General features: G+C 37.7%; 2 protein-coding genes across 4 annotated transcripts; one reads left to right on the forward strand and one right to left on the reverse strand.

Moving 5' to 3' along the window:
* Positions 1-443: 443 nt before the first annotated feature.
* Positions 444-55667, forward strand: LOC6051539. 2 transcript variants are annotated; one of them, XM_038249227.1, is made up of 7 exons: positions 444-753; positions 19129-19847; positions 40121-40466; positions 40538-40683; positions 46063-46885; positions 52733-52806; positions 54292-55667. In XM_038249227.1, the coding sequence occupies exons 2-7, from the start codon at positions 19766-19768 to the stop codon at positions 54567-54569; spliced, it is 1749 nt and encodes a 582-aa protein (XP_038105155.1). In that variant the 5' UTR covers positions 444-753; positions 19129-19765; the 3' UTR covers positions 54570-55667. The 2 variants fall into 2 exon arrangements, with proteins under 2 accessions (XP_038105155.1, XP_038105156.1); XM_038249228.1 differs by having other exon boundaries at positions 52733-52820; positions 54292-54572.
* A 4901-nt stretch (positions 55668-60568) lies between these two features.
* Positions 60569-89032, reverse strand: LOC6051538 (scavenger receptor class B member 1). Of its 2 annotated transcripts, none has more exons than XM_038248856.1 (9): positions 88489-89032; positions 86543-86716; positions 66880-66971; positions 66317-66823; positions 65864-66141; positions 65524-65804; positions 65342-65460; positions 65164-65286; positions 60569-61477 (listed from the first exon to the last, which is right to left on the reverse strand). In XM_038248856.1, exons 2-9 carry the CDS (start codon positions 86583-86585, stop codon positions 61184-61186), a joined length of 1737 nt encoding a protein of 578 aa, XP_038104784.1. In that variant the 5' UTR covers positions 86586-86716; positions 88489-89032; the 3' UTR covers positions 60569-61183. The 2 variants fall into 2 exon arrangements, with proteins under 2 accessions (XP_038104784.1, XP_038104783.1); XM_038248855.1 differs by having other exon boundaries at positions 88543-89031.
* Positions 89033-104374: the final 15342 nt, after the last annotated feature.

Raw genomic sequence — 104374 nt, forward strand, 5'->3', positions numbered from 1 at the left:
GCCGCCTCCGAATTCAGCTAGCGGAACAAGCCAGACTGTCGAAGAACTTTCAGTTTCAACGGGCACGATCGTTGGAGCGTTAGAGCCGTGGGAACTTCACAACCTGTGCGTCGCGTCGTCGATTCTGAAGCGTGTCGGATCGTGTCTTGTGGCCCTGGTTGAATGGTTGAAGACTCGTCAATGAAGAGTTATTGCCTCCAAGAGTTGGACTGGACCAGGTTCCGGTGATCAATCTCGACGAACAAGACACGCGGAATCGCGATCGCTAAATTTGCATCTGCTTGAGGTTATGTCCAGCGATCGGTAGTCGCAAACCGGTCGCTTTTGTTTGTTGTTAATTCGGCCTGATGACCGGAGTGGTATTTAAAACCGTTTTGATTGGCAGTGTGTGACCTGGAAGATCAAGTCCAGATCAGGTCCAAGAGTTGCGAATAAATGGGATTGGAGTGAAATTGATGTCCGTTTATCGTAAAAGCGTACGAAGCGAGTCGAAGAAGAAGTTTAATTGTCGGACCGGAAAAAGTGCTGAATTCTGGGCCGGTGCTTCCGCGTGACACGATCTCCGTGGATCAACTGGAGTGAAAGTCGCTTTATGCTGCGGGATTCGTTGACTTCTGACTTTGGACGATCCATCTAGAAGAAGTGCGTGTAATGAGCAGCAATAACTACACGAAAGAAGAAGGAAGTGATCGTTACTCGTAAGTCCAAGCCGACGAGATAATCAACTCTGATCTGTTGCTGGATACTGGAACGGTAAGTGGACGAACTGCAGTGGCGTTCAGATCAGAAGAACGGGTCAGCAGGTTGAATGGGTCAAGAGAAGTGGCGGGGAGACGTGCCGGGAGACGAACAAATTGGGATCGGATTACTGGCTGGCCTGGTGGTGAAGTTTTTAATTTGGACAGGAAGAAACAACTGAATTATTCAAGATAAATTTGTGTGCCACTTTTGGACATTGGAATGTGACCCAGATCGAAGGTTGGGTTGACAAGAAGTTCAACCAGCTTGTGCAGGAAATACATTTAATTATGATTTAAAGTGCAGGTTAAATTTAATTTAAAAAAAAAAACAGAAAACATATTATACTTTGGATCATTTACCACTTTGCCTTATAAAATAGTAATCATTAGGGTGACAACAAAATGAGAAATTTCTGAAAATACTAGGTGATACTACCTGGCTAAATTCCATAGGCAATATAAAGCATCTGTGCCAATTTTGAACAAAATCGGATAATAAGGTAACGAAATACTTGAAAAAAAAAATATGGAGAAAGAAAAATGTTCGATTTTTCCCTGAAGTTTTTCTTAAATGTGTGTACATTTTGTCTAGAGTGAGATTTTAATGTGAAATTTAACACTTTACAATTTTGTCCAAGAGTGCAATGCGATCCGAGTTGACCCTGAAAAATAATTAGCGATTAAAACGAGACGTTTTTGTATTAATTTTATTTATTCACCAACGATACCTGGGGTATTTCTACAATCTCGTGGCCCCCTAATTATTTGGGAAAGTTTTGAAGGGAAGGAGACAATTTTTTTCAGAAATTTTGATTAGTTTTAGTCAGTGGTTCTCAACCTTTTTTGATCCATTCTCCCCTTGGCTAATTTTCGTTTACTTCACTCCTCATTCATTTTAACAAAATTATATCGTTGCTCAAATGTTATAATTTTAGCTTTAATGTTTGTAGAATGATTACAATTTCGACAACATTTTTTTTTTTTTTTTGCTCTCAAAAATACAAATATTCATAGCATTTTTAAAATCACCGTTTTTGGAAATCTGAAAAAAAAAAAACTCGCTAAGAGTATAACCAGGGATGGAATAATCGCAAAAAATCAATTTCGCTTGTGAACATTCTTCACCCGCGAAAGAGAGAGGAGGCGAATCACGCAAAAGATAATCGCTCCCGAAATTCTCCATGAAAATCAATCTGCTGATGTTTTTTTGTGAATTTCCTTGTCAGCACCAGGAAGGTGCTGTGTCCTATCCCTCGCCTAGACCAGACCAAAATCCATGATAAAGCTGACAGACCAAATCTGTCAGACCAAGACTGTCAGACCAAAGAGCAAAAAGTAAACAATCTTGGTGCACACAAATTAACAAAAGAAAATTTGAAAAAGATTTTATTTTTCCAATTCAATGACTGGGTTTGGACTACAAAATTGAATGGACGTCAGAAAATGATTAAACAGTGCGGCGTCCTATACACCGACAATTAAATAAGCAGTTAAAAGCCTAATTCTTCCACTTTGATTTTTGATCGCGTTTTCGGTTTACACCTGAAAAATCTTGAAATTATTTATACGGATTTGTGATTCCTCTGTTTCCACCATTCCCTTGGTCAGCACCACATAATAATATTTATTTCAATTTGTTTACACACATAGGGGGATGGCGTCGCTATTTTTAGACCACATTTTCCACTTTTGCTCATCGAAACCGACTACTTTATCGACTTCATTTTGCTGGGCGAGATAGGACGCCGTCTATTTTTAGACGATGACTCAGCACTTTTACACTCTTGCGCTTAAAAAAAACCAGGTGGCAGCACGATGTAACGCCACGTCCCTATTGCCCATCTACAAAATGTGACAGGTGATTTTTTGACGTGTGACGTTACACTTGCAGGTGTAGCAGTGAAAAAGATGTTCCGCCGAATAATCAAGATGATGATTTATTTTGATTCTTTTTACCGATCTTTCGTGCGCGAGAGAGGAGAGCCATGCTCCCTTTGGATTTTTTCTCTTGATGAACGTCCAGAGATTTTCTTTTGATGATGATTATGCCATCGCTGATGATGATTTGATTTTACATTTTTTTAATGACAGTTTTTTTGTCTATATGTTGAGGTAAAATCAACCAAAAACTGTACATGCTTTTGATGTAACAAATAAAAAATACATCTGAGCCTTTTCGCACAAAACCTCTAAACAAGATGTTAATTCACCACGTGTTACCAACCTTCTTTCATCAACGTGAGATAATCTTTCAATAGCACACGTCACCACCTGCATGTGTGAGACAACTTTACCGATGGTGGGCGGCACTTTCTGGTAACATGTGTGTACCGGCTTTCCTCCTGCATTCACTTGCCCAAAATGCCTTTACACCTCGTCAAAACACCCCCCTTGCCCTCCTACTATTGCGCGTCTGTTTGCGTTTTGTTTACAAATTCAAAACTCCCACGCTTGGGAGGTTTTGTTGTGCGCCCATTGTGTCGGGGGCCGGGCACTTTCTTCTTCGGGTTGACTTTGGCCGTTTTTCTTCGGAGACCATTTCTTGGGCGCTCTACCCAGATGGCTTATCTAGATGAGTTATCACAGAGGATTAGCTTACCGGGGAGGGGTGGGCATTAAAAAGTGTTGGTTTTATCTAATTGATCAAAAAATGGCACAACAGTTTACGTAATTTACGACGATTTTAAGGTGGCGTTATTTTTATGAGCTTTTTTGCTAACTTTACATTAGATATGATTTGCAAGAAAGTGAATGAGGCATCGCAGTTGTTGGCGTAATGGTGCTTGTAGATTTAAATCTTAAACGAATGTACTTTAGAAGGTGAGTTCAGAGCGTTTATCGCTGAACATTCAATGCCAAATTATTTGTTGTGGGAAGCTAATCTACAAAATGGTACAGATTATCCGTTTTGTAAATTTCTTGGCTGCTGTGCACCCTTAAAAAATTAAAAAAAATTAAACACTACTGAAATTTTAATTTACTTTTTTATTTAAAAAAATATAGTAAAATCACATTAACTTTAAAAACTTGAAAAATTGATTAATTATTTTTTTATGCTTTTAAAAGATCTGTAACAGGCATAAAAATGACAGTAGCACAACTATTTTCTTGTCTCCGCCAACTGACACAGCAGTTGCCCGACCCCTCTTCGTGGGTAACTTTTGTCCCTGATCACGAATCCGAGGGGGGGTACGACCCCTTTCATTTTTTAGCATGCAAAAAAAGAGGTTCGAAACGGTGATGAGATAGAAATTTGGTGTCAAAGAGACTTTTATGTAAAATTTTGAAAAAGTTACGAAAAAGATACTTTTTGCGTTTCTCTTTGTTTCCTCGTCCGTGTCTGTCGCGGGTGACCTTAACTTTCTCGATGGGATCAGTTGAGAATTGAACCCAGATCCATTGGCTTACAAAGTGACCACCGTAATTATTAGCAGTCATGTGCTCCCTGAACGGGAGGTATTAAATTATAGAACGAAAAATCAAAGCATGCTACTTGAAGGGACTAAAAAATGTATTGATAGCTGGAATATATCGATATCGAGAAGATCAACAACCCACAGAGTCAACTGCTTAGATACAGATGATTTTGTTAAGGTGAAATTTCAATATCTGGCTTAGTCTTATACACGGAAAATTTTAACAGGCTTAGCTCAATTTTTTTTTTAATTTGGTCCCGAGATATTGTGACACCCGAAAATAAATAGTTGATAAAACATTCAGGAGTTTAAGAAAAAACAATTCTGGTTTTTTTTTAAAGGCCCTATAAGCTACGGGATTTGCTATGTTTATAAGACACTTTCAAATAAAACTCTACAACTTACAATCAAGTGAGTTGATTTTCATAAACATAAATTTTGGTAATTTTTAATGTACGTAATCCCTGAATTTAATTTTTATAGCTTGTGTTCTGTCATGTGACACGTGTTCCGTAAAAAGATAGAACCTGTCCCAAACTACGATCACGAATATAAACCCTGTAAGCAAATCTGGTATCTATATTGTCGAGTTTGTAAACATTGTAATGTTACCAAATCACCCAATTTTATTCGATTTCACTGTAAGTGTTTTCAAAACCGACAACATTGTTGCTCAAAATCGGATTTTTTAATGATTCTAAAAACTTCCCCTAAAAATAAACAACAACATCAAATTTGAGAACAAAGAGTTACCGGATTCACTTACAGGATAACTATCCATGTAATGAACTCAGAAAAGAAGTTTTATAGAAGTTAGCTATCCAATAAAATTGAAATGTTACAAACAAACTTTTTGCAATTCCGTCGTGAAACTACTCACTTTTCCTGTCATTCTTGAACGACGAAATAGCCTACTTTTGAGCATGAGCATGAGCATGAGAGACCACCCATGGTTGTCCTTCTCCATTGCTGAACAGGACCGTAATATGCTATCAATACAACCGACCATACGCTTGAACGATCTAGTGGTGTTTCCCTTATCAACAGCATGTATGAATGCGTTGAAAAGATAAAACATCAAGATCATTAAAACTAGATCTGAAGCAAATAGGTAACAGTCATTGGCCACCAACGGCGCCCGCCATGTCAGTTTGTAGATCTCGGGGGATTGGGACGGGAATGTTAGTTAGCACAGGTTGCTACCAAGGGTGGGTTCTATACGATATCCACACCCCCACGTGTGCCGGAAAACTACTTCTACTTGGGATTTTGTTAGTGGGTAAGGGTAATGGCCAGGATTCAACATAGAGGATGATGATGCGACCCAATAATCAATAAATTTTGTTTAATGGTGTGATGTATTATGCATTCTCAAGGCAAACAATCGGAGGATGCGGATGAGATTATTCCCGGTTATTTGGTGTTGAGTTTAGCATAAATGATTCAATCTTAGACAGCCGGCTGTGGAAAGATAAACCCGAGCAGGGGTAAATAACACGGGAATACCAAATTTTGGTATTACTTGGGCAAATAACAGCGACCAAAATGTGCCCTTGGTTGCCCAGTAATAGATGGTAAAATACCATGAAATCATACCAAAATCTTGTATGTGTAAGGGCACAACAATACCAAACCATGTTATTCCAAGGGTAAAATAATACCTCAAAATAAAACCATTTCAATACCAAGTTGAGGTCTTCTGGATTTTTGAACATTGCTTGAATACCAAAACTTGGTATTGTCACGGTTTGATTTTTAGGTATTCCCACGCCCTTGGAAAATCAGATTTTGGTATTTCTGTGGTCTTTCACATACATGATTTTGGTATGATTTCATGGTATTTTACCATCTATTACTGGGCAACCAAGAGCACATTATGGTCGCTGGTATTTGAACAAGTAATACCAAAATTTGGTATTTTCATACCATTTTTAGTGCAGCAGTTGCAATTAGTGAAAAAAACGGAAATTATTCATATGCAACAGCCAAATCTACTCACCTGATGATTCCATGTTGTTATTAGTGATATTTTTCACCACACCGAATGCATTTGTCATTGATGAACGGCCTGTGCTTGAAGTTCTTGAAGCTTCTGAAAAATAACAAGATTTAAAAATAAGTATTATTAAAATGAAACTGAATTGAAATTCACCAAAATTCATTAATCTGTCGATTGACTCGTTTTTCAAAGTATTTGGTTATTCCGACTTAGAGATATTTCAACGTTTTTGAAAAAAATATTAGTGGGTATATCACACTAATTTTTAAAATCATCTTTAACATTTTTGGTTTTCAAGTCATTTTAGCGCAAAATTAATTAACTCGTAAAATTTGTTAACAAATTTCCCATAGTTTCAGAGAAAATTGATGAAACCTTTCAATATTCAAATAATACCAAAATGTGCCATCCTGACTTAGAAAATTTTCCACAATTTCAAGTCATTTCTGTAGGGGGTATATCAAAAATGTTTAAAATCAAGTTTGAAATTTTCGGTTTTGAATGAAAGCATTCGCTTTGAGACATCATTTTAGCGCAAAATTAATTATTTTGTCAAAATTGGTCAAAATTTTCCCATAGTTTCAGAGGAATTTGATAAAACACTTACATACCAAAATAATACCAAAATGTGCCATCCTGACTTAGAAAATTTTCCACAATTTCAAGTCATTTCTGTAGGGGGTATATCAAAAATGTTTAAAATAAAGTTTGAAATTTCCGGTTTTGAATGAAAGCATTCGCTTTGAGACATGATTTTAGCGCAAAATTAATTATTTTGTCAAAATTGGTCAAAATTTTCCCATAGTTTCAGAGGAATTTGATAAAACACTTAAATACCAAAATAATACCAAAATGTGCCATCCTGACTTAGAAAATTTTCCACAATTTCAAGTCATTTCTGTAGGGGGTATATCAAAAATGTTTAAAATAAAGTTTGAAATTTCCGGTTTTGAATGAAAGCATTCGCTTTGAGACATGATTTTAGCGCAAAATTAATTATTTTGTCAAAATTGGTCAAAATTTTTCCATAGTTTCAGAGGAATTTGATAAAACACTTAAATACCAAAATAATACCAATATGTGCCATCCTGACTTAGAAAATTTTCCACAATTTCAGGTCATTTCTGTAGGGGGTATATCAAAAATGTTTAAAATCAAGTTTGAAATTTCCGGTTTTGAATGAAAGCATTCGCTTTGAGACATGATTTTAGCGCAAAATTAATTATTTTGTCAAAATTGGTCAAAATTTTCCCATAGTTTCAGAGGAATCTGATAAAATACTGTAATACCAAAAGAATACCAAAATGTGGTGTTCGATCATTGACAAATTCTGCAATTTTGCAATATCAAAACAATACCTTAAATTGGTATGATACCACATTTTGCTCTTGTATAATCCTTAAGACAAATTTTAAAGGGTCCAGGAATACCAAAATTTGGTATTGATACCAGAGAAAGGTATTATTACGCATTTCCCTTGTTATTTACCCATGCTCGGGAAACCAAATAAAATGCGAAAACGCGAAACCGCCCGGACCGAAAAATACACACAATCGGAAACGGCAACGAAAATCCTGCGTAATGACCGCGACGCGCACCGTTCAAATTCTCCAAAGCAACTGTCAAACATTCGCGAAATCACCCGGGTCGAAATACACACACAATCGGGGGGAAAACAAAGACGGAAGCGGCAACAGAAATCCTGCGTGATAATCGCGACGCGCACGGTTCAAATTCTCCAAAGCAACTCCGACGAAATAGCCTACTTTTCTGTATCAAAAAATAACAGAATCGAATAGCAACACTTTTCAGCACTTGTTTCGAAAAGTAACACTTTTCAACATTTATTTGATTTAAACGATTTATTCACAAAATACATTAAAATTTGACTTAAAATTTCACTCAGTGTGTGTTTTTTGGAATTGCAAAAAATGTTGTATGGAACTCGTTGCAAAACTTGATTTTTTTAGCACTCTTCGTATTTATCCAACTCGGTGAACCTCGTTGGATAAATGTACGGCTCATGCTGAAAAAATCCTCTTTTTGCAACTTGTTGCATAAACTACTGTTTCCATACTAATTCCCATACAAAATTGAAATGCAATGCGCAAAGTTTGCAAATCACCACCTCGAGCCATCCTAATGGGCATTTAATTTGTATTTTTACACATTTTCTTTAATTCAAAAGTAGAGAAAACAAATTTGATGTTATAAACTATAAAATTTACACCGATAGGTATTTTTCCTTTATCTACTACTTGTATTACGAAACAAGCTTTTTATCGTATGACACCATGGATGGCAGATTCCTCAAAACGCTACCTTTTGCAAAACCCAACTACGTGAAAGGCCGTCCACACAAAATTGATTAAACCCGTCGCAATTGTTCCCCTTTATCTGTGCATCATATCATTACCGTTACCGCACACATGTGTTGTACGTACATGTTATGTTTGCTCAAACACTGCAGCAGCACTTTCGCTGAACCCCCCGGACAATACATTCTTCAAGAAGACATCCACCGCGGATACGACAAGTGGCAACTACCTTGTAACAATGACCTATTGAATAACACATCTCCCATCACCGCAGCAGCGATGGCGGTCAAGACGTTGATGATGGTCATTTCGACCAACTCCAGGGGGTTCCAACCCATGGGGATGGGGATGTCGTAGGTGGCTTCATCACGGCTAGTCCGACGGGCGGTTCATTTCACTTTCAATTTGCACAACTGTCCCGGGCCAACGTGGAACAATGTCGACCTGCTGCTGGTCGCAATCAAAAGGTCGTTATCTTAAGTCAATTCAGTTAGAGGTGGAAAGGGTGGTAGGGGCCAGGTCGGATGTTGATTTGATGGACTGCCGGCACACGCCGCGAGTCACCAACGACACTTTAGACGGCCTCCCCGTGTTGTCGGACAACAGTCGTAATTTGTTGCGAGAGGTAATTGAAAAACTCAGCCGTTGAATTAGAGTCTCCGCAAGTTCCTGTTGGGATTGGATAAGAGCGGTGGCAAAAAAAAGCGAGACGAGAAGCCCTTTGCAGAATGCATGCCGATACCAACCCTCTTGACCATGTCTACGCGGGCCGCCAAGAGTCAGCAGCAGAAACAACTGGACCTGACACGATAGCGCTGCACTGCACTGCACTGCTGAGGTGGAACTAATAGCCAAGCTTGAAGTGTTTGCAAGATTGATTGAGTTGGAAAGATACGCGCGCGGTCGTGCTGTGACAGCTGGACACGGACACAACTTTGTTGATGGACGAATCAGCAGGATCACTCTTCATCCGGATGTTTTACCGTGCGATTAACGCGAACAATTAAAGCGGATGCGGATTTTACAGCAAGGGTTGACATTAAGCTTGTGAGACTTGAGAGTAGGATGATCGGGTTGACCCAAGAGCGTTGTGACCGAGCCAGGTAGCCCGGTGTTAACGCTTCCGCCTCGTAAGCAGTAGGTCATGAGTTCATTCTCCGACTCGGATCAAAACAACTGGTGATTGTTTCTCTTCAGCAATCAACTGCTTAGTAACGGGAAAGTATAGTGTCATCACAGGTCGGACCTTTTCTGGACACCTAATCCGAAGCCTCGATTATCCGAAGTTCGATTATCCGAAGGTTTGTATGGAGCTCGAATCATTTTCGAATCGATTTTTTTTTCGTGGTTTTCAATTTTCTTACTATTGACATAAAATTTAAGTTTAGTATTTTTTTATAATTGACTGCATTTTAAATTAACACAACGACTAATTTTTATTTTCATGGTTCGACTTTAACCTAGATTTTTTTTCATGTTTTAATTGGCTTTAGTGGACAAAAAGTAGGTTACATATAGGGTATGACGGACGTTTTGTTTTTAGTTAGGCCGTTGCAAATATTTTTCAAAGTTTGATCAGAGCCGAGGGTCATAAACTTCCAAAAATATGTGCAACGGTCTTATGATTTTTTGAAAAAATAGTAATTTATCTCTGAAAAAATATATTTGTAAAGCTGAGGAAATGTTCTACAATTCCAGAGTTTTTTTTAAAGATCCTATATGCTATTGTGTTTCATATGATTATAAGACCTTTTGAAAAATCTAGATTTTATAAAGAATGAAAATATTTCAATCGATTATATCTTGAAAACTATTGACTTCAATTTTAAGGGTGAAAGAAAATGTTAAAAAGCGCAACTCGTGAGAAGTTTTATCAAATTAATAGGCTCTTTTGATATGTAGATCAGGTTTTGAAAAATATTTTTCAATAGGTTGACCAATTTCCAAAAGGTTGACCATTTCCAAGGAACTTTTTGATTCCAAGTTCATTATACATCCATAAATTATTCTTGGAAGCATTTTTGGGTAAACTTCCGAAAATTTCCGAAAATCACTATTTTTTCTAAAATTAAATCATTACCTGGCCAAAAACTAAACGTCCGTCGTACCCTATAGGACAAGAGTTAGAACTTTAAAACAAAATATCAAAAAATTAAAAAAATCGAAGAGGGTTTGTCAAAATTGGTTTTTGTAATAAAAAGTTAAATGTAAAAATGGTATTTTTGCAATTCCGTCGTGAAACTACTTACTTTTCCTGTCATTCTTGAACGACGAAATAGCCTACTTTTCTGTACCAAAAATAACAGAATCGAATAGCAACACTTTTCAAAATAAATGCTGAAAAGTTCTACTTTTCAGCACTCAAATGGGTGCTGAAAAGTTGAACTTTTCAGCACTTGTTTCGAAAAGTAACACTTTTCAACATTTTTTTGATTCAAACGATTTATTGACAAAAAAAAAAATGAAAATTTGACATAAAATTTCACTCAGTGTGTGTTTTTTGGAATTGCAAAAAACGTTGTATGAAACTCGTTCCAAAACTTGATTTTTTCAGCACTCTTCGTATTTATCCAACTCGGTGAACCTCGTTGGATAAATGTACGACTAGTGCTGAAAAAATCCTCTTTTTGCAACTTGTTGTTTAAACTACTATTACCCCACTTACCTATTTTTTCCGATTATTTCTAATCATACCCGAAAACTTTTCCGAAGACACCAAATCGATCAGACATGGCAAAGCACTTTTCTATAGACAGCCCTCAATATGCATGGAGCAATCAATGTTGCAAAATGGTTTATTTGGACCTAAGAAATCGATGGACAAAGTTTCATCCCAATAAAAAATACAAAAATTATTAACTTTTTTTTGCAAAATTTTAGAAAACTGCTCAAACGTTTTTAGATAAGGTTGTCATGTTATCAAATATCCACTAAAAATGCGGTGCAATCAATTGTACACTATTTAGAAAACCTCGTATCATCAGTGGGGATAATTATGTGTTAAAAAACGATAAATCTCTCGTAATTTCTAAATAACAAAAACAATTTTAATGATATCAAAAAACTTTTTGCGTAGGATTGTTCTAAGAAAGTTTACCATCATTTTCTCAAAATATGTTGGAATTTGATGAATTCTACCATAAATGCCAATCATTTGAAAATTGTCTCAATATCACTCCCTTAGCGTAGGTTAGATTGGGTCAAATGAAACTAAAATTATGATCAAATACAAAGAAAGGATCAAAACAAGTCACCCAACAGCGTTACTTGTTCCATTGTTTCATTGAGAAGAACCGGAGAAATTGCAAAATCCTTAAAAAATCACTTTGGCCGAATTTCACCCCCGATGTCACCCCCACTGACGGTATATTTTCGTTTAAATTTAAATTAATAAGGACAAAATCGGTTGTGCCTATTTATTTTAAAGCAAAATTATTTAAATAAAAAGCCAACAAAAGGTATTAAAAATTGAGCGAGTTGTGCAGTTAGAACCACGGCAAATAGTGTCTTCCTCCCCTGTCGATTCAGAATTGTGTTGTTGTTCGAACACTCTGTGCTCAAACTCAACCCACTTTGAACGAATCATGTCTCTGCAATACGACTTTACGCAGTAGGCCTGGCCGCTTTAACGCTTGTGATGTTTCAATGCATTCCAATGTAATGGGGCACTACAAATGTTACAAGAAGAGTGCTAGGCGTAATCTAACCTAAGGCACTCATCAGCATCCCTTCAAAAGATTGGTTGCGCTAGGGTTTGATTAGATTAGATTAGATTGGGAAACACAAGGTGTTTGAAAATATATATATAACTGACAGTATTTTTAATGTAAAAAAAAAATTTCATGTTATTGCAACAAATCCTTTGATAAAAGCCTCTTTTTATTGACATACGTCTGTTGTCCTATGCACCTGACAGCACCTTGAATTAACGTCGAGCGCGCGCGCACACTCGTTCCTCCGTCTTGTAGTACATCACTTGAGCGCAACGCTTCGGCACACCACCCGGTAATTGGTGAATTAAATTTTCAATAGCACAATGAGTACCTGCCACCTGTCCCCGTCCCTGTCCAAACCTGCCTTCCAGGCGTGGAGCAAAAAGCGCACCAAAGAGATTGAGTGGACTCCGGGGGCCACCGATTTAAGAGAAAAAGGGGGGGAACTTTGCGCGACCATCAAGTGGAGACCCCGCGGGGCCAACGCTAATCTGCCGGAATCATAAAGCCATGAATCAAATCGAACAGGTAGCTGGTTCCGATGACGGAGATGGTGTCCGAGGGGGGATCAGTGATGGGAACTTAACTTAATGGGATCGATTGCAGCGCGTTGGTTTAAAATGATTTTTGTTCACAGATTTTACGAATTTGATTCATAGCTTGGTATGCCACAGCCACTGCTGGTACAGCTTAAATTGAGATATTTGATGATCGCGTGCCGAGCAAATTCTTCGCCTGATTGCATCGGGCAAAACTGGATTTGCAGGTGCATTGCTGGGCGTCCCTCGGAATTGGATGAAAGTGAAATTTTCTAAACAGATCAACAGCGAATTAGTTCCGGCGCGCAGCAGGAGTTACTGCGGGAAGGAAATTGCATTCTGCGTTCAATATCTTATTATAAAACAGTTCAGTGCAGTTTTGCAGTCATCAATCTTGCCGAGCTGCAACTTTACTTTCCATCTCTGGATGGAGAAGTGCAGTACCAATGTTGCGACAGCGATGCCGGAGATGGTAGAAGCATATCTGCAAGTCACTACCACGGACTTTGGCAGTCGGTTAAGTAGTCGATAACGTGCAAAGTTTACCGGGAAATCCATTTTTCATGATATGAAGAGTATTTGACCGATTCTTAGCACTTGTTTACCAAGCAGTCATTTTTTCAAGTTGAACTTTGGATGGTTCTGATAATTTTCCATGTTTTCCAACTATTTGAACCACACAAAACACATATTTCCACACCAAAGTTCTTATTCTAAACAAATCTGTGAGCAGAAGTTGTAAAATGTATATGTGTGGGGCACACGCATGAGAGCGTGCCAGTCTATGTAGAGAGTGCCTATTGCACTCTCGCAGTGACTCGATGACAGCCCTGTTTGAAAAATGTCGCACGTCGTACGAGTTGTCGCACGGTTTTGATTTTACCGTTTCGATATCGATTGGTCGAAAGGACGACAAACGTACGACAAACACTCGACATGCCCGACGTTGTTTTTTTCCATCGATTTACCTTCAATTCGACGTCGATTATCGTCGACGCAAACAGTTTGACAGTTCTCTTCAGTTGAACTTGTTCGGACTTGATTGCAACCGAGTCGAACAAATTGTTGTTGGTTTTAGGCTTTGGGAGGATTTTGGCCAGTTTAAAGGTAAGTTGTGTTCTAGATTGAATTACTTTTTCTGCCGGAAAGTTCCGGCCGGAGTGGCGACAACCGAATCAAATTGTCTTGTATTCCAGATTGCGGTCTTCGTGGCGGTATAGGAGGAAGAGGAGGACGGGAAATATGGATTACTCGGCGAGCCATTCCGGAAGACGGGACGGGAAGGAACCAGTTTGCGATCGAGGAAGCCGTTAGTGTTTGGTGTTTTACTTTCCGCGGGAGGTTGCCTCCATATCTAATGGAACTGGTGAGTCATGTTTTAGAAACGATGGAGGAGGTGTGCTGGGAGTGCGATTGGACGATCGAAATTAAAAATTAGATGAACATCACAAATTCTTAACTTTTTAATCCAATAATGCTTAAAAAAAACTTCAACGCTGATTTGATTTGATAATTGTAAAATTGAATTATAAAGTTTTTCATTCTTAATTTAAAATTCTAGCATTCCAGAACTTAAGAATGCAAGAAATTGAAAATTCTAAATTCATTTAATTTCTTGATATTGTGCAAATTGTTAATATTCTTAAATTATACAATTCATTAATTTAAAATTCTCAAAGTCTTCAAATATTAAAAAAAAACAAACTCTAAAATATGAAAATTTTAAAATTGACAATAATTTAAATATTAAAATTCCCTAATTCTTAAATACAAAATTTTTCAATTCATAAATACTAAAAATCTAACATTATAAAGTTCATAAATTCTCAAAACGTTAGTCGCACGAGTTGAAATTTTGAATTCTAAAATTCTAAAAATTATATGTTCTAAAATTCCAAAATTGTAAATTCTAAAAAATGCTAAAATTCAAATAATTTATATTTTTAAATAAAAATTATCAAAAATTCTATTTGTTATAAATTCAACGCATTTTAAAAATTAGTAAGTTTCTTAAAATTCTAAATATAAAAAAAATCTCTTTTTTTTGCACATCTTAAATTTTTGATAATTTTAAATAAAACAAATTAAAAAAATTCTAAAAATAAAAAAAAAAATAAAAAAAAAATACAAAAATTTTACAAAATATATTTTTTAAATTTTAAAAATGTTAAAGTTTTTATTTCTTTTAAATATTTTAAACTTTTAAAAATTCTTTTAAAAAAATCTAAAAATTCTTAAATTTTAAAATTGGAATAATTTAAAATCTATTAACTTTTGAATTTTTTTTTGGTCTAATGAAAAATAGGAGTTAGAATTTTAGAATTTTAGAATTTTAGAATTTTAGAATTTTAGAATTTTAGAATTTTAGAATTTTAGAATTTTAGAATTTTAGAATTTTAGAATTTTAGAATTTTAGAATTTTAGAATTTTAGAATTTTAGAATTTTAGAATTTTAGAATTTTAGAATTTTAGAATTTTAGAATTTTAGAATTTTAGAATTTTAGAATTTGATGATGAGATGATGATGCTGAAATTTGTAAACGTTTGATCATTAAATATTTTTAGAATTCTCAAATTTGGTACAATTTACAGTAATTTGAGTTTTATACGTTTTTAAATTTAAATTTTTAAGATGTCTTCAATTAGAATTCTTTTTAAAAAAACAATGCGCCATGGGTTTTCTATGTACATAGGACATTTTGTAAAAGTAAGCGAGAATAAAAAAAAATAGTTTTTCTTTTATAGTTACAAAATATTTGAATATTACATATTTGAAATTGTATTGTTTTGAAATTTTATTATTATTATTATTGAATTCTGAATTTAATTTAGAAAATTCTTGCCAATTGTTGATTGATGTTATATTTTTTCAGGCAACAAACATATTCTGATCTGATCCTGCCGGAAACCATGCGTCCCCGTGTGGTCCCGCGTGGCTTCCGTAGAACCCAAGGAAGCAGCCTCTCGTACTCCGGTAAACATCAATCCGTCGGAGGTTCAAGATCGTCGCCAAGGTGTCGCATCCGGGTTTTGATCAGCGCGTCGAGGAGCAAAAGTCCAACACGGCCAAGATGCTGCCACGGCCGCCTCCAACATCCAAGCCGGAAGCTGCGGTCAAGGCAAATCCCGAAGGAAGCAAAGTTGGAGAAGAATCGGCGATCCGCAAATGAAATTAAGTGAACAAGTAAATATTTTTTTGAAATTTTGACAGTTGAAATAAAAAAAAAAACAATAAAAACAAAACAACAGTTTTTTTCAACTGCAACATAACCTAAAAATCCGAAATGACAGCACACGACAATAGCACGACATTCTAAATAACAAAACCGTGCGACGTCGGTCGAATGTCGTACGACAATGTCGTACAATTTCGATCATCGATCGCACGACAAATACGACATTTTGGTGCAAAAACGTATGACATTCGCGCGAAAGTCGCACGACATTGTCGAGCGACGTCGTACAATTGCACGGACGACAAACGACATACGTCTGACGGACTTTTCAGTCAGGGAGCTTGCGGCTGTCAGTCGGGCAGTCGCATCTCAGCAAGCGGACAAGCAAGAAGCACGTCGCGGTCCGTGATTACTCCCACGTGGTGGGTGATTTCCTGGAGGCAGTTTGCGGCTACACATTTTGGCGACCGTGGCAGATATTTTGCTTACTTTATTATAGCAAATCCTGCAGTTTTCACTTTGAAATCATCCAGGAAATCACCCACACTGCGGGTTTATTAAGGTATTTTTGTTTGTTTGGGTAAGTGCCACGGACTTTGGCAGTCGGTTAAGTAGTCGATAACGTGCAAAGTTTACCGGGAAATCCATTTTTCATGATATGAAGAGTATTTGACCGATTCTTAGCACTTGTTTACCAAGCAGTCATTTTTTCAAGTTGAACTTTGGATGGTTCTGATAATTTTCCATGTTTTCCAACTATTTGAACCACACAAAACACATATTTCCACACCAAAGTTCTTATTCTAAACAAATCTGTGAGCAGAAGTTGTAAAATGTATAAACGCTGAAAATTTTTAATTTTCCCAACTTTTTTAAATAATTGCTCAAATCAAACGATGGAATGCAGATATTTAATCATTCTAAACGGAATTTTATAGTAAAATGACTCTTTTAAAAGCCCTCTTTTCGACAAAAGCAGATTCTGTAGGTATAAAATTATACAGGACATTTTAAAAGGGGGTATATGGAAGCGTTGTTCCGTCACGAAAAATGACAATTGTTTAATTTGCAATCGTTCTTGAAATCGGATTTGCATCATATTTTGGATTCTCTTCGTACTCGAAAACCCCTTTAAAATGCTTATTAGAAATCGAAAATTGGTTAAAAGGAACCAGAGTTACGACTGACGCAATTTTGCGTTGTCCCGTCACGCCCCGTTTTTTGGTCAAGGCACGAATTTAAAAAAAAAAAAGATGCTCATTTTTCGTGTCTAGAAGCAAAACGTGTAACAGGCCAGTTTTTGATCGATCTAGACTAAATCAACCCTCCTGAATCCAAATTTGCCTGTTGATTTTCCTGAGTCTCAAAGGGAGGCGAGATATTCAATATGGCGTCTAATATGTCGACTGAATGGAAAAACCACCATAAAAGGATTTTAAAGTTCAATCAACTAGTCAAATTTAACTAATTTGGGATCGCTGAACTCGAATATGAGCCATATAATACTCCAAAGTACTCAGGGAATGTACAATCCAAGATGGCGGCCAAGATGGCGAACCTAGAATATTGGAAATTTTTATACAGAAAAGTAACAGGCAGTCAACAGGTCACATTTAATTAATTTGAGGATGCTGAACTCGAATATAATCCTTTGAATATTCTAAAATCCTTAGAACAGTCTGTGCGGCATAATGCCAAATACGGTGACAAATAAATAAATAAGTACTCAGGGAATGCAATTCAATTTTCTAGCTTCGCCATATTGGCTGCCATCTTGGATAGCACATTCCCTGAGTACTTTGGAGTATTCTATGGCACATATTCAAGTTCAGCGACCCCAAATTAGTTGAATTTGAACCGTTGATTGCATGTTACACATCTGAAAAAAAAGCAAATTTTCGAGCTTCGCCATATTGGCCGCCATCTTGGATTTCACATTCCCTTAATACTTTGTAGTTTTATATGGCTCATATTAAAGTTCAGCGATTCCAAATTAGTTAAATTTGATCCGTGATTGCTCGTTACATATCTGAAAAAATATCTTTTTTTAGCTTCGCCATATTGGACGCCATCTTGGATTGCACATTCCCTGAGTACTTTGGAGTATTCTATGGCACATATTCAAGTTCAGCGACCCCAAATTAGTTGAATTTGAACCGTTGATTGCATGTTACACATCTGAAAAAAAAATCAAATTTTCGAGCTTCGCCATTTTGGCCGCCATCTTGGATTTCACATTCCCTGAGTATTTTGGAATATTCTAGGACTCATATTCGAGTTCAGCAACCCTTTGTTGAATTTGACCTGCTCATTGCCGGTAACATTTCTTTATAAAATATCGAATATTCTAGCAACGCCATATTGGCCGCTATCTTGGATTGCACATTACCTGAATACTTTGGAGTATTCTAGGAGTCATATTCGAGCTCAGCGACCCTAAATCAGTTAAAGTTTACTAGTCAGTAGAGATTTTCACAATTGCTTCATTTCGTGACGGGACAACGCGAGCAAAACCCTCTTTTGCAAAATATCTGCGTTGTCCCGTCACGAAAAGAAGTACCTGTCAAATCAACAAAATTTTACGAAATTGGGCGGTCCACGAAGCAAAATCTTCGTTTTTCAATTTAGAAACAACTATAGAAAAAGGTTTTTTCAAACACTTACTAGGAGAGCAGAGTTCTTCACTTTTGTGTATAAAAATCAAAATGATCCAATTGTACGATGTTGTCCCGTCACGCTACATTTGTATCTCACTTGACTCAAACTTTGTGTTTTTAAATATTTGCTGGAGTGAATCTTATTCAAAATTTAATGTACTTTCCAAATTTGTATAAATATTGGTAACTTTTCTCACGGATGTTAAAGTTAACAGCAAAAAACTGAAAACATATGCGTACAAACGTTGTCCCGTCACGAACGAATCGGTCATTTGCTGTTTTTTTTATTTTAATTTATGAAAGTGAAAAACTTCTTATGCAAAAGAATTTATTGGCAGCTTGAATTGCTCGATCATTACCTTTAATTTATTTCGCTCTGCAAAAATGTTCCGATCGTATCACTTTACGATCCCAGTGGGACATATCCCCGATCTGTTTTTCTTTACAATGAGCGGGATTCATAACCTTTTTATGATTTTCAGTATTTCCCTATCGTTATCATCAACTTCGAATCAACCAGCAGGAAATAACATTTAATATTTGTCTCTTGTTTTGTTCAATTCTTTTCAGACAACTGTAGACCGCGCCGCGCCAAACACGGACGTCACGAAGAACCTAACCTCCAAAAGTCGTGCGTCGCCGTATGAAAGTGAACTTCCCCTGCTCAGCTGTACAACGGTTTTCCGGCCAAAGTTTGGCAGAGTAGCGCGCGCGGAAAATGCAAATGATGCCTGCGGTAAAGCCGAATTCCAGCGCAACAATTGACAAACAAGAGTAGGAAAAGTGAGGTTAGGGAAGCTGCTCGACATAACCTCGACGAGCTTGGAGAAAGATGGGAATCGCCGCCCCAGGATGAATAAAGTCAACTAACGCGATGTAAATGAGATGTAAAAGGAGGAGCAAAAAAAAATGTTGTTTAGTGAGGTGTGTTTGCTAGAGGAAATTAAGAAAGGAATAAAATGAAGTGAAATGGAATTGCGGGTCACCAAAGAGCCGAAAACACAACGGACAGCACCATCTGAATGTGATTTAGAGAAACAATCACGAGAAGAAAACAACGTGAAAAATCGAGCAGAGTAGCACAGTGTCTGTAGCCCAGGAGGAAGAAGAAGACGCCACTGCGGTCAAAGGTCGCCCAAGGTAGAAGAAGGAGTTGTGGAAGGTCCAGCTTGGTGGGACCGCCAGGATACACGTCCGGGGACAAAACATGCAAAATGAATACAACATGTGCATGACCATTCTGCTGCTGATCGTAGGGTTCGTCCGAGCGGAACACTTGTTATTCTCAGGTGAGATGAAGTTTCTTTTTTTTTACTATTTAAAAGTATTTATTTCGCAAAACATTTTTGACTTCCTTGATTTGATTTTTGCCAAAATTATTTTAAATTCATTCCGACCTTGTTCTTGCATCTTGTTGCTCGATTGAAACCCCGGCAACTCCCATCTCTACAACAGGGACAAGAAAATCATGTTTTGAAGACGAGAAATACTGATACTCTACTTTTTTAAGGGGACAAGGGGAAACCTCCATGGTATCCTCAAATAAGTTTCGCTGGAGTGGGATGGATTTTGAAAAAGTGACTTTGAAAGTTTTCTTTGGGACTCAGCAGTTTTTTTTTCATAAAATTATTTTTATTAGATCCTTTTCGGTACTGGGACCTGGTTAGGACCGAGTCGGCTTGTGTAATTACATTTGACTTAATAATTACAGAGGATCTTGTGTTTAAATGTTAGTGGGAGGGGAGACTCAGCAGTTTACCGTGTCATGTATTTCAAAATTGTTATAAAATGAAAGGCACCAGCTTGCGGTGGCAACTGAAAAACAGATGGCTGTGACAGTTTCTAATTGAAATATCAACCTTCCTACTACTAATTATAACCATTACCGTCATCAGCAGGTAGATAAGGCGTTAACTTAAGCCAAGCATGCCAACGATGCCACGCAGTCTATCACTTTGGTTCATTGCTTTTATCGCTGTTGAATATGTAGGGGAGAGTGGGGAGACTTGATCCCCTTTTTTTGTATCGCACATAACTCTGTCAATTTCTCACAAAACTATGATCTTTTTGCATGAATTGAAAGCTTAAACATTCAACTATGTTTGGCTGATAAGGGTATTTCATCAGATAAACTCTTAGAATAATGACAAGCGTTTTAAAAAAATATTTTAAACCGGCCTTTTCAAAATGTTGGGGGTAATTTGATCCCCCTTTCAACATTTTGAAGAAATCTTAAGCAAAATGTTTCTTATTAATCCAAACTTTTAATTTTCTATAAGATACAGCAATTTCACATCAAACCTGTACGTTTGTGTTCAAAATATAACAAGTTTAGCATGTAAAATATTTAATAACTTAAAATTTTCTTTTTTAGACCAAAATTGAGCACGTTTACAACAGCTGGTCATTTTTGTTTACAAAACTTTTGAAAAATGGTTCAAACTGCAGTTAGTTATGTACAACTATACTGAAGGAAACTATGTACGAAAACCCAGCCAAATTATTTAATCTTGAGGCTGATTCCAGTGACTGTAAAAATGCAGGGATCAAGTCTCCCTAAACGCACTTTTTTAAACAATTGATTGTAAAAATAGTATGACGATAAATTTAACGTCAAATGTGTAAGGGTTTTGGAGTTCATATGTTTATCAAACAATTCATGTATAAAAAATATTTTTTTGAATAATTTTTGAGTGGTTTCTATACTTATCAAAACAAAGAAAAAAGATCTCTTGGAAGTTTTTTGCAGCACTTCTTCGAAAAATGTGTGTAACTCAATCTAAACATTTTTTATTTTTTTTTCTTTGTTTTCTACAATGAGTTTTAGTCAATTTCGCACAACTTTCTAGAACAAATCTAATTGTTTTACCCACATGCTGACGAGATATAGGCTTGGGGTCAAGTCTCCCCGGGGATCAAGTCTCCCCACTCTCCCCTACATAAAACTCGTTTACTATTAATTATGCTCGCGACGGTCAAGCATAACAAGTCGTACTTCCTTACATAAATAGATTGCTTTCCCCCGCAGGAAAATTACTATTTTTTATACTATTTTTGATATGTTTCAAGGCTATTCTTAACTTTAACAGATATGTATCATTCTCCTCCATACTAAAATGAGTGCTTACCAATTCTCTACTAGATCTATCTTATGAATGGGTTTCTTAGCACACAATTTCTCCTGTTGCTCGTGTTTCCCTCTTAAGAACATCAATTCTTCTCTTCCCCATCCATTGACCACATCCATTATTACCATCATTTTTCGTGCCATTTTTTTGTGCTACCCTTCCCACTCTGATTTTCACACTTTTCTTTGCCGTTTCCCACAAGATGCCCCCGGTCAAGAGATGCTGGTCAGTAGTCAATCTTACGTCACTGACACCCCCCAGAGAAGGGACCTTCCTCTCGACCAAATTCGTGCCAGTGGCAATCGATATATTTTTTTTTGCTCGTACAGCTTCTCACCTCGGTTGCAGTTTCGTTTTCATTTGGCCACGGCCACCGGTTGCTAATTTAGTGGACCGGACCGGAGGTTACGTGTCCGTGTTTTGGTCGAGTTTTTCGCGCGTGATTTTCTTGCTCTGGTTTCGTGCGCTGAATTTAGGGTTTTTTTGCACACGTGTGCAAATTATGAGTTTCCGAATCGAGTGGTGTTGCAAATCGGTGGAAACGATCGATTAGGTTTGGCTCATTTTGCTAGTCATATTTTATGGTCCGTAATGGCGAGTTTGTTATTTAGTTGTTTGTTTCGCTGCGATAATTTTGTTAATTACCTTTCTACTATTCTGTAATTTTGTAAGCTACCCATGAACCGATTAGATCCTATTTTCAACTTTTAGAAAGATTTAACCATTCTAATTTAATCAACTTTGACGAAGACATAAAAATATTACATCTTATACTTAATCTTCTTTAACCCTTTCCGGCCTGATGAGTCTCCAAAACTAGCCTATAATCAAACAGCAATTCAATTTGAATAGAGCCTAAACCGAAAAAAAGTTCTCAATTTTTTTCTGCCAAAATAATTAGACCAGTATTTTTTTGTTTGGCCATCATCTGGCTAGGGTGGTTCGAAAAATGGCAATTTTCGTCATTTTTCGCAAAAATCATATCTCCGCGCCATTCCATTCGATTTTAGTTGTCTTAGACGCAAAAGAAAGGTGATGAGTTTGGCTATTTGAGAAAAATAGTAAGAAGTTGCGTCTTTCAATTCCGAAAATGTTGATACCCAGACATGTATAGGTCATTGCTGAATTTTTTAAGTTATCGCAGTTTTAGTGAAAAAAGTTGATTTTTTGCCGATTTCATCATTTTCCTGTTTTTGCGCGCGGCGCTTCAAAAAAACGTAGTTTTTATTTTCAAAAAATCATATCTCGGAAACGTACGGTTCGAAATCGCCAATTTTTTAATATGTCATGTGAAATTTTCCGAGGAATCCAATAAAAATATTTTCAGACATAGGCTCTTTGGTCCAGACACGGTCAAAACGCCATTTTAAGTTTTCAAACGACTTTTTCAATAGTTAAGCTAGATTTTTGGAACTTTTTACTGTTTTTCTCAAAAAGCCCAACTCATCACCTTTCTTTTGCGTTTAAGACAGCTTAAATCGGATGAAATGGAGCGGAGATATGATTTTTTGAAAAAAAGTGGTTTTTGCGAAAAATGACGAAAATTGCCATTTTTCGAACCACCCTAGCACGATGTAGGTCACCCTAATGGCCAAACAAAAAAATACGAGTCTAATTATTTTGGCCAAGGAACCCCCAGAAAATGTTTTAGCCCGATTGGAGAACTTTTTTTTCGGTTTAGGCTCTTTTCAAATGGAATTGCTGCAAAGGAAGATTTTTAGACAAATTTTGGCTTTTTATCAATTTCACCTAAAATTTATATGTATTAAAAAGCTTATAAACTAAGTAAATTAAATTGCTAAATACAATTTTCAACGCCACTATTTTTCAAATACTATTGAAAAACATTTTTTTCCTTCCAACAATAGTGCAGTGTAGCCTACCCCAGTACATGTTTTACCAAATAATAATCTTGATACAAACCTTACCAGTAGGAAAAAATATATAAAACAGAATGAAATCTTATCATTTTTTTCCCATTTTAACAATAAATTCTTATTAGTTCAAAATACGCAGTAGAATAAAATAACTAAAATTAAATTAGGTTCTCTCATTATTTTTTTTATAAATTTTCAAAAATTGGGACCAAAAACTAAGGAAAATGTATACTTCCGCTTAAATTTCGGGAATTCCCGGGAAATTCACAAATTTTCCGGGAAACGGGAAATATTATTTTTCGGGAAATCCCGGGATTTTTTTCCCGGGACGGGAAATTGGACGCTCTAATGGCAACCCTATTCCAACCAAAGTAAACTGACAAACATTCAATGTCACGCCCTTTTGAAATGTTAGTCAAGATTTGAAAATTTTGAATTTATTGTTTTCGAAAAGATCGAAAAATTTCCCGAAGTTTCATATTTTAACATTGAAAATCGGACCATTAGTTGCAGAGATACCGACAATAAAAAATGGTGGGTTGTTTGGGTGAGACTTAGAAAACATCAACTTTCCTGTTTTTAAACATGGCAATATCTCAGCAACTAAGGGTCGTATCAACAAAGTTCAAATAAAAGCAAAATGTAGAGAATTTTCTCAGCTTTTCAAAATTATTTTTTTCAAAAGTGGGCAAACATGTGCTTTAAAAAATAATGAAAAACTGTGACTATTTTCAAAAAAGTTACCTAAAACTGGCTATAACTTGAAAACGGTGCACTTTATTGAAATTTCACCACTGTACTTTTTGATTGAAAATTCTACTTTACATCGAAAAATGAAGTTGAAAATTTTTGGTGATCTAAGTACTTCGATTTTTTGACAAAATCAATATTGATTCAAAAATTCAGAACTCGGTAGAAGACTTTTTGCCCATTCTGGAAATTTCTGAAAAGTTGGCATTTTCGGTCCCCTAAAACATATCAGAAAACGAAAAAAATAGAAATAGTGTTTTTTTTTTCAAATCATGTTTTAGTGACAAAAAGTGATATTCAAAATCACCAATTTATTTTACAGTGTCCCATATGTAGAAAAAGCAAGCCGAGAGAAACGCATGTCAAATTTTTCCCGCCCATAAAGCTACGTGTTAGTATTTCACGAAAAAGTGGATTTTCTCCGGTTTTCTAGAACAAAGTACCAAATTTTATTGGTTACCTAAAAATTGACGAAATTACATTTGGAACGGACTAGCTTCGAGCGGCAGAGTTTTACTGTCAAAATGCATATCGTCACTTGTGTGCTATCTTGTGACACGCCTGCTTTAAAAAGATAGGACGAGTCACAAGATAGCATACAAGCGACGATATGGGTCATTCCTTCAAAAAATGTTTCTAAAGCATGCAAGGCATTACAGTACTTGTTCGTTAACTGGGCTGACAACGTAGTCCAGTCACCGAATGATGCTCGCTAACTAGGCTGACCGGAAAATTCCGAGGGGACCACCAATGCATAATATTTTTTTAATTGTTTTACATTGCTTACTTTTCGTATTTCTTCAATTGTGACTTGACATTTAATAAAAGTTTGAAAAAAAGTATTTTTCATTTATTGAACATGATTTTTGCATCCATAAACCCCTCGATAATTTCGGTTTGTTTTGGTTTTTTTACGTTTGTTTGCTTTTTAACTGGGCTACGACTCAGTTATCGAGCGCTCAGTTAAAAAGCAGCAAAGTTAAACATTGCCCACTTACCGAACAAGTACTGTATTTGATGTAATCTTTATTTCTAAAATTTGTTTTAATTATGATATTACATCATCCCATGAAATCACTGCATTGAAAATTATGTAAATCCAAAACCAGTAGGAACCATCGCATCGCTTTCACTTGTTCTACCACGGGGTGCCTGGGTCTCCAGATGTCACACCGAAAAACCAACAACGCGCATCACCGAACAGATTGAGACCCCTCCGCGGACGGCCCGTCCGGAAACAAGGGCCAGCAATTAAACACCCCGGTAAGGCGCCGACATACACATGCTCTGGGGTCCCCAACGGAGTCTACAGTGACAACAGCTCAGCGGCCGCGGTAGTGGTGCGTCCGAGATCGATATCTCCCAATAGGGAAGCTATAAAGGCGACTAATGGGTCTTTTACTACAACCGGGGCCACTTTTGTCCCATCGATGGCCGATCGATCGGAGGGAGGCAGAAAAAAAATAGTGCGATGTCATAATGACAGCTGGGTTCGACTGTGCCACAGGAAATCCATTTGCTAGCCAGGTGTCATTATGTAAACGATTGCTGTTCGCACGTAGATGTCGCCACCGTCGCCGACGGACGACCATTGGAGAGTGTCTCTCACTTCGCATTTTCATCGCGCCGTAGTGGCCAATCCAGCGGATCAACGGTTTCCCCCGAGACCACTTTGGATTCCTCACGAGTGAGCACACAAAGTCCGGAAGTTGTTCGGGAACAAACAGCTGTTGATTTTGATTATGCAAGGCCGAGCGGCTCCCGTCGTGCCACCTCCATCTTGAGATCTCTCCACGGGTGGCAGCCGCGGACGTGGACCATTTAGGCACTAATCACTTTCATTTAGTTTGTTTATACTTTTTTAATTGCGTCCAACCGCGGGTTGTCCAGGCAGTAGCGCGAGCGGAGTCAGGAAAATGGAAATGCACAACGGCCAGACGAGTGGACGCTGACTTAAGTTAAGGCTCGGCTTGGCTTGTTCACATTCAAGGGGGGTACACTTGCGGGTAGCTCGCCATGTGAGGGTGGTTATGCTTTCAAATTAAAAAACTTTAATCGCCTCCGTTTTCGTTCATTAATCGCGTCATTGTTTGGTCAACGACGCCACTACATAGGGGATTGTTTTTTTGTTTGTACTAGTCAAATAATAGTTCCAAATATCTAATTGTAATTTGTGTACACTTAAAAGAAAAAAGTTTAATCAGAAGCATTTTTTCAAGTTTATTATTTTTATTTAATCAATCTTTCTTGTGTGCATTTCAGTTGAAACAGTATGAGGTACTTCGCTCTCTACAAAAGTTGGGTCTCACAGTTTAGTTCGGAAACGATGCCACCCACTGCAACGAGCTGTCTGAAACCATCCCCAGTGATAGTCTGCAAACTGCTGCGGTGACTTTGATGTCAACTTTAAATTAGTATTAAAGTTTAAGCGTCAACATTATTTTATGTAGCCTCTTTGGTTTACTTATTTTAATACAGTTCAGATTCGATTATCCGAAGGCTTTGCCAAATTTCACTCCGGATAATTGAATCACAAAAAAAAATTCGCCGTATTTTTTTATTGTCGAGCTTAAGAATGACCCATAAAATTATTTAACACTGGAACGTCCAACGCATGTCCAACTTACACGGACGCCCAAGCCTCCCAAAAAAGTTGGAACGGCAACTTCAACTCGTTGGTTCTCGGGCGTAACTCAACCAATCGGGACGATTCTTATTTGCAGAGATTTGTAAGAATGTCTAGACGATCTTAACATTTTGCAGAACTTGATTTGAACAAATCTGTAATTTGTGCGACAGAAAACATCGTTCCACCTTTTTTAAAAATACTGCCTCCACGGAATTTTTGGCGATTTTTTTACACGCGAAAAAAAAGTTGGAACAATGTTTTTGATCGCAAAAATTACAAATTTGATCTTATTGTGTTCTGCAAAGTTCTAGGATCATCTAAACATCCTAAAAAATCACTGGAAAAAAGCATCCTCTTGATTGGGTGAGTTATGATCGAGAACCAGCTAGTTGAAATAATGAAAAAAAAATCATTTTTTAATTTAAAGGGCAAAAAACCATTGAAATGTTACAAAATTTGGGTCGCAGAAATCAAATTTGATGTTAAAACCAAAAAAAAAAACAAAAAAATATGGGAAAAAATTGTCATGATTCGATTATTGAAAGTCCCGTACAAACCTCCGGATAATCGAGTCTGGACTGTATAAAAATTACAAAAGCATTCAGCTGACTAAACCAAAAAACAAATTAGAAGCTCAACTTTCAAATTCTGGATACAAAAAGTGTAACAAAATGCTTGAGGCATGATTACAGTATGATCGAGGCCGGTGGTGCATTGGTAAGCGTGGTCGCATCTCACCCCAGTTGACCAGGGTTCGCTTCCGGTGGCATTTTCCGAGACAAGATTTGTCTGACCACGCTTTCCGTCGGAGACCTGGATCCTGTCTCGGTTGAGTCGCTGATAGACAGTTGGAGGACTCACAATCCAAAAAGGTCGTCAGTTCGAACCCCGGGATGGCGAGAGAGCATATTCGTTAAAAGAGGTTTGGCATGCCTCACCGTTTCAAGCCTTCGAACATCTAGTTTTGAGTAGGACTCGAAACCAACAAGTTTGATATGTCGCACGGCCAGTTTATTATGTTTCCCGAAACTGTTCCGAATGCGGCCACCGATGATCCTTGAAACGGATCACAATTTTTTGCCTCTTTTTCCCCTCTGTGATGTTTCATAACTTATGCTCCAATTCCTATCAATTTTCCGTTTTATTTCTCACCAAACCACGATTATCTCACCGTTTTTCTCACTCCGTCAATCGATCAGTGGGTTACCAGGTGAAAACCTCCAATTATCACGACTATTTCCAGCGCATGTCTGGCTCCTCTTCTTCGTTGGCTTCTTTTCTCTCGGCGCTAAGCAATTACACATTTCGCCGATGCCCCAAACAATCCTCCATTACTTAACCATGTGGCCGGCCAGCCAGGCGGACACCGGAGAATGCAATAAAGAAGACGAACGAATAATAAAAAAAAAGCAGCGAATTGCATGCGAAGCACACACAAAAAAACAGCCGCGAAAACGACTGTTAAACAATAAAAACGACGCTCACCGCACAAACACACACACTGACAGACGAACAAATTAAATCGCACCGCTGATTGTTTAAATGCGTTCGCATAATTGCAATCCAATTGAACGATTAAACTATTATACAATTTGTATAGTTTTGTGTGATTGTGTGAAAGGTATGAAAGAGGAAGAGGAACAAAGGAATGCGCATTCCGCTTAGAGTTCGAATGAAACAAAAAGTGAGAAGACGAGCAAGAGAGAGAGAGAGAGTGATCGTTTTCAAGCTCAACTTTGATGCAAACGAAAAGAAAAGCGGGAGAGGAAGAAAGTGGAGAAATGGGCGGGAAGTGGACCGATCAATTGAGCGATTTGGCGGATCATCTTACACACTCACATTTGATTAGCCGAAACGCGATGCGATAGGGGTGGTAAGTGGATAGTGAGAGAGTGAAATGAGAAGACGCGCTGCAGTCCGAAATGATTGGCGTTCAATCGAGCTGATTGATTGATTAGTTTGTTTTGTTTTGGATCTGGTTTTTCGGGTGTTTTCACGGATGGAAGAGATTATACGCTAATAGGAAACATTAGATCGCTGGAAACATGTTTCGCCGAATGTGGGTCAGATTGGAGTTTTGCATTTTGTTTTTTGTTGTCTTTTTTCTTGTCACTGTTTCTGTTTCAATTGAGGTGTACATTTATTTGCAAAAGTGTTCATTTCATTGAATATTTTTTTAAAAGTAAATCTTTCAAGACTTGCAAATACAAATTAAAAAACGATACTTAATCCACCTTTAGGTGGTTGGTGCCTTCCTCACATTCATAAAGTCAATACATTCAGTAAAAATAGCAACATTCCCTTAACATGTTTAACAAATCAATTTTATTACTGATTTCTTTTAATAGGGTTCGCAGACCTTCAATTTTTCTGGCTCATCGGCAAGGTCTGATAAAAAACCTATCCAACGAAAGTTCACATGGAAGATTCAGACAATATTTTTATCACAATATCTCAGATCCGGCCTCAAAAGTATATAAATAACACTTAAGTGCCAATAACTTTTGATAGGGTTGTCAGATCCTTGATGTTTTAGGCTCATTTGAAAGGTCTTTCAATTATCTAACTAACGATGGGTCGCATGATGGACCCAGACATAATTTTTACTGAAATACCTGAGATCCGGCATCCAAAAAGTGTATAAATAACACTTAAGTGCTAATAACTTTTTATAGGGTTGTCAGATCCTTGATGTTTTAGGCTCATTTGAAAGGTCTTTCAGTTATCTAAAGATGGGTCGCATGATGGACCCGGACATCATTTTTACTAAAATATCTGAGATCCGGCCTCCAAAAAGTGTATAAATAACACTTAAGTGCTAATAACTTTTGATAGGGTTGTCAGATCTTCAATGTTTTAAGCTCATTGGAAAGGTCTTTTTAATAAATGAAAATGTATAACATGATAGGGTTTCTTGCAAAAACCACCCTTTTTACAATCTTCCGGACATACGCAAAAATCGTTTTTTTAGCATAACTTTTGAAGTACTTAACTAAACTTGCTGATTTTAAATAGAGACCTATGGGACCCCAAGACGGATCGAATGAGACTAATAGGGTCAAAATCCGTTCATCCAGTCCGGAGATAATCGAGTGACAATTTTTTTGTCCACCCACCTACACACATCCACACAGACATTTGCTCAGAACATGATTCTGAGTCGATAGGTATACGTGAAGGTGGGTCTACGAGGTCGAATTAAGAAGTTAATTTTTCGAGTGATTTTATAGCCTTTCCTCAGTAAGGTGAGGAAGGCAAAATTCCTTGCTAATTTGTTTTTTTAGCTATCAAAATTGCAAAATTACAAAAAGACATTCTCTGCCTCTTACAGCTGGTTGTATAGTAAGTTTTATTTACTGATCACGAATCCGAGGATGATTTTGGATATCTCGTGACCAATGCTTGAAAAGGGATCTATCACTGAACGGGACTGCTCGATATTCGATAGAACTTTCTGTCAGCGATCATTTCCCAAAACGATATTTGATCGCTGACACACAACGCCTATCATGACCGTCATTGCTTGGCGACGGTCGATGAACGTAAACACGAAGACGAAACGAACGAAAAATGAGCACCATTCAAGCAGCCGCCCGAACGAGACAACGTGCTCTTTCTCTTTCTCTCGTTTTTGTCTCTCTCTTCCTAGTGTATGTTTCGTGGTGACAGAAATCATATGATTGCTATCATTGGAGAGATGATTGGAATCTCGGTAGAATGTCAAACTACCGCTATCCAAGCGATTTTTTTCCTAGAGGGAAGTCACTTTGCGTAGCACTCATTCCTTTGTGTGTGAAACGAACGAAAGCAGAATGTAAAAATCAGGTTGTCGTGGTGAAGACGATTGGAGTGATCTGTCAGCTATCACAAACAAAGTCGAAATTTCGCAAGCCCTGCTCGTGACAGTGGAGTCGTACGACCCTTTTATTTTTTGTGGTTTGTAATTTTATTAATTTTTATCAAACAGAGCACTTTCGAAGTTTTAGCATGTTTCGTATTTTTAGGCCATCTATAGATCGAAAAATGTCATTTTTTAATTCTTTGAAAATTTCGCTGTTTTAAATTTTTTAATCATGAAAATTTGACAGTTATTATTAAAAAATCCCAGACGGTCCCGGTGGAATTTTTTCGAGACGAGATTTGTCTAACCACGCCTTCCGTCGGACGGGGAAGTAAATGTTGGCCCCGGTCTAACCTAGAGGGTTAGGTCGTTAGCTCAATCAAGGTGTAGGAGTCATCTCCCTGGGTCCTGTCTCGGTGGAGTCGTTTGTAGGCAGTTGGACTAACAAACCAAAGGTCGTCAGTTTGAATCCCGGGGTGGATGGAAGCTGAGGTGTAAAAAGAGGTTTGCAATTGCCTCAACAATCAAGCCTTCGTAAACATAGATTCGAGTAGGAATCTCGCAATCGAGAACGCCAAGGCAATGCTGTAGAGCGAATAATTTGATTTTGATTTTTTATTAGCAAATTCGTTTTTGTATTATTTAAAGTTTCAATTGTCTGAAGTTCCATTATCCGAAGCTGTCCATAAGAAAATCAAGCAATGAACAGTCCATTTTTTATTGTCTTTCAAAGTTTATGTTGCTTTACCAACGAAAAAACATTTTTCCTTCAGTACTTAAAAATATTAAAAATGCATTTAAAAAACTTTTTTAATGCAACTGTTGAAACTACGGCTTGTAATTTCAATTTTAATATTTTTTCCACAATCCATCAAACTGATTAACTTCCGCGGTGCGATCATCACCGTCAACGACTAACTAGACCACTTCCTCTTCCACCCCCTCATGGTTAATGATCACTTTCACTAACCCCCCCACCCGAGTGTGTGGACAGCAGTCACGTGGGGGTGCATCCATCCGTTGGGCACACTAAACTTCCGTCTTGCCTCCACTGTGTTTACCTTTAAGCCACCGCATATCAACATTAATCAACCTCGCCAGCGAGAGCCACTTTATCATAATTAATTCCCCACCTGGCCTCGCACTACTGTACACACTGTCTTGGCCTAGACCCCCAAGGCCAGGTTCAACGATGAGCTAACCACTAATCACACACACACCCTTCGAACCTCTCCCGGTCGGTGGCGATCGCAGTTGGTTCCTTCTCGAACCACGGCCAGTCACGGCTTGTAAATTACATCACTTGGCAAAACATGTCGGAGCTCCGTCACGGATCGGGAAGTGTTCAGCGAACCGGCTAAAGTGTGTACTACATACCTCATCATCATCATTATGATCTTCATGCGCACCCCAAACATCATTATCGCCAACAGCCATCTGATTACGGAGATTTTGCTGAAGAAATCCATTTAAGAAATGGCTTGTAAACTGAAGGGGCCATAGCCAATGTAAGTGAACTGTTACGAAATTCACTTTTGCTTTCTGTACGATCCCGTGCCCAGGAAGCACCAATTTATGCAGCTCGTGGCTGCCCCCTCTCCTCCTGACATGGAGATCTAATCGGGCCCATAGTCAATGCAATGTCTCACGAGATTGCATCTCGCTTCAATAACCGCTTTTCAGCGCGTTGAGCGCGGATCTAGTGCCTGAAAGTGGTGCACTGAGGGAAAAAAATGCTATTATTTTTAGATACACGACTCGACATTCTTTGAGTTTATGTTAGTAAACGTTTCAGTTGCGTCAAGGTATGATAGATTTAGGCTTCCTGAAAACGCCGCTCTCACCAGAATGCAATATTATTGAATTCCCTGCCAATAAATATTATTGGAAATTTTGGATATAAATGGTATGGAATCATCTTAAGCAATCATGCGCACCCACATTTATTTATGAGTAATAAGAGTGTGCGCATGGTTGATTATTCCATAGCATTTATAGCAATATCAATAAAATTGAATTCTGTCTACTGACGACGTATTCAGGAAGCCCAAATCTATCATACCTTGGCGAAACTGAAGCGTTTACTGACCGTTCCAATAATATCGAGTTTTGTTACGGAGAAAAGTTTTCTATGAATTGCTTGTAATTAATTCCTCCTTCTTAGGACGTTTATTGACATTTTAATTGGTGTTCAATTGAAAAGATGAGAACTGATTCAAGATCACAGTAGGCGAATAGTAACCCTTTTCAAAACAAATGCTGAAAAGTTCTACTTTTCAGCACTGAAATGGATGCTTAAAAATTGAACTTTTCAGCACTTGCTAGGAAAAGTCATACTAATCAACATTTTTTTTTATTCAAGCGATTCACTCAATGCATGGACATTTTTCCTATAATTCTTTTCAAATTGTGTTTTTCGGGATTGCAAAAAATGTTGTATGGAAATCGTTGCAAAATTTGTTTTTTTCCTCACTCGTCGTATCTATCAATCTCGGTGAACCTCGTTGGATGTAAGACTCGTGCTGAAAAAATCATTGCTCCTTGTTGCAGCCGTGATCAACAACTCGTCGCTCTCGTGCTAACTTGTCGTATGTCGACTTTGAGCCAAATTGATAATCCGGGTTGGTGGCAGGGTGACCTTATGGCACCAGATGGTACTGAGGATGTCAAATTTGAGTTCCTGATCAAAAATCATTGTTGTTTGACATGTCGGAACGTGTACTTGTGAAATTACCGAAATTGGTCCATCGGAACCATGTGACGGATATTCCGGGTTGGTGGCAGGGTGGCCAAATGGCACCAGATCGTAATGAGGATTTCAAATTTGAGTTCCTGAGCAAAAATCAGTTTTGTTTGACATGTCGGAAAGTGTACTTGTGAAATTACCGTAATTGGTCCACCGGAACCATGTTACGGATATTCCGGGTTGGTGGCAGGGTGGCCAAATGGCACCAGATCGTAATGAAGATGTCAAATTTGAGTTTCTGAGCAATAATCAGTGTTGTTTGACATGTCGGAAAGTGTACTTGTGAAATTACCGAAATTGGTCCATTGGAACCATGTCACGGATATTCCGGGTTGGTGGCAGGGTGGCCAAATGGCACCAGAACGTACTGAGAATGTCAAATTTGATTTCCTGAGCCAAAATTAGTGTCGTTTGACATGTCGGAAGCCATATTACAATTGATGAAGAATTCGACATGCGTTCCTGTGTAGTCGGTTCCGGAAGGGTGGCCAATTCATATCCGTAGGTCCGGGATCAAAGTAATATGCCTTATATGTCCAGAACAGACCTTGGAGCAAATTGGGATGGTTTTTCTGAAGAATTTATGATAATAATCATGATTTGTAGATTGGGTTGCATACCCGGACAAAAACCTACCCCACTAGGTTCCGGATTATCTCCGTGGCGAAGTGTCCGATTCCGGATTTCTTTGTAGATTCTGAAAAAAGACATTTGTCCGGTTCTTTTGAGGGGTGAATGAACTTATTTGGTCAAAAGAGGCCAAAGATACAGCATTTTTAAGGTTTTTTCGGTATCTCGCATCAGACGTTCGGACTGTAAGGGTTAAGAACGCCATTTTGTGCAGCTCACACTGTCTCACCTTATGACCTTCACAGATCCCCAAAATTCGAATTCAATCCTGAGATATTCAATAAAAACCGAAAATTTTTTGTCACTTTTAATATGAAAGAAATTTTAATCATATCGTGCTATCTTGACACAGCCTTGATGTAAGTGAGACAAATGGCCAAAGGGAGTTCAGGTCAAAACGCGTTTGACACAGATACGAGTTCGACTACCGTAATAATTTTTAACACTTGTAGCCCCAACGGGGTCAAAAAAGTTGGTAATAGAACTCCACCGGCTCATACAACCCTTGGTTGAAAATGCCTTTTTTATTATAACTTAAGGTAGACGCATCAGTTTTGAATCTACCTTATTGGAGGTGATTCTTGACATTCTTTCGGATCGAATGCAACAAGAATCATCCAAATCGGTTGAGTTTTCGCCGAGGTACAGCCGATTTAAGTTGCATTTCCAGCTTGTTTGACCCCTTGGCGCTTCGCGTAAGTTTTGACCCCGTTGGTGCTACAAGGGACTTGGACAACCAAATTCAATCAAACTTCTGGAAACTGCACAGAATGGTCAGCCAAACAAAGCATGTTTGTTATTGTTTAAATTGCGTGCTCTCGTTTTTGATTGTTCAAGGTCAAACATTAAAACGCATATTTCTCGGAACGTCAACAAGCGACGTACGACAAGTTAGCACGGTGGCGTCGAACTATAACTGTCAAAGCTGTCAAAATTGTATGAAACCAAATGCAAATTTTAGTCAAATAAAAAAACAAGACTTATCCCTTTCCAGTTTACATAAAGATTTTTTCACTTACCCCAGAAAATCTTGTCCAACAGAAATGTCTGATTCCCTCCGTGTCACATCTCCAAAAACTTCGAAGAGACGAGTTCTCCACGATTCACCCGCCCCCCAATATCTATAGGGAGGACGCAACTTTAGGTCACAGTTTCATAACAAACTCACGTGGCCATGATCAGGCAGAGCAAGTCGTGTAATGCCAATTTATGTTGCCGCCGGCCACACCAACCAACCATCCCGCGGAAAAAGTACGACCTTTAAAACCGGTGAGCTTGCGTGGAACCGACGACAACGACCGCCGTCCGTGTGCTTGCAACAGCCGTCCCCTAACATGACAGTTTTCGTGAGTTGCGCGTATCCACCGACAGATGGCAAGTGGGCCTCGTCGGAGTCCGCCCATTAAATACGCAACTCAAACTTTGCATGGGAAACTTTTTTTTCGTGACGGTTTTCGCGGCACGCTCCCTCCAACTTTTCGAGACTAATATTTTAAATTGGCGTATCTCTGAACAAGTTTTTCAACAAAATGATTCCAGAATGCTTATTTTGCCGTTTAAAACCGAAATAAGACAAAAACTATATTTATTTAAACTATTTGCCATTTTCAAATGTTTGGCTAGATAACATCGAAGGCCGCCATCTTAGGCCCACTGGGCCCACAAAAAGAGGTACGCTCAGTTTGTATGGAAGCTGTCAACATGCTCCCGGGCTGGCTTGCAATCATCCCGCACATCCCGAACACACGGTTTGGTTTTGTGCAGTCAATTATCGATTGCCTGAACCCCCTACCTTTACTAGGGAGCATTAATGAAAGGTTGGCGCGATTACGTGGACGACAGGCCGTGAGGAGGCACGTGTGCGACGAATTAAACCTGTCCACTTGACTCCCCCTTAACACCCTCTTAGTGGGAACAGTGCAATCTGTGCAGTTTGCGGAAGTATGGTTCAAAGTGGGTACCCTACCTCTAGCAAGGCAGCTGTTGAGTTGAGGGTGGCGGACTTTCAATTTGCGTTTTCAATTTCCGCCAATTTGCAGGTTCCCGAGGTGTTTGTCCGGGACGGCAAGTATGATGGCGTGAGATTGGCAAGTACATTCAACAAAACATTCGTAATGATGCTGAATGGGAAATGATTACGCAATTGTAAGCATTTTATGAGTAAGGAGAATTGCAGAGGAAATGGCATCCGTTCAGATTTATTCTAGGCCAATCAAGATAAGAATATTTTTAGAATAATATTTTTAATATGATTATTTCTCGATTACCTGTCTAGCTTGATGTTGTTTGAGAAGATTGGAGCAATCCAGTTCGCAGAAGACGGATGCCTCGAGAATTTCATTTAGGTGAAACCCTCAAAACACTGCATTTTTGGGTGAATCCATGCCAAAAAATATTCCTGACATTCCTCCCTAAAAAAAACAAATGAAAAAACGAGAATTTTTCAGTTAAAATTATACTTGGCTATAACGCCGCTGTCGTGCTATCTTGTCGCATGTAGCTTTTTGACGTTCCGAGACAAACGTGATTTATTGTTTGACCTTGAATAAACAAAAACCAGAGCACGGAACGTAAACATAAGAAACACGTTTTAGTTGGTTTACTATTCTGTAGGTACATGCCGATTTTTTTTTTTTTTTAATTTGATTGCCGAAAGCCCGAGTTATAATTACAAATGCTTATGGCATCTTTCGAGACGAGATTTGTCTGACCACGACTTCCGGCAGACGGGGAAGTAAATGTTGGGCCCGGTCTAACCTAGAGGGTTAGGTCGTTAGCTCAATTCAGGTGTAGGAGTCGTCTCCCTGGGACCTGCCTCGGTGGAGTCGCTGGTAGGCAGTTGGACTCACAATCCAAAAGGTCGTCAGTTCGAATCCCGGGGTGGATGGAAGCTAATGAGTAAAAAGAGGTTTGCAATTGCCTCAACAATCAAGCCTTCGGACACTTAATTTCGAGTAGGAATCTCGCAATCGAGAACGCCAAGGCAATGCTGAAATTTGATTTGACTTTTTTTTTAGAAAATCTCAGAATTGAAATTGAATTTTAGGCATCTGTGAAGGTCAAAAAGGTGAGGCATTATGAGCTACACAAAATGGCGTTCTTAACTCAATTTGGTCCAAAATGAACGTACGACAAGATAGCACGACAGTGACGATATCTTGGAAACGGTGCCCTTTATCAAAAAATTTGTAAAGTACATTCGATGTACGATGATTTTTATGTTTTTTTTTTAAATTTTAAACTAAAATACTTTAATTAGACATTACTTTATAACAACATTCATGTATTAAAATTGTAATTACCTTACAATCATATAAAAAGCAATTAAAAATCAAAAAGTACATTTTTACCTAGATTTTTATTATTCTTTTTCTGGAGTTTCAAAATATATTTATTCTTTTATAGAAACGAAATAAAATATAGTTTCAAACACATTTTTTTAAAAAATGTTGGTCGTTCTTAGAGCGTCCAATTTCCCGTCCCGGGAATTCCCGGGATTTCCCGGAAAAAAATATTTCCCGTTTCCCGGGAAATTTGTAAATTTCCCGGGAATTCCCGAAATACAAGCAGAAGTATACATTTTCCTACCTTTTTGGCACCAATGTTTTGAAATTATACAAAAAATAATAATTGGAGATTTGAGTTTGGCTGATTTTAGCGTGACGTACTTTATGGATGAAGCCTTATATGTTGGACAACAAAACTTACGCTGTGGAATGAATAAAAACTATTTTATTTTTGACAACCTTTTTTAATGTTTTTTTTTGTAATATCATTTGAAAATAAGATATTTACATCTTCCGGCCAAGATCAACATTGAGATTTGTTTGACGTTTTTTTACCTTGAACATGTTGGATGGAAATTGAACTGATATAATTAAATTTTTAAAAAAGGTTTGTGTAAGAAGAATTTGTTTCTATGTATTCGAGAAATTACAGATTGAAGTTATAAATTTATGAAGCACGTGAGCTAACAAGGGCGTAAGAGGGTTATATATGAAAAAATATTGTTGAATTTCAACCACTTTTAAATGCTCAAAATTATTTTAATCTAATTGATTTATTAGGCTGAATACCATATAACTAAAGTCATATCATAAAACCATGAAAAACCATTTAAAACAACTTCGTATCAAATTTCAAGTTAAAAAATAGTGTTTCAAGTAAAAAAGGGCTAGAAATTACATTTTTAAGGTAAATTCAATAATTATTTATTTATTCACAAGTTGAATTTTTTGTTTTTATTTTAACTTTATGGTCACTGAAACAAATTTAAAAGCAATTTTATGGTTATGGAGCATAGATTTTCACTGTTCAAACACTTTGATTTAAAAAAATCCTTCTCAACAAAAATACTAATAATATTTTTTTTCATTTGGGACGATTTGAAAGATTTCAAAATTAGAAAGTTTATATATTTTCTCAAAGTTGCATGATTTTTTACAAGCAGTCAAGCCATTAATTGATCCTCACACTCATTTTGACCATTAAAGCTGCTGTTCTATACAATTTCGTTGCAAAAGATTAATCAGAAACAGGATTAGAATAATTTTCGTAAAATTTCAAATTTCCCGGGAATTCCCGGGATTTCCCGGGAAATTTGTTGAAAATTTTCCGTTTCCCGGGAATTTTGTAATCCCGGGAAATTGGACGCTCTAGTCGTTCTATAAAATAAAATGTGAAATTTCTGTTTATTTGTTATGAATTAGAAATATCAATAAATTTAATTATAATAAGGAACTCAAAATAGTTCTGAAATTGTAGATTAAAGCTATCCTATCCTCATTCTCCCTAGTAACCCCTAGTTATAGAAGCAATGGTTTTAAAAAGTTTTGTCTACCCTCACTAAATTTATTGAAATTTATTCCATTCAATGATTGTATGTATTTGAATTAATTTGTACTTGTAAGGATCTCTTTTTTCGGACAACTTTTTCGTAAAGAATTGCTAAGTATACACTGAAATAAAAAAAATAGTACCCAAATTCTTTTATTCTAGGAATTGTGCGTCTTTTCCTTATTTAGTAATCGGGTTTTTGGATTACTTAATAAGGAAAGGAGCCAAAATTCCTAGAATTTCGGAATTTGGTACTTTTATTTTTTTCAGTGTTGTAATTCCTATTCACCAACAAATCAGCAAAGACCAAAGAGCACTTGCACACACACTTATTTTATCACTCGAACATAACAAAAAATACATTTGATCTTTTTGCTGGCACCACTGCTTTCAATGGTCAAATAAAAGTGAAATTTCGCCTAATGTCCACGAGATCTTCAAACGACCCTCAACCGGGCATGATTAATCGTTTGCGGTCTCTGTTGTTTTATTGTCCAGAAATGAGATGTTTACACGGCCACTGGTTTTGCGAGGTGGAAGAGAGCGAGCGAGAAAATAAAAGCAAAAGTTTAAAGTGGCAAACCAGACGATAAAGAGAGATGTGCGAAGGAAGTAGCGGTATAAGAAAGAAGGAAGTTGGAGAGCTTCTTTTCATGTTGTGTGCGAATCGGCGATGATGATGACGGGACGGTTGATGAGCTTTGGGAGCTTTGAGGAGAGCATAATTTAGTGCGATGAAGGGTGGAAGAGCGTGTGACTTTGGCAACTCGTGGTTCGTGATAACTGCATGGTTAATGTGAACTGAAATGCAGGGTACGAGGTAATTACTGTTTGTTATCCGGTAGTAAAATTAACATATCTCGAGCAGGTACAATTACGGCGGCGTGCTGAATGGGATGCACACGCCTAGGTTTGAGGAGTAAGAGCTGGTTTCGTGGAATGGAACGATGAGATTTTTGATTTGCATGTCGAAGATGACTTGCGTGTGGCTTGGGGAAATCCCCCTTTTGTCTTCTCAGACCAGAATTGTTATTGATGAAATTTGGTGTGACGGTGCCTTATAAAACATGAGAGATATGATTTTCACTTAACACTTTCTATTCTTTATTTTCAACCCTTGCCTAGATTGCGGAATCCGTACCTCTCGCAGACAACCCCGAAGCAGCAGCAGCGCCAACAACGCCAACAGTAACGAGGACAGCTGGTCAGGGTTCTACAATACCAACCATCACCACAGCGGTTCAACAACTTCCACCGAATCGGACGGTCCTGCCGCAATGGCAGACACCGACCCGGATGGACCCAACCGAAACCCAAAGATCATGCACGGCGTCCCCACCCTCGAAGGCCAATACCCGTGGCAGGTTTCGCTGGAGCTGATGCATCCCTCGTACGGCTTCATCGGCCACTGGTGCGGTGGAGTCCTGATAGACCGGAACTGGGTCCTGTCGGCGGCGCACTGCGTTCACAAGTGGGTACCAAAGGGGGTTTTGACAAAGAGAGTGAGAGACGGAGAAGCCATGATTATCGATTTGATTTCAGTGAACTTTTCAACCTGCCACTGCCGGCACTGTGGACCGTGGTGCTGGGCGAGTACGACCGGGGCCGGGAGTCTGGCTACGAGCAGCGCATCCCGGTGGACAAGATTATCCTCCACGAAAAGTACCACAACTTTAAGCACGACCTTGGTATGTAGGGTTGTTGGTGGGGATGGCTTATAAATATATGTTGTAAAAGTTGAACAGAATTTGCCAAGGATGCATTTTTGAGTTGTTATAGCATCTTGGTTGAACTAAATGAAACCTATTCAATCTTTGATTCAATGATTGTCATTTATTTATTTCTGTAATAAGTAAATAAAGTAAATTTCCCCATGAAGAGTATCGATGCCGCATTTACAAAGCGGATTCAGTGGCTATTTCTTAGCTTAATATTAACATGTTAAGGTTACTACTAACATTCCACAGGTCACCTCCTCTACACAGAAAAAAATCAATTCTCGTAATCGTGAATTAAGTTCACGAATGTGAGAACCACGAAGGAATTTATTCATGAGTATGGTGCATTTGCACTATAAACGTGAATATATTCCTTTGTGGTTCTCGTATTCGTGAATTTAATTCACGATTTTGAGAATTGATTTTTTCCGTGTAAGGTGTCATGATAAGGTCCAGCTTGTGATGAACACTACCTTCTCCTTTACAAAGCAATCGAACCCAGGAGGGAAAAGATCACCAGTTGTCTTGGTACGAGCCGGGAAAAAAATATTTTAAAACATCTTTTATAAGTTTAAAGCCATTCTGATGCAAAAAGCAAGTAAAATATCTTATAAAGAGTAGGTCTATAGAATTCCGCAATTTTTTTCTCGATTTTTTAATTTTATTTTTTTAAGTTGCTTGAAACCTTTTGCATGCATTCTCTATATCCAATGAAATCATTTTGTATCATTCGTTTGTTCATACAAGTCTCCATACAGTTTTAGGGACCAGTTATACCAAATGGGTATGACATTCTTTACATTGGTGTCTTGGGCAAAGTTCTAGGTTAGATTAGGACTTTTCGAAAAAAGGTAAATGAAAAAATCCGACTTTTTTCAAAAACTTTTTATTACGACAAGTATAATTTCTTATTTTTTTGTATGTTTAAGGGGACTTAAAAGACAACTTAAGAGCCATAGAGCCGAAATGATGCAAAATTTGGTTCTGGAGATATAAAAATACAACGTCGACTTTATAGCTGTAGGCCCGTATTGCTAGTACAAACCACTAGTGTCTTCCTTTTATATACACAGCAAACAAAGTAGTAATCCAGCTGCGTGTAAAAGGCCTGAGTGTAAAATAAATTATGCATTATTTAATGAAATTTAATGTAATAATTCATCCTGAAATATGTAGCCCATCAGTGTGAAAAACCTACTTGACTAATATGTCAAGCTCATATAGGTATGGGTAATTCTCCGCCAACTCACACAGCAGTTGCCCCGACCCCTCTTCGATTAGCGTGAAACTTTGTCCTAAGGGGTAACTTTTGTCCCTGATCACGAATCCGAGGTCCGTTTTCGATATCTCGTGACGGAGGGGCGGTACGACCCCTTCCATTTTTGAACATGCGAAAAAAGAGGTGTTTTTCAATAATTTGCAGCCTGAAACGGTGATGACATAGAAATTTGGTGTCAAAGGGACTTTTATGTAAAATTAGACGCCCGATTTGATGGCGTACTCAGAATTTCGAAAAAACGTATTTTTCATCGAAAAAAACACCAAAAATTTTTAAAAATTCTCCCATTTTCCGTTACTCGACTGTAAAAAATTTTGGAACATGTCATTTTATGGGAAATTTAATGTACTTTTCGAATCTGTATTGACCCAGAAGGGTCATTTTTTTATTTAGAACAAAATTTTTCATTTTAAAATTTCGTGTTTTTTTCTACCTTTGCAGGGTTATTTTTTAGAGTGTAACAATGTTCTACAAAATTGTAGAGCAAACAATTATAAAAATTTTGATACATGGACATAAGGGGTTTGCTTGTAAACATCACGAGTTATCGCAATTTTACGAAAAAAAGTTTTGAAAAAGTTGGTCGTCATCGATCATGGCCGTTCATGGTCACCCGCGACAGACACGGACGACGAAACAAAGAGAAACGCAAAAAGTAACTTTTTCAAAACTTTTTTTCGTAAAATCGCGATAACTCGTGATGTTTATAAGCAAACCCCTTATGTCTTTATACCAAATTTTTTGTAATTGTCTGCTCTACAACTTTGTAGAACATTGTTACACTCTAAAAAATAACCCTGCAAAGATAGAAAAAACACGAAATTTTAAAATGAAAAATTTTGTTCTAAATGAAAAAAAGACCGTTCTGAGTCAATGTAGATTCGAAAAGTACATTAAATTTCCCATAAAATGAAATGTTCCAAAATTTTTTACAGTCGAGTAACGGAAAATGGGAGAATTTCTAAAACTTTTTTAGTGTTTTTTTAATGAAAAATACTTTTTTTTCGGAATTCTGTATACGCCATCAAATCGGGCGTCTAATTTTACATAAAAGTCCCTTTGACACCAAATTTCTATCTCATCACCGTTTCAGGCTGCAAATTATTGAAAAACACCTCTTTTTTCGCATGTTCAAAAATGGAAGGGGTCGTACTGCCCCTACGTCACGAGATATCGAAAAACGGACCTCGGATTCGTGATCAGGGATAAAAGTTACCCCATAGAACAAAGTTTCACGCAAATCGAAGAGGGGTCGGGGCAACTTTTCCCGATTTCGTGTGATTTGGTAGAGAATTACCCGTATGCGTTTATCGTTACCATTCTTCGTCGGTCTGATGGCCGAGCGGGGTAAGGCGACAGTCCAATCCTTTTTGTGTTTGAAAAACTGTACATGCAGTGTGTTATATTATATGTCTTTAACCACTGAGGGGATGTGCATGCTTTTGCATGCGATTTTACCATCGGAAAATATCAAAAATCTGGAAAAATTACTAAAAATCATTTTTAAAGCTAAATCGAATTTGCAATCAAAAAGTATTCTTCATTTTTTTTTATTTGAAAAATGTACTGTTGCCAAGTAATTGCTACTATTAGGAATAAAATTTGGCTTTTTTAGGTTTTTTTGAGCTTGAAAAAAATATTTATAAGGCGTCATCCATAAAGTAATTCACGCTCTAGGGGGGGAGGGGGGGGTCTGAGCAAGTGTGAAATTGCATGTTATAAGTATAGGAAAAGCTTGACAAAGGGGGGGAGGGGGGGTTACTTTTGGCCGATTTTAGCGTGACGTACTTTATGGATGAAGCCTAAAGAAGCACATCTGAAAAAATATGAGAAAATGGCCTACAATTTTCTCTCTGGAACATTGAAAATCAAGCTGCTAGTTTTTGAGAAATAGCCTCGAGAAGAATTCGACTCGATAAGAATGAATTTCTCTTAGTGTGACCTTGTAATTTTCAACTGATGATATCTCAGAAACTACTGATACGATTTTCAAGTTTTAAAATTGAAACTTTTGCAAAATTTTCTGATCTCTTCATTAAAAATAATTTCAAAATTTTGAAATCAAGCTTCACTTTTCAAATGGTCTTCAAGTCGATAATTTCCTTATTTCATATTTTAGGCTGAATTATAATTTTTTGGATTATATTCATCCATATCAAAAAAATCAAAGAAAAGTCGATTTGCGGAATTGTAGAGAACTACTCATAAGCAAAAATTAGAGTTTTGCCTGTAAAATTTTTTGAATTTCCGAAAACACTCTTTGAATATATTTTCTAGTAAAACAATCGTATTTCATGCATTTTGTTAGCGTCCATATTTCAAGCCAATCAGTCAGAAAATGATGGGTTGTTTGGGTGAGACTTTGAAAAAATCTATTTTTATCTATTTTTTTTCTATTATATTTTAAACCTTTGCATGACAATATCTCAGCAACCAAGGGTCGTATCAACAAGGTCAAAAAAGAGCAATTAAAGCTCAAACCAGGATTTTTTCTGGTACTTTTGTACCCGACACTCTCCGATTTCAATTAAACTTTGTAGACATGTTATCCTAGGCCTATATAAGTCATTTTTGTGTATATGGAACCAATAGTACTCGAAAATAACATTTGAGGAGGGCGTAAGGTATTTAAATATTTTTGTATTTTGTTATTTAAAAATTACTGTATCTCGAAGCCGTTCCGTCGTATCAAAAAGTGGTCAAAGACAAACTTGAAGGAAATTGGACGGGCTTTCTGAAAAAAAATACACTGAAACAAAAATACACGCCACATCTATGAGATTTTTTGATTTTTAAGTCTAAAACTTAAATTTAAAGGTGATGTCACGATTTTTTTCGTTCAAAATTTTTGAGGAAATAGCCAAAAATGTTACCAAAAGACTGACGAAAAATTCAGGATGGTATGTCTCTCCTAAAAAATACAAAAATCATTTACTAAAACTGTTTTTAATAAAAAAAATGTTGAAAAAACAGTTTTTTGTGGTTTTCGGCAATTTCTATATGACAGACTTGGTTTTTCAGTCTCGTAAATATTTTTACCGGAAAGCTCGTCCAATTTCCCATAAGTTTGTCTTTGACCACTTTTTGATACGACGCAACGGCTTCGAGATACAGTAATTTTTAAATTACAAAATACAAAAATATTTAAAAACCTTACGCCCTTCTCAAATGATATTTTCGAGTACTATTGGCTCCATATACACAAAAATGGCTTATATAGGCCTAGGATAACATGTCTACAAAGTTTCATTGAAATCGGAGAGTGTCGGGTACAAAAGTACCAGAAAAAATCCTGGTTTGAGCAGGAATTGCTCAAAAGCAAGATCTAGAGAATTTCTCAGCCCTTCGATTTTTTTTTCAAAAATGGGCAAACATGGGCACTAACGTGAAAAAAATGAATAACTTTTTCAGTGTTTTATTGCAAATCAAGTTTTAGTGACAAACGATGAAATTAAAAATCAGCAAAAAAATAACCGTGTATCATTTTTTCAGTGTAGTTCTTATCCATACCTACTACTTTGCCGAAGACACCAAATCGATAAAAAAAAATCATCAAAAGATACAGATTTTTTAATTTTCATGTATAATTTTTGTATAAACAGTAAATTTGTCCACTTTGCCTCTTTAATTTCAATTATTCGATTTCTCAAAACAATTGAGATAGAAAGTAAACAAGTGTATATTCAAAACACAATAGTATTATACTGTATCAATCTTTCGAAGAAAAATATGCTTCAAAAATTCAATCATCTCTGAATTTTCTAGTTATACTTCTTGCTTAAGTTTTCTAAACCGCAAGAGTAAAATTGAAATGAAACCTGACATTGTTAGGTATTTTTTTGTATTTTAATAAGCCTTTGAAAAACTAATAAAATTTGACTGTAGAACTTAACTTGAACATTAAACAAGAACACATTATTAACTGAAATCAGCTCGTTACTAACCGCATCCTTCACGATTCGTAAATTCTTTCAAAAGATACCTCTCTGTTTTCTTCTACTCTTTTCTTCCCCCCTCTTTTTCTTCTCTCCCTTTCTTGTTCTCTCTACCCCTCTCGCCTGCCTTCACAGTGCTCCTGAAGCTGAATCGCCCGGCCAACATCGCGCCCAACTCCCGGGTTAAGAAGATCTGCCTTCCGTTTGCCGACATCAAGGTCAACAGCGTCCCGTTTGATCCCCGGCCCGAGTTGGACCGCCTGCACCAACAGACCAAAACCAGCCAGTTGTTCTACTTTGACTATCTGGGCCGACCCCCGGACAAGGGCGGCGGGCGCCCAGTAGAAGAGGACGGTCCCACCAAGGAGGACGTGGTTGACGAAGAGTCTGAACTGAACGCCGAGGACGCCTCCACAGACTTCCCGGATGCGCTTCCGGACCGCGAGGACAACTACCTGCGGCGGCTGAGGCTGCTTGGTGAATCCGGCGCCCCGGAGTACCGACGCCCACGAACGGCCCGCGTCGTGGTAAATCAGCTGGTCCGGAAACGGTTGCAACAGTCGCCGTCGTCAGAACTGGTTGGGAATGCCACCCGGGCCAGATCCGAAAGTGCTTCGAGAAGGTCCTTCCGACGGGGGCGACGACTGTACCAAACGGCAGATTTCGACGACGACGACGACGATGACGACGAGGACAATGGCTGGGGAACGCGACACGGTGGCAAGCGGCGCCGAAACGATAAATTTGCCCACGGGGGCTTCTATCGGAACGAGCACTACCGGAACGAGTTCGGGGAGGACGTTGGCGGGGGTGCGAGCGATGCCGAACCCATCAGTGCCATCCCCGATACGTCCCAGTACGTGGACTGCCTGGCAACAGGTTGGGGCAAGTCGACAATCGATGATGAATTAACAGACATCCTGCTGCAGACGAAAGCCCCCATTCAGAACAGTAAAAAGTATTGCCATTTTTTTTTCATTTCTGTATCAAGCGCGCGAGTTCTGGCTTTTCAATTGCTTTCTGCTTCGATATTTTTGCTGCTCTCGAAATCGAATGTCATCGATTTTGAATGAGCAAGGTGCTGTGTACGCTATTGCGCTCGGAAATGCCGTAAACTGGGGGACAGTTAAATTCTTACTCTTGGTTTCAATATTTTTGCGGGGAATAAATTGCTTTTTATTTATTTATTGAGGTCTAACAAATACATTATTACTATTGTATACTTTTTTATAACTTTTCAACCAAAAAACATGTTATTCTTAAAAGTATGACACAGGGTAAAGGCACTGTCAAAATTAGCCTTTGCACATTTTATTATTGAAATTTAAGTTTCGATTGAAAAAACTTTAAAATTGATTGAAAACTATTCATAATACATTGAATTGATGTATTTTAAAGTAAGTAAAGACTGTTGAATCTGTTAACAAATTTTGAGAGAGGCCAAGTCAATTTAAAGTAGCATGAAAAATATAAGTAACTCTCTCAATTTTCGAATTTTTTAAGGGATTTTTTATTTTATATTTTTTGAATGGGACGAAACTGTGTTCATGCAGCAATTTTGCATCACCAAAGGAGAATGGGCAAATTTGGTCCAAGGATGTACACGAACGGGACCAACTTTTTTCGAAAGATCTCGCCGAAACATGAAAAAAAGTCTTCTGGACCAACTCTCTAAACCCCGGGGATCAAAAGTTACATGCTGTTGAAGTTTGAGCATTTTGGGTTAAAATGAACAAAAATCGTATTTTTGCTATTTCTAAAATCATTCATAAAATCTCTGTTTCATTATGGATTTCGATTTTCTTGACTTCATTCGACGCGTATCAGCAAAAACTATGAGTTCTGATATGTCTTAGCATGATTGAAACATGATTTCTCTTGTTTTTATCCGTTTGAACCGTTTGTGCAAGAGGCATCCCATAGAAACAAGTCGAAACTTCAAGGATTTGAAACCGGGTCCAACCCAGACTGCTTCAGTGAGTACGGAAGTCTTCAGTGCAATGTTGTAACAACTTATTGGGATGGTCTGAGTCATCCGAGAACTCCTTGGAGTTAAGACCGGTGAGTCTACCGCCGTAACAAGCAAGATGTCGGCGGTTTTGACCACGGATCATACCCGCATGGCTTCAGTGAGTATGGTAGACTACTATGCGGATGTGTTGGAGTGTCCTGGGTTCTCCTAGGACTCCCTGGAGTTAAGATCTGTGGGTCTACTACCGTAACAAGCAAAATGTCGACCGGTTTTGACCCCGGAACATACACGCATAGCTTCAAACAGTATGGTAGACTGCTTTGTTAATGTGTTGGGATGTCTTTGGTCATCCTAGGACTCCTGGAGTTTAGATATTTGGGTCACTGTAACAAGAAAAAGATCGATGATTTTTAACCACGCATCATAACCGCAAAGATTCAGTGATTATGGCAGACTGTATTGCTGTTATGTTGGGATGTTCTGGACCATTCCAGGGAGTCCTTGTAACAGCCATAGACCTACAGATCATAACTCCAGGGAGTCTTTGGATGACCCAGGACATCCTAACACATTAGCAAAGCAGTCTACCATACTCACTGAAGCTATGCGGGTATGTTCCGGGGTCATAAACCGTCGACCACTGGCTTTTACGGTAGTAGACCCTCAGATCTTAACTCCAGGGAGTCCTAGGAGAACCCAGGACACTCCAACACATCAGCATAGTAGTCTACCATACTCACTGAAGCCATGCGGGTATGGTCCGTGGTAAAAACCGCCGACATCTTGCTTGTTACGGCGGTAGACTCACCGGTCTTAACTCCAAGGAGTTCTCGGATGACTCAGACCATCCCAATAAGTTGTTACAACATTGCACTGAAGCCTTCCATACTCACTGAAGCAGTCTGGGTTGGACCCGGTTTCAAAATCTTCAAGTTTCGACTTGTTTCTATGGGATGCCTTTTGAACAAACGGTTCAAACGGATAAAAACAAGAGAAATCATGTTTCAATCATGCTAAGACATATCAGAACTCATAGTTTTTGCTGATACGCGTCGAATGAAGTCAAGAAAATCGAAATCCATAATGAAACAGAGATTTTATGAATGATTTTAGAATTAGCAAAAATACGATTTTTGTACATTTTAACCCAAAATGCTCAAGCTTCAACAACTTGTAACTTTTGAACCCCGGGTTTAGAGAGTTGGTCCAGAAGACTTTTTTCATGTCTCGGCGAGATCATTCGAGAAAAGTTGGTCCCGTTCGTGTACATCCTTGGACCAGCTCCCATACAAATTTGCCCATTCTCCTTTCATTCATTCGAAATAGGCATGTGATAGGGGGAGAGGGGGTAATATGCACTGCCTAAGGGAAAACTGTGATTTCTCAACCATTACAGCATTACTGTGGAAGAATTTTGTTCGATGTTCTAACCCAACTATTATTCTTCGTCATCTATGTGAAAAAAGTCTTTAAAACCTCAAAATTATTCAAAACCATCAAATTTCTAAAAACATTTCGGATTCATTTCAAACAACCATGCGGGGCAATATGCACAACATTGGGACAAAATGCACTACAACAACGGGGCAAAATGCACCAAAACATGGGGCAAAATGCACCGGGTAAAAACAGTTTTCACTAGTCACCACTAGATGACACCACTGTTTTTACAAATGAAATTCACAGCGGTGCATTTTGCCCCGACTACGCTTTTTGTAGAAAATTTACTTAAAAAGGCATTTTTTGATGTTTTTGGACTCATCTGTCTATAGAATAATGAAGATTATGGCTAAAACTATCTACCTCAAAACATACAATATCAATAAATGCTTTTTATTCTGTCCAAAATCAAAATGAAAGTTCAATGAAAATTAGATGAAAACACAACATTTTAATGTTATGCAAATAACTTAAGCTAATTTTATACTACGAAGCTCAAATTTTTCCAGCATGGTTTAGCAATAATAAGCTTCCAATTTCTATGATTTTTTCCCCGAACAATTCTTCCAAATACCGAGAAAAGCAGGGAGTGCATTTTGCCCCGGGGGTGCATATTACCCACTCTCCCCCTAATTCGAAAATCCGTTTCTTCAGAAGGGATTTTGTGCAAAATCTGGTACCGGGGACAAGATTTTTTGAAATAGTCGATTTTGTTTGAAATGGAGTGCAGGATTCGAGTGGTAGAAATAAAAGTTTTCCTATTTAGAAAATAACTTCAAAACTGCTTGAATGGAAATGGTCCATTGAAAATGACTTCCCATGTTATTTTATTTTTTATTTATAAATAGTACACCCAAAGTTAAAGACCAATCGAACAGTCCTTGCGTAGAGAAACGTGAGGAAAGCACTAGCACCCTAGTTGAAGAGAGTATCTGGAGTTATTTTTTAAAAGGTCCTATAAACCAAATTTTCAATTTTTGCTTTTTATGTGTTTTTAGAACCGCCTTGAGTCAGGGGTAATCAAAAACACCCAAAAAGCAAAAAATAAAAATTTGGTTTATAGGACCTTTTCAAAAAAAACTCCAGGTATAGACCTCTCGCGCTTACAACAACAAATCGTGTTTATTCGTTCATTTAAACAGTTCATCCTAGAGAGCCTATATGGAGAGGCGAAATGTCACTCTCAGGGTTCCAATCGAACTATCAAATCGGGGTTCCAATCGAGCAACAAGATCATGCAAGAACAAGGTTGGATTCAATTTAAAATAATTTTGGCAAAAATCGAGACTTATAACAATCAAAAGTATTGTAAAACTGTTGTTGATAATAATCTGGTAGTTTTTGTTATGTTTGTGCTTGTTCGGTACAAGTATAGTGCCAGCACCAAATAAAAACTATAAGTTTTTCAACCTTAAATTTGAATGACTTTGGGCGTTTGAAATTTCTCCCAGAACATTTCATTTCCCTATGTAGGTCCCTAGTTCATCCCATTGAGTGGCTTGAATGGACAAATGATCGCTACTTTATCACCAAACCATGGTGGCCGATACACAGAAAAAAATGATGGTAATATTCATCAGGAAATGGTGACAGATTTTGTGGCAAAATAAATGATAAATTTTACCCCAGAAAATGATGAATTTTCATCAGTTTTTGATGAATATTCATCAGGTTCACATTTTTACACATTTTTTATGTAATATTACACAAATAAAGAGGTAATATTCAACCTATCAAATTTTCAACATTCCAAAATTCAATTATTTTTTTCTGTGTACGGCTAAGGCGTCGTTCAATATGTCGAAGGGTTTGGGTTCGAGTCTCAGTATCGACACTCTTTTTTAAGGGTGAACTTTTTGGGAAACGAACCCACGAGTAAAGTACTCTCGGTAATTTCGGGATTTATTCTCTCCGTCCGTTCACAATACCATTTTAAAACCAAACCATGTATTTTATCCTCTCGTACACAGAAAAAAAATGATGGTAATATTCATCTGGAAATGGTGACAGATTTTGTGGCAAAATAAATGATAAATTTTACCCCAGAAAATGATGAATTTTCATCAGTTTTTGATGAATATTCATCAGGTTCACATTTTTACACATTTTTGATGTAATATTACACAAATAAAGAGGTAATATTCAACCTACCAAATTTTCAACTTTCCAAAATTCAACTTTTTTTTCTGTGTATGTCGATGCCCAGCTCTGGGTGTACACTCATCCCTCATATTCAGAACAGTTTACAGATCGGCCAATGTTCAATAAATCATATAAAATCGATAATTGAACATAATGATTTGCTTTTACCTTCATGTGAAAGCTTTTCTTGCGATCTTTCGATTGATGTATAGACCGGCTGTACATTTTTACGATTTATATCAAGTTTTCGAAGAAAAACATTGGCCATTGACGTCCACAAATTCGGATCACTTTTTTCTTACGATGTAAACAAACTTTTTTTTCACCAGGTGTACATATTTTTTGCAAAATAATGACTTTGCACTCTGAAACCAATAGAACTCATGGTTAGTGATGTTTTATGAACGGTCTGATAACTTTTTTGTGAAAATATCAGTTAAATTCAGGTGTTCCACAATTGTGGGAGACACAATAACATCCCACAATCATGGAACAGGCAATTTGGAGGCAGTATTTTGCTGCTCTGGATAAAATAGTCTTGAAATGCAGTTTTTGTTTGAAATAGCAAGAGAATGTCCAAATAAAGGCCTTAAAATAGCAGGGTCGGCAGAAAAGTTGCATTTTGCATTCTATTGACAAATTACCACAAAAGTGTTCCGAATTTGTGGGTGTTCCGAATATGTGGGATGACTGTATCTTTTTAAATAATAAAAAAAATACCTTGGAATAAATAAAAAAAAACGAGTTAACATCGGCGTTTTTACTAAATTGGCAGTATCTTCAAAACGATAGCGTTTAATTAGAATATTCAAAAAGATTTCAAATGTAGACATCTTAGCCTACAGAAGGTGAAATTTTCATGATATTTGGTAGGTTTGGTATAAAAAAAATAACATTCGAATGAATTTTGAATGTCATATTCATTTGACAAGTACAGTACAATGATAATTTGGTAGTTCTTAACAATAAAGTCTATTATACTTTTAAGGGTGAAAAATGAAAAAAAATAATATAAAAATGCTACCCCCAGTTTACGGTATTCATAGAAAAACGCTTCCATTCCGAATCGGAAAACCTTTTTTATTCACATCTACTTTTTTCTTCTTTTGTTTACTTTTTTTTCTCTCTCTCTCCCATAAATTTCCTCGCTTTTTGCCCAACTACGGTGTTTTTTTATTTGGTTGGCTTTTCCCACTCTTTTCTATGAAAACGAAACAACGACAACAAAAATTGTCACCGCCCTCCACCCAGATGTGAGGAAGCGTACGGGGATTTCATCAAGCTGCACCGTGGCCACCTCTGCGCGGGAAACCTGGACGGAACCGGTGGGACCTGTGTGGTAACTACTATTCCTCTATGACTGACCTTTTGAACTCGGTGACTTCCGTTTTCGCCGTCCCCAAACACACACCTGGATCTGGCTGGAGGGCAGCCGGTTTGCTAGCAACAGGTTTATTTTGTTAACGGGATGTTGAGCGTTTTAGAGCATTTAATCAGCGGAAATGCTTCGTGGAATGTGTTCGATTGATGAAATGGAATAAAATGAAGTAATTGTTTTGGAGTTTCAATAGAACGATGTTTCTAAATTATTAGTACGAAGTAGAAGATTGATAAGTAAGCAGTAAGTAGTAAAGAGTAAAGAGTAAAGAGTAAAGAGTAAAGAGTAAAGAGTAAAGAGTAAAGAGTAAAGAGTAAAGAGTAAAGAGTAAAGAGTAAAGAGTAAAGAGTAAAGAGTAAAGAGTAAAGAGTAAAGAGTAAAGAGTAAAGAGTAAAGAGTAAAGAGTAAAGAGTAAAGAGTAAAGAGTAAAGAGTAAAGAGTAAAGAGTAAAGAGTAAAGAGTAAAGAGTAAAGAGTAAAGAGTAAAGAGTAAAGAGTAAAGAGTAAAGAGTAAAGAGTAAAGAGTAAAGAGTAAAGAGTAAAGAGTAAAGAGTAAAGAGTAAAGAGTAAAGAGTAAAGAGTAAGTAAAGAGTAAAGAGTAAAGAGTAAAGAGTAAAGAGTAAAGAGTAAAGAGTAAAGAGTAAAGAGTAAGAGTAAAGAGTAAAGAGTAAAGAGTAAAGAGTAAAGAGTAAAGAGTAAAGAGTAAAGAGTAAAGAGTAAAGAGTAAAGAGTAAAGAGTAAAGAGTAAAGAGTAAAGAGTAAAGAGTAAAGAGTAAAGAGTAAAGAGTAAAGAGTAAAGAGTAAAGAGTAAAGAGTAAAGAGTAAAGAGTAAAGAGTAAAGAGTAAAGAGTAAAGAGTAAATAGTAAAGAGTAAAGAGTAAAGAGTAAAGAGTAAAGAGTAAAGAGTAAAGAGTAAAGAGTAAAGAGTAAAGAGTAAAGAGTAAAGAGTAAAGAGTAAAGAGTAAAGAGTAAAGAGTAAAGAGTAAAGAGTAAAGAGTAAAGAGTAAAGAGTAAAGAGTAAAGAGTAAAGAGTAAAGAGTAAAGAGTAAAGAGTAAAGAGTAAAGAGTAAATAGTAAAGAGTAAAGAGTAAAGAGTAAAGAGTAAAGAGTAAAGAGTAAAGAGTAAAGAGTAAAGAGTAAAGAGTAAAGAGTAACGCGTAATTAGTAATTATTAAAAAAGAAGTTTATATCATAATGAACAACACTGCAGTTGTAGCTTAAATCACATAGATTTTTTATGTGCATTTGCGCAATTTACTGAGATAAACAACATCATGTTGTAAAACACTTCCACTCCCTACAAACAAACATATCCGATTCGTAACTAGGACATTAGTATCCTTTGCTGCCCTCCGGCGTGAAACCGCATGACCAACTAGCATTTTCATGTGTTTTTCTCGACTTTTTTTTTTCATTTGACTCTCGTCCCGCAGGGCGACTCCGGTGGACCGCTGCAGTGCCGCATCACCAAACACGGGCCGTGGATTCTGGTCGGCATCACCTCGTTCGGTTCCGGCTGTGCCTTCAAGAACTACCCGGACGTGTACACCAAGATCTCGTTCTACCGCCAGTGGATCGTGGACACCATCCAGGGCAACTGAGGGGGGAACACACGGCCAAGCCACAAATACTACCGAGAGTTACCAGCTATAGCAGCAGCACACATACATATGCACCTTCGAAAGACAAACATTGTGATATTACTTTTTAGCTCGAGGGGAGAGACATTACTTTTGAGGATTGCCATGGTTGCGTGAAAGTAATAGACTTAAAAATTTCAAACAGAAAGCGAGCGATCTACCATATAAAGCTCAATGAAAATAGTAATAAGCAGTCCTTAACTCTCAAAAGACTCCTATAAAGATGAAAAAAGGACTGAATGAGCTATCATAATACTATAAGTAAACTTCAAACGTTTGGCTGGCTATCAACCGAACAGTGGATACAAGTGCCGTGGCGTATTAATATCTTATAAACCTTGAAAAGTCCACTTTCACACTAAAATGAAGTACAAATTTATTTTCACCGCAAAAAGTAAGGCAAAATGACATCAATCGTTATCAATCAAATAATCTGCAAAAAAAACATTTTGAAAAAAAAATATAAAAAAAAGCATCCAAGGGTTAACAATTCGACCAAAAAGCAGCTTGACCAGCCAATCTGCTCCCCAATAATCCCAGAGGGAAAAGTGACCCACCCTCTTACAACAACCACACAATCCCACCAACGCTGCACACCACCCACTTGTTATGTTTCAATTGTTTCACCCAGCACTTTTATCCTTTCCCTTTTTTTTGCTCCAGTTATTACTGTTTGTTAAACTGTTCCTATACGTGTACATAGTTTTTACTCTGTTTATCTTTATTGCGTTTTCACGGCCGCCAGGCTGTAAAACTCCGTTTTCGGGTGCATTTGTTGGACTTTTTTTTCACCCATCCAAAGCCCCCTCCCTCGGGAGGCAATGAGTCCTTAAAAGCTGCTCCTCCCCACGGAGCTGCGCGCAAAAAGTGTTTAATAACCACCGATCCGGCTTTTTCGGTGAATAACTTTTAAGGATTTTAATGTTTAACGTTGTTACGCTTTTTTGTTGCTTGCTACGTTGCAATTGTTACCGTTGATATTGTTTATGTTGTACCTATTTTGTTCTTGTTGTTGATATTCGCCGAAATCGCTTCGCAGAACTCAATCCATAGATTAAAACAATAAAAAATAAATAACAACAATTCAGCCAAAATCCAGCTGCGTGAGGCAGCGAGTTGAAAGCGATTTCGATACTATTGGAGGATTTGCACAGATTATTTATTTCCGTTTTTTTTTTTTCGTTTTGTAAAAAGCCATCTGAAATTAAGTAGTGGTAAAGATTATGTTTTCAATAAAATTTAATTGATCGTTTTTGCGTGTTTTAATCGCTGAGCAGTATCCGAACAACCAGTTGAAATCTGATGGGATTTTTGGATTTTTCAGTAAGTTTTTACCTTTGATTTACTATGTTTCAATTCAATTATGGTGTTTCTCCGGAACGATTCTTCTGTGACAAATTAGAAATGCAAAGAAAATCGAAAAAATACATAACAACAACTTTTTTATGGCTTAAACAATATTTAAAGGTGTTTTTGCTTAATCTTTTTCTTTTCTGATGAATTGTGGCAAGATTGGTGCGCTTGAAGTGGGGACGCGAAGACGTGATTATTCAGGTAAACTTTTTTGTGTGCTTTTGTGTCGCTGTTCGTATGAGGTGAGTGCGTAATTTGTAAAGGTGGTGTAAAAAATATTCGGAGTGAAAAGTGATTTTTTGTGTGTTTTGTTCATAAATTGTGTGTGTCTTAATTTATTGTTTTGTGATTTTCAAAGCCCTTCCTATATCATCGTTGATCGGAAGGCACGGCGTCGGGTGGATTGTGTTTAAATATTTCGAGGTTTTATTTATTTGCGGTGAAAAAGCCATTTCTATATAATGATCGAAAGACGCACTGACAATTAGGATCGTCGAATTAATAGTGGAGCAAAAAACTGTGTGTGAGTGATTGTGTGTGCTAACCAGAAAGACCTTCCCATAGCACCGTTGCTCGGAAGGCTCGCCGACGGGCCTGTTATGAAAGTCCTCCCCATAGCGTCGTAGCTCGGGAGGCATCGAAAAGCCAATATCTTATCCTACTAACCCAAAAAAAATATTAATCACGTGATGCTTGAAGGAGATGCTGTGGATTCAACGGTCTCAAGCGGTATCAACAAGTATATAGCGAAAAACTATGTGCTTGATAAGTCTGCAACTTCAACTATCGGACTAACATTCCTCCCTTTCGTTGAACTGCAGGTTTCTTGGGAGGGCGCCGGTATTGACTAATAAAGTAGGGATCTTCAGGTTAAACAGTGAACGGATGGTTGGCTCCCACTGATCATTTTTGATTCATTGTTTAACTTCAGCTGATCTGTCAATAACAGAGTAGCAGCTCATTGGCAGTCAACCATGCTCATGCTCATGATCATGCTCTTTTGTGATGAATTGTGGCAAATCTTTGCATCATTGGTTTGAGCATAAAAAAATGATTATTATCGTTTGCTCACAAACTTCTTTAGCGACAAAACTTGACGACTCAAACACAATACGGGGCACATGGGGGTAAAATATTACATTCGACATTTGGTAAATTCCTACATCGGCTCAATTTTGACAGTATGCTTAATGGCTTTTCAAAAACTTTCCAACTCATTTCCATGCTAACATTAATCGAATATTGGCTAAAATGAGCAGTTTTTAACTGCGCAGACTCAACTCAAGGGGAAGCACGAACTTTTGGGTCCCCAGAATTTGGTACACTTTGAATTTTTCAAAAATATTAAGACCGGGCTGAATGGGTTTCCATCAAAGTTTGTATGGAGAATTAGGACGGTTTGTCACTGTTGCATACAAGCAAAAATTGCATGCAATAAATATGTGGGAGTAGCGAACAGCACTAATTCTCAAAAAAAAACTTTGGAGAAAAAACATTTTTGAAAAATTCAAAGTGCACGTGTTTCTGGGAATCCCAAAATTCATGCTTCCCCTGGAGTTGATCCTGCGCAGAAATTTTGGTGGTCGGTGTATTAAAACAAATAACTTTCGTGCAGTGTTGCAAATGAGTGATAAAAAAGCTATCAATAGATTATCTCTGCACCAAAAATATCCGAGAGTATAGCGGCCGTCACGATAGCTTGTGAGATCTCTTCTTGTGTCTCATGATTCCCAGCGATGCCATTCTCTCTCTATCACTCCTCCCCTTTTCCTCGACTATGCACTCTCACCGCTGAGTCTCTCAATCTCTCCGAAAACTGCAATGAGAGAACGCGAGATGGAGATTAGGAGCCGACCACGCATGACGTCCCGTTAAACTACGTTTGCGAAATTGGTTTTGTGGCGGCTTTTGTGGTTAAACGCTGTTGCGGTAGGATGATCGTGGAAGCGGGAATGAGAGAGAAAAGGAAAATGTCAAATGCGAGTGTGTAAACACGAAAACGTGTTCGGCTATGTTCGGCGCTGAGAGTTTCAATGAAGAGAGAAGAGCAGTTATATTTGAGGCATGAATATTCAGGCGGGATAATTGTAGTTGCTGAGAGCTGATATTTTGATATTTTAACAACCCTGCTTTCGTGTTATTTAATTTTTGAAAATTTTATTGTACAAAGACCACATTTCGTGGCCAAAATGATGGCCATGACAAAATTGGACAACATTTTCCCTGAGTTCTGACTTGTATGTGGGTCATTCCATGTCAACTGAGTACACTTTTGGACTCGACCCTCACCGATTTAGACCAAATTTTGAGGGAACGTTCATCTATTGATAGTTAACAGAAATGTCAAGTTTGGTGCTGATTGGACCATCCCTATATTGTTGGCACCGCTCTCTTTTTAAACGATTTTCAAAAAAAAAATTTCTTTTAATCATAACTTTGCAGCTATTTGAGCAAAAGACTTTCTAGATGTCGAATTTAATAGAAAATTGTCCAAGGAATTTGCTAAAAATAAAATTTTAACCCATAAGTGCCCCCGTACATTATATTTTAACGTTTTAAGCAGACATGCATCGGCACTATGAGCTCTTTTTAACGGCACTCAGCTTGTTATAGATGGCATTTTCGTTTAAAGCAATGTTATGCTTGTTGCTAAGTGAAAATCTCTTGATTTTGGCTTGAATAATGTGTAGAAAACATTGGTTCATTGGAAAACCCGATTTTAGCTGTATGTTCATGTAAATGTTCTCTTAAGCTCTCAAGAAGAACTTCTTTAAAGCTCTTTGAGTGCAATTAAGAGTTCTTAACCTATATCTCGGTTGGGTTTCAAAATAATCTCTCAGGGTCTTCGGGAGCCTAAAAGACAAGCGTAATTAGCGTATTATAATCACTGGCACAACATGCTGGGTATCTTCTACGTGAAATGCCAAACAAGTTCTTCTAAAAGAGGAGTTAGAGCGGATGCATGTCTGGTTTTAAGTATTAAAATTCAGTTTTGACCAATTCCTTATATTTTTATTTTTTTTATTTTATCATCATCGTGTTTTCCGGACAATTTTACATAAAAATCAATGTGAACCTCAAACTAAAAAGAACGATTGGCAAGATACAGCGATTTTAATAAAAAAAAAGTTTGATTTGGACTTAGACGAATGGTCCAATCAGCACCAAACTTGGGATATCTGTTAACTACACCCAAAGGAAAAATATATATCAAATTTGCTGCAAAAATACTCCATTTTATTACATTCTTTGCAGCAAGCCCGTCGATCATTTTTGCCCGCGTGTAAACAAGTCAGTGAGCGCGTCCCTGAGAAGAGAAGAATATGTTGGCGCTCTGTCCCACACAATACATTAAGCGTCCATGGCGCGGTTGTAGCGTGTCGAATCAACAACTAAGAAGTTGTTGGATCAATCCTCATTCTGATAAGATTTTTTTTTGCAATACAATCAATCAGCCGTCGGTAATGTCGATAATTGTCGCTAAAGGGCAAAAATGTCATACCCCTATATCGCAAAAATGCATGAGGACAGTTTTCATGCAGATTCTGATATACTTTCATGCCGCCATGCATCACAATCATGCGATCGCCGTTTGGATGTACTGATAGATGAACGTTCCCTCCAAGTTTGGTCCAAATCGGTGAAGGTCGAGTCCAAAAGTGTACTCAGTTGACATGGAATGACCCATCTACCGAGTATTTGATTAGAATATACAAAAAATATGTAAAACTGGAATTTTTGATTTATTTCATCCATTATTTCAACATAACAAATATATTATTTGACTATTAAAAAATGCCGCTTTCGGAAATCTCAGCGGCACTATCTAAAGCGTTAATTAATCAATTACGATGATAATACATAACGTAATAATAATAATCAACTTCCACCCTTTGGGAAACAAAACACACGCTGGGGGATTTTCCCTGACAACTTCACATACGCACACTAGGTGCGCATATCACAGTCGGAAAATTCATTTGCTAATTTGCATTCGCAACCCATCAACATGCGCCGTCCGACCTACCGACATCCCAATTGTGCCCGCTTGAACTTCCGCTGATTTATGGAAAAGTCCCACGCCCAGCCATTATTTCATACGTATGATATAAATTAAATTAGCTGCTCATCCCTCTTCACTCACCACCTTAAACTATTCACCCACTTGAGGGTCCAATAAAACTAAACTATTTTCCGGTCGCGTTTCAACCACGTGGAAAACTGGTCCATTTGCACGCTTCCGTGGGTTTACAAATTTTAGTGCCAGAGTGTGCAAATTATGTGTACAAAGTTATGCAACCAACCAGACACGTGCCGCGAGCCGCCACCACCACAATTCCCCGGTCAAATCGTGTTGTTGCGTTGTTTTTTTAGAAGAGGTTAGAACAATCATAATTTAGTCACTGTCAGGTGCAATTTTCCCTCAGGGCAGAGATAATTAGGGACCTGTGATGCAACAGGTGTCAAGCGGTGCATAACTCAATCACGAAGAGTGAAAATGTGATTTAAATTGCATTTTTTTTTTTGGTTTCCATTTTTTATGAAATCGAACCAATTGTTTAAATTCCAAATATGTTTAAAGTGCTGAAAAATTATTCAAATAATTATTTATGATGTTAGGAACAATGTTTTGTTGAACACAAAAATAAAATGCATCCTAGCACCCCCTCCTTGAAGAATTAAGGGATTTCTTTAAATATATGCAAAACACTCAAAATAATTCTTAAACAAAACTTTATTCGGAACCGTCCTGAGTCCTGGCGACGGTATCCGACATAAGCTCGTTACGTCACACACACCACCGACTTAATTTGTTACTACACCATAGCTCGTAATAGAGAAGAAAGCTTTTATAAAATCCTATTGTTCAATTGTTACACATGAAACCTCTTTAGTTAGATACAGTTGCGTGTACTTACAAAGTAACACGCCGTTACGATTGCTATTAAAGAATCACAGCTTGCGCTACCTTTTTCAGATCAGTTAGATAGTAGTTATCCCTAATAGTTAAAAAATATTGCTCAAAGCTAAATAAGACTACAGAATGTCAGTTCAGTGGATGGAACGTGTCGTTGCTTTAATGTTGGTTGTGTGTGAGTTCGTACAGTAATCCCGATCGCCTTCATGCTTCAAGTGCGCTTACTAGCCTAAATATATCACAATGACTGTTTTATTCTATGAGAATAATTATTGCACAGATCCCACCCCGATTAGGGGGGCAAAATCGCTAAACACTTAAACACAGAGCTAACAAGAAGCATTTTTTTTTTCTCTCGCGCACACGCTAGTTCCTAACCTCGCTTTCACTTCAACTTAAACAAAACAAAAATTCTCAGGGCAAATTCTCGATGAGCAGGGCCTCGCGGCGGATTTCCCCGTCGCCGTACTTCTCCAGCTCCTTGCGCAGCGGAAACGGAATCATCGAAACGGTCGAGTATCGGATCGATTTCCGCGGGTCGTACGAGAGGGCGGTGTGGCGCGTGCACAGCACCATCAGCGCCGTGGTGGCGAGTAGCGAAACCCCGAGCAGCGACAGCACGTACACACACCCGAGCTGGGCGTACGGTGCAATGTCGAAGAGCAGGTGTAGCAGCATCACGATGTCCGGGGTGAGCTTTTCGACGGCCTGGGTGGGAAGAAGCGGAGAATGCTGTTAATTCGAGAAATGCTCAAGGATTGTAAAAAATCTGGTGAAAAGATGATTTCTATAGAAAGTTCTATAACAAATACTATTACAAAAATCAAAAAAGTTGCAAAATAAGTAATGAACTTTTCAGAACTATTATTTTTGGTGATTATAAGGCCATTTCATCACTATAAATGAGAGGAAAAGAATGTTTTTTTTAAATGTTGCATTGCTTAATCAATATTTAAGTAATAAATTTTTCAAGATGTACACAGTAAATTCTGATGTTCGTTTTTGATTAATATTTACTGAAAACTGCACTACTGAAATTTTCAGTTAGTTTTTCGCTGATCTTCAGTTAAAATTTAACTGAATTCGGTAATGAAAAATTGGTGTGTATAAATACAGTACTGACAGAAATCAACATCAATATTTATTTTTCAAAAAGAAAATAGAACGTCCTTGTGGCCGAAAATGTTTAAACTAAATTGGGTCCTAAAATGAAGCATAGATTGCTGATGTTATTGTTTACAGCGATAAAGCTTATTTTGCTGAGTACAATGACCCTTTGTACGACCACAAAGAGTTTAAAATTGATTTTTAAATCAATTTTGAAAAATTAACCTCGCGGTTCTTCTCGACAGAAAAGCTTCTACTTGACAGCTCGTTCCAAGGGGACCATAGTTGATCCATCGAAAAAAAATTGTCATGTCAAATTTTTTTTGCAGTAAAATGAAAAAAAGTGATCAGAAATTAGCAGTTCTCTCAGATTTCGGTCATTCGATTTTTTTTGTATTTTTTAATCCGACTGAAACTTTTTTGGTGCCTTCGGTATGCCCAAAGAAGCCATTTTGCATCATTAGTTTGTCCATATAATTTTCCATACAAATTTGGAAGCTGGCCATACAAAAATGATGTGTGTGTGTGTGTGTGTGTGTGTGTGCAACCAACCAAACGGGACCACGCGGTCGCTTCTTACAAATTGAGTTGTTTCCATGTATTTTCAGCTCTCATTCTATACATGCAAATAACTCGCATAGGCATTTGGAAGGTGTTAGCTCTGCCGAGCTTCGGTGACCCATTTCTACGCTGGCTAGACGAGCGCGAGGTACTTCAGCTTTGTCGACAAGCCCCGCCCTGAAGAACGTTTGGACCAATCGGATTCAAACGTTATTTAGAACTTCCGAACCCTTGTCAAATGGACAAGGACCCAGCGCGTATATAGTTGATGGTGGTAACAGTATTCCTAATTCCAGTCATAGCTCACCAAGTCGCGATGGCCTAGTGGTTAGCATTTTTGCTTACCAATCCAAAGGACGGGGGATCGAACCACGACTCGAGCGACTTTGATTTTTCGTTCATGTTCAGAGTTTCAAGATTTATATTTCCCATACTTTCTCATTGGGAGCAGATGGGAATCGAACCCAGGACCATTCGCTTACAAAGCGAACACCGTAACCAGTCAGCCACGGCCGCTCCTCAGCTGGCCATACAAAAATGATGTATGAAAATTCAAAAATCTGTATCCTTTGAAGGAATTTTTTCATCGATTTGATGTCTTCGGCAAAGTTGTAGGCATGGATATGGACTACACTGGAAAAAAAATGATACACGGTAAAAAAAATTTTGGTAATTTTTTATTTAACTTTTTGTCACTAAAACTTGATTTGCAAAAAAAAACACTATTTTTAATTTTTTTAATTTTTTGATATGTTTTAGAGGACATCAAATGCCAACTTTTCAGTTAAATCCATATTTAGGTGACTTTTTTGAAAAGAGTCGCAGTTTTTCATTTTTTTTAAATTAGTGCACATGTTTGCCCACCTTTGAAAAAAATATTTTTGAAAAGCTGAGAAAATTCTCTATATTTTTCATTTTTGAACTTTGTTGATACGACCCTTAGTTGCTGAGATATTGCCATGCAAAGGTTTAAAAACAGGAAAATTGATGTTTTCTAAGTTCCACACAAACAACACACCATTTTCTAATGTCGATATCTCAGCAACTAATGGTCCGATTTTCAATGTTAAACTATGAAACATTCGTAAAAATTTTCGATCTTTTTGAAAAAAATATTTTTAAAATTTTTAAACCAAGACTAACGTTTTAAAAGGGCGTAATTTTGAATGTTTGGCCCATTTGAAAAGTTCGACTTGGTTTAAAAATTTTGAAAATATTTTTTTCGAAAAGATCGGAAAATTTCACGAGTGTTTCATATTTTAACATTGAAAATCGGACCATTAGTTGCTGAGATATCGACATTGAACAATGGTGGGCTGTTAGGGTGAGACTAAGAAAACATCAATTTTCCTGTTTTTAAACCTTTGCATTGCAATATCTCAGCAACTAAAGGTCGTATCAACAAAGTCCGAAGAAGCAAAATATAGAAAATTTTCTCAGCTTTTCAAAAATATTGTTTTCAAAAGTAAGCAAACATGTGCATTAATTTAAAAAAATGAAAAACTGCGACTATGTATTTTCAAAAAAGTTACATAAAAATGGCAATAACTTGAAAACGATGCACTTTATCAAAATTTCACTGAAACACTTTTTGATTGCAAATTCAATTTTACATCAAAAAATGAAGTTGAAAAATTTTTGCGACCAAAATTTAGATTTTTTGAAAAAATCAGTATAAGGCTTTCTAGTCAGAAATTTACCAACACATTCAAAGTATGTTTACATGACAGCTGGACGTTTGTTTGCATCAGGTTTCCTATCTCTTTCTAGCAATTTTTTTTTGTCAGGCGACTTCTAGCTGGTTTTTTTGACTGACTGCCCGATATGTCAACCAACATACTTCGCAGAGCTGTGACAGCTACAGCTCGATCATTGTTTGCATCAGGACACTGTGACGAGGAGTTCGTCATTTTTGGGTTAAATTTTATTTTTTTCACTGGGCCTAGAAAGCCTTATTGATTAAAAAATTCATAACTCTGTCAGTGATTTTTTGCACAACCTGGAAATTTCTGAAAAATTGGCATTTGATGTCCTCTAAAACATATCAAAAAATAAAAAAAATTTAAAATAGTGTTTTTTTGCAAATCAAGTTTTAGTGACAAAAAGTTAAATAAAAAATCATCAATTTTTTTTTACCGTGTATCATTTTTTTCAGTGTAGCCCTACAACTTTGCCGAAGACACCAAATCGATGAAAAAAATCCTTCAAAAGATACAGATTTTTGAATTTTCATACATCATTTTTGTATGGCCAGCTGCCAAATTTGTATACAAAATTATATGGACAAACTAATGATGCAAAATGGCTTCTTTGGGCATACCGAAGGCACCAAAAAAGTTTCAGTCGGATTAAAAAATACAAAAATTAAAATTATAAAAAAAGACCGATTTCGTAGAGAATTGCTCAAATGAATTTAATCGTGTTTTTTGCCGTTGTACATAAAAATTGACATAGGGCTTTAGCACCCAATTGAGAAAATTATTTATTAAAATATATTTTCGAGAACTGCTCATGTATGTTCAAACCAACACAAATGAAATTGTTCTCAAATTTTAAAAGAATTTGTGTAATGGAATTGTTTTTGCAAACTCATTTAAAAACAAAAATTTGTTTCGCATTCTAATTCCCCCCAAGAATGTCCGAATTCTCCTCCAAGATGGAACCTCACCGGTTGAAAACCACAGTTTTAGCTTTATAAAATTTTGGATTTTCCCCATAAAACTCACCATTTCAGCCCAAATGAGCGGTATCACCGTGTTGTGGAATGGCCGCAGATCCGCATTGAAACTGACGTTCGTAAGCAAACTAATCTGCACCCGAATGCTTGCCTTCATTGGGATTCCGAGTTGCTGTAATTAAGATAAGTTAGCTTCTAATTTTTCCCTTTTTTGCTGAAAAACATACCGGTTGCATAATAATGACGGCATCATGCTTCTCCTTAGTCGGATTCAGTCCGTCAACGGCCTCCACCAGCGCCGGATCTCCTTTATAGAAATGCGGCAACGATACGGCAAAGGGAATATCTGCGCGAAGGAATACCACGATAAACAATTTAAATTGACATTGAAAACAACCAAGATACTTACTATACCAGCACGGACTGATATCGCCCAGCCCCTTTGGCAAGCACTTCCCGTTGCGGCAGTAGCACGACGTGGACGGATCGTCCAGCGAGCTCTCGAACGCGTTCTCCTGGATCGCGAACCAGTACGCCTTGATGCCGTCGTGTTCGCCCTCGCGCTCAAAGGCGATCGGTAGCGTCCGACAGAACGCCTTCCGGTACACCTTGAAGATCTCCGTCTTGGAGATGTTCCGCGGGAACACGGTACCGTCGTATGCACCCTGCAGCGTGTTGCACGGGGTGTTTCTGGAAGAGACTTACGTGTTAGTGGATGGTTGGGAATGTTAGTACGTTGGGATGCTTACTTTCTGTCCGCGTCCCAATGATCCTTGCTGACGTAGCCCCAGTGTGCCAGCCCGGGAGATCCATTCCACAGGTCGATCGAGTAGTTCCGTATCGGTTCATCGTCGTCCTTGTCACGCTCCTCGGTGAACTCTTCCAGCACTTCTGGCGCAAAGTAATCGTCGTCGATCGTGGCCGCCTCCTCCGGAGACGTAACATCCGACACGATCTGTGCCTTGCGCATGTTCAGCACTGCCTCGGGAAGGTTCATCGTTACCATATCTTGACCCTCGTCAAACATCTGTTCCGAAAACGGGTGACATACAGTGGAAAACACAGTTAAACTAACGTTACAAAGTGAAGTTTTTTTTTGCGAGTTCAAAAAGGGAAGAAAGAAAAAGAGAGACAGAGACCAGAGATGAGAACAGTAAAGAGTTGGTGAAGTGATGAGAGACGGGTAGCTCGGCGATACTTACACGATCAAGGATCCCAATTTTTTTGAAGGGAATAGTGTCCGGAAGGAAGGTAGAGGCCACACTGACCAGTGGATCTTCGTAGCCCCAGAGGAGATCGTGAGAGCTAATGTGCAGAAACGGGTTCATACCGAGTGGTTTTAGGGCCGCGGCAGCAGCCAGTGAAGCCCAGGTGGACATTCGGTACGCCGCACTAGAGACCCCCAACAGCACCAGGTTGGGGATGAACAGCATGTCCTTGCTTGGATCTCCTACGGAGCGCTCCGGTACGAGCACCTGCGTGCGAATCGGTGTAAAGCTGAGTGTCCCGTTCGGATTGAACGTCGAGTTGTGATTCTCCAGGTATTCCCGGTAGACGTACGGACCCACTTCCTGCAGTCGTATTTTCTCTTCACCCCGCAAAAACGCCTCAGGATTGGTCACGTTGAACACATAGATGCTGATGAACACTTCTAGTGGTGGCTTCTTCCACAGCCTATGCAGGTAGGAACCCTCGTACATACTTAACATCTGTAAGAGTGATAGGTTAGGCTCACTCAACTACGACAGAAACCTCTTTGACTTACATCTGTCACGATTAGGTTGGTAGGATCAAGTGCCAGTATCGTCCATCCCAGAACGATGCACATAACCCCAAGAAAGCCGAACTTGACGATTCCTGAAAAGGCAAAGGAAAAAGAAGAAAAATTTATCTCATGTCCACAGCCAATTTGTCTCCCGTCAAAGCGAGGTGCCACCCCATAATCGCCAACAACTTCATCATTCATGTTCGCTTGTGGCGACGCCCCTCAATGCCACATTAGCGATCATTAAACTCGCAACTATAAACATCGCACTGTGACTTCGGCCGACGACCACAAAGCGCAGTTTTGTTCATTCAGCGAAACCAGTTTATTTAAGAGGGCGCACCACGCAGCGGTGCACGGTAGTTTGACCCGAGCAGGGCAACCTCTTCACGCCCTACGGCACTTGAACCTCTTAAATAGCGGGTGCACGCACCCATAACCTCGAAAAATGAAAAGCGAAATGTACACACGCATCTTACACGACCCGTTGCACACCGGGAAGTTGGGGTACTGCTTGTTTAAGCTTGATCAGTTGGGGGCTGTTATTAAGTAATTAGCTTATTTGTTGAGATCGACCTGTGGTACGGAGGTCGCTGCACTGATTCCCTGCTAAAGGTCTTTTAAGAGTGCTAATAGGTTATGTCAACTCTAGCCTATCATAAATACTGAAACACACAAGTAGCTTTATGAAGTCCTTTGAACAATCTTGGTTCAAGGGGTTCTATCGTATAAGTTTGCAAAATTTAACAGAAGCTCTATTGATACCAAGATCTCCAATTGCTCAAAGACTACTATCAATTATTCTGCGTTGTGCAGTGAAGTTCCAAGTTGTCGAATGTTTGCAACATCGCATGTTCTCCGTTGACCCGGCTTTCCGCTGCCAAACTCAGGTCATCAAGCGTTGAACAACATTTGGAATTTCCCCCGCCTAGGCGTGAAGTTCGTACAATGCGTGATCACAAAATGATCATGTTATTACCCACTGACAGAACAAGTTAATTGCCGCTTGCTCGGCGTGTAGACCTCCCTGTCAAGCATGCCGCAGTGTCGATCAGGAAGCAAGCGCGATCGCGGGAATCTCTCGCGCATCGGGCTTGCTCCAGCGATCGTTTGTAAACAATGTTACGTCATTTAACCAGATCTCTCCTCTCTTGCGGAGCCGGCTCTCTCGGGGCGCTCACGGTTGGTTTGTAAACAAAGCTGAACGAAAGCGAGAATTTACCGTTCACGTGTTGGCTCGCGTGTGCGCACCGGCAAGTCGCTGGTCGCGATGATCTTCAACGGGTCGCGGCCAAGGACGCTATGCGTCAACGAGCTTTGACAGCTATATCTGCGGCGTGTGATTATGCGCACTATCGCACGGCGACATCATCGGCTGAAGTTGACAGCAGGTTGCACGCACAAGTGTTGCTGGGCGGTGCAAGACAAGTGCAAGGCCGTTCGTAACGAGATCGCGATTAGCTTGTGAGATGTTAAGTACGGTAGCGCCGTGATTGAGCGGTTGAACTGCTGTCGATTAGGGTAACCCCAAATTATAAAGCAATTGAGCTGTCAAGTTCCTCGTTGGTGGAGGACACGTATTAGCCGATGCTATAGGGTTGTCAGTTCAGAGCACTGATCTCGAGCAGCGTATTGGCTCTCTAGACATGCGACGACCTTTACAACAACTTCAGATAGACTTAGTCGAGAGCTGTGGTGCTGCTATACTAATGTGAGCTTCGGTTAATCGCAAGATCTGAACCCAAATGCTTAGTCAGTGCGCTGAATCAACCGATTTGATTAAACCAGAAGAAAAGCCGTACTTTCTACGCCGTATCTGATATCTAAACACCAAACTAAGCTCAATTACGGCTTGCTATTTCTTCCTAAATCGGCAAACTTCTAACCAGTTTAACCTGAACAACCCGTACTCCAGTTGTTCACGTAAACTGCAGTGAGCAGCTCGTAGCACCTTACCAAGTGCCAGTCACCCCAACTAAGTCGAACTAGTCTAGTCGCCGCGCGGTATCAACTGCTACGGCTGTTGCACTACTGCAACCAGCGACTGCAACAGGTTGACCCTCTCGTGGAGACTAGAATCTAGATCACCTAGCGAACTAGTAGCCCCTCTATTACATCAGTAGCTCCCTCCGCATTCCCCGGCTTCGTGGAGTGCAGGTTTCCATTCTAATCCCTCAACACGGGAAGTGCAGTCACCGAAGGATAACAGCTCAGCCGGCGGTACGCAGTGTACTAAACTGTTGTTCTCAGCTTGACGAGGGGGTGTCGTGGAAAACCCGCTCGCCATCGCCCGTCAGGGTGAATCACCAATTAACCATAATTGGACAAATTCCAGGACCGCTGCTCGCAGCGTAGATTCCGTTTGTTTTCTTCGGCTGCGTCAACCGAGAGCAGGGAGATACCAGCAAACCCACTTATGTATGCGAGCACTACTCTGTAGTACTATTAGAACTTCGTCATCACTTGTCAAACAAAACGTCGAGCCGCGGCGCGTCGAGTTGTTGTTTGCGGTAATCGTTAGAGCCACTTAATGGCCCGGTGGACAACCTTCGATCCGCCTGCGCGCACCGGTATGCGGCGAACGACGGGATGCCACTACCTCTTTGTACAGTGTGTTAAATCGTCACTGTCGGATAGTTTGTCTTCTTGTGAGGGGTGCGAAAGTACGCGATGACGAAGAGATTTATTAAAAGATGGTCGGTACAAATTGATCGACTAGGGGAAATTCTCGTATGTTTGCAGCTCGCACCTAAAAAACGAAGTTGGCTTTATAGCTGTCGGCCACCATTGCTACTAGTACCAACCACTAGTGTCTTCCTTTTAACTACAAGGACTTCGCCTCCCTGGGCACGGGCGGGCTCTCGCACCTAACTCCACCCAATTTGCTGATTTTCACGTATTTTGTGAATCTGTTGATAGAAACTTGCTTGCTCACTTTCTATTGAGCTATTTATAACTCGATTTCACTTGAAAAAACGCTTATTATGAGATGTAACTGAACGTCACAGTTCTGATATGGAAATATTAGAGGCACGCTGAGGTTAAATGCTGTTCTCCTAGCTTGAACCTTTCTGGGCATTCAAATTGCATGAAATATGTATATTCAGGGACCATCCATAAACTACGGGGAGGGGGGGTCAACGATTTTTCACGCTACATACAAAAAATATGTGTTTTGTATAGAAACTGTCCACGAGAGAGGAAGGGGGGTCTAAGATTTCGTAAAAGGGTTCACGTAGTTTATGGATGGTCCCCATTATGATTTATTATTTGATCTATTTTTAAAAAAATCAATAAACAACTAAAATTATTGCATACTGAAATAAATAGATTTTTTTAAGATTCTAGTATCCCTGATTTTTATTTTTCTTGAAGTATTTTTTTATAAATTTGTGCTTATTGATATTGTTTGTGCTACTTTTGAAAAACACACTTTTCCTAAAGATCTAATGTATTTTTTATACCCCGGTACAAGGAAAATTAATATTGAAAACTTTTTAAAACGAAGAAAAATTCTCGGTCATTGGTTAAGATATAGCTGAGAACGGTTAAAAGGTACAACTAACATTTTATTGGATGCAGATGTTGATGTCGATGTTGTTCCAAATAGATGGTAATAACTAAATTTATGCCATTTCAATAACAAATACTGTTTAAATAGCAGAAAGTGTTATGGACTCATCTTGAACATACATTTTTTGCATAAGAGTCTATCCGTTTATGTTATCATAACAAAATTTGTTATCGGTCTGATATTGATTGAAAGCCAAAACAACTTTGGAATAACATTTTTTTGTTATGGAAGAATACCTCCAACTGTAATTGGGATGATCGGATTAGATGTTAAAATAACAAAAAATAATAACAAAGATTTGTTCAAAGAATAACTAAAAATATTATTAGTCTGTTATTACAATAACATAACAATAGCAAACAAAAATCATAACTACGAATAACAAATCTTGATTTTAATAACATTGCATGTTATTGGCCTGGTATTTTCAAATATCAAAAAATGTTATTTCCAAGTTATTTTTGTCTGCTCGGGCTGTAATTTTCAACAGGTTGTCAATGTATCATGTGCTATTTTGTGACATGTCTGCCATAAAAATATATTAGGAGATGGGTTAAACACTTTCACATGGCCCATTAGGGTGTTGTATGGAAAAAAATAAAGTTGTCCAAATTCAGCGAGCACAGCAAGTTTTCAGTTCCTTTTGGGGTCCTAAACAACTCCCCAAAGTTTGGGACCGATTGGTTTAGTCCTCACTTTGCGCAAAGCGATTCAATTTTCCATACAAATTTGTATGGGAAAACCCATTTTTTTTTATTTTGATATTTTTAAAATCCACGTTTGACGCTGTATCAAAACCGGATTCATATTCGGATGCTCTGGAAGGTGCTCTACAACTTTCCCGAAGAGAGTATGGTGCTAACTTGCTCCTAAAAAAAGATACAGCGTGTTCAAAACTCGTCTAAAACGTGTTTTTTGCTCGAAAATCACGTTTTAGACGAGTTTTGAGGACGCTGTATCTTCTTTCAGGGACAAGCTAGCACCATACTCTCTTCGGGAAAGTTGTAGAGCACCTTCCAGAGCATCCGAATATGAATCCGGTTTTAGTACAGCGTGAAACGTGGATTTTATAAATATCAAAATCCAAAAAAATGGTTTTTCCCATACAAATTTATATGGAAAATTGAATCGCTTTGCGCAAAGTGAGGACTAAACCAATCGTTCCCAAACTTTGGGGAGTTGTTTAGGACCCCAAAAGGAACTGAAAAATTGCTGTGCTGGAAAATCGATTTTGATATTACACCCTAATGGCCCATGAACCATCCAACATTTGTCCACGATGGGATTGGGGGGTTGTCTCAAAATAATAAAATCAAAATCAAAAGTTAATAAATCCACCTTAATGTGGTTGATGTCTTCCACACATTAAATAGTTTAATTATTCAAACTAGAGCGTCCAATTTCCCGTCCCGGGAAAAAAAAATCCCGGGAATTCCCGGGAATTTCCTGGGAAAAAATATTTCCTGTTTCCCGGGAAATTTGAAAATTTCCCGGGAATTCCCGAAACACAAATGGAAGCATACATTTCCCTACCTTCTTGGAATCAATGTTTTGAAATCATACAAAAATAATAATAAGAGAACCTTATTTGATTTTAAAATCCATTTCAAACTACTGTTCATATTGGAATAATCAGCTTGTATGTAAATTTCATGTCAAGGTTTAATTCAGATAATATTTATTCCTTTTCTTGATCAAATTGGATGAAAATTGAATTTACGTTACTTAATCAACCCTTAGGTGGTTGGTGCCTTCCTCTCATTCAAAGGGTAATGCTATCCAAAATAGACACGCTCGTGGGAAGGTCTTTAAATTACCTATCCAAAGATAGGTCGCATGATATATTTGGAATACGTTTTCATCTAAATATCTGTGAACTAGCCTCCAAAAAGTGTATAAATAACTCTTAAGTGCTTATAACTATTGATAGGGTTGTCAGATCTTCAATGTTTTGGACGAGTTGGAAAGGTCTTTTGATTACCTGTTCAACGACGGGTTGCATGATAGATCCGGACAACGTTTTCATCGTGATATCTGAGATCCGGCTTCCAAAAAATGCATAAATAACACTTAATTGCTAATAACTTTGATTGTCAGATCTTCAATGTATTGGTTGCGTTGGAAAGATCTTTTAAATACCTTTCTAAAAATGTATAACATGCTGTGGTTTCTTACAAAAACCACCCTTTTACAATCTTCCGGACTTTAGTCAAAATCGTTTTTTTAGCGTAACTTTTGAAGTACTTTACTAAACTTAGTAATTTTCAATAGGGACTTACGGGACCCCAAGACGAATCGAATGAGACCAAAACGGTCCAAATCGGTTAAGCCAGTGCTGAGATAATCGAGTGCATATTTTTTGGTGCACAGACCCACATCCCTACACACACACACACACAGACATTTGCTCAGAATTCGATTCTGAGTCGATAGGTATACATGAAGGTGGGTCTAATTGAATTTGAGTTTTGAGTTTTCGAGTGATTTTATAGCCTTTCCTCAGTAAGGTGAGGAAGGCAAAAAGGGTAGTTCGAAAAGAATTTGTTTATAAGTATTCGAGAAATAATTGTTTGAAGTTATAATTTTTTAATATGAATAAATATCATTTAATTTCAAACACTTTTACACTATAAAAATTATTTTATTCTAATTAATTTATAAGGACATATAATCATATAACTAAAATTATACCATAAATGGAACCATGAAAAATCATATGAAAATTACCCAAAAAATGCAACCATCTTTCAAAAACTTGCTTGAAATAATGTAAAACTTTGAGTTTGTTTTCATGAAATAGTGTTTCAAATTAAGTAGCGTCAGAAATAAGATTTTTAAGGCAAATTAAATGATTGTCTATTTATTCTCAAGTTGAAAATACTTGTTCTGAAATAAGTCATTTGCCATGAAAAACATTATTTCTGCATGCTATACTTTTTCATTTCAATGTTATGGTCACTGAGACAAATTTAAAAGCAATTTTATTGTTGTGGTGCATAGATTTGCACTGTCCAAACGTTTTGATTAAAAAAATACTTCTCAACAATATTTTATCAAAGTTTCATCATTTTTACAAGCATTCAAGCCATTCATAAATCCTCACACTCATTTTGGACATTAAAGTTGCTGTTCTATACAATTCTGTTGCAAAATATCAAACACAAACAGGATCAGAATAATTTTCGTAAAATTTCAAATTTCCCGGGAATTCCCGGGAAATTTGTGGAAAATTTCCCGTTTCCCGGGAATTCTGTAACCCTGCGAAATTGGACGCTCTAATTCAAACATAGCAATGTCCGATAGTTTGTCTTCTTGTTCTCTTTATTTAACTTTGCAGATCTTAAATTACTTGTATTCGTTGAAAAGGTCTTTCAACGTCTTTTTTATGACCTCCTGTTGTTTCTTCCTTGACTTAATATACAGTGTTATGCTAAAAAGATAACGTGCCCAATAAAACAACACATTCCAAATTTAATAAATTTCTTACAAAAATAAATGAAGAGCATTTTGACATTTGCCAAAAACATTTTTTCAGCATAACTTTTGAAGTACTTTTCTTTACTAAACTCCATAAACTTTAATGGGGACTTATGGGACCCAAGACGGATCAAATAAGACCAAAACGCTAAAGGCGGCTCAGGGCGGCCAGAATTGTGGTTATCAAATATTGAAAAAAAATACACTCTGTTATATTATAGGCAATCAACCATTCAAATTTGATTTGAATGGGGTCGCAAAACTCGAATTTGATGTTAAAAACAAGACAAAAAAACACATAAAATCTTTTTTGTTCGTGATTCGATCATCCAAAGTCCCATACAATCCCATTGATATTTATCTTTAATAAAGTCAGAAAACACATGTGTAAAAAGTGTTTTGACCACCTTTACCAATATTTATAACAGCCCCCTATTAATAATAAAAACTAACTTAATCCACGTATGTGGTTGGAGCCTTCCTCACTCATTACCAACAATGGGTGATATGATGGGGTTGGACACAAATTTCATCTATTTTTTAGATCTGGAATAAAAATGTACATAAATACCACTTAAGTGGCCATAACTCGAGACAGGGTTGCCAGATCTTCAATGTTTTGGACTCGTTGGAAAGGTTTTTTGATAATCTAACCAACGATGGGTCGTATGATGGATCCGGACATAGTTTTAATGCATATAAGTGAGATCCGGATATATGTGAAAACACATTTTTATATCTAAACATTTGAACTACTTATCGAAACTTCAAACAATTCAATAGCGATGTATGGAACCCTAAACCAAGTCGAATGCAACCGGTTTGATTAAAATCGGTCCAGCCAGTGCTGCGGAAACTTGGCAAGAATTTTGGGAACATACATACATACACACACACAGCCATTTGTTCTGTTTTCGATTCTGAGCCGATAGGTATACATGAATATAGGTCTACGAGCGGTTTTTCAAAAGTTTATTTTTCGAGCAGGATTATAGCCTTACCTCAGTGAGGAAGGCAAAAAGACCAATTAAAATCTGATTGATTTTAACAATGAAAATTCCCATCACTGACTCATAAGCGTGATCCGTTTTGCTAAAAGTTTCTCAGATCGATCTAAACACGTGGTGATCGTTTTTATGGGCAAAAATTTGAGCCAAGTGATTATTAGCCTGAAATGTTCAAGTTTATTGCTCTGCACCGATTTCTGTTTCCTCAAGGTCGCTTAAAAATCGAAAACTGAAAAAAACATCATAAATAGTCAAATACTCAAACCACTTTTCCAGCTTGAATACGACTTTATTTTTTAACATTATAATGTTCTATAGAAATGAATTGTTCGAAACTTTTTACGTTTCAGAAATGAAATAAATTTAAATAATTTACTCTACTAACTCATCATGCACACGATCCTTTCAGCTAAAACATTCCAACGCACAATTGAGTCATAACACGTCGTACGCAGCGATTAAATGTCAACTCCCCGTCGCACACCCGACTTAAGCTGTCAACCTGTCGCCCATCTCGGCACGGCTCGGACGTGTCGCGCAGATGTCTTCTCGTCGTCTATATTTTGGCGATAAAGATCAACGACAACAACAACAAGTTCAATGTCGCGTGGCGTGTGTGCGAATAAACGGCATTTTGGCACTTCCTCAACGGATTAGGATGCGCGCATTTCTGTGGTTACGGTACATAAAAACGTGTTTGTTCCGCAAAAAGGCCAACGCAAAACGGTATTTCCCCGTCATGTACGGCCGGGGTGGATCAATTTACAAACAATTTGTGTTTGTTTGCTCTGTCATATGATGAATGGAGCAGAGCACGTGCCCAGGAAGGAGGAAGTTCCGGTCGTGAAATGCCGCAGCAAATTAGTTCTGGAGGTGCAACCGCCATTAAGTCATACCGCCGGGTATGAGTTATTGGGCTTCAACACAACTCAACGGGGGGGGGGGCGATGTCCTCAAGCTCAGTCATAACGATCTTCATAACACGATCGAGAGGAAGAATTTGTCACTGCGAATTATAGCGACTATTATGGTTGAAATGATTTATGAGGTAGGCTAGCTGTGAGATGAACAGTTGACAATTTGTTATTTCTTTCATGTTTAATTACGTTTGAGTAAGCGATTAGGAAAAACTATTCAAAAATTCTCTAAATTTTCTTATTTTTCATCCTGCACTGCTCAGTTTTGCATAAAAGTTCCATGGGCAATTTAATCAAGATGAGAAAACGATCTTGAAAGTTTAAAAAATATATTATATGTTGTATATGGGTAATTCTCCGCTAACTCACACAGCAGTTGCCCCGACCCCTCTTCGATTTGCGTGAAACTTTGTCCTAAGGGGTAACTTTTGTCTCTGATCACGAATCCGAGGTCCATTTTTTGATATCTCGTGACGGAGGGGTGGTACGACCCCTTCCATTTTTGAACATGCGAAAAAAGAGGTGTTTTTCAATAATTTGCAGCCTGAAACGGTGGTGAGATTTCTATTTGGTGTCAAAGGGACTTTTATGTAAAATTAGACGCCCGATTTGATGGCGTACTCAGAATTCCGAAAAAAAACGTATTTTTCTTCGAAAAAAACACAAAAAAAAGTTTAAAAAATTCTCCCATTTTCCGTTACCCGACTATAACAAATTTTGGAACATGTCATTTTATGGGAAATTTAATGTACTTTTCGAATCTACATTGACCCAGAAGGGTCATTTTTTCATTTAGAACAAAATTTTTCATTTTAAAATTTCGTGTTTTTTCTAACTTTGCAGGGTTATTTTTTAGAGTATAACAATGTTCTACAAAGTTGTAGAACAGACAATTACAAAATTTTTGATATATAGACATAAGGGGTTTGTTTATAAACATCACGAGTTATCGCGATCTTACGAAAAAAATGTTTTGAAAAAGTTGATCGTCATCGATCATGGCCGTTTATGGTCACCCGCGACAGGCACGGACGACGAAAGAAACAAAGAGAAACGCAAAAAGTAACTTTTTCAAAACTTTTTTTCGTAAGATCGCGATAACTCGTGATGTTTATAAACAAACCCCTTATGTCTATATATCAAAAATTTTGTAATTGTCTGTTCTACAACTTTGTAGAACATTGTTACACTCTAAAAAATAACCCTGCAAAGTTAGAAAAAACACGAAATTTTAAAATGAAAAATTTTGTTCTAAATGAAAAAATGACCCTTCTGGGTCAATGTAGATTCGAAAAGTACATTAAATTTCCCACAAAATGACATGTTTCAATTTTTTTTACAGTCGAGTAACGGAAAATGGGAGAATTTTTAAAACTTTTTTAGTGTTTTTTTTTTATGAAAAATACGTTTTTTCGGAATTCTGAGTACGCCATCAAATCGGGCGTCTAATTTTACATAAAAGTCCCTTTGACACCAAATTTCTATCTCATCACCGTTTCAGGCTGCAAATTATTGAAAAACACCTCTTTTTCGCATTTTCAAAAATGGAAGGGGTCGTACCACCCCTCCGTCACGAGATATCAAAAAATGGACCTCGGATTCGTGATCAGGGACAAAAGTTACTCCTTAGGACAAAGTTTCACGCAAATCGAAGAGGGGTCGGGGCAATGGTCTTATAAACACATATTTCACTAAAAAATATTCTAGTTCCCCAAATATTAAATTTTGAAAGTGGTTCATTGGTTCTTTGTAAAATAAACTCAGGCATCATTAAATTGAATACTAGTTTATTCAACCAATGTTAAAAGTAATAATTTTCCAAAAAAAACTGAAATGAAGACACTTTCATATAATAACATTATCGGATGTTACTCCAGCTTTGTGCAACAATCTGACTTGTTAAATGCTTTCGTACATATAAACTGCCAATACTTGCGTAAACGACCGTGAATCCCGAAAAAATCAATTTGCACATTAAATAAAAATTCCCCACGCATAATTTCCAGTCATCGTAATGCAAAAAAAAACACCTGGATGTGAAAAATATTGACGCACTCAAATATTTGCCAGCATTCCGTCGCCAATTAGACTCGCATAAATAAGATTGAGTTATGAAATGTCCCCAAACAAACGATGACTGTGACAAAATGATCCAAACTCGGTTTCAGCCAGGTTGCCGCACGAAATTGAAAATCGGTTTCAAACATTCAAGTAGCCAAATCATTGCTACAGTTGGCAACAGATATTCGCAAAATTACCTTTTGATCATGCGCTTTCTTCCTCGCTCGAGTGTGAACAAATTCTTCAATCCTGTCGCAAAAAGTCGGACGAGATTATTTGCCGTCCGCCAACAATTGACTCACCGTGCTTGAGACTTGTTGGCGCTCGGCACACAGAATGAAACGGAGAGTTTGCTTTTTTTTTCCTCGAGCCGACAAAAAACCCAGAATTTTTGCTTAATCTGTTGGCACATCGATTGAAATGTTTGCCGATTGATGGCGGTGTGCAGCCGGCACAGAGGGGAGCTGATTGAGACTTCGATCATATTTGATACTATCTTATCAAGAGGGAATAATGATATTTTAAAAGGTTTTATTTATCGCAAGTGCGCAATTCTCTACGGAATCGGTCTTTTTTCTTAAATTTAAATTTTTGTATTTTTTAATCCGACTGAAACTTTTTTGGTGCCTTCGGTATGCCCAAAGAAGCCATTTTGCATCATTAGTTTGTCCATATAATTTTCCATACAATTTTGGTGGCTGTCCATACAATGATGTATGAAAATTCAAAAATCCGTATCTTTTGAAGGAATTTTTTCATCGATTTGGTGTCTTCGGCAAAGTTGTAGGTATGGATACGGACTTCACTGGAAAAAAATAATACACGGTAAAAAAAATTGGTGATTTTTTTATTTAACTTTTTATCACTTAAACTTGATTTGCAAAAAAACACCATTTTTAATTTTTTTTTATATGTTTTAGAGGACATAGAATGCCAAGACATTTCCAGGTTGTGCAAAAAATCATTGACCGAGTTATGAATTTTTTGATCAATACTGATTTTTTCAAAAAATCGAAATTTTGGTCGCAAAACTTTTTCAACTTCATTTTTCGATGTAAAATCAAATTTGCAATCAAAAAGCACTGTACTGAAATTTTGATAAAGTGCACCGTATTCAAGTTAAATCCATATTTAGGTGACTTTTTAGAAAATAGTCGAAGTTTTTCATTTTTTTAAATAAGTGTACATGTTTGCCCACTTTTGTCAAAAATATTTTTGAAAAGCTGTGAAAATTCTCTATATTTTGCTTATTCAGACTTTGTTGATACGACCTTTAATTGCTGAGATATTGCAATGCAAAGGTTTAAAAACAGGAAAATTGTTGTTTTCTAAGTCTCACCCAAACAGCCCACCATTTTTCAATGTTGATATCTCAGCAACTAATGGTCCGATTTTCAATGTTAAAATATCAGATATTTGAGAAATTTTTCAATCTTTTCTAAAACAATATTTTCAAAATTTTCAAATCAAAACTAAAATTTTAAAAGGGCGTAATAATGAATATTTGGCCCTTTTGAAATGTTAGTCTTGATTTGAAAATTTTGAAAATATTGTTTTCGAAAAGATCGAAAAATTTCACAAATATTTCATATTTTAACATTGAAAATCGGACCATTAGGCTGGTACAAATATTTTTGAAAGTTTTTGTCCCCCCCCCCCTTCAAAATTGGCCCGAAAAATCAGGGGGCAAAAAAAATATTTTTACAATAAACTTCAAAATTTCAATGAAAATTCAAGTGCTGAAATCAAATTAAAATACATTCTCCTGCGTTTAAAATCATTTTTAGCATGTTTGGGTTTATTAAAAAATCTTAAGATTTTTTGAAAATTTTCGATGCAAAATCTTTTTTTTCGATACAATTTTTGTTTTTGTCAGATCTTAGATTTTTTGAAAACTAATGATTGCAAAACAACTGAACTAGTGTAAAATGCATTTTAAAACACTTTTTTCATTTAAATGTGAAGATTATGGCTTGTTATTTAAATTTCTATATTTTTTTGCCCTCCCCTTGACCTCGGCCAGGACCGAGGGACAAAAACTTTTTTAAATATTTGCATCGGCCTTAGTTGCTGAGATATCGACATTGAAAATGGTGGGCTGTTTGGGTGAGACTTAGAAAACATCATTTTTTCTGTTTTTAAATCTTTGCATTGCAATATCTCAGCAATTAAAGGTCTTATCAACAAAGTCCGAATAAGCAAAATATAAAGAATTTTCTCAGCTTTTCAAAAATATTTTTTTCAAAGGTGGGCAAACATGTGCACTTATTTAAAAAATAAAAACTTCGACTATTTTCTAAAAAGTCACCTAAATATGGATTTAACTTGAAAACGGTGCACTTTATCAAAATTTCAGTACAGTGCTTTTTGATTGCAAATTTGATTTTACATCGAAAAATGAAGTTAATAGTTAAAAAAATTTTGCGACCAAAATTTGGATTTTTTGAAAAAATCAGTATTGATTAAAAAATTCATAACTCGGTCAATGATTTTTTGCACAACCTGGAAACTTCTGAAAAGTTGGCATTTTATGTCTTCTAAAACATATAAAAAAATAAAAAAAAATAAAAATAGTGTTTTTTTGCAAATCAAGTTTTAGTGATAAAAAGTTAAATAAAATATCACAAAATTTTTTTACCGTGAATTATTTTTTTCCAGTGTAGTCCGTATCCATACCTACAACTTTGCCGAAGACACCAAATCGATCAAAAAATTCCTTCAAAAGATACGGTTTTTTGAATTTTCATTTATCACTTTTGTATGGACAGCCGCCAAATTTGTATGGAAAATTATATGGACAAACTAATGATGCAAAATGGCTTCTTTGGGCATACCGAAGGCACCTAAAAAGTTTCAGCCGGATTAAAAAATACAGAAAAAATCGAATGACCGAAATCTGGAAGAACTGCTCAAGTATATGATGATTCACGCGTCAAAAAATAATTCTTCCTCAGAAATCACATTTGGAGAACGGTCTCCCGTCGACAACTACGGGGATTTTTACTTTCACCGTACTAGCGAGCATTTACGTGGAATGCATAATAAAAGCGTACTTAAGCCTGCTTTAGTGCAGCAGATCTTGAACCGACCACCCCCCGGACAAAAGATCTACTAGGAAATAGATGCACCGTTGCCAATTAGACTCCACTCTATCTGACAATTCCGACGATGTTGATGATGATGATGATGTTAGCGTACTGTAATGCAACGATACAATCTGCAGCTGGTGAGTGCGGTAGCTCTCGGTTGGCGCGTGCGCGATTAGCATATAATTAGAATCGATTTAGTCTGAGACTCCGACGCGAGTTGCGCGTGCTTTCGTGGTCTTGCAGCCCTGCCCTACGCCAAGGGCCATCATTCCTCGCGCAATAAAAACCAACCAGACACAATCAGTCAGAGTTCAAATGCGAAGGAATGTCCCTGGCGCGGACTTGATGATGTTCCGGGGAAATTGCCGTCACGAAACGCGACTATTACACTGGCTGGTTCCCATCAGGCAGTGGGGTTCGTCACTTGTTCTCGCTCAAGTCACTTCCGATGTGGAACCAGATTCCAAGCGCTCCAAATGTGTCTACAACCGTGTCTCGTATCCTCGGTCACATAAATATTTAATGTCCCCACGGAGATCATGAGAGCGCTGCCACATGTATGACTTAAGAAGAGTCAACGGACAGTTCGCGGAGTGACGATATCTGTGACCTTGCCTCGCGGCTACTTTACCCGGTGGCCGCCAGGCAAGACCACAAGACTAGTACAAGCGATTAAGTTCCATTTTTATTGCGCTTTTTCCATTTCTTGTTGGCTGTCGCGCAGTGTGCACTCTTCAAGGTAGAAAGCGCGCGATGATCTGACGATTCTGGGAAATCGAGAACATTAGTGCAGTTTGATCTTATCGCATCGGTGTGCACACTGTAAGTCTTCAGTTCCGAGTTTAAATTAAGTCATCTAGTGAGTTATAAGTTAATTAAACTGCATACGACAGCAAGATCACATTCCTTAATATGAAAGATTCATCAGCAATGTTTTAACAAAAGTCATCAGCTGTCTGCCTCAACGCTATCCTTGGCGAGTGGAGAAATATTTACTCGGACCGCCCAGCCAATGAATAATAAAAGAAGAAGCTGTAATAAAGCTACGACAAGCTAGCATGACTCGACAGAGTTTGTAAAGGTTTTTGTCAACATGCACTTCACAAACTAAGAACTAGGTCCATTAGCACTTAACAAGCCAGAAAAAAAAAGAGAAAAAGTCCTAATTTATTAATCATTAACTTAAAAGTAAACCGGGTTCTTTTCCCCACCAAATTAAACAGGAGATAACTTTTCAAAAAGTCGCATCAACAATTACGATGCCAATTTAAAACACTTGAACTTTCACATTTACTCCTAACCAATCAGAACGGCTGTCAATTTTATTGCCTTTGCGTTCCTTGCAGTCAATAAAAGGGGGGTTTCTCGGTTTGTCAGGAAATGGAATTAATTTTATGACAGTTGACCCTTCTGTCAACCTCATTACCGATTGCAGCGGGAACGTCGCGTGTGCCGCCAGGCGGCTCACACAGTGCATTAGTCAGGCACATGAGACTGTTAGTAACAGCTTGAGTTTTTTGCTCATCAAAAAAGAATACAGTACTTAACTGCTATTTGAAAATTCATAAAATTTAATTCTATGTGATACTTCCGTTGTTTGCTTTCAATTTGCAATTCTTGCGATAACTTTGTAACAAAATTTCAAAAAAAAAATCTTCAATATTTGTCGGACCAACAGCGCCAAATCTGTTTCCCCGTGCGAAATCGTGCTCGCGAGTTCACTTTTATTGCCCCCTCGGCGAGAATGCTAAGCTGAAACAAGTAATCGCAAGATAAACATAGAGCACCCCCGGGCCGATCTTTGACTAGGGTGTGGACTGTACCGGCCGGCCGCAGCAGCACAATCAGCAAGGGGGAGGAGTATGGCCCCCGGCCAGGCCAACCCCGCTCACGTGGGAGAGCCTCCCTCGTGTGCTCAAGGATGTGCATATCGCAGGAAGGTGGATCAAAAATTCATATTAAATTGGAAATTACAGTAAAAGATTTCAATCTGTTTCCTGTTGCTGCTTTTAATTTTAAATAGTTTTGGCATATTTCAGCATTGATACAACTAATTGCTTTAAACTTTCAACTTTTTTGTTGTGTCTTAAGTTAATTTATACTAAATGATTAACTCTGAATTCTGACCGAAGGCTAATCAAAAGGTACGATGTGAAATTTGCCTTCAAATTAGGCTATTTCATTGATCAGTTAGTATGGTCTGTCGAAGGCGAGCAAGAGATTGATTAAATTAAGAAACATCGTACAAAACTATCACCAACGGTGCGGACATCCACTCATGCGTATAAATAAATCACACCTAAATGTTTAAATTTGGATCCGTGTTTGGTTCAAATATGATTCATACCCAAGTAACAATTTCAGTTTTGTAATAGTCTCAAAGAGTTTCTGTAGAATTCTTAATAAAGTTCAAATTAAGTGCTTTATGGTCCTACATGCTGAGTTAAATACCAGTTAAATCAACATTAAAGCCAAAATGGACCATTTTAGGAGGTTATCAAGAGTATTTTTGAGGAGCATGTTAAAACATACCAGTTTTAATGTGTGCTTTATAAATACATTATAGAGCTCTTCAAAACAAGATTAAAACTGCTTGGCTTGGAAAAAGGTTTTCTTGAAGTCTGTAATTATTCTTGAATGCTATAACGTCATGATTCGAATTCCCGGACGCTTCGAAACCCGGACACTTCAACTTGTTTTATCAATTATTTGGATATAAGTTCGCATTATGAATGTCAAAACGGTGTTATTTGATGAATTCTAACATCAACTTTCATTTAAAGTTCGTTTGGACGCTGTAGTTAATGAAAAAACAATTAAATAAAATAAAATTATAAGTTTACCAAAATTGTGAAACATTTCAACTGAAATATTTCATACGCGTCCGAAGCACCGGGAAGGCAAAGCAGAAATTTATGTTTTTGATTTCCTTAAATTCTAGCAAATTTTTATACAAACTATCGATTGTTTTGATGTTAACAGCTTATTTGAGACCTAAAGAATGCAATTCACTAACATTTCAGTCCAAATTTGTGCGATTCATAAGCAAAACCGAGTGTCCGGAATTCGAAGCAAAAGTGTCCGGATTTCGAATCAGCTTTTAACTGTGTCCGGGATTCGAAGCACAACAAGTCATTTTAATTTTCAAATTCTGATGAAAAATTGTTTTAAAAGACATATTTTGCATGCACTCTCTTGAAACTGACTGTTTATACTAAATCCTGATGATATTTCTACATTTCCAACATATTACATGATTTTTTGCCAGCTATAACAAAAATAATATGGTACTAAGTGTCCGGATTTCGAATCATGACGTTATTATTGATTGAAATAGTTATTCACAAAAAGATACAGAAAACTGCAACAATAGCACAAATGACACCTTGCGCGCAACTGTCAATTATTGGGCGTAACAATACAGAAAACCAGATCTGATGGGTTTTATTGAAGACTAATTTAGGAATATAAAGTTTTGCGTTTGCGTTCAGGCTTTTGTATACCTTAAGTATTTATGCCAGTCCTTGTTAAATCTCAATAGTCTTTAGCAACACGGGAAAATGGTAATAACTATTTCAGTAATAACTATTTCAGGAAAATTTTATATATATATTTTTTTTCATCATAACTAAAACACAATAAGAAACAACAAAAAGCCATTTTTATTACACCTTGAACGTAGAAATGAATAATCTAACTGAATATTCATGAATAATTGTTTAGAAACAGCTTCACGTTCTGCACCGAACGAAGTTGCAGAGACACTGGCAGTTTAAGTCTTACAGGATTGTAAAAATGCTTTTGAAGACGGGACTGATTTAAGGCAGACTTTGTTAAAGTTATTTGGCAACAAAAACAACCTCTTCAAGATAGTTTAAAGTGTAAGGAATAAAACCAAATTAAAACCTAATATATAATTCCTAACATAATCTTGAAGAAATCTTGAAAATATTATTAAGTTTTGTGACCATAAAACAAGTAGGTTTTAATCAAAGCTTTAGTAATACTTTATTGCACTTTTTAAAACTTTAATAAAAACTTATAAGAATACTAAGCATATCATTTGTTACTTGGGTAAATAATCGGAAACTCCCACGATACTTTAATTAACTTCTCAGCCAGCCAGGAAATTATGATTTATGGAGTTTATAAATCTTCAGTGAGCATGGATGAATTCATCTAATTTTTTAAATATTTAAATGCCAACAAAAAGTTGACCAGTTTAGGTTTTTTGTTTTATATCGTAGACAAACGTTCATGAAATTGGGAACCAAGGACAAATCCATTTCATTTCATGGAACGTTGTTATATAAGCGTACCATAAATTTGATAAGATTTAGTTTTCGTTCTGATAACTGATTTTTGTCAGTTATCTTTTTACAATACAATTTATCTGCCTTGGCTTGGCGTATTCAACTGTAAAACTGTCACCTGAGGATAATGGCCTCTGAGAGCAAATAAATTGCACCAAAAGTGCTTAAATTTTTTTTTCGTGGGAGCTCCAACCTGTTTTTGAATGACGCAAATCTGCACAAAATTGCGGAAACGACCCTGTAATCGTAGGCAAATCTTGTTAAATTTTACGGTTAGTCAACCAGGGAGTTTAGAGTGAGTCTTTAATTAAGAGCTTGCAGACTTTATTGTTACAGTTAGTAGTAAAAAGTAGTTCTATAGCTGTCCGGAATATTTAAAATCATTTTGGAGCATGCTAGTGGAACGTTCCTTTGGCAGGTTATTGACCTGGTTTTCAAAATCACCAATTCTCACTAAAAAAAAAAAACAAATTATTTTAAAAATTTTTTGATTGAAGCTTGCTTGCTCACGTATTTAAATTAAAAGGTCAAAATTGAGTTGTTAAAGCTGCAGCGAATTCAATTCCATTCAAATTTAAAAAAAAATCCGCTCTCCGGCGAATCTTCCTTTCTTAGAATGCATCCATGAAACAGCCTGACTTCTTAGATAGGCACCATAGCATTTATATGTTTAGTAATTTCAAAATTTAAGGTTTTGTAGTTCAATGTCATTGTGCGTATCAACTCCAATCACCAGCATGTGGACTTCCGATCAACCCAGAACAACTGTAATTGACGTTCCTTCGAGCAAACTGGGTCGTACACATTATTGGGTTCGAACCGGTTTCCGGTGCGGTGATCTGTTCTATCAATCGCTTCGGGTCGATAGCGTCCAATCATAGATTATCATTCACGTGTTATTGCCCGTGGTTAATTGGTCAGAGCCCTTTGCCGGCTGCTCCAGGGCTAGGTTATTACCGGTACGTGAATGGACGTTTTTGCGTATCTTCCGTTGGGGGCTTCCTAGTTGCGGTTTCGATGACGGATCACACGTGTTTGTGTGTGTGTGTGACAATAAGTACAGGTTTGAGGCTAAACTTGAGCAGTTTCAGAGTTTATGGATTTGCATACGCCCTTTTTGAATTGCAAAGCTTCAAACGCAATTACGCAGCTCAAAATAGATTGTAGATCGAGCTGTGACGTTCACCAAATATTACCGCAAACAAACCAAACTAGGTTAACTTACGCTTTTGGCCAGCATCCATCGGGAAAACCGGTGTAGTCGTCATGGCTGACGGGCCTCCAAAATCCTAACCACACCACAAGAAAGTTTATATTCTGCCTAAGCTGTCAACGTTTTGTTTGATTCTACTGCACAGACACTTTAGCCGCTGCCATTCTGAGCACTACTGGGTTATTCCTGAAATTGAGAAAAAGAAAATTAAGCGTTAAGAAAACAAATATACAAATGAACAACATATGTTGTAGCTAAAATCGAATATTCTTTCAAACATAGAACAACGGAAGTGCTACTGAATTTAAAAAAGACAAATCTTGAATAGTTAATCAACCGAATTGTGAAATCCCCTAAACTCTATTAGACACCGCTAGTGATGCCGATGTGAAGTGTCATCACGGAGCGAGTAATTTGTCAACACTCTCATACGGTTCTGGTAAGAGACTTCGGGGTAGGTAGAAGTACTACATGGGATTATATAAACGCTCCTCATCTTCTTTCTGTTACCGTTGCTGGACGCCTCACTGCAACCGGCAAGTGGGATGTACTTTACGACAAGAAGTTGCATAATACGTGAGTGGACTTTTAACAGAGATCCGTTAATAAACGCGATAAGCTGTATTGAAATGTTAGCCAAATTCATACACTGAACCATTCTAAAAAAAACTTCAAGTAAGTGTATGAAAGCGTCTACATTTTTTTTGAAACATCATAAGAAAAAAAATTCTGTGACGAAATCACAGACCAATGTTTGTTGCGATGGATTTCACGCCGAAGTTATTCTGAGCTTTTGAAGTTGAGACAAAATGTTTGACAATTTGATCAATTAAAACCTTACTTAATACTCACATCAAAATATTTTTAAGAGTTTAATGATAATATATTTTCAATTTTCTAAATAATATGGATGCCTTAATGACAAGCTTAAGAACATTTGTTAACACCTAACGGGGTCAAAAAAGTTGGAAATGCAACTTCACCGGCTTTTTGAACACTTGGAAAAAAGTTGGAAATGCCTTTTTCATTGTAACTTAGGATAGTTTTTTGACCCCCTTGGTACTTCGCGTAAGTTGACCCCATTGGAGCTACAAGTTATAATAATTTGTTATCTATTTATTTAAAAAAAAACAGTTTCTTTTAAAAGCGGTTTCAGTAACAACCACAAACGAAAAAACGATTTATTTATAATTAAAATTAATTTGTTGATAAAACCATATTCCAAATTTTATCAAAACATTTGACATCTGTTTGTTGTAGCAATCAAAAGAATTTCTAAGAAGAAAACTGTACTCACGTGGAAATTCTTTTGTTATGTACAGTAAAAATTGGTAAAAAAATTCTTTTGTGAGAGCTCTTTTGCTTTACAGATTGAAGATTATAAGTTAAGTATGTTATTAACAGATAATAGATTGTTAGTTTAAACGTATGCATATAACAAAAAAATAATAATAAAAAATCAAAAACATATTACATTAACTCAAAATTATTGCATTTTTCTTCCAAAAAGATAGAAAATATTAAATATGTTTTTACGTTGCAAGCGCACTTAGAATGATACAAATATTTTTCAAATTAATGTTGATAAAAAGCATAAGGGTACAACAATCGAATGTAAGACGCTCAAGCAAATTGGTAAAAAAATTAAGGTAGTGATTAGTTAGTCAATTGATTCCGATAAGTAATTTTAAATAAATGAAATTTTATTTTTATCGAAAAAACAACCAAATTTCTAAATGAGTGCAGTTTTATTTTTTTAATATACGTTTTTATAAAATTTTATTAAAATTTTCAAATTCAGAAACTTTCCACTTCATTACGAATACTTTACAGCGTCTGATCAATTGAACAATCACTTGTTTTATGACAACTGAACAACATTTCCCGTGAGAAAAAAACATCAACATAACTTTTTTGCCTCTCACGACAACCGGTAGACGTTTCCCAAATGAGTTCACCTGTTTTCCGTTGGTTTTGATTAACAATTCTAAACTGGGATTTCCCGCACGTACCGTTATGTTTCTCACAGAACTGCAGCTTTTTATAGCTTTGAATGGCTTTTTCCACTAATATTTTTCCACGTACTAAGTTCTTCACACTACTGTTCTCCAAAGTATTCACAGTTTTTCACCAACAAATATCACTGAAAGTCCTTTTTAGGATTATTCCACCAAATCACTCTTAATGTCCATCAAACCCCGTTACACTTTTATCACTTCTCGGATTGTCACTCAAATCATCCTAATAAGTACAAGGAATGTCACGTTACGAGGAGAAAGAACGTATTAAACCCGTCCGGTTTCGCGATCGCGCGCTCGGTGATCCTAGCCAGTTGAAAGTCCGCGAGAAAATAGGAGTCCAGCATCACCGGGCAAACGGCTTTTATACGACGGCAAGGAAGTGCGTCGCCGTCAACACTGAGCCGAGCGCAACTACTAAGCCGAGCACGCTGATACGACGCGCAACAACAGCAACAACGTGGGCCAAGTCAGGTCAGGTCGCGAGAAAAGAAAGAACGAACGAAAGCGCAACAAAAGAACTTCGCGCGTGTGACTTCTAGGAGAAGTTCGATCAGCTGGCGCCAGCTGCAGAAGCACGAATCCACTAGAAGAGAGCTGTAAACAAACGGAGAGTGAGCGCGGCGAGCGCGAAGGCACGAACCCCAAGTGGCCGAGCTCACGAAGTACCGCGCGTCTCCGCATGCAAGCATGGAGAAACGAACATTTTTAAAAGAATCTCACGGAGAATTCTCAGCGCTCTCATTCTCCGGCGCGAGAACTGATCGACGATCGTATCCGACAGGATCCTTTTGCTATACGGAGATTGAAATTGACTCTCTCTATTTCTCTCATGTTGAATAAAAGTCGATGTTCTCTTTGCTGACAATTAACAACTTGTAATCAACTCGCTATTATACTATTAACGAAGAAATTCGCAGGTGAATTCGTTGAATGGATCAACAAGCTTCTCACTCGTATTATTAGCATTCGCTAATGGCGAAACAAGAATCGACAGTGTCATAAGTTATAGATTATGTTATTAGTTATTTCTTTGACGATTAAAAAGTACATCCTTCCAGTGGAAATTATAATTTACAGTGGGAAGTTAATTTGCATATGTTTGCATAATGCTCATTGCTGTAATGATCAAATCACATCAACCGGACGGGAAATTGATAAATCTTTATTTTTTTAATCATTCAACTGCAACTTTTGTACAGGCACTCCAATACTCCACCAGTCCCACTTACTGCTTACTTTTCCTGTTCTTTAAGAGTGACGAAATGGCATACTCTTAATCGCCCAAGAAGTGCTGAAAAGTCATTTGAGTTGGGAAACGTGGCCAGCAAACATTACCTATAATCACAATCTACTGTGTATAAAGATCGACCTCGTAGCCCAGTGGTAACGCTACCGCCTCGTAAGCCACCTCCGATTGCTTAGTAAACGAAATCATGACAAGCTGGACCTCTTACCACGACACCTTGGGGAAAGCGACCAATGGAATGTTAAGATTAACCTAACATGTTGGCATTATGTTAAGAAATAACCACTGAATCCAAATGCGTAAGGCCGTTGCAAACATTTTTCAAAGTTTATGTCGGGGCCAAACATTCAATATTACGCCCTTTTGAAATGTTAGTCTTGATTTAATTCTATTTAAATATTGTTTTCAAAAAGATCGGAAAATTTCACGAATGTTTCATATTTTAACATTGTAAAGCAGACCATTAGTTGCTGAGATATCGACATTAGAAAATGGTGGGTTGTTTGGGTGAGACTTAGAAAACATTAATTTTCCTGTTTTTAAATATTTACATGGCAATATCTCAGCAACTAATGGTCGTATCAACAAAGTTCAATAATGCAAAATAATGGGAATTTTCTCAGCATTTCAAAAATATTTTTTCAAGGGTGGGCAAACATGAGCACTTATTTCCAAAAATGAATAACTGAGACTATTTTCAAAAAAAACCTGAAAATGCACAGCAAGTAATGTAATAATCCAGCTGCGTGTAAAAGGCCTGGGTGTAAAAGTTTTGCATTATTTAATGAAATTCTGTGTAATATTTCACTCAGAAATATGTAGCCCATCAGTATGGGAAACCTTCTTGACCGAAATATAAAGCTCACAATACGTTTATCAGTTCCATATTTCATCGGTCTGATGGCCGAGCAGGCTATGGCGCCAGTCCTTACTGTAGGTGCTAGGTTAGATTCCCGTCGGTTGCGACTTTTTTTTTTGTTTTTACAAAAAATGTACATACAGCGTGTAATATTAAGTGTCTTTTTTACGAAGGTGATGTGCATGCTTTTGCATGCGATTTTACCATCGGATTTTTTGCTGTGTGGCTTTAACTTGAAAACTAACTTAATCCACCTATGTGGTTGGAGCCTTCCTCACAACAATGGCTGTACACAAGTTTCATCTATTTTTTAGATCCGGCTTCCAAAAAAAAAAATCGATGTCACTTAAGCGGCCATATCTCGAGACAGGGTTAACAGATCTTCAATGTTTTGGGCTCGTTGGAAAGGTTTTTTGATAACCTAACCAACGTCGGGTCGGATAGTGGAGCCGGACATAGTTTACATACATTTAAGTGAGATCCGGCTTCAAAAAAGTACATCAATATCACTTAACTGGCCATATCTCGAGACAGGGTTGCCAGATCTTCAATGTTTTAGACTCGTTGGAAAGGTCTTTTGATAACCTAACCAACAATGGGTCGGATGGTGGATCCGGACATAGTTTACATACATTTAAGTGAGATCCGGCTTCAAAAAAGTACATCAATATCACTTAAGTGGCCATATCTCGAGACAGGGTTGCCAGATCTTCAATGTTTTAGACTCGTTGGAAAGGTCTTTTGATAACCTAACCAACGTTGGGTCGGATGATGGACCCGGACATAGTTTACATACATTTAAATGAGATCCGGCATCAAAAAAAGTATATCAATATCACTTAAGTGGCCATATCTCGAGACAGGGTTGCCAGATCTTCAATGTTTTGGACTCGTTGGAAAGGTCTTTCGATAACCTAACCAACGTTGGGTCGGATGATGGACCCGGACATAGTTTACATACAGTTAAGTGAGATCCAAATATATGTGAAAACACATTTTTATACATAACTTTTGAACTACATATCGAAACTTCAATCTGTATAAAACTCGATCTATGGGACCCTAAACCAAGTCAACAAATTTGGGTCAAATCGGTTCAGCCAGTGCCGAGAAACATGAGCTAGTTTGTTGGTCACATACATACATACACACACACACATACACACACACATACATACACACATACACACACACATACACACATACATTTGTTCAGTTTTCGATTCTGAGTCGATATGTATACATGAAGGTGGGTCTACGACGTTTTTATACGAAGTTCATTTTTAGAGCAGGATTACTTCAGTGAGGAAGGCAAAACAGTGCACTTTATCACAATTTCACAATTTCAAATTCGATTTTACACGAAAAGTTGAAACATTTTTGCGACCAGTATTTCGATTTAAAAAAAAAACAATATTGATTCAAAAATTGATAACTCGTTCGAAGATTTTTTATCCACTCTGGAAATTTCTGAAAAGTTGGCATAATATGTCCCCTAAAACATATCAGGAAATAAAAAAAATAAAATAGTGTTTTTTGTAAATCAAGTTTTAGTGACAAAAAGTGAAATTAAAAACACCATTTTTTATCCTGTATTATTTTTTTCAGAGTATTCCTTAATCATACCATCAACTTTGCCAAAGACATATCATATAGACATATGATAAAAAAATCCTTCAAAAGATACAGATTTTAGAATTTTCATACATCATTTTTGTACACAGAAACAAATGAGTAATTTTACCACTTTTCAGCACAGGAAAAAAATCATGGTAATATCACATCTGGAAATGGGTACGTCTTTTATGTCAGAATAAAATGTGTAACTACAAAACAAAGAAATGAATGACCGAAATCTCGGAGAATTGCTCAGTAAGAACAGAACCTTATCCACACAGTAAAAAAAGTGTAAATTTCAAAACTGTAATTTCGAAAGGTTTAATATTACCTCTTTTATGATGTATTTTTACCTTAATTTAGACAGAAAAGTGGTAAAATTACACATTTTCAGACGTAAAATTACACATTTTTTCTGACCTTTCCCAGATGTAATATTACCATGATATTTTTTACTGTGCAGGCTTTTACTTTTCCTGTCATTGTGGAACGACGAAATAGCCTACTTTTCTGTACCAAAAATAACAGAATCAAATAGCAACAATTTTCAAAATAAATGCTGAAAAGATCTACTTTTCAGCACTCAAATGGGTGCTGAAAAGTTGAACTTTTCAGCACTTGTTTCGAAAAGTGTCACATTTTTCAACATTTTTTTGATTTAAACGATTTATTGACAAAATACATGAAAATTTGACACAAAAATTCACTCAGTTTGTGTTTTTTGGAATTGCAAAAAATGTTGTATGGAACTCGTTGCAAAACTTGATTTTTTCAGCACTCTTTTGCAACTTGTTGCATAAACTACTATTTCAGTACTGTTATCCGTGTGCATTTTTTTAAATATAGTATATAGCAAATTTACCCTGATACCCTAACTTAGTGACAAAGTAGCGTTCAAAGATCGGACTTTGCTGAACAAGCCCAATTCAATATAATTTTTGATGTTTGCAACATTTTTTATTGCATGGAAAAAATGGCGGTGCTAATCATGCTTCAATAATCTCACAGCAGTTTTCGAGTCCAAGGAGAGAAAAAAAAACTTTGCATAGCTAATTTTGTCATTTGCAACCGGTGATGCAGCTTTTTCAGGACATAGACAGCAAAAAGTACCTGAATGAATTCTTCCTCCAGCTCGCTGCATATCACCACATGTGTAGAGCAAGTAGTGTTAACCTTTGCTGCCCACGTCAGCACTAGTTTATCATCACAAGTCCTGGGCTCGATGACTGCTGCAGCAGCAGTACAGCTTGAGCTTATAACTTTATTGATCGCGTAGATGTTTCACCTCTATCAACTCCCCAATGCTTACAAAGTTCAACGGAACTAATCAGTTTAAAGTATAGGAGAGAAGGAAAAAAATCACCGCTGGACCCATCATCGACACTGCTGGTTGACCCCGAGAATCCCTCTAATTGTTCTAGTAATAAGTGATTAATTAACATTTATCAACTGGTAGTAGCGTCGGCTACACGTGCCCAACCAAGTATTGATCGAGTGTCACCGGTTGAGGTTAAGTGTTGCACACAGATCCGTGCTACACGAGAAGAGCTACTGAACCGGACAGCCAACCAGCAGTAAATTAGACGGCAGTACGACAGCGTAAATTCTAGCCAACAGGGATTGTTAACGTGGGTAAGTATACGCGATTCCATCGTTTCGAGCGCTTTTAAGTGTTTTGATGGGATTACCCTCCTTCAACACCCTCGTGTGATTGCACGTTCGAAGAGGGTAGTTATTGGAGAGGTCCTGTATCATTTACTGGATGAGAACTCAATTTAAATTTAATTAAGACATGAACTCATCGCGCGATACTTGAGGAACTTCTTGAAAAATGTTGTTATTGGCTCGGATTGATCACGTGCTACAGCTCGTGCAGCGATATTCTCTGGCTTTAATGACAAACGTCTAACCTAGAATTGAAGCCACGAGCTTCCGGTTACCAATTGAAAGCCTCAATCAAGGGAAAGTTTCATGCTTCTCGGAAATGACTCGTAGTGTACAAATCTGGATGATCGCTTCGAGAGATTTCAACGCCACACTTACGTCGTCGTAAAAACAAGGCAAATCGCACTGCTCTGTTGTCTCAGCTTTATTTAAGCTAAGCTATGATGAGTTTCATTCAAGAACTTTGAAAACAGTCTCATAAAATTATCAAATTTGCTTTGGAGAACACTGTTTATTGGGTACAGTGAAAACTGATTAATTGAAAAACTAAATATCAATATTTCTTTACATTGTCTATGTTTCCTTGAGCTTTTGAGTCAAACTTTGTCACTCCAACTAAAACTTAGGAAAAGGTGTTTCTTAGCATTTTATTGTTAAATTGATATTTGAAATTAAAAGCTGCTCAAAAATACTATCGACAACAGAGCATAACACCAACAAGCTAATTTACGTACAACAAATCGCAAAACCCCTCCCCACAGCCTAATGCCGGTTTCCGTCCGTGTTATCTGGGTTCCCTCGAGTGCTTGAGACGTTCAATTACCCGGCCAAAGGTTATGCCTGTGCACCGGGACCAACACGTGGATCGGACTGAAACAATCGGACAAACGTCAACAATGTTCCGTAACAAATTGCGCTTGCCACGCGGAAAAACCAACCAGGGGGTTATATCGGCGAAGAGGTCACATCCAAGGGATGGAATCTGCGTCACATTTGTTGACACTTCGTGCCCCGGGAGGCGTTCCGGAAATTCGACCGTTTTATTGCCTTTGTCTGCGATCACACCAACTGCGCAGGGAATCCGTTACAGCAATCATTCGATGGTTGGACTTTTGCGCGGGGCTGTTGAAAGACAAATAAAAGTCATTGATGGCTACGGCAACAGTATTTCAAAATGGCGCTGGAGTGCAATCTTCAAATATTAGCGACACCTAGCGTAGCAAATCTGCTGATCAAAACACGTGGCCTGGTGCAGAATCCAACGAGCGCCATATTCTTACCCCATAATTACAGCTGTAACTTGCCTTGGCAGCTCAGCTCAACTCAGGAAGATTTGGAGGACGTGACCCGTGCGATCTCCCCACAGTCCCCTTACGATCCGTTGATGTTGCAATCAAACAAATCAATCTGTCGCCGCATTTGATTTGATCACCATCGATTCCGGAGATAGTAATTTTCCCCGGACCGGAACTGTGACCTCCCCCAGTGAGAAAAAGGGGGATTGGCTTCCGCGAAAAGGGAAAACTTGTAGCGCCGCTGTAAATCCCATTTGCGTCAGTAAGCAACGCGTCACTGGCGGCGGTGACAGACAAAGATCAACACTAAGGACCGTGTAATAATCTAATAAACATCCGGCGCAAAAACAGGTGACCGAGCTAACCTATAAACTTAAGTGTACCACGTAGTGAGTTAGTTTAAGCCTTTTTGTTGGTTGACGTAACGCTGCTGGAGTGTGCCGCGTCTCTGTGTTCCACAGCGAGCAACGGTTAAACGGAACGTGTAATTAAACCGTTCTTGAAAAACTCCTTGGCAAGCAGCATACAAAAACTCATTAGCGGTAGGGTTTTCCCACAACACACTGCAATGGCAGTGAGCCATGTCAAGCACCTCATGCGTCGACGAGCGCCATAATGGCGTCTGCTATAAAGCTCGTTGACAGTTGCAAACGGATTTCTGCGACATTTTCCGAAAGGTCCATAATTTGGGCCGTGTTCTGAATCCTAGGTAATCCATCGATTTATGATCTAGAGCAATGGCCGGCAGTAGCGGTTGAAACACTTCCTTTCGACATCATAAGACGATCGTGAGTAGACTTACGCTAATTAGCGTATTAAGTTGTTGAATGTAATTAAGAGCAATCTGGAGAAGATTCGTTCCACCCTTTGTACAACTTAATCTGTTACTGATGATAATCCTATCATTTAAATACAAAGCTCTAAAATAATCGTCGTGAGTTTTTTGCCTTCCTCACTAAGGTAAGGCTATAATTTTGGTCTAAAAATGAACATTTCACAGAAAATTTGTAGACCCACCTTCAAGTATACATATCGACTTAGAATCGAAAACTGAACAAATGTCTGTGTGTTTGTGTAAGTGACCAATAATGTCACTGAGTTTTCTCAGCACTGGCTGAACCGATTTTGGTCAAATCAGTTGCATTCGATTTGGTTTAGCATCCCATGCGTACCTATTGATTTTTTGATGTATGAAAATGAGTTTATGTATTTATATATCCGGATGTTAGATAAGTGAACGAAAACTGTATCAAATACCTTCATGCTACACATCGTTGGAAAGGTAATTGAGAGACTTATCCAAAGAATATAAAAGGCAACCCTGTCTCAAGTTATGACCACTTAAGTGATTTTTTGGTACTTTTTTGAAGCCACATCTCTCTTTTCTGTATGTAAACAATGTCCGGATCCATCATCCAACCTATTGTTGGATAAGTATTCGATATACCTTCCAAATGGGTCCAAACTTTTAAGATATGGCAATCCTGTCTCAAGTTATGACCACTTTAGTCTACTTTTTCAGGCTGGAGATTTCAAAAAAGTGTCCACGTGGTTTAATAACAAAATTTAATCTCATATAAGTGATGGAAAGTTGATCTTTTCATCACTCAAATGGGTTAAAGTATGCTTAGTTACAATTTTTTTTCCTTGTAGACAGGCGATAAATCAAAAACAGACAAATTTACAAAATTGTTAAAATTCAAGTTAGAGGAAACAAAGAAATTAAACGAAAAACAGCCAATAACTATGTTCTTAAAGAGATCAGTAGAGAGTTTACAACAGCATCCGCTACAGCCCAAGACCTACGTTACAAAACCGGTCAACCAGTTGAACGTCGCGGACTTTACATTGACTTTGATCTTTAAAACGCTCAGTGTTGTACTGGCCAGGCAATTTCTACTCGCGACAAACTGCACGGTCATGGTCTAGTACTGCACTGCGCGGACGCTGCTTGACACTGGTACTTCACTTGGGTCAGTGCACATGATTTATTATGCGAAAAGCGGGGTAAATCTGCAATTGTTGAGAATACGCTGTTCACTTGCCGCTTAAAAGTATGTTTAGCAACCTTTTCTGTTATCACATTTGTGTACTTTGAATGATAGTTGAATCCATGATACTAATTTAATATAAAACTTAATTCAATAAGCATTTATTTATCATAAAATTACTCCTACTCAGATTTCGCATATGAGCAGCTTATTCATTAAGACGATAATACCCATTAAGATCACACCAAGATAGAGTTCCTTTAACTGATTGCATTAATGCAGATAAGCATTTGCCCCGAGAGCACAATGTAACATGCTCACGCGAGGTCCCTCACGTGCTCACGGATAACTACCGTGTCGTGAAGTGATTTTGAAATCAAATTTCACTTTTTCGCATTTGCGCGCGCTTTTGGCAGCGAAGTACTGCTATCAACCGTCGCATGGCGCTGCCACCGTTCAGGTGAATTTGATTTTGGACATGCGCCCTGTGTATCGTTCCAAATCTTACACAGGGGATATCAATCAATTTATTCAAATTCAACGGTGCGTTGACAAGGAATCGTCGATTCATGCACCGACTTCCATGTGGCCTTCCGGAAGTTTGTTTGTCCCGCAGTGTGCGGCATGCGGAACGCTAATCCCGAGAATCGTTTTATCACCGTGCAAACAGATTAATCATAACTGCGAGGGAGTACGCAAATAAAACGCCAATCGAACAGCAGTCAACAAGTGTGTTACGACTAGGTGCTGTAATACAACTAATTAAATCGTTATCTGCGCCGAGCATGAATGATTGAAGCAGCAGCACGGCAGCAATGAAATACGACGGATGCTTCCAGAGTAGGGTGTCTATAGCGAACAAGCACGTTAACTGATTGTACTTTCAGTATTACATGCGAAGCTGGTCATTTCCTCTGGAAAGTACGTCTGTCTAGTACACACAGTAAAGATAAGTTTGAGAACTGGCAGCACACACGCGCATGATTGGGGAAATTTTATCACCAGAAGTGCTACAATTACGCACTTCAATGAGAATCACGGGCAGACAAGTGCTCGTTTCGTTTGTACTCTTTATGAGCCTGTAACATGATAGGATCGCGAAATTTCAATTCTAAAACGATGAAATTAAACTGGAGCTTAGGCTTGAAACTATGACTGAACGATTTTACTTCATGCCATCATACTTTCATTATGCAATAGCAATAGTTGTGGACCTATAGGCTAAAGCGAATACAAAATAATCTTGTGGTACAGGTTGATCATAGGGGCCATCCATAAACTACTTTCCTCTGTAAAGTCGATTTTCCGAAGTTCTTCAAAGAAATTTGCTGATCTCAAATTACTCCATTTTGAGTGGTTACCTATTATATTTACATTTCATCGCATGTGTACTATTTTGTGACATGTACTATCTTTTTACAGCAAACGTGTCAAAAAATAGCACACAATGTACAGTCCAGACTCGATTATCCGATGTTTTGATTATTTTGAATTATTCGAAGTTTTGTATGGGACTTCCTATCCCAAGTAACATTTTCAAACCAACTAGCCACCACCTAGGTTAGGTCAATTAAGGTTTTATGGTAGCATCTTGATTTCTTATAAGTTTTATGTTGACTTTCACAGCAAACAATAGCTGATTTGAAGGTTCTAAGAAGGTTTTATGCCTCGGACATAAAACCTCGGGGCAATATAAGCCAAATGGCTTTCAATAATATTTTATGAATGTTTTAAGAGAGTCTTTGAAACCCGATGGCAATGTCCATTAGGCATCTCATGCTTCTTTGAAACCAAGGATGTTGTAGCTGTCAATTACCTTTAGGTATGCAAAAAGCTTATTTAAAACCATAAGCTCCTAAAAAAGCATTTAACGCGGCTAAATAGCAATGCATAAATATGGCGTGGTTTGATTGATTTTGATTTACCGCCATCTTGATAGAAAAAAATGGAAAAAGCAATATTTTTGGCATTTGATGAAAACACACATTTATGCTGGATTTTTGACATATTCTATCAAATTATTGTAATTACCTCCAATACATATTATTTAATCATCGCCATTTTTACCATCTTCATTAAATCATTTGGCAAGAGAAAGGCTTTTTTTCCAGAATAAAATCTGTCTGTGGCTGGCCCTGACAACCTTTTGCGGTGGTCCTGTGGGGTTTTAACTGAATTTTGGGGAAGCTGTTACGACTAACTGGTTTAATGATGGTTTTGGCTGATAGGTTCTATAGCAGTTGTGACAGCTTTGATAAAGGCTAAAATGTTACTTGGGATGATCGACTAGTTATCAAAGAAATGTGCTTCGTAACTTTTATATTTTCTAGCTTTTAAGAGGCCTTCCATAACCACATGGACACTTTGTGGGGGGTGGTTTTAAGCGATTGTCCACGCTCCTAACAAAAAAGATGTTTTTGTATGGTCAATTGGCCACGGTTGGAGGGGGGGGGGGTGATAATGTTCCTGTTGTTTATGGATGGTCCCTAACATCAACCCCGAACCCGTCAAAAAAACTGTGCGTCACCCCTCGCAACGCTACAGGCGTCATTTGATTTTGCTGGGGCTGAACTTACAAACACAATGTCGAACATTGAAGGCCTGTACAGACCTCAAAACAGGCCAAAACGCCATTTTTTTAATGTTTTTTGATGTCATTTTTGCCTTCCTCACAATACTGAGGAAAGGCTATAAAATCACTCGAAAAATGAACTTCTCAATTAGACCTCCTAGACCCACCGTCATGTATACCTATCGACTCAGAATCAAATTCTGAGCAAATGTCTGTGTGTGTGGTGGGATGTTGATCAAAAAATTCTCACTCGATTATCTCGAGACTGGCTGAACCGATTTTGTCCGTTTTGGCGTCATTCGATCCGTCTTGGGGTCCCATAAGTCGCTATTAAAAATTATGCAGTTTAGTTAAGTACTTCAAAAGTTCTACTAAAAAACGATTTTAACAAAAGTCCGGAAGATTTTAAAAAGGGTGGTTTTTGTAAGAAAATCCGTCATGCTATATATTTTCAGAAAGGTATTCAAAAGACCTTTCCAACGCGTCCAAAACAATGAAGATTTGACACCCCTATCAAAAGTTATAAGCACTTAAGAGCGAGTTTTTCACCAATGCGTAACAGGTCGTATCGGTGCTCCAATTTGGATGAAACTTTCAGCGTTTGTTTGTCTATACATGAGATGAACTCATGCCAAATATGAGCCCTCTACGACAAAGGGAAGTGGGCTAAAACTGGCTTGGAAGTTTGAGGTCGAAAAAACATAAAACATCTTAAAATTGCTCGCATTTCCGTAAAACTTCATCAATTCCAACTCTCTTAGATGCATTCAAAAGGTCTTTTGAAGCACTTCAAAATGTGCCATAGACATCCAGGATTGGTACGACTTTTTCTCTTGGTTTTTGCAAATTACTGTCAAAAATTGATTTTTTTTAAACTTTAATATCTTTTTGCAACAACCTCCAACACCCATACTCCTATAGGTCAAAAGATAGGGAATTTCATGCACTACAAGCCTATGGTATTAACTTTTTGGCCAATCGCAGTTTTTCTCACAGTTTTTCGATTTTTCTAGAACAAACATTTAACAACGTTAGTTTTTGCTCTCTAGGCCAAGAAGACGGCACTTTTTGGTCTCAATTTTGTCATATTTGGAATCTTCGGACAATTTCACGTAAGTCAGAGGTATTGGAGTTGTAAATTTGATTGAAAAAAATGCCATTTAGAATTAATTAAAATATTTTTAACAATTTGTTGGATTAGGGGTAAAACAGGTTTTTGCCTACTTGATACAGCATTTGACGTATTGATCACAGGGTAAATAAGATCTATTTCTTTTTTAATAAATATTATATTTAATTATTTTTTAATTAAAATTTACAAATCCAATACTTCTAACTTGCGTGAAATTGTCCGAGGATTCCGAATATCGTCGCCATCGTGCTAACTTGTCGTACGTGCATTTTGGGCCAAATTGAGTTAAGAACGCCATTTTGTGCAGCTCACAATGCCTCACCTTTTGACCGTCACAGATCCCCAAAATTCGATTTCAATCCTGAGATATTCAACAAAAACCGAAAAAACTCCGTGCATTTTTGTCAATTTACATATGAAAGTAGTTTCAATCTTGTCGTGCTATCTTGTCACTCCATGAAAATTGATGTAAGTGCGACAAAAGGCCATAGGGATTTCAGGCCAGGAAAGTCAGGATGCGTTTGTCGCACGTACAAGCTAGACTACCGTAAACATTTGTAATTATAACTCGGGACTCCAGCAACCAACTTCAACCAAACTTTGGGACAATGCACAGAATGGTGAGCCAAACAAAACGTGTTTGTTATTGTTTACATTGCGTGCTCTCGTTTTTGAATATTCAAGGTCAAACATTAAAACGCGTTTTTCTCGGAACGTCAAAATGGCGGGTGCGACAAGATAGCACGACGACGTCGATATGACAAAATTGAGACCAAAAAGTGCCGCTATGGAGGCCTACAGGGCAAAAACCAACGATGTAAAATGTTTGTTCTAGAAAAATCGAAAAACTATGAGAAAAACTGCGATTGGCCAAAAAGTTAACACCGTAGGCTTATAGTCCGAGTAATTACCTATCTTTTGTCCTATGGGAGTATGGGTGTTGGAGGCTGTTGCAAAAAGATAATAAGGTTTTAAAAAAAATCATTTTTGACAGTAATTTGCAAAAGCTAAGAGAAAAAGTCGTACCAATCCTGGATGTATATAACACATTTTGAAGTGCTTTAAAAGACCTTTCGAATGCATCTAAGAGAGTTGGAATTGATGAAGTATTACGGAAATGCGAGCAATTTTAAGATTTTTTAGGTTTTTTGGACTTCAAACTTCAAAGCCCGTTTTACCCCATTTCCCTTTGTCGTAGAGGGCTCATATTTAGCATGAGTTCATCTCATGTATAGACAAACAAACGCTGAAAGTTTCATCCAAATCGGAGCACCTCGATACGACCTCTAAAACAAACCGAGCAATATTTACAAATACTGCCCCTTAAGTGTTATTTACGCACTTTATGGAGGCCGGATCTCAGGTATTTTGATGACATCGTTGTCCGGATGACTCATGCAACCTATCGTTGGATAGGTTTTCAAAAGACCATTCCAACGCGTCCAAAACATTGAAGATCTGACAACCCTATCAAAAGTTATAAGCATTTAAGTGTTATTTACGTACTTTTTGGAGGCCGGATCTATTTTGATGAAAACGTTGTCCGGATCTCTCATGCAACCTATTGTTGGATAGGTATTCAAAAGACCTTTCCAACGCGCACAAAACATTAAAGATCTGACAACCCCATCAAAAGTTATAAGCATTTAAGTGTTATTTACGCACTTTTTTGAATTTTGGATAGCACCCTTTAAATGTGAGAAAGGCGCCAACCACCTAAGGGTGGATTAAGTAACGTTTTTTAATGTCTTTTTGCGGGTAAAATCTTTATATTATTCTTGAAATTTGAATTTTAGCTCGGTTAGCCTACCCAGAATGCCTGCAACAAAGTGATTTGTTGTACGATAGAGTGTAAATGTAGGGGGAGAGGGGGTAATATGCACCCCCGGGGCAAAATACACCCCCTGCTTTTCTTGATATTAAGAAGAATTTTCCGGGCAAAAAAATCATAGAAATTGGAAGCTTAACACTGCTAAACCATGCTGGAAAAATTTAAACATCGTGGTATAAAAACAGCTTAAGTTATTTGCAAAACTTTAAATTATTGTGTTTTCATCTAATTTTCATTGAACTTTCATTATGATTTTTGGACAATATAAAAAGCATTATTTGTTATTGTAAGTGTTGAGGTATATAATGTTTGCCATAATTTTCATTATTCTGTAGATAGATTAGTCCAAAAACATCAAAAAATGCATTTTTAATTAAATTTTCTACAGAAAGCGTGGTCGGGGCAAAATGCATCGCTGAGAAGCTCCTTTATAAAAACAGCGGTGTCATCTAGTGGTGACTAGTGAAAACTGCTTTTACCCGGTGCATTTTGCCCCATATAGAGGTTTCTACGTTGGCATGTATTGCGTGTACGTACACAAAAAAGATTGAGTTTAAATTTTGTCCGGCCAGCAAAATCAGATGGTGCGCTAGTGTGCGTACGCGAAACGTCATAAAGCTCTATTGTGGTGCATTTTTCCCCAATGTTGCGCTGCATATTGCCCCACATGATTGTTTGAAATGAATCAATATTTTTTAGAAATTTGATATTTTCGAACAATTTTGAGATTTGTTAAGACTTTTTTTTTACATGGATGACAGTAATGCTGTAATGGTTGAGAAATCACAGTTTTCCCTTAGGGGTGCATATTACTCCCTCTCCCCCTATAAGAAACAAACAAATCTTTATCCGTTTATCCAACGTGAAGTATTGTGAAGATTTCGAACGATATAGTCTGGGCTGTATCACAAACTTTGACTTAGATTAAAGAAAGTTCTCAAATGGAGATTTTTTAGCACTTTCATTTAAAGTGGAAAAAGGCCAATAAAAGTTAACAGAGGACTTAACTGTCAATTTAACCAAGGTGTATGGACAAATATTTCCAAAACGGTAGTTCATTGATTTCCGTTGTGAAACTTCTTTCGAAGTATGACACTTATCTTGACGTCAAATAAAATTCTAGCAGGGAAATAAACTTTTCGCGGAAATAAAATCCAGTTCAAAGGGTGTTCTTCGAAATTACAGCAAAATGATGCATTCAATCTGTTGCAAATCTTGATTTTTATCAGCACTTGCCGTACTCGGCAAACTTCGTTGGACCATTGCAACCTGTCGCATAAACTACTATTCAGCTTTTTCGGCGCTACATATATATATATAAATTCCATAATTGTATATATTGTTTATTACGTTCTGCGATGCGCATGTTGTTGTTTTCATAATAAAGTTAATTAAGAAATTCTAAAATAAGCTTTTCAGAACCCTTAAAAATTATCAATTTGAGATATATATCACTCTTGCTTCCTCCAGGGACTCGTATTGCCACTTATCTTGCCCCTCCGAGTATCCCTCCTCACTCTCTTGCCTAACTGCATTTAATTAATTTTTAATCTGATCGATTTGTGCCCTCTCACTCCCCCCCCCCCTGTTATAGTCCGCCAACATTAAATACGAC

The sequence above is a fragment of the Culex quinquefasciatus genome, chromosome 1 (assembly GCF_015732765.1).
Source record: "Culex quinquefasciatus strain JHB chromosome 1, VPISU_Cqui_1.0_pri_paternal, whole genome shotgun sequence".
NCBI classification, from domain to species: Eukaryota; Metazoa; Arthropoda; class Insecta; order Diptera; family Culicidae; genus Culex; species Culex quinquefasciatus.

Coding starts and splice junctions, on each gene's coding strand:
- LOC6051539 (XM_038249227.1), top strand. CDS start 19,766: ATGCAAAATGAATACAACATGTGCATGACCATTCTGCTGCTGATCGTA. Junction 19,848..40,120: donor GGAACACTTGTTATTCTCAG/GTGAGATGAAGT, acceptor ACCCTTGCCTAG/ATTGCGGAATCCGTACCTCT. Junction 40,467..40,537: donor GCGGCGCACTGCGTTCACAA/GTGGGTACCAAA, acceptor ATTTGATTTCAG/TGAACTTTTCAACCTGCCAC.
- LOC6051538 (XM_038248856.1), bottom strand. CDS start 86,585: ATGACGACTACACCGGTTTTCCCGATGGATGCTGGCCAAAAGC. Junction 66,972..86,542: donor GATGGATGCTGGCCAAAAGC/GTAAGTTAACCT, acceptor TTGCCTTTTCAG/GAATCGTCAAGTTCGGCTTT. Junction 65,805..65,863: donor CATTGGGACGCGGACAGAAA/GTAAGCATCCCA, acceptor AGTCTCTTCCAG/AAACACCCCGTGCAACACGC.